This window comes from Microchirus variegatus (assembly GCF_963457635.1).
Source record: "Microchirus variegatus genome assembly, chromosome: 5".
Taxonomy (NCBI): domain Eukaryota; kingdom Metazoa; phylum Chordata; class Actinopteri; order Pleuronectiformes; family Soleidae; genus Microchirus; species Microchirus variegatus.
This window is the reverse complement of record NC_139806.1, coordinates 37,290,111-37,434,289: the sequence shown is the minus strand read 5'-3', so window position 1 is coordinate 37,434,289 and position 144,179 is coordinate 37,290,111. Positions and strand designations below refer to the sequence as shown.

The 144,179-nt window shown below is 40.5% G+C and overlaps 7 protein-coding genes across 11 annotated transcripts; 3 read left to right on the top strand and 4 right to left on the bottom strand.

The window, feature by feature from the left end:
- The first annotated feature begins 2,923 nt into the window (after positions 1-2,923).
- On the top strand, positions 2,924-9,181 carry dhrs12 (dehydrogenase/reductase (SDR family) member 12). Of its 2 annotated transcripts, XM_083889161.1 has the most exons (11): positions 2,924-2,949; positions 3,528-3,569; positions 4,208-4,341; positions 4,957-5,039; positions 5,969-6,061; positions 6,157-6,238; positions 7,059-7,120; positions 7,236-7,340; positions 7,457-7,547; positions 8,395-8,532; positions 8,622-9,181. In XM_083889161.1, exons 3-11 carry the CDS (start codon positions 4,263-4,265, stop codon positions 8,732-8,734), a joined length of 846 nt encoding a protein of 281 aa, XP_083745287.1. In that variant the 5' UTR covers positions 2,924-2,949; positions 3,528-3,569; positions 4,208-4,262; the 3' UTR covers positions 8,735-9,181. The 2 variants fall into 2 exon arrangements, with proteins under 2 accessions (XP_083745287.1, XP_083745286.1); XM_083889160.1 differs by lacking the exon at positions 2,924-2,949 and having other exon boundaries at positions 3,386-3,569.
- Positions 9,182-9,304: 123 nt separating this feature from the next.
- Positions 9,305-24,754, bottom strand: wdfy2 (WD repeat and FYVE domain containing 2). 2 transcript variants are annotated; one of them, XM_083889159.1, is made up of 12 exons: positions 24,484-24,754; positions 23,270-23,337; positions 21,455-21,528; positions 19,817-19,871; positions 18,940-19,090; positions 17,209-17,321; positions 16,423-16,549; positions 15,968-16,073; positions 14,052-14,153; positions 13,606-13,736; positions 13,388-13,496; positions 9,305-11,182 (listed from the first exon to the last, which is right to left on the bottom strand). In XM_083889159.1, exons 1-12 carry the CDS (start codon positions 24,618-24,620, stop codon positions 11,153-11,155), a joined length of 1,203 nt encoding a protein of 400 aa, XP_083745285.1. In that variant the 5' UTR covers positions 24,621-24,754; the 3' UTR covers positions 9,305-11,152. The 2 variants fall into 2 exon arrangements, with proteins under 2 accessions (XP_083745285.1, XP_083745284.1); XM_083889158.1 differs by lacking the exon at positions 9,305-11,182 and having other exon boundaries at positions 11,836-13,496.
- Positions 24,755-27,501: 2,747 nt separating this feature from the next.
- Positions 27,502-42,456, top strand: ints6 (integrator complex subunit 6; the record flags this gene model as incomplete). 2 transcript variants are annotated; one of them, XM_083890087.1, is made up of 18 exons in its annotated part: positions 27,502-27,612; positions 27,735-27,812; positions 28,401-28,550; positions 31,739-31,828; positions 33,252-33,435; positions 36,071-36,196; positions 36,444-36,595; positions 37,100-37,252; positions 38,378-38,510; positions 38,625-38,719; positions 38,799-38,909; positions 39,326-39,541; positions 39,971-40,097; positions 40,208-40,350; positions 40,454-40,640; positions 41,636-42,016; positions 42,157-42,250; positions 42,363-42,456. In XM_083890087.1, the coding sequence occupies 18 exons, from the start codon at positions 27,502-27,504 to the stop codon at positions 42,454-42,456; spliced, it is 2,625 nt and encodes an 874-aa protein (XP_083746213.1). The 2 variants fall into 2 exon arrangements, with proteins under 2 accessions (XP_083746213.1, XP_083746212.1); XM_083890086.1 differs by having other exon boundaries at positions 42,100-42,250.
- Positions 42,457-44,244: 1,788 nt separating this feature from the next.
- Positions 44,245-48,927, bottom strand: serpine3 (serpin peptidase inhibitor, clade E (nexin, plasminogen activator inhibitor type 1), member 3; the record flags this gene model as incomplete). Its single annotated transcript, XM_083889895.1, has 8 exons — positions 44,245-44,297; positions 45,366-45,449; positions 45,530-45,616; positions 45,778-45,878; positions 45,949-46,147; positions 46,945-47,181; positions 48,116-48,337; positions 48,663-48,927. 8 exons carry the CDS (start codon positions 48,925-48,927, stop codon positions 44,245-44,247), a joined length of 1,248 nt encoding a protein of 415 aa, XP_083746021.1.
- A 9,726-nt stretch (positions 48,928-58,653) lies between these two features.
- Positions 58,654-98,928, bottom strand: fam124a (family with sequence similarity 124 member A; the record flags this gene model as incomplete). 2 transcript variants are annotated; one of them, XM_083889772.1, is made up of 4 exons in its annotated part: positions 58,654-59,413; positions 69,340-70,153; positions 91,859-91,890; positions 98,873-98,928. In XM_083889772.1, the coding sequence occupies 4 exons, from the start codon at positions 98,926-98,928 to the stop codon at positions 58,654-58,656; spliced, it is 1,662 nt and encodes a 553-aa protein (XP_083745898.1). The 2 variants fall into 2 exon arrangements, with proteins under 2 accessions (XP_083745898.1, XP_083745897.1); XM_083889771.1 differs by having other exon boundaries at positions 58,654-59,445; positions 69,387-70,153.
- A 1,776-nt stretch (positions 98,929-100,704) lies between these two features.
- Positions 100,705-104,281, top strand: tsn (translin). The gene is made up of 6 exons (XM_083889291.1): positions 100,705-100,845; positions 101,631-101,724; positions 101,817-101,913; positions 102,380-102,495; positions 102,581-102,660; positions 103,049-104,281. The coding sequence occupies exons 1-6, from the start codon at positions 100,780-100,782 to the stop codon at positions 103,277-103,279; spliced, it is 684 nt and encodes a 227-aa protein (XP_083745417.1). The 5' UTR covers positions 100,705-100,779; the 3' UTR covers positions 103,280-104,281.
- Positions 104,282-107,042: 2,761 nt separating this feature from the next.
- Positions 107,043-126,746, bottom strand: arhgef49 (Rho guanine nucleotide exchange factor 49; the record flags this gene model as incomplete). The annotated part of the gene is made up of 8 exons (XM_083889763.1): positions 107,043-107,877; positions 108,657-108,802; positions 110,113-110,702; positions 112,205-112,412; positions 114,345-114,543; positions 122,062-123,607; positions 123,701-123,726; positions 126,661-126,746. The coding sequence occupies 8 exons, from the start codon at positions 126,744-126,746 to the stop codon at positions 107,043-107,045; spliced, it is 3,636 nt and encodes a 1,211-aa protein (XP_083745889.1).
- Positions 126,747-144,179: the final 17,433 nt, after the last annotated feature.

Sequence of the window (144,179 nt, the reverse complement as noted above, 5' to 3'; positions counted from 1 at the left end):
CCCTGCTGGAACAAAGGTCTTTCTGCATGGAGTTTGCATGTTCTTCCCGTGTGTGCGTGGGTTTTCTCCAGGTTCTCCGGCTTCCTCCCACAGTCCAAAAACATGCAGATTTGGGGATTAGGTGATTTGGCCGTAGGTGTGTGAGTGTGAGTGAACGGTTGTTTGTCTCTATTTGTGTCCCTGTGATGGACTGGTGAACTGTTCAGGGTGTGACCTCGCCTATCACCCTATGTCAGCTGAGATAGGCACAGCACCCCCCGTGACCCTTCAGTGGAGGACAAAGTGGTAGGTAATGGACAGATGGATGGAAAACAGTTTGACTCGAATCACAGTCGCTGAAGAAAGTCCTCACTCTCTAAAGCGCTCTGGAATCTGGCCAAGAGGCTTTGGAGTTTGAGCCTTGCTTCATCCGACAGGCTCTGGCTCTGAAGCTGTTCGCTGAGCAGCGTTATCTCACTGATAAGACAAAATGATACAACAAAATGATGAAGTCATTAATGACACTCACATACATTTGGGAATATACACTGCTGTGAAAGTTGGTTTAACAGTTTTATAAACTATCTGACTTACCTCGAGTCAAACTGAGTTCCACATTGGTACATCTCAGTGGCTTTGTCCAGGGAAATGGAGCGTACAACTGCCAGGGCGAAGATTAAGATTGTGTTGGACAGTGACCATGTGTTAAAAGGAGACATATGCAGTTATAGAAAATATGTATTTTTTGAATCAGTGTCTGATATCTCACCTCTGGCAAAAGTACATCCATGACGAAAGCCACTGGATCAGCGTACTTCTTGTCTGTCTTTGTACTTTCAAGTACTCCAGACAAGAAGCTCATCACCTTGTCCACTTGGTCGTCGTCTTCAAAAAGAATGACGACCCTGTCCTCCTTCTTGGCCCAGGGAGACACTGTGCTGATTTTCTATAAATATATTATAGGTTTTTAGTTTGGGTATTCATATATAAATACAATAAATAAATCCCACACAAAATGCTTTTTGACAAACTCACTTGAAGGTGTTGCAGCATGCCTTGATCCTCAGTAATTGCTTTAATTAACAGGCAACTGGACTCATGCCGTTTCTTTCTTGCCTGTTGGGCCCTTTCCTAAAATGAAATTATACAATGCATAAATATGCAACACTGTATATATTCAAGTACTTTGAATAAGACAATTTCTTTCCCTGATTATTTGCACTTCCTTATGTACCACAAGACTCTTTGTGGATGCATCAACGGAGCTGACCATAGTAACATCACTGCCCTAAATGGATACACAGATAAGTTTGAATGAGACAGAACACATCTGTGTGTTTACTGATGTATGAAAGAAATGCTTAGACTAACCAAGTCTTTTGCAGGAAAGATGTACGGCATATTGCTGTATATATGGTCATCTGCATCCGATGGCACCTGTAGACGATCATCATCACAATCAGAATTGTGCCAGCATGTGTCATATGCAAATGTTGCAAATCTTCAAATGGCAAATCGGACACTGAAAAGTGTCTGAGTCACATTGCCTCAGCTCAGGGCCTGCTCCAACAGGAAAGGTCATGTTGCTCTGTAAGAGAATTTTAATATTTAATATTTAATTACATTTCTTTTGTATTTTTAATAGGGAACATGTTTCATCGACAATCCAGTAGAAATTAACTGGATTACATTTGCCTATAAGACTTTACCTGTCCTAAAATATATGTAGGCTAACTGAAATTAAATAAATGTAACTGTTGACTGTGATTCAACAGAACTTTTTATCTCTAAACGTGAAATATATTATTCATTATCAAATGTTTCATCTTTACAATTGTAGAACTGAGGTCACGTTTTCAAATTAGCAAAGCTGTGTGCAACTTCAGTCATTAAAAGATTTAAAAAAATGACTAGATAAAACTAAAGAGCATGTAGTTTATCGTAAACGTTTCTTAGTGGAAAATGTGACTCACTTTGTCAATGTTATAACCTGTATGAGTAAAGACATTTAAGAAATCATTAAAACAAACTAGAAAAAAAATCGCTTCTCTTGCTTACTGATACAGTCGCTACGGTTACAACATGTAGACACGAGTCACGACTGGTTAGCAAACTAAACTTTATTGACTTAATCTATAATGTATAAATAACGACAATAAATACAGTGTTCAATATCAAACTGTGTATTAAACCATTCTTACCTTTCCTTCCGTCATTTTTAGAACTTGCGTAGTTCTGCAGCTTTCCTCTCTTTCAAACTTCTCGCTTCTCGTCCTTCTTCAAATACGACAACGTCATCACGTCAGACGTGATCTCCACCCAATCAGTGTTGAGGAGGCGTGCCCGCGTGTAAGGGGAGTGCCCGTAATGGTAAGGGGAGGGATGGCGTGGTTACTCCGGCCCGGAGTTAGACCCTTCTCATATGCGCTGGGTGAGCAGCTTCATAGGAATGAACGGAAGGGGCGGTGCTCTATCCAGTTCATATTATACATCCATGGGTTAGGCCCATAGAGCATGTGCAGTAGTGTCACTACATATACACATCTATAAAAGGCACATTTATCTGCGCGAAAAGACGTCAACAATGGCGTTCGCCGACAGCAGCAACCGGTGTCGAGATTGTGAATATATGAATATATTAGATGACGTCACCACTCCCCGCTCGATGATTGGTCTGTTGAGCGCTCAGCTCTGCTCAGCTCTGCTCAGCTCTGCTCAACCATTGGTCAGCTGAGGGTCGCATAGGTACTTAATACCAGGTGCTGTAAGCTTTCTTTTGTTTCTGTCTTAAATCTCGATACTCGTTTTCTGGATCAGAATCAGCTTTATTGGCCAAGTATGAGAACATTACACGCTGTACCAAAATACATATACGTTTTTCTGTTTCGGTGTTAAACCAGCAGAGGGTGCTGTTATAGTATCAGTATGAGTTGAATCTGCAGTCGTCATGTCTGCTCTTTAGAGGATTCAGTAAGTAACTCGTTTTCAGATTCTATTTTCTTATTTTAAAAAAAAAGTGCTGCCCAGGGACGACAAAAAGAAATTTAAATTTATGACAAAACGATCTTGTCAGAAGTGGGATTCGAACCCACGCCTCCATTCGGAGACCAGAAGTCCCGTTTGTTCAGGAAGGAAGAACCTTGAGTCTGGCGCCTTAGACCACTCGGCCATCCTGACAAGTAGTGCTCGTTGTTGGAGCCGCAAGGTTTAAATACCTCTATAATGATAATAATATCTAATAACTGTATGTTATGTTTAATTACATGAAGGCGTCGTCTGTTGTCCACTCGTGAGCTTTTATATACAGTCTGTGGTTAACAATGACAAAAGTATCCAACAGGGAGCGCTGTACTACGTTTATCATTTACTTCCGGTGGCCACGCGCGTGACGCCCCGCCCAGGCTACTACTACATAACCAGCTCATTCTTATGAAACAACAAACACAAGACTTTCAGATTAATTCTGGCGTTTCTTTAAACAACAAGTCACAGAACCAGGAGCAACGACTGCAGCTGAACTGACAAGTGTTGAACATGTCGATTTACAGGAATGCCGTGTGGTTTGTGAAAGGACTCCAGGAGTACACGAAGTGAGTGTCGTTTCTGCATATAGCTACCAATGTGAAGCAGTCTTCTTCTTGTGTTTGTGTTTGCGTAACATTCACCTAATTATTTTTTGTCCGAGTAAAACTGTGAAATGACCATCAAAGTATCAAGATACGATTAAATATGTTCTATGTGCTAGTTACTGGTTACTGGTTAGCTCGTAGTGGTTACACAGTACTCCAATTTCGTCAGTGAAACACATTATCTAATTTATGAAGTTTATCTGCACCCATGTGCATTAATTTAAGTAATTTTATGCTGTTATTACATTCATATATCCTACACTTCTGGATAGCACTGTCTAAAGCAGCAATATCCATTATAATTCAATACAACGAGCAGTAAATGGTTATTTAAAGGGTAATAAAAAGCAAAAGCAGCAATGTTGTCACTTTTTTATAGTAAAGTAAAATAGACAGTGTATGATTATTTGATGAGAACCATTTCCTCCTGGAATATGACCCAAACATCTTAAACATGACAACAAAGGGAGCAATGGAATTGCACTTGTTGGTAGGTGTTCTTCAATGATCACATATAGGTTTCATGGGTGATAAAGATGGTTATATAGACATGTGTGTGAACATGTGGTCGTCACTCTTGTGCTCTTTGCTCCTGACAGGAGTGGCTATGAGGCTGCAGCAAAGCATTTTGCTCCAGCAGACCTGGATGTGAACATGAGTGGGAGGTCCTTCATGATCACCGGTGCCAACAGTGGGATAGGAAAAGCCACAGCACTGGAAATCGCCAACAGAGGTGTGTGAGTTTACTGCAGAAGACACATTCCTGAAGCACTACAGGTCATGTCATTGTTATCTGACATTTTGTACAACGTACGAAAGAGATTTTGGACATCGAGCTAGATCTATTCATGGCCCCATACAACAAAACAAAACTGAATAAATGTAGAGATTATTCTCTCTTTTTTGGTATTTTCTTATAGGGAATATATTAAAGGATCCACTTTTTGAAAACATTCTCAGTTCACTTGGCTCCATACATGTGATTAACTGACAAACATTTTAGTGAGTGTGTATCAGTCACAGGTATTCACAAATACATGCAGATACATTTGTGTTGACACGTATTAAACACACATTCTATTCAATTAAATAGCAGCATTCTGCACATAAAGAAATAGACTGAAAAGGTGTAGGCTGAAGCTCAAGCTTATTTAGCCTAACTCTTAGTACTTTTGTTGTACCCTTATAATCAAAACAAGAAAACACTAATTCATAAAAGTTTAATGTCTGTAGGTTATGAAATAATGCATTAATTTGTGCATTATAAGTAGAAATGAAATCTTGATGGTGATTGAAGTTCCGTTTTGTTTGTCCACTCATCTGATTTGCTTTGGATTTTTTTATACAGGGGGAATTGTTCACTTGGTTTGTCGAAACAAGGGCCGTGCAGAAGCAGCCAAAGAGCAAATTGTAGAACAGAGTAAAAATCAGGTGAGAAATGTGTGTCGTGTGTTTCCATCTTTAAGTTGTTGTTGTTGTGCGTTAACTTTTACATAATGTAAACAAATGTTTGTTGCATTCAAATTATTGTCAATGAGTTCACACAATGAGTGTGTTTCTCAGTATAATATATAGTGTTGTGTGTTTTACATCAAAGCCATGCTAGTAAAGTAAGACAGTGGCAGACTTTAGGTTAATGAATTATCTCCAGTTTTTTTTACGAGTGAGATACTGAAACAAATGTTTAAAGAGAACAGTTGGAATATGGACCTGGAGTTGTTCTTTCAGAAAGCTCTACAGGCTCAACTGTGCTGTGGGATATGTCTGGAGGGGAAGTGACACGAGCAGTGTTTTGGCAACAGAAGTTACACACTGGAGCTTTAACCCTAACCCTAACTAGAGATAATTATTATATGTATATCTTAAAAAAAAAAAACTTGAAAAGGTAAATATCGCTGATAAATGAGGATTTTTCATGTCATAATGAAATCATCTGATAGTATAGAAAATTGGTGAGGAAGATGCCATGACATGGTTAGTCCAGTAGAGGGCACTCTGTGTTCATGCACTTGAGGGATTTTTCTCAGCTTACTACTACTTACTACTTAAATCACTTATTTGAACGGTGTTTATTATGTTATTTCACTGATATAATTAACTGCAAAATAGTTCATGTAATGTATTTTATTATTATTCAGCCAAAATGAAGTCACATGTATTTCTAAATGTCATTTTCTTACAATATTATTAGCTATCTGAATGATATAACATGTGACAGTGTGTAATGTAAATGTGGAAATTGTCAAGCAGTTAATAGATTGGCCATTTAATTGCTAAAGCTTGAAGAACTCACAATATTTATTATTTTAGGAAGTCATGATGAATGATTAGAAGATGAAGATTTTTTTTTTAATTCCCAGAATGTTCACGTCCACATCGTCGACATGTCCAGTGCGAGGCAAGTGTGGGAGTTTGCACAGAGCTTCTCGCAAAACAACGCGGTTCATGTGCTGGTGCGTATCTGCAGAACTGCACCACAACACACACACACACACACACACACTCAACAGCTTATATCATCATTTAAATCTCCTGTCGTGTTCATCAGATCAACAATGCCGGCTGCATGGTCAACGAGAGAGAGTTAACTGAGGATGGTTTGGAGAAGAACTTTGCCACCAATACACTTGGTAATGAAGGATACATTTTTCTAGCACTAGTTTTTAGATATCTTTAAGAACTTTTATCACTGTCAATGTATAACAAGAACTTTGTTAAAAATGTAGCGTAATGCAGTTTAACCATTTTAGCAATGCAATAATGACCATATGGTGTAATTATTTCTCTATCACTTTATTGGTCCACATCCAGAAAATACAGGAAACATGCTTCTACAAGTGTCGAGTATTCAGCGTGATCTACACTGTTGCTGTATTTCACCAAAACATACATTCACCTTTTAAAATATATTATATTAATATGATATAATGCCATATAAGACTTAATTAAGACCTTGTAATTTCCTCTGATGCTGTCACTCAGACACATCTTCAGGGTTGGGGTCTTACAACAAACACCGTCTTCCAGGCGATCAGACCTCGGTCTGCGTCCAAGTGGCGACGACTAGTCCCACTTCTCAGAGCCATCTGGCTGAGATACTGAAGTGTCCCGAGCAAACCACCATGGGGGTTTTTTGCAAATCAAAAATATATATAAATACTTAAGTAGTAGAGCATTTAGTTTATTTTGCAAATTCAATAAACTGTACTTTACTAAACCTACGAGGAACAATTTGTATTGACTTATTGAGATCATTTGCTTATTTCACCACTTTGCTTATGAGAAAAAGAGATTACTGAGAAGCAGTTTATTTTGCTGAACTGCATATATAACAAATGTAATACTTAAATTCAAACTGGCAACTAAGATGAAAGCTTCTGATGTTATGTAATCGCCTAGATAATGCAAATGAGTTTTCCTCCACTGACCGCTTTGATGCTGTATTTCCAGGTACATACATCCTCACCACAGCACTGATGCCTGCACTCAAGAAGGTCGAAGATCCAAGAGTGGTTGGTTGAATTTTGAATTTCAACTGAATTACATTGAATAAAGAAGAAGAATAAAATACTACACCTGAATCCTTATTATAAGTGAAAGTAAACATCTGCTTGTGTCTCCACACAGGTCACCGTGTCGTCAGGCGGAATGCTCACACAGAAACTGAACATGGACGACCTCCAGTTTGAGAAGGGGACGTTTGACGGCACCATGGCCTACGCTCAGAACAAAGTAAAGGATTTACAGCAACTGTGCGACAGGAGCACCGTGCAGAAACTAATGTGACGTGTTTATATATGTGTTAATGTTTGATGGAGTGTTTTACTTTCATGTTTTCACTGTAACAGAGACAGCAGGTGATCCTGACAGAGAGATGGGCTTCTCAACACAAAGAGATCCACTTCTCCTCCATGCACCCGGGCTGGGCAGACACACCTGGTAAATAACTGTCCTTTGAGAAACCGTTATATGTTATATGTATTAACATTTTACAAAATTAACTATAATTTGGTTTAAAGGTCCCATATTATTCCCTCTTTCTACAAGTTAACCTAGTTCCCTGGTGTCCTAATGAACATGTCTGTGACATGCTTTGGTCAAAATATCATAACAGATGCTACTAAACTCTGTTTAGTAGCATCTGTTTAAGTCCACCTTAAAACATTTCTTTTTTTAAAGTAAAACAACACTTAAGGGACAGGAAATTACATCAGCCACAGAGGCTACTGGGAGCTAACAGCAGTTAGCATTTGAAAAAGTGATCATTTGCAGGCTCTTGCAGGCACATTGCCTTCATATATAACATGTATCCACTGGACAGATAAATCCTCTGAGGCTGGAAGTTTGTGTAGGACTCTGTGCTGCACTGTGGAGCCAAGAATAGAACTTTTTGCAGACTTCTGGTTTTCGGATGCATTTGCCCTCGCCAGCACTCTCAAAGTGACAAAGCAGAGCTCCGCGAGACAACAGGAAGAGGACCTCCAGAGTCCCAAATATAAGGATTTAAATTATTAAAACCTTAATTTTGCATAATGTGGGACCTTTAAAAGCTTCAACTAAACACTGCTGAATTAGCAAGTATACTGTATTAAAAAAAAAAAAACAGATCTAAGGTATCAGAGATTTTAAGACCAAGCAGAGTCTCTTTGTGTTTACTTGACACAATACTTTCTTCATTTTGTTTTTGCTTGACAGAATTGATTGATCTGGTTTATCTTTGTGTTTTTTGACACAATAACATCTGAATGACGAGCACATGTGACTTAAATGATTTTTCTCCTTGTAGCTGTCCAGACGTCAATGCCATCCTTCCACGCTAAGATGCAGTCCAAACTGAGGACCGAGGCCATGGGAGCAGACACGGTGGTGTGGCTCGCTGTGTCTCCAGCTGCTGTGAAGCAGCCAAGTGGACTTTTCTTCCAGGGTCAGAAACTCATGCTTCTATAACTCACATTGAACCGGATTTTCGCAGATTTGTGTGTGGTCACAGGTTTGCATTAAAATGTCTTCTAGATCGTAAAGCAGTGGCGACGAACCTTCCTCTGGCCTGCACCAGGTCCTCGCCCCAAGAGGAGGAGAAGCTTCAGGCTGTGCTGGAGGAGCTCGCCCTCAAATTCAAGCCCTAATATCTGTGCAGACGCACCAGGCCACTCCTCACTCATCTAATGTTTACATGATATGTTTACGTCTGTGTCATTACACAAGAGACAGTTCTTGCAGTTGTTTGACAAACACCTTAAAAAACTACATTGAACCATGTGTAGTTGAGGCTGTTGTTTAACTAACAAGAATATTGTTGGTGTATGTTTATCACAAAATGTCTAATTATATTTTAATGTATTACAATATATATTTCAATAAACTCTTGTAATAAGTGTCTGTAACATTTCACAGGGTTGACAGACAAAAATTTAACACAATAAAATAACATAATAATTAACATCTGTGAATTCTTAAGTAAAACAAATCTAATCACAGTGAATGCTGATACTTAATTCTTCACAGTGCCAACTGTGAAAAGTCCATCTTTGATTGACGAGAGGCTGAAGGAATAGTCCAACATAACAAAAAAAACAACAAAAAAGAGGAAACTGAGCACAAGAAAGCAAGAAAGAAACTGTGATTCCAACACAAAAGTGTATTCATTTCTCTCTCTCTTTTTTAATATGTTATTTATACACACACAAGGTTACAGAAATGGTCACCACTGGCCTCAGTTGAATTTATTCAGACTGCAACAACATGGTTTTGTGGGGATTTTTTTTGTGGAAATAAAAGAAAGAAAGAAAGACACCTGTACATCTTTACACACAATACATGGTCTCTGGTGTTGATTTTGGGGAATAGAAAGACTTTTATGTCTTCCGATTTTGGGAGACTATTCCAGGCAGCTATAATTTAAACCAGCAGCTTATTTGAAACCCAACCCAAAACCAGCACACAGTACATAATAATCCAGCAGAGAAAGAAAAATACAAACACTGAAGTATAGTCCTTGGACAGATTGGTAACTGTAGGGTCGCCATCACAGACCCACTGTTGCCAAACAACTTAAGTCTCTATCTGATCAGTTAAGTACAGAAGTGATAACTTATATCATATTTCCTCTTCACAGTTTGTAACGTGCAATTTCACTCCTCGATTCCAGTGCATTGACATATAAATCATTAGTTCTGTGACTATTTGTTCATGATAAGTATGGAAGTGCTGCCTCTGAGCCACTCAAAGCATTATTTTCAAAGATGGAAAAACAGATGTGAATTCAGGCACATGCTGTGTTCACTTAGATCGTGACTTGTTTACTTGGCTGCTCATTAGCACCACCTACAGGTAAGGAATGCACCAGCTACAATTATGACACACATGCCACCTGCAGGCAATGAGATACAACTGCGGATTGTGCTCCCTCTATTGTTAACATCTATTTACAGGCTTTAAATGTCAATATAATTCACTTTTTTTTTTACTTTGAGTGTTCATATACAGATTGATTTTTAGCAAATAGGCCATATTTTCTGCAAGTCTTAGCTGCTGCTGCCTTCCAAGATGTAGGTGGTGCATGTCAGAAAAGTGCAACAACGTCCCGTTCAGACCTGTGTGAACATTCATCCTGAAAGATCTGATCACATGTGGTCAGCGTAAAGTACTTACAGTAATTGCATTCTGATTAGCAAATATATACAGACGCCTGTGTCTGATTGTGCAGCTGGGTGAATCAAAGCACTACTCACACTGCTGTAACGTGACATGAGATTTTAACCAGTAGAAGAAAGAATTCACGGGTCGATTAGTGTTTAAATTGTGGCAAAGGTTACAAATAAATCAACATGAGCGCTGATAGGTGTAAAAATACTGCAACGGGGCAGTGGATGTCAGGGTTATAATGTGTCAGATTGCAGATTGCTTACGTGCAAGCTCAGAAATGTGATCTTTGATGTGTGTGATATGTGATTTTTGTAATCAGATCTGAGGAGCGTTCAGGCCTGAATTTGGAGCTGTACACTTGTGGGTGAATGTTAATACAGAGCCTGAATGGAGCCTCAATGTGAATAAACTTTGTAGAAATGTTCAAATATTTCAGTGAGTCTTGGGTCCAGTTCCATCAAGTGCTTCACATCACAAAAAAAGTCAAGTTCGGTTTGAGAGTAGACTCAACACAGTCGATGAGTTTCCACAGTGAAATGTGAAAAAGGAATGCAGGGAAATTAAGTCCATAGTGTGTGTGTGTGTCCGTTGCTTAGAACGTTAAATGCCTCATTGCTTCGCATCAGTACAGACAGACAGACACACAGACACACAGACACATAGCACTCTTTACACAAAACAAACACCCACAACTCTCCATAACCTTGTGTCAACCAGGGCCTGTCCCTTTCCCAGGCTCCACTGGCCTGCAGTGTCCTCACATGCAACAGCTTCTGCTTGTTGTTGAGTTGCTCTTAAATATCATCGTCCACATCCCAAGTGTGGGTGACGCCGTTAAACATTCACAGTTTGTCATACAGATCAAGGTTCCAGCTGAACTGTAAGCTTGTCCACAGACCTCAGGACACCACAGGAGTCATGTCCCATAGCTGCAAAGAAACACAAACAAATATTACCTTTTCATACAGAGGTAATCGTGATCTATGGGTGGAACTTTTAAATAGTAGCTCACATAGAGTGGTCCTGTTGCACATATATGTTAGTTATGGAGGTCTACTTACATACATTAACTTGTTTTTATGGTCAAAAGCCTCCTAGTTGCTGTAAACGAGCCGATAGAAATCTCTCTTTTCTGACGCTGTTCCCCAGCCGCGATATTTCAGACTCAACTCTCTCACCCAGAAGATAGACTGTGTTGTGATTGGCCAGCCAGCGTAGAGGCTTCCCAACTGTCTTGTGATTGGCCAATACCCGGAAGTGACATATTCAGCACACCCGCTCTCAGAAGCACAGCTCCCCCCTCTGGAAAGGTGGATGCACTGCTACTCATTATCAAAACATTGTTTTAACAGTGTTTAAAAATAGCTTCTTCACGACTCCCCGCCTCAGTCCCTTTGACGACCTTTGACCCAGAGTCAGACCCAGAGTCAGAAGACACTGTCGCTCGTGAAACACCTCCACAACGGACGTTATTCTTCTTCTGCGGTTCAATGTACGCAACCGGATGTGCCCGGACTAGTGCCCGGAGCAGGACGATCTGCTGTTCAGGAGAACCGCTGTTTACGTAACCGGACCAGGTTTTTTCAGAGATCTCACTGAGCCTGAGATTACAATAAAACACAGTGTTCTCAGCAGTGACTGAACTGTTTGTTTAGAACCTTCAGGGCTTCTTACACAAGGTAATGACACAGATACACACTAAAAAACAGCGTTAATTGGAAACTCTGGTTTAGGTCCACTTTAAACAGCATTAAATTACTTTATATTTTTTACTTTATTGCCTGAAAAAATCCTTTGTGTCACACATTTAATTTTAACAAGCTGTCACAGCTGGTATGTTAGTCGAGAACAACCAAACAGCGCTGTCCCACTGGCATTGGGTTTTTTGTTCACCTCATCATTGTAAGTCCAGCATTCACTCTCTTTTTTTTCTCCGCTAATACCTGAGAGAAATTTCTGCCTCATTAGCTGCTAAATGTGGTCTGTAGAGTACGATGTGTTTTGTCTACGTGTGGGCGAAACACAAAACAACAGTGCAAGTCGATTTAGCTCTGACAGCAGAGTGGAGTGTGAAATTTCAGTGGGTTCAACACTATGGGTAATTTTTTCTTTCATATGTAAATCGACACACACACACACAAAAAAAACCTTAATTGTGCCTGGGGATGAAGATGGACAGTGTTGATGCAGTGACAGAGAAGAGAATGAGAGCAAAGCTGAAAGTCATCATGACAAATCCCTCTCATCCCTCTGTGCTGAACTGAGGCAGCTCAGTCACAGACTCATGCTACAGACCTCAAAGCCTCAAAGGTGGAAAGTAATGAATTAAATTTACTCACGTTACTATAATTGAGGTTTTTTTTGTGTACTTTATTTTTATTTATTTTTTAAACAATTTTTTGACATTGTTGGCCTGAATTTAAATTTTAATTCACACATTGGAAACTTTGACAGTGAATGATGAGGATAGGTGAATTGTTAAAGCATTCGTGACCTTTGACCCATTTTGACAGATACATTACGTTTACATATTTTATTTTGTCAGCACTTTAATTTAAAACAATAATTCATATGAGAGTTGTATCCCCTCGTACTTTCAGAAAGAACCCCAAACTTTTACTCTGAGTACATTTTTAGACCAGTACTTTTACTTGTACTTGAGTACCATTTGATCAAAATAGTGGCAAATACTACCAAAATCCATCAGTACTAAAATAAGTACCGATTCACATTCAAAATCTCAGTGAAGAGAAAGGGAGTCTGTTCATTCCACACCTGTTTGTTGAAATTGAGATGTTCTGGACTCAGATTTTATTGGAATGAAGCCTATTCTAACTAACTCACCGTAACCCTAACCCTTCAGTGACTCATGTAGAATTTCTTTAAAACATAATCAGAGCTGGATTACCTGCCAGAAAAAGGGAACAACTTCCCCCAGGCCCCAAGTCCTCAAGTACCACACAGGTCACCACAGGGCTGGTGGCCCCATTCCTACCCACATAGTGGGTGCGGCTTCTAGCCGTTTAATCCAGCCTTATTCATCACTTGATGAAGACTGAAACCACTAAATGGTTTGTGTGCACTTGCTTGTCTTATCTGAGAATGGGAAGAAATAAAAGAGTTTGTTCCCAGACCTTGATAACCTTGTCAGTCCCAGAGGTGAGCAGGTTTCCTGTGGTGGGCTCATAGTGCATATAAATGATGTTGTGCTTGCTGTCGTGGAAGGTGGCTGTGGGCGCTCGACTGGAACACACGAGGGAAAATGGCCGTTACTTCACTGAGTGAGCACCGAAGGAAAGTGGGAGCACAAAGGTTCAGTATGTGACAACAACAGAGGCCGATTGTTACTCACTCATCGTCAGTGATGGACTCATAGCAGCTGTCACACACGCGCACCTCGAACTCGAAGCCCATGAGGGGGATGGTGGAGCGTTTGGACGAACATTTGCCGCACACTGCTTGGCCACACTTCCTACAGTGGTGCTAAGAAACACAGCGGGGTTATGTGAAACTTCATTGTCCAAAAAGTGGAAAACTGCTCCATAATGATAATAATAAAAAATAATAATAATAATAATAATAATAATAATATGAACCAAGATGTGAATTACAAATACAGTGATGGATGTAATAAAACAGCCGCAGGACGTCTGCTTGCCATTAGTGCTTGCAGGAAAGTTGAAGCTCGTATCTCAACTATACCGGTATTATTTTGTGTGCCAGTTTTCACAATTAGGCATTTTGTTTGACATACAAATAAATACATTTCTGTAGACTAGGACTACACGTGTGTTCTACCTGCCGTAGGCCGATCTTCTTACTGTCCCACATCTGTTTGAAGTTCCAGAAGAAAGGCTGCTCACACTTTTGACAAGAGTCGCTGTCCAGCCACTCTGGAGTCTGTGCAAAGACAAATTCATAATTCTTCTTATCCAGGTTTGAGATTTTACTAGTTCGAATTATAGAACAGCAAATATTCGATTAAAACACACTTTTCCACCAAATGTTTTAGACCTGGATAAGTACAAAGCTAGAAATGATATCAAAATATAGTAGAACACAGAAGTGATTAAGTAAAATCCAAATAAATTAGATGCATTGTTTTCAGAGAGACAATTTAGACAAGATTATACAAAATACACATTTTAAATAAATATAAGGATGACGAACAGCAGTTTAATCCAGGATGGTAATGGAAACGGTGGTGTTTAGAGTAAGAAATATTCTTGTGTACTACTGAGAACATTAAAATGTATATGTAATGTGAATATGTGAATATGTGGTGGTGGGATAAAGTGTGTAATAAGAATGGGGTTGGTGCATGTAAGTTTATACATCTGCCTACTCCTTTTTAAACATGTCACAAGATGTAAATGTTGCACGTGTTTGAAATAAAAAAATCTAAAAAAGGTCAAGTACAGTTTTTTTTTACTGTCCTCCTGATAGGCAGGTACGAATGTCATGAATGTTTGCAAAATACAAGCCATGGAGTTACTAAGAAATAAAAAAGGAAACAGAAACAAAAAACATAAAATAAAACTTTTGTATTCACACTATGGATATTATTTTCCCCTTGCATTACTATGAGTGTTTTTGTGTGAATCAAACACAAACAAAAAATGGGTTAGGGTAACAGATTCTAGTGCTGGAGTTAGCTGCTGATAAAAAACAGGACATTTGTGTCCACACGGCCTCACATCAACAGTCAGACTCTCCATGCTGCTGTCACTGTCAGCAGGCAGTGAGTCACTGTGACCTGCAACACCACACAAACGGCAGCTCTGCTAAATTGTGGAACACACAAACTGGTCGGCGAGTCTGGCGACAACATGGGTTTAACCTCCATATTTGCCACAAAAAACGCGATTCCTGTATATCAGGATGAAATTATTATTTTCTTAAACCTCTTTGCATTTGATGCCACCACAGCACATGCTGAGAACACCACATAGAAGATAGGAATCAAGGTCAAGTAGCTGTGACATGCCGAGGCTTTCTGGATGCTGATGAAATAGGATATGGGCTATCCTGACACGTCTGTGTTGGCTCTGTATTTAGTGACTTTATGGATTTTTGTTCATGATACTACAGACAATAAAAGTAACAAACAAACACAGGAAACGGGAAATTAGGAATTAAATGACTTTGCTATCATTTCTTTCACTAAATCCCAAAGGTTTGATGATTTTTCTAGTGAACATTATCTCTGCATAACCATCAGCACAGAATGAGGTTACATTTGAAAGCTGTTTGGGGAACAACAGCGATGGTTTTACTGTAACACGACTTCAGTAAATACGATCTCAGCTTTCAACAAAACCAATGAGTCAGAAAATAAAATTGTAATGAGAATTTGGGCCAAACAACAGAGACTGAGGCGTGGCAGACACCGAGGTAGAAAGAAAGTCAGTCTGGGTAAATAAAGATGCAATCAAGTCCTAACCATCTGTGGCAGAGCACTGAGGGAGAGGAGACAATGCAAGGGTGGAATTAAACAGAGTGAGTGTGTTTGTAGGAGAGAAAGTAACCTTCTGCTAATGTGTTTATTATCTGTGGAATTTGGGAAGATTTATACCAGGGCAGGAGGGAAAACAAAGATCTACATCACAGCAATGTAGTGTGTATTGTGCACTTTTCGTTTCCGTCTCGATGTGTCAGAGTTCATAAATGGACAAAATGGACGTAGCCTTCTGAACTGAAAAGTGAAGCCTCACCTCTTGTCTTGTGACGTCCATGTTCCAGATGACGATGCCTCCATCTGAGCTGCAGGAGATGAGCTGACGAGTGTGTGAGGCGTAGCACAAGCCCTGCACCTTGTCACTGTGGGAGCAATGCAAGCACATTTTATAAGCAAGTGCTGAAATAAAAAGTACATCACAGCGATCAGGTCCCAGACCATCCACCTTTAAAACATTATAATAATTCAGCAATTATTTTATCATAAAATTACATTAAAGAATAAAAAATCAAAAGTAAGAAATCTACAAATTTCTAAAGGTGAAACGGTGAGGGCAATTTTCCAGAATTCCATTGATCAAGTCAATGGACTTATAATATAAGCTTTAAAATGAATGCTTTGTTATTAATATAAACCTTAAATATACCAAGGAATAATACAAACAATAAAAATCAATAAAGAGAGAAACATTTAACAGTTTGTGATTCTTACTTGTGTCCTTGCATTTCAATGGCAGTGCCTTTGCGCCCCCCGATGTCCCACATGATGATGGAGTGGTCTGAGCTGCCAGAGAACAGCACCCTCTGGACCGGGTCCCAACAGAGTGCAGTCACATTACCTGGGTCATTCGCGCAGACACACACACACACATATGAATCAAACATATGGGTCAAAGTTACATGCTGAACACAAAGGTCAAACAAGAGGGGAAACAGACCAATAGATCAATCAGACCAAGGTAAGACTTATTTCATGTAGATTAAAATCCTATTTCTTATGTCTGTAATGTCAGCAAATGAATTCCAGTCCTTCCTTAAATTGTCACATGATTTTCAGTGGTCACAAACTCAACTCAGTCTTTTTATTCTTCAACAACAACCACCAGAACTCAATCTACTCCCTTTAGGCACTTCCTGATTGTTTAAAGTAGATTTAAAGGGACAAATTATTGTCTTGAACATTAAAACCATTAAGGATTTAATCCTTCTTAAGTGGCTTAATAACTGTGCAACCCGCCAGACGAAATAGTGCCATTTATTGAATACCGTCACTTTCAACTTCAAAAGTAATAATTACAGAATTAAAATTGAATTAATTAACTGCATCAAAGTGTGTCCTGTTTTTATTATGGATTAATGTGCTGATTTGTAATTGGATTGTTTAGTGTATAAAATGCCAGAGAATATTAATTGACATTTAGTTTATTCTTTTGCTAGAAAGTTAATTACTATTAGATGTTCAGTGGTTGACAATTGGTGCATATGTGTGTATATATACCAGTGTGTCCTTTGAAGGTGGTGACGAGACTACAGTTGTCCTGCTCCAGCTTCAGGATGGTCACCTGACCCGACTGGTCCCCTACAAAGGCATGTCTGGTCTCCACGTCGAATCTGGTTTAACATAGTGTTCAAAGAAATAGAGGTGGTCCAGTTGCAGACAGCAAAGAGTCATTCATTCTTGTATTTTAAACAAAATACTGATTTATCACACCATGTCACACAAAAAACTACACTGCTGAGTCATACTCACAACTAGCTATGACATGGAATGTATCAAAGTTTGCACTGGTAGTGGAATGTCAGTCAGTGCATTATAAGTCACTACAGACCATAGGCAAAGTCATTACAACACCACTGTGTCACTATTGAGAAAAACAATAACTACAAAATAACAACATTATTATTCTTACCAGTCAAAAAAACAATACTGAAATTTAATTTTCAGTTTCGATTCCACTCTCTCTGGAAACACAAACTGGTATTTGCCTCAATTAAACATTCTTTTTTGGGGAAATATGAACAGTGTGTTTTCCTTCACCACTCTTGTTGTGCAAATATGACATTTTAAAGCTAACCTTTGCCCAAGCACGCAGCATTTATTGATACAAAAAAAACACACACACAAGGCTACAGCCACTGCACTGCAGTTAACCTGAAAGCAAAGCTGTCAGTTTCTATAGGCTTTGTAAGACATCACATGTCATAATCTGTCTATCTTGTACTTAACGGGTCATTGTGCTGTCTGAACAGATTTAGAGGATCCATTATGTGTTAAATATCTTGACAACCGTTTAACTATTCACACACAGCATATATATGCAGCCATTTTTTACGCATACATGTTTCCAGGATTTCTTGCATATGTTCCAATAACATGTTTGAAAAAAAGAATTATACTGTATGGTGTTTATAGAATTGATGTTGTGTTGTTCAAATTCAAAATACCAAGGTCTTTTAAGTTTCGTTTTTTGACGTAACTGGCAACCCGTGGTTGCTTTGCAGCTGAGACTCTACTGACTGCAATGGTTGGTAGACGGCGGTAGGTGGCGCCACATGCCAAAACACGATTTTAAAACATAAACATGATTTGCAGTCTGCAAAATATTTTTTTTAATGCAAATATTTTGTCTGTACTGTTGTTGTTGGTGAGTTCAGTTTGTTATATGAACATTATTCCTGAGTCTCTGTGACATATTAGGAGGATTTTATGATTTATTACATAATGCACCTTTAAACAACAAATCTAATGGTGGCCTAAGACACACATGTGCACACTATCTCCTGCTGCACTCCTGGACAAACCACAGACAGGTGAGCATGGCGAGCCTAGCAGGATTTTACCAGCAGTCCTAATGGCAGCCTCATTGGTATGGATCAGTGACGCTGCTGAGCCCTCACAGCCTTTCATCTGGCCATTACAGAAACCAACTCGGCCCGTTTCCTTGACAACAGCATGACTGATACCTATTGTTAACCCAGCAGTAAGACACTAACTGGAATCTAATCTCAATTGTCCTGTTTTACGTTTGCTATGACCTTAAAATAGGATTGTGTTGTGCCGTCAAAATAACAGGCTGAGATTTTCCCAAGCATAACACCAAAGATGGCTCATCACATGCCACTTGGTTAGGTCCACTCCATTCAGAAGGAAGTCATCTTTCAGCACCAAACATGTCTGCAAACAGACAAACAAGGGAGAATAGCCAGTAGCAAGCACATTAAAGGATACTGTAGTCCAGAGACCCAGGCGGAGGTGCGATATGTCCCCTGCTGCTGGCCGCTCTCCGAGCAGTGCCAGGTGAAGTTTTTGTCCTGGCCGGTGCTCAGGAGCCACTCCATCTCCAACACAAACAGCACCACTGTCACTCTGCCCTGATGGGCTTCACAAACACAAAACAAAATCATCAGGTTCAGGCCAGATAACGGGCAAGATGATACCATCAATTTCAAAACAGAGGAATGGTAAGAATCGAGGTTAAGGATTTAGAGAAAGATCTGACCAACAGATGAAGAGATTTTACAATAATGCTGCAATATTTTCAGATCTTATACTTTCACTCTGTATTTTACAACCACATACTCAACTATGAATATCACTCTACACTCAACAATGAATTCCTCTGTGCATTCATATCATAAAAACACCATCTCCTGTAGCCGAGGCAGTAAATGCGATGTGGAGCGATCGATCGTAGATGCTCTGGTCAAGTTATTTCTGAGTGAGTTACACCACAAGGAAAGAAATGAATTATGAACACTGCCCGAGAGAAAACACTTCTTAGGCTGCAGTTTTTAAACCATAAAACCACGCAGCAGAAAAAGGCTTCATAAGGAAGCAACCATCCTGAAACTGCCTCGGTTATATTGCATTGCATAATAACGTAAAAATAACACAGTCCAGAGATTTCAGAGGATTGCTAATATTAAAGAAAATGAAGTCTAAACATCATTGAAATAAGGTTTTAAAGTGTGTGAGGTGAAAGTCAAAGATCAGGTCAGGTTAACGTTAAACTACAGTGTACATGATACAAACTGGAGCAATTCTGCTTGTAAGTGATACTAAACCGTACGTACACACACCCACACACACACACTTCCTCTCTCACCCTGGTAGGTGCGTGCTGGGGTGATTTTGTTGTAGTCTTCAGACAGGATAAACTCCTGAAAGACACAATGGAGAAATAAATGACTGAGGTCAGGAGGACAACAGTTCCAAATTAATCTATCAAACCAAACATAAAACTTCAAAGATGTTTTGCTGTGCTCACTTTGTCAAAAAGTATAAGCTATAACGTGTGCAAGCCCAAAAAGTTAAAATGTAATTATATTTACAGAGTGCACTTTTTTAAAGAGCTCATAAGCAAATGGCAGAGGTGAGGTAAAAATAAACTACAGGCCTGAGCAAAGGCCAACAAAAAAAGGGGAAAACAAACAGAACAGCTCATTTCTAACTGTGATTTTCTCTAAGGCCACCACCCATAATAAAATACGTTATTTCCTTCAAGAACAATCCTTCAAAAATAGAGTTTGTCCTGGGAAAAAACTTTTTATCTGAACCACTACTTTTCTGACTCTTGCAACTTGATCCAATCCAAACAATAACCAGTAAATCTTTCAGCAAAACCAAAAGGAGGACTGTGGAAAGAGTCGTCTCTTTGAATTGACTGGGCTCCCGGGTAGCAACCTTTTTGTGGCCCGTATCCAACTCAACACCTGACACTTTCATCTGGCCCACAAAGCACGTGGGATGACGGTACTTGAGCAGTCCACTCCTGTTTGCCAGATCTGGGCCACAAGCTAACAACTGCATCACCACATGTCACATGGCAATTGTTCTACATCTTTGAAAGAGGTGGCCCACATTTGTCTGAAAATATTCAGGCCATATTTATCATTTATGACATGGCCCACTTTAGGATAACATCCAGATTACATATTGCTGTATATTTGCCAAAAAAAGGGCCCAATTTATTGAAGGATATTTGGACCACATTCACAATTTTGCATGTTTTAGCTCACACCCATTTTGTCATGGCCAGATGAGAAGCCGGCTGAGCCATATAATTTCCAGAAGGGGCCAACATGTGGAAGGTATCACTGTGTCACCACCTTTTTAAAGTCTTGCTATCTTGTTGTTGGTCTTTTAATCAAAAACTAGCGCAGTATCTCGAGCCACAAATGACTCAGCATCATGTGCATGACACCTTAGTTTGCATATCCATTGCCTTGGAAATGTTATTAGCAACACCAGCAGTGAGTCTCTAGCAATATTCTAAGGTCTGTTAGTTGGTTCATTGTTTTTTTCACAATGTCTTTATTCAGATGTTTTTATTATATCAATGCTTTCATAATGTACATCCCCTTGTGATTGAGATTACAATAATTTCTGGGCTAAAACAGTCAAAACAATTTGTGTTTGTGTGCAACATTAGAAACAACCTCCACTACAAATGATAAAAGATGACATTTCAGAGATTTCCTTTCTTGCAAAGTTCAAGCTCACAATGACCTGACAAAAATCTCATTCCAACTGAACAAACACACTCACCAGAAACATTTCACTGAAGAGCTGCTGACATTTTACCCAAAATACACAGAATATAAACAGCTTTCCGTTACAACAGTCAAAAGCTAGATGACAATAATAAACCATTTCCCAAAACACCAAGAACGGTGAACACTCCTCAGCTGAGTGAGACGGAGAGGAAAAGCCAGAGGTGAAGCAGGTTGTTGGTTAAACTTACACAAATACTTCCAGTGTCCATTCCCACTGACAGCCTTCTGGTTTCTGGGTTAAAGGACATGCAGGAGCATGAGGCTGCAGACACAGAAACACACACAAGAATAATAGTGAACAGTGGATGTGGATGTGCATTCTAAAGTGCTATGTTTTACAATTAATAGTTGGATTTATATGTGTGAACCTTACAGGGTTTTGAAAGCCAAATCATCATGTCAATAGAAAAAATATTACTCATAATAAACAATAAACACCAATCAGCCACAACATTGGAAACGGCTCAATAATGATACATGGGAATCATATAAAGGGTAACAAACCAGCTAATATCAGCCAGCATTATCAGTCTTATCATCTCATCATATCATATTATATAATAGTGCATGTGAATAATTTGAGATTAAAGTCCCTGTTCCTGTCTGATGGAATCTGCTCTTCATAAAAAACATTAAATTAAATTAAATGAAACCATGTCTAACAGCAATGCTGTGGGATAAGGCCTAATTTTAACTTCAAAACAACCAGAGTGCATCATCATCGTCATTTCTCTGAAAACTGTCTCAGCAACACTTAAATATCCACAGCTTCCAAAGGTCATGCAAAGGTCAAAGACATTATTATAATGTCCACTTCCCTCTGGACTAATTGCTATAGGCACACAAAACAACTACAGTCTACTGTCAACACCGTTTAAATAACTACGTGTATTTTGCCTTTTTGTTTGCCCTTGGAGCGTCATTTTGTATCCATTTCCTCTATTTTCTTTTCTCATCTGGTTCATTTAAACAATATCTAATTTAATAGAAAATTAACTCTGCTAATTGTATTTTTGTAGAGCTGTTTTCACACTGAGATAAACATAAATGGCAATAAAAAGAAACAGCTTCTCAACAAAAATAGTAGAATAGTAGAAAATAGTATCATCATCGTGCTTGAACAGTTAATATACAGTAGATTATAGGCTCTTTATTTCTCTTACACATAGAGCAAGAATATATTTTCTTTTTGAAAGGTTCAGTGCGTGACTTAAGAACTCTAACTGTCTCACTTTGTACTGGCTGATGTAAAATAGTGCAAAAGAATGCATTGTAGATCATTTAAGTGGACCAATAAATCATTTTGAATGCTAGCTTGTTGGACATTGGGAGCACCGAAAAATGTGGGAACAATGTCTCTGTAATGTGCTTTCATCTCAGTGTTCTCACATAGTCCAACTAGAACTTCTGTATTTTAAAAAAACAAAAAAACATTCTTGATGAGGCACCAGCTCAAAATCATTCCATGTATATCTGTCACGTCATTCAGATAAAGGGAACAACTACAAATAAATGTCAAAGAAAAATCTCAAATGTTTCACAACATTTTTATGGGACTGTATCCAACCTCTGCTGCTATGACTGTAAGCTACAGATCTTGCTGATGTTAGCAAAGGATTTCCTTCAGTTGCACAACTGGAGAGAAACAAGGACGGACAGTGTCACAGACATGCAGCACTGCAGTTCTTTACAGAATACTGCGGATGATCGTGCACATTAAACACTAAGTCTAATATGCAAACTACAAACGCTTTTGTATCATGCTGAAAAGTTGATTTATTATTATGTTACTTATGAGGGAAAATTTAAAGCAAATGGAGGAAGAGTAAATCAAAACAGGTATTAGCAAAAGGCTTGTTTGTTCCAGGAAGTACAGTAACTGTCAAAACATTTACATATGTATACATATTCATGACTTTTAAGTTTACTGTATTGAGTGAGTGTCTGAACTGGGAGCAAAGGCTTGTATTAATCAAAAACAAATAGTAAGCAAGAACACTTACATTGCATTGTGTAGTAGACGCTGGGCCAGTACTGACCACTGTCTCTCTTCAGCCATACTCGAATCGCCCTGTGGGGTAAGAGCAGTTTTAGCTGTGTGCTACATGTGTGTCCAGAAAGTCCATTAAATGTTTGGTCACCACTCCATAATAATCCCAGTTTGTAGAACACAGTTCATCTGGTTATCCACAACAAATCATAGATTTACACCTGAAATGTTCTCAGAGATGGTCCTGGGTGTGGTTCAAAGTAACAAAGTATAAGTTATTACATACGAGTTCATGTAAAGTTACCCATCACAGGACACATTTGCATGTGTACTACCCAGCCATCTAGTATACAGCTTAATCTAATCAGCCAATCACATGAAACCAACTCTTAGAATGGGGAACATAATCCAGTTTTATGTCTTTTTCGACAGAAAACTGTCCTAAACAGCAGAAAACATCCAGTGGGCTTCAGTGGTTAGTTCTATAGCTCTAAAATATCCCATCCAGCACACACAGGTTTGTAAAGCTATTATCATTAATTAAGACACTGTACTGACTTCCATTGATTTGAGTAACCTAAGTAAAACCTCTCCCTTAACCATAACCAGTTAAAGACCAACACAAGCCACATCTTACCTCTATTATTTTAAGGAGACCCTCATTTCTGAGGTCCTGTCTCATTGTGACCGAGAATAATGAGGATAAATGGTCCCTTTGAAAGTGTCTGTTTCTAACAGTAAAGGTTCACAGGATGCAACAAAACAACACATACGCAGGTTAGTGGAAAACACTGGAATACCTCTATTATTTAAACGAGAGCCTCATTTCTGAGGTCCTGCCTCACTGTGACAGAATAATGAGGACACACACACACACACACACACACACACACACACACACACACACACACACACACACACACACAGGTAGGTGGAAAAACCGGAATACTCTGACGAAACGATATGTGACCCCAAGGTTTAAAATCTACAAAACACGCCAAACATCAATAAAGATGGCACTCTTTTTGAATTGGTTGATTTTGTGGGTACATATCATGCTAGTAACTATGAAATATACATATATACAGAGGCAAACCCATGATGAACGATGTGTCACTTGACACTTTTACAAGCAACGGCTTTGTAACTGCACATCCAGCTCTATCTATCAGTGACTGATCCGAGAACGGTTGTAAATACGGGATTTAATCGGCATTTGTAAATTACCTGTCCTCGGACACGCTGATAACGCCGTCTTCCTTCGGGATGATAACCGCCGCGCTCACAACGTCTTGGAAAGCCTCGATTTTGCTCAGCAGACATGGCTTCCGAGCCTGCGGTTGGGGCTGAATTTCTGCCGCCATGGCTTGGTGGTGCACGAACCTCCGAGTACGAGCCTGGCTCCGGGAAACATAACCCACCTCGGCTCCGTCCGACGGTTGAGCTTCGGCCGGAGCTTCGGTGTTGTTGCTAAGCTAAGCTAAGCTAAACTGTCAGACGGCCAGCGCTCCCTCTCTCTCTCTCTCTCTCTCTCTCTCTCTCTCTCTCTCTCTCTCTCTCTCACACACACACACACACATACACCGTGTTGTTGTGACGGCTGCTGCCCACTGCTGTCAGTTAACACACACACACATAACACAAATGTTTCGCTATTCTTGTTATGACTCTGCATTGACAGCCGAACCAGAACCTTTTTAAATTGTAGCCTAACCCCAACCGAACCACTATCAGAAATGAGGTCATTGGGCTTTCGTCCTGATGGACATAAAAATGTGTGCCACAGCTCCCTCTACAGGTCAGCCTCATTACCTGCAGGCTGTGGTCCCTGAGGCCTGAGTGCTAGCTTGAACCTAATAATAATAATAATAATAATAATAATGATAATAATGGTGTTAACTAAACCGTTGGTCTAGTTTGGTTAATGTTGTGTACATAAATGAAACAGTATGTGTTGCCAGTCATCTCCGTTTGTGCAAAAAATGTCAAGATTATCTTTCTTGTTTTTATTGTAAGGCATGCAAAGGCAAATCAGTTAGTCACTATCACATGGTAGAAGTTTACTAGTTAACACCCTAAACATCAGAAATGTATTTATCAGTAATGTGGGGATGTTTTTATTACATGATAATTAGACTTCATTTTAATTCATTAAAAAAAGTAATATGGAGAATATTAAAGTAGGACCAAAAGTCTTCTTTGTTCCTTAAAAACACAATTCACAGGGCAAAGATAATCAGTTTACTGCCACAGAGAACTGACAAAACCAGGTAACCATTAAATCTGGTACTTATTGTATTTAGTGTAATCAATACACAACTTTAGTTTCCAGTGCTTTTATGTTGAAGGTAAATAACCTGAAGAGTATTCATGGTTATTTTTGCTAACTTTACTAATAGTCACATAGTAAAAGTAGATGGGCTTTCATAGTAGTAAAGTCCCTTTAGACAACACAAAGCCACTGTTTCCAAACAATACTTTCATAATAAAACCACTTTGAGAGCCCTTGTGCTATTTTTGGCAAATGTTTGATCAAAGTAATGTGTTATTGTGAAATGATGAATGAATACTATTGCAGTCATATTACAGTATTATTTATGAAGGTGTTGTGAGCCAACATCAACAAACACAACAATATGACACTTCCACTACTTCATGTTTACAATAAGTAATTAGTTAAAAGTATTAGCAGTATATTGCTCTTGTACCACAAATAGAAATGCTGATACTAGCCCTAACCTAACTGAACAGATATTTGTGCACAAACCAAATAATTGATAACTCAAGAAAATAAATGACTTTGAATGTATGGTCAAAACACTGCTGCACCCATCAGACGGTTTATACTGTGAATGTAAACAAGTCTACAACTGCTGCACATTCATTTTATTCTGAAAAACGTGTCAGTTTTAGACCGGAAAATGAACTGTTGTGTGTGCCTTGCCAGAGAACTCTTGTCAAACAAGACGCAGTCGAGTCGACCTTCCCCCCTCTTTCCTATCACCAGCAGCCGGATGGTTCCTTTTTATTTTGCGGAAGTGATGATATAAAGGAGCAACATTTTGTAAATTGCATTACACAGATGTGCACGTCTGGTTGAGCGTCTTGTTGCAGGCATTTAATATCCAAATCTGTCAGGATGTGGTGTCGTTGGAGATGAACTGATAGTGTGTCGGTTGAATTATATTTATTTCACATTAGTGCACTTTATTTAAAGAAATTAGAAGAAACGCTGAGTCCCTGCTCAATATTTTTTAAATACATTTTAAATATTAAATATCTTGTTACAATAATAGGTTTATATTCTTTATATTTAAGTACGTAGCTCGGTTCAACAATGGGAAATAACAAAACATCGAGATGCAGGGTGTGTATGTGCGGGTGCGCGCATGTCAATCCCTAGTAGGGACTGTACAGTGGAACCTGTTCTCCTTCACATCATTATGCAGAAAGACAGGCTTTATTTGGTCATTAAAAAAGTGCCAGTGCCTGTTTATAGTTTTGTTTCGATGTCTTTGTTTTTGCCTTTGATCCATAGTCTTCAAGTGTTGTCTATCACAGTAGCCCACGCCCGTGCATATGATGAAGTAAGAGTTGATTATGTAATCAGCTCACCGGTAGACAGTATGCACTCGAATATCCGGAGTAATGCTTTGAAAAGGAGTGCGTTATCGCATATGTTGTATTCTTCAACACAGAATGCATCTAGGAATATTTCTTTGCATTCCTGCCTCTCGGACAAGCGCGCATGCGCATTAGACGCTCGGCTTTAGCCTTATTTGGATATGGTAATGAGCGCCTCCTAAGAGCCAATTAGAAGCGAGCATCCGTCCACGTGAGAGTAAAAGACCGCTTGGGGGGCGGTGTCAAGCGCCGAGCTTAGGTTAAAACCAGTGGACAAGCCACAGCGCATTCAGTGTAGGGAGAAGCAGGGACTCACTGTGAGAGGGAACTTTGTTACTATGAAACTTAGAAATATTTGCAAAATATTGTAAAAATTATCAAAATCCCTCGTGAACCAATAACCTGCCCATAGGGTTTGAGGTTTTTAGCTTAGTTTGCCCGGAAAGGGCTTTTACACTCACTATTCTTACACTTTTTTTGAAAGAATGTGTGAGAGACAGTTAGCCAGCTAGCTAGCTAGCTGAGAGGTGATAGAGGCGGCAGGAGAACAAAAGATTTTTTTTGCGTTTTGGCCGGTTTTACTGACACTAAGTCCATGCAGAACGTGTCATTACCATCACAATGCCCGTTTTACTTTTTCTGATAGACACGTCCGCTTCAATGAACCAGCGCACCCATCTGGGCACTACCTATCTGGACATAGCAAAAGGCGCTGTTGAGACTTTTATGAAGGTACTGTAACCACGGGACACACTTGTACTGGGAGATCCCAGATCATCATTGTGCTGTTGCAAAGCTCGCCTGTCAAACCTGATCTCTCGATAACCGTAAATAATTCTCTACTATTTCCACAGCTCAGAGGGAGAGATCCGGCGAGCCGAGGGGACCGGTATATGTTGGTAAATTTTGACGACGTCCCCTTCGGGATAAAGGTAGAGTTTGTTTTCGGGTCATGTCCAGCTTTATAATGCGCAGATAGACTGTCCTTCCATCGCTCCAACACGTTGTGATCACTACATCAATTGTGTTGAGAAAAATCTTCAGCAGGAGCTTTCATACCCCTTTTTAAACATGGCCGACATTTTGTTTCAATGTGAGCAGCAAGGAACTCTGGGTGTTATTTATACAGCGAGGTGATATCTTTTTGGGAGGGGTGAGGAGGAGGAGGAGGAGGTGGAGGAGGGAGAGAGTGGGTGACACACTATCATACTTTAATCGTTTGGACCAATTTGCCACTTTAGACACCGGACGACATGACTTTGTGCGTCTTTTTTAGCATATGAGCCTAGCTTTGTTCCATTAGCCTGTAGAAACAGATCAGGACTTGGCTGTTGTGCTGTCACATTACTGGCTTGAGAGAGAGAGAGAAGTCGACCTATACAAATGTTTATCACTTCAGTATTTCAATAAACTCAGTCAAGTTAACCATTGAAGTTGCTCAGTGTTCACAGCTGGGCAGTGGTGTGTAGTTTAATAACATGGTGTTATGTTTATGTTTTGTGTGTGTTTTTTTTTTAAAGGCTGGATGGAAAGAGAGCCATGCCACGTTCATGACAGAGCTACGGAACCTCCAAGCAACCGGACTCACAACTATTGGCCATTCCTTGAGGACTGCTTTTGATTTACTCAATCTCAATAGATTAGTGACTGGGATAGACAACTATGGACAGGTATGTAGCTCCTGAAGAGGACCAGACAGGAAATCAGATGTAGAAAGTGCTATGACATGGTGCTGTATACCCCCACAGAGCCCAACTCGCTCCCTTACCCCGATCCACAGTCTTACAAGCATCAATCCCCTGCATACTGTGACCCCACACACTTTCAGTCATGTGCTCAAGACACAAACATAACAGCAACAAGTTTAAAAAAAAAAGAAGGAAAAACTTATTGTCAGTAACTGTGATCCATTTTGTCACTGAGTTGACTCCTTTTGTTTATGCTTTTGAATCCTGGATGTTTTAAAAGCTGTACATTAGTGTTCATTTGCAAAAGCAAAAAGAAACGCACCGTGCGTTTAGAATCTGATGAGATAATCTGTTCATCAGATTGTGTGCACATTTAAGTTGATATTTTATTGGTACTCTCAGCATAATCTAATGCAACATATTTGTCTTAAGTTCTACTTTATTGTTGGAGTTGTAATGTTCACTATTCAAATTGTACAGGGGAAATTAATCAACGTAATAGTTTGGCTATTTTATTGCGTTATTTTGCATTATTCTACGTTCATGAACATGAATTTGGATGATGTGAAATTGAATTGGCACATCTTCCTAAGAGGTTAAATGGTAACTAAACATTCTAACTTTATTGGACATAGGACGTATTATTATAATAAAAAATAATAATAACATTAACACCACTTAGTGTAGTTTCTGGACTGTCAGCGGATAGTTGTACGTTTTACTGGACAATTTTACAATGCGAAGTGCTGTGACTGGGAAAACATGGATTGTTGAATACAATTGGCATGTATTCAAGGAAAAGCTTCACAGTTTAGGACTGATAACACAACTTTAAGTTAAGAACCAGCCTTAATTGTTGTTATTATCCTTATATTGCACACCTCCTTTTTGGTTTGTGAATTTCAAGCAGCAGTCTCAACTCCAGCTGAACAGCGGCAACTTGAGCTGTATTTAGTTTTGAAAGCTAGTTGTTGAACATTAAGCTGTGTGAAAGGGGTGTAATAAAAAGCTATTTTGTGCTGACAGTTTTTAGACTCCCATGGAGCCTCTCATGACATATCTGCAACACAAGATGGCCTATCACTCTTCATAGTGACGCATAATAACCAGAGAGGCTCGACCTTGATTTCGTAGGCATTGACATTGAAAATGTGTTGCAAAATTCTGTGAGGGAGACGGAATAGTCATTATTAATGTCGGCACACTTGTACTTGATATACTGTGGATATCTGGATGTCTTGTTTACCATTGTGGACTAAGGATGGGAGCAATCATGAATGTTTAGCTAAGCTTTCCTGAGTAAAAAAAATGGAAGATCCCTACCATCCAGGGTAATGCATACAGTACATACAACATGCATAATAATGCGTGTATCGTGTGTGATTAAAATGGGCCATTGTGTGCAGATAGTGTTAGTGATGAACCTACTTTCCCCTGACCTTGGACAAAATTATCAGAAGGAGTGCCTCTTCAAGTTATGTGGAGGAAGAGCAGTCAGGCTACACATTTTTGAAGTGCACTTCTTTTCTCCGAGCATGTTTCACCAATGCTCTGATATCTACACGCACTTGCATATATTTTTCAATCCCATTAGCTTCAGCAGCTGTAAATCAAAGCCACACAGAAGCTTATGTTTCACTGGCACTGCATTTGCAATCCCTGTATAACATCTTAACATTGTCCACTTGTATTTCCAATTTAATTTACATTTACAAGTCGACTTTGATTTTTCATCCTCCTATTTAAGTGCTGAAAGTGTTAAATGATGTGCGTGGCAGGGAACCGGGGAGGAACGAGACAAAGGGGAAGAACCATTTTTGTCTTGTGCTCGTTCCCTGCGGGTGGGTTAATATCGCCCAGGAGTGATTCTCTCGACGGTAACAAAGAGTCCTCCAGGTTGCCAGGCATCTGAGACGGCTCTCCCGCGGGAGATGAAGAGGGCTATAGAGGACGTACGGGAGGAGACCCCGGCACGTTATCCTGACACTGATCACAGTTTCATTAAGAGAGCAGGAATAGAGAGGACAGAAAAGGATGAGAGCGAGGAAATGATATGACAGGTGATGTTTGGCCCTTAGTTAACATGTCAGCAGGGGGTGATAAACAAGGCTCTAATGGATGTTCATCACACTATTGGCAGAACGGAGATCCTGCAGTGCTGCTTCAGAAGGACATGACTGTAGTGAAGCACTGTGACACCCTGTCACCCTGCAGTTAATAAGTATTTCCATGTGTAATCGGTGTACTGATGATTTTTAATGGCTCTTGTAAATTCATCATCTTTAGCTTTTTAAAGTCTGTCATCAAATGGTCAATTCACACTTAAATCTAAAGTTTTTTTTCTGTGCCACCTGATAAGATTTCAGTTCAAAGATGAATCAATTCTTAAAATAGATTTAGAAAATTTTCAGAATGAGCAAATGCTCAGTTCATTATTCCGACTCTTTACATGATGGTTCTGCTGTGTACATCATTGCAATAGCAGAGATGGCTCATGCTGTCAGTGTAGGGTGATATCATGTCCCCTACTCAAATGGAAATGGCTCTTATGACCAGCACTAATTGCACAGCAACAGTAAAAGCTGATGTGACATGGATGAAAACATCGCCCATCATCTGCCAAGGTGGCCACATTTCCTACTTATCAGCATGCTATGCAAGTGCCTGTTATCATAAAGGGGTTTTGGGGAATTGAGAAAAGAGAGGGTTCGGGTTGTCATGGATACCTTCAGCCCTATGGATGTTGGTAGTATCCTGCTTTTTACTTTGTTGTTTCTGAAACTGGACAAATTCTTCGTTCAGCAGAAACCGCAGCCTACAGGTACAGTTGAAACTGAGTTGGTCTGCATCCTTAAATAACTGCACTGCTGTCGGAACAGGACGGCCTTTATGAAGTCTGCAGGACCCTGCAGTGAGGGCCAGCGTGCTGACTGTTTCCTGACAGGACACGTCAGGCCGTGTTTAAGGTGAACTTTTTCTGTGGTCGCTATGGAAGATCCCACAGCACTGGTGTATAAAGATGAATGTGTCGCTGCTCCACTTTCATTTTAACAGTGAGAAATGCTGAGTTTTCATACAGATACTTTGGGTGACACGCTCTGGGTGATGCAGTGAATGTATAGTTCAGATGTGTATACTGTACTTAACGCTGTACTCTTCTTTCTTTGCAGGGAAGGAATCCCTTTTTTCTTGAACCTGCCATTATTATCGCTATCACCGACGGCAACAAATTGACGGGCAGCAGCGGAGTCCAAGACGAGGTCAGCCAACATGTCCACTGAGCTGAGAGGTCCCAGCCAATCGGGAGTGGCGACTCCTGTGTGGTTGGATGACAACTCATGAGCCCGTGTGATAACACAATGTTCAATTTAACACAAGCATCAAACACTTATCTGCTAATATGAAGTTACATTATTATTAGAACAATCCCGTGACTATGTGAAGCAGTCCCACAGCAGCATATCTCACCTCTCTATAATATACTATAAGCTGCCACTTAGTCAAACATCTCTTCTCGTCTACTATAATGCTGGTCACGTCACACCAGGATTTGACCTGCAAACAAACCAATGTGTTGTTATTTTCTTGATTAACTGATAAATCAATATAGTCATCAATAACATTTTAGAAAGGTTGTTTGAGCGTGTCTTTACACTTATTCTATTACTGTTGCAGTTCAGTGTAAAACTCGTCACAGACTAAAAGTCTTTTCTTCGCTCAAAGTTGTTATACAAATCCTTTACTCCCTCAATTTTTAGTTAGTCCACAAATAGCTTTTCAAAAAGCCTATCTGTAATTTTCCCTTTCCCTTGAACACTAAAACCATGAGACATCACTCATCCCGATCAGTGATATTTGACCATCCAAAATTTTCTGTTGCGTTTCTGGATCGTTTTATCAACTTTTTACAGATACATTGATTATCCGCGGTGCCTCCTTTTTTGTCAATGGCTGATTCGTTATAGCTTCTACTGTGGTCGATGGTGTTGTGCGCCTTCGAAGGGCTGCAGCTACAATGATTTGTATCAGTCATTGTATCAGTCGGATTAAAAGCGTCCCCTTGACGACTCAGTAACTCACTCTCCGGTAAATTATTAATTTCTGCTCTTAAAGTTGTCGTCTCCTCTGCGTCTACCGTCCACACTAAATATTCCCGAAGCTCTTGCAAGTGAAATGGAGAGAACCCCGTTTAGCCACGTAGCCAGTAGACCTCAATCTTCCGCTACAGTCTAATTTATGGCTCCTGTGATGATTTCTAGGTGTGTATTTGTTACCGAGCAAGTGACGTGGACTTGGGAAAGTTGACTTGACTTGTGGCTCATCTGGTTGTATTTAGACATCTGGCCTGAAACATGTGGAAGATGGAGAAAATCCTGAAATGTTAATTTTGCAGTGGGTGTCCACATAAATGTCTTAAAGCAGTTTTGGTAGTTTCTTAATTACAGACCTTTTGAGAGTACTTTGTGTTTACACGGCAAACTAGTGTCTAATGTTTGTGCTTTATGTCACAATTTTGCAATTTGCAATCACCTACAGCAACCAGAAATGTTGAGGCAAAATCTACCTTGGGAATAATGTTGTCTTTCAGTGTATATGTATATTGACATACTTTGCAATCACCACTATTATCTATGCTTCCTTTCCTCTGTTACTGACTCTGTCATCGTCTCCTCCACTGTCCAGCTCCACCTGCCTCTGACCACCCCTCTACCGGGTAGTGAGCTGACCAAGGAGCCCTTCCGCTGGGACCAGCGTCTGTTTGCTCTGGTGCTTCGGATTCCTGGCAACTCCTCAGTGGAGCCCGAACCTCTTGGAGGCGTCCCATCCGACGATTCTCCAATCACTCCCATGTGTGAGGTCACTGGAGGTAGGCGAACAGCTGGCGATTTGGATTATGTCTGATGTGTTTTCTTTTGTGTGTACCATGTAAAACAACACCTCAAAAAGGGTTGGTCTACTGGTCATTTGTAGCCGGGAACATTAGTGCGACGTCGTCTGTGAGAATGGAGTCTGCATGCAGAAGACGGTTTATTGGTAGAAGCCGTTCTTCTTTTGGGAATCACAGTCCGTTGTTTATTGATGCCAGACTTGTCAGTTAACTCAGCCTCTTCTGGGGCTGCATCTGTCAGCATATTGTCTCTGTTTAAGTGCAATTTAAAGTCACCAAATGATGGTGATAACATTTGGAGTTAAGGCATAAAAAATATATCAAGGCTTACTCGACTCAATGAATTGGCTGTAGACTAGATCCGTCTTGTAGCCTGTATGTTTTCAAATAGTGTTTGTCAAATTATTAAGAATATCCAATCATTTCGTCTGTGTACTGTATTAAGATTTAAAAGCCTGTTTGTGTAGCCTTTATTAATTAATAATAAAGTAATAAATACATTTGCAATGTTTTACCTTACACAAACCATGTTTCCATTTTACATCAATGGTGGTATGGGTAATTAATGCAAAATATAATATAGTACAACACATTTCTGAAGGAGTATTTGAATACTACTGCTAGTAGTGTTGCAGTTTACTGCTTTAGAATCAGCTAGGTGTACCGAATATTAATATGCCAACTGAGCGTTAATGCTATTATTATCTTATTTTGACTAAACGCTCTATACCTCTTCCTCTTGGGAGTAACACAGGCTGTAACAGAGGCCAGTGGAACAGGCTGAGACAGGCTCCAAGTTTTTAAAACACCAGATCAAAACAACTATTTGTTAAACGCATGAATCATCTGATATGTCAATACATAGACGGAAGAGAATTATGAGCCTCCTTTTAAGGAAAAAAATGACAATGGAGATGAAAATTGCCTTGGCAGCTGTTCTTTGTTCATTTCATTGAGAGTCAGCCCGGAGCTTTGTCTCGGGCTCTGTCTTGTTGCTCAACATTCAGAGTAACTTGTGTTTTCAAGTTTGCTAGAATGAGCTGAACAACCCCGGTACAAACACACCATGCTGTTGTCTTAACCACAGAAGGGCTCTACTGGGACTGTGCTGCAAAGGTTAAAAGTGCTGCCTTCAAGTGCTCTTCAGCAGCAAATGACTGAGCCAAGACTTTTCTACCTAGTCCATGATTGGATCTGTCTTTGTCCCACTGACATGTCGGTGTCTCTGTATCTGTAGTGTTCTCCAGGTGAATGTCAAGAGCCAACCCTGGCTGTCTTAACTATCAGTTTTAAAGAACATCGACTTAAAAATAAGCAGACCTTTATCTCTCTCCTGTCTCCAGTCCTCATGCTGCCTGTTATGGAAGCAGCTGTCTAGAGGAAGAGACTAGAATGATTTGAACGGCAGGTTAAGATTAACACACACACACAGAGAACAGCATACTGCATCAGCGCTGTATAGCAGTCTGTGGTGCTGAATGCAGAACATGACACAGTTCCATTGTCATTGTCGGTGTCAGTCTGCAGTACATGCTAACTGTCCATTACTGCTGATGGCAGACCTGACACAAAGCCACGGCTTTTTGAAATGAGTGAGTCAATGGGTGCACGACAAGGTCACTAGAGGTGAAGTAGGCGGCAGCAAATGTTCAAAAAGCTAAATTAGACCAATCAGTTGTATTTTTGTCTCGTGTGAACTTGACCTATTAGATTTGACTTTATTTTTCCCGCACTGCACTACGCTAGGATATAAAATAAACCATATAAGAAATATACATGCAAAATATAGTACAATAAGACTACTATAGACGATGGAACAGGGATGAACAGCTGTGCAAAAAAGTGTTTATACATTTTAAATAGTACCAAAAAATATTTAATACATTTTTTGCCCATGTTTACATGTATGACGTTGTGGACATTATCAAAGTGAGAAAAGTGCAGTGATGCATTATTACTGTTTGGTCTGAACTGTAAAGCTGCATTTTATGCACCTTTTGTATGAACATTTGTACAAACCTTTAAAGATTAGCACATTACATTATGTTGTTTTACTTGAACCTAAGGGCACAAGTATCATGTGTATTCATCCTGCAACATGACACTGTTTTGATATCTACTGGCTGCCAGTGCCACCATTTTGAATCTGGTTAGAAGTTATGGTAAAATATCCAATTTGAGATTAGATTTACAGTCGTCAGTTCTTCAGCTCTTCTCGAGAAGAACGTGCAACAACAGAAGGCATTGATTTATGTAAATAATAATGCTAGAAATTAAATTCAGACACATCAGATAATGACCAAGATAAATATCCAAATGCTTGAATTTTCCAAACACTTTTTTAAAGCAATTTGTATCTAGATTTTGCAGTTAATGAGTCAGATATTCCTCTTAGAGATACTAAAATAAATACAATGAATGTCAGATTAACACTCATCAGCAAAGGTGCCTCAGTTTGGTTCACCTTAAAAAAAACTTTGTGAACCTTTAAAGGGTTATGATGACACAGATTCAGTGAGAATGTACCGGGAAAACTGCATCTAGTCTATTCATATATTCATATATTCATATTTTCAGGGTTTTTACTTAAAACGTGCATATCCTTGTGTTGCAGGACGTTCCTACAGTGTTTTCTCTCAGCGCATGCTGAATCAGTGTCTGGAGTCGCTGGTGCAGAAAATTCAAAGCGGAGTAGTGATAAACTTTGAGAAGACGGGGCCTGACCCTCCTCCACTGGAAGGTAAGAGTCACCTCTGCTTGTCTACCTTAAATTATAACACACTCTTTTTCTTGACTGATAAGCATAATAACAAACTGATAAACCTCTTTGTTCTCGCCTTACTGTTATTCATAAACAGCTGGTGGATGTCATTTTAGACGCAGTTTCTGTCGATCACAACTACTGACGTGCTGTCTCTTGTTTCACATGAGTTCCTGTTAGTGGTTTAACCTGTAAAATAATCCACCCCTTGAATGTTTGTGTACAGACGCTCAACCTGAAGCACTGAAGTCCGGTCCACAGCTGTGGCACAGCTGTCACAAACTCATCTACGTACGGCCCAACCCTAAAACTGGTGTGCCCATCGGTCACTGGCCCGTCCCCGAGGCTTTCTGGCCTGACCAGAACTCCCCCACGCTGGTAAGAAACGGGAATCATCAGAAAAGTTTCTCTTCACCCAGAGCCACAGTGAAATTTCACTGACGATCTTTATTGCTGCAAAGAATGGAGGCACGCAAATGTCTCAAATATCTAATTAGCATAAAGCAATGGAAAAAAAACAGGTTAAAATTATATTTGCTTTTTCACATGGACAAACAATATAAAAAGTCAGTTCCTCGAATAATAATGAAGTCAAACGTGAAGCAAAAGAGTCATAAAATAAAATTATAGGCACCAGTTGAAGCTGGAACATGTAGATAAATATGTGGCAGCACTAAACTCGGTCCCAGCCTTTTTATGAAGTCTTAATAAAATGCCTGAAGGGAATTTCTTGCATTAAAATAAATGTGTGAACGACAGAAACTTGTGTGTTAAGTTTTATGCTTACACGTTTTAGCTTTTTCAGAGTGTAATAACATATACTGTATTACAATATTATGTGTAATGTGTACAATAATATTACCTGCTCCCCCCCTCACCCAGCCCCCCCGCTCAGCTCACCCCCATGTACGTTTCTCCTGTCTGGACGCTGAGCCCATGGTGATAGACAAGGTGCCCTTTGACAAATATGAGCTGGAGCCTTCGCCTCTAACGCAGTACATTCTGGAGCGAAAGTCCCCACTCACCTGCTGGCAGGTAAGGCTCTGTGTGAGCGCACACACACACACACACACACACACACACACACACACAATAATATATTCACTATTCAAGGTTTAGTCACGTTTTCTGTGGATTGACAAAAGGAATACAGGGTCATTTAATTCGGTAGCCACTTTAACGGTGCTTTTATCAACAACCCAGACATTGTTCCATTGTTCCATTCTGTCAGTGCTGCTGTCAGTGATCATGTGCGTGAGACTTCTTTGACATAGTCCTTTCAAAGCTTTTTGATTGACACACCTGTAACCTGGACATATTCATTTAAAAAGAACTCTATATTCCTGCCAACATGTGCCACTTTTGTCATCTCAGCTAATTCACATTACATGTTTTGGATGCCAGTCTCTTTTTGTGGAGACATTCAAAAGTTCTCAGATAAACGCTTCTGTGATCAATAACAGGTCGTCATAATCAAACTGCACAAATCCACATTAAATGATCAAATGTCCTTATGCCGTCTTACAATGAGGTGAATACTAACAGTCAGTCTGCTTAATTATCTAACATTGTTTAAGAGCAGGTGAGGTTGTAAAGAGTCGAACCAGATCTCAAAGTGCAGACCTGACATTTATAAATTGTCTGACGCTCAGTGTATAAAGAATAAGCCCATTTTTATTAGGCATCAGATTCTTTCCTCTGCTGCCACCTCCAGACCTTTCAGCAGGTTTGCTCATGATTAAGATAAAAGCTTGGAAGCATGAAGCCGTTCAACAATGTTGTTTTCTTGTCTCTGTTGGTCATTGAAAGTGTTTTGTGTGCCCTCCATACCTGCAGTTTAAAAACAAGGATGTCCACACATCCCCCATATTATTATTATTATTATTATTATTATTATTATTATTATTAATAATGTTTTTATTGTTATAGCATGTAAATATGTTTAATCGGCACAGGCTTTGTTCTACTTAAAAATATCAAGATCAAAACATTTGCTTTTTTCTTTGAAGACTTCTTGTAGTTTGAAGTGTCACCCACTGTTGACTTAACTGTGTAACGTGCAGTCAGAGTCGTATTGTCAAAGGACCAGCTAACAAAAGCATTGTTGATCGTTTTTTTCTTTGCATGCATTTACTCTGCTTTCTTTCTTTTTTTGTTTAGGTGTTTGTATGCAACAGTGCCAAGTACAGTGACCTGGGCCAACCTTTTGGCTACTTGAAGGCCAGCACAGCTCTCAACTGTGTTAACTTGTTTGTGATGCCCTACAACTACCCTGTGCTGCTGCCACTTTTAGGTAAGACTGAGGGATTTATTCTGTCTCCATTTTCAGTATGTGTCCCTGTGCCATTTCAACTAATGTTATTTGTCGATTTTTTATTTATTTTTTTCCCCCTTCCACCTTTTACAGACGACTTGATCAAAGTGCACAAGTTCAAGCCGACCCTGAAATGGCGGCAGTCCTTTGAGAACTACCTGAAGACCATGCCTCCATATTATATCGGGGTCAGTGGGTTTCGCAATACTCTTCAGTTCATAAAAATAAAAATACCACACTGGCTTTAATGCTGTTTTCTTTCCACAGTCTTTAAGAAAAGCCCTGAGAATAATGGGAGCGCCGAACCTGCTGGCCGACAACATGGAATACGGCCTGAGCTACAGCGTAGTCTCCTATTTGAAGAAGCTCAGTCAGCAGGTTTGTTGTTAACCTTTTTGTTCAGACACACAAAGATACGCACACACTAAAAAAAATTATAACACTGTTCACATTTGCACAATTGAGAAACACAACATTCTGATCATCAGTTGCAGTAATTATTATTTGGGAATGGTTGTCATACTTTTCTGAATTTATCAACCAAGCCATGAGTAGTATATTTTTTAGCTATTTCAAATGACCTTTTTATCACAGCAGCCATGCACAGGGGGGTGCGCTTGATTTCCAGTTATGGAATAAACACCAATAACTGAACACTGCTGTCATCTCCCTATTGAGAGTTCATTATTCAAAGTGTTTATGGGTTTCATCATAAGTGAAGAAGTTAGACTCTTCTGATGTATTCTGCTGCATACCCAGACACATCTATTTTCCATTATTATATTATGTTTCAGACCAAAATCGAGTATGACCGCTTGATCGGCTCGATTGGTAAAAAGCCAGCGCCGGAGGCAGGCATCAAGGTGCGTTGGCGGGGTGGAGGTTTATCTCTGGCCCAGCGTCGGAACTTCATCCAGCAGCTGCAGAGTCTCACAGGAGAAGGGCTGACTCTGCCCCTGGAGCTCAACACCAAAGAGTTTCAAGGCTTTCATCTGGCACTACTCAACAAGGTGACCTAACCTCTTCATTAAGAAAGTGCTGTTCAGTCATGATTACAAACATTTCATCTGCCTTTTACTTTTACTTAGCTGCTCTTTCTTTGATAGTTGTGTTTTTTTGTTTTCAACTTAAGGACAATCCTTTCTCCGAGTCTAACTGTTTCTCATTAAATTCTGCTCAGACCTTCACTTCTTCCCTGGCTTTACCTCTAACAATCCTCCTGAGCTTTCTATTGAAATGTTTTATGTTGGTCTGTTAAAGTGCTTGAGAGCTGTGACATATTTAAGATTGTTGTCACTTAAGGGCTGCATCCACTGTGTATCCACTTTATTTGACAATATTTCACCAGAAACGGCCATCTTTCTCCACTGGATGGGATGTTAAATTAAAATTCACATCCCTCCCTTTACAATGCCCCTCTGTCTTGTGTCGTGAATCAGGGCTTCAAACCTCAGAGCTTTAGGAATCCCTACGACATCCCTCGCAGCCACTTACTGGACCAGCTGAGCCGAATGAGGAGAAATCTGCTCAACACTGGCGTCTGTAATCTCAGAGGACAAGACTCGGGTAATTCACAAACTTGAACCACTGACTTTCAGGATTTTCAGATGAAGTGCTCCTCAAAAAGTGTAGATTTCCCCCTCCATATTTCATCAATTTCCCTGTCTCCTCTCCAGACCAGCTCCACAGCGTGCCAATCGCCCAAATGGGTAACTACCAGGACTTCCTCAAAGCTGCTCCTCAGCCTCTTCGAGACGCAGACCCCGAACAGCCCAAACGCCTGCACACGTTCGGCAATCCCTTCAAACTGGACAAGAAGGTTAATTCCACTGATGAACATCAACTGAACCTCGAGAGCCACATGAAAATTACTGAAGAATTCTAGCCATTAACCCGTCTTACCCCTTTTTTTTTTCTTTCAGGGCATGATGATCGACGAGGCGGATGAGTTTGTCACCGGTCCTCAGAACAAGGGCAAAAGACCGGGAGACAATAACAACATGCAGGGTGGAGGTCCCAAGAGACGCCGCTGCATGTCGCCTCTGCTACGTCTGGGCAGGGCTTACACGCCTCCAGTGACGCCACCGGCCAGCCCTCGATCCACAGGGGGTGAGATTTGTATTCTTTGATTGTATTTTAGACTTTTTTAGAATAACATTTTAGACTTTTCTGAACTAAGCTGCATCTCCACTAAGCAGTGCAGTACATTTCCACACACCATGGTATGGTTTGTCTTGTGTTTCCACCGCAGGGTTTGCAGGTTGGGGTTTTAATAGCTTTGCAGCCATGGAAATAACATGACATCATGCCAGAGCAACGCACTGTAGCCCGCCAATAAATTTGACAAAGAAGACAAACGAGTCACAGTGAATTAAACCGTGTGTGTGTTGACATCGTTTGTTAAAAAAAGAAACACACACTTCCCTGACTTTCTCTCTTCCTTGTTTGAGTTTTTCCCCATTCCGTTGCCCCGGAAGTCACAGATCCTTGTCAACCAATCAACAGACTGCAATGTGTCGACCTCCACCCTTGAGGTGCCAGACCACTGTGCTACCTCAAAGATGCAGTGACCAACATAGCTCCCATACGTGTGTTTGTTTAAGTGTAAATTGTTCTTGGTAGCTTTAGACTAAGCCATTAATATGTACTTTACTTCGGGGCCTTTGTTTATGGACGCTGCCATCTTGAGCCGACATGTTTCTGCAGCAGCCCGAGTAGATCTCGCATTTTAAAATGGAGGCTTACTACACAAATGGATGGTGAATGGCTCCGCCCACATAAACCTGATGCATCAACTAATAAAGAAGAAAGAGTGGAGAGGCTTGTGAAAGAGTCTAACCATTAGATGGCACCAATTCTCCCTCATTTTGGTCTTATCAAATTTTGACAACCAACGTGCAAATAATTGTATAACATACTGAACTGGGCTGTACTGCTTGGTGGAAATGTGGCTTTAATGAACTGTAATGATGCACTTTGGTGTTTTCATTTAAGCAAATGTCCACTTTTAATATTTTTGGAAACCTGGATTAGAGTATCATCAAACAAACAAACAAACAAACAGAAGAAACTAATTTGACTGTCTTTTAAATCCGACCACATAGATACGGACATGAATGAAGGAGCACCTGAACCAGATATGATCATCAACCACCTGAACCAGAACCACTATAGCTCAGACAGTGGCTCGGACTCGGAGACGGAGAGTCCCTCGGGGCCGGCCAACCATGAAGAGAACCACACAGACGCGGATCCTCAGGATCTCGAGCACGGGGACGATGAAGACGATGAGGACGATGAACGACCACATGTGGACGAGCTGCCGCTGGGCAGTGAGGACGGACTGGACGTGGTGCTGCTGGAAGACCAGCCCCCTCGATACATGTCACCTTCAGCTCTGAAGAAGCACATTCACAGTGAGACGACGAAGGTCAACAATGAGCTGAGGGTACTCATCACCAAGGAGATCAGGAAACCTGGCAGGCGTGAGTAGAATAAACCTGACCTGGCTTTTTCACTCGGGTTATCAATTGTTATCTGAGGAGTAAAGGTGTAGAGTTTGATCAAGGTCGTCCAGTGTCAAGTGTTAGTCCTCATTCACTCTCTCTCTCTCTTTGTGCTCCAGACTATGAGAAGATCTTCCACCTCCTGAAGCAGATACAGGGAACACTAGACACTCGGCTCATCTTCCTCCAAAACATCATCAAAGAGGCAGCCAGGTGACGAGTTCAACCCTGCTCTCACGCATACAGATAAAATACAGTTATTACCTGAAATGTTGAGTTTCTAATTGAGAAAATTCATTATTCCCTTTTTTTCTCCTGTGCAAAGGTTCAAGAAGCGTGTTCTCATTGAGCAGCTGGAAAACTTCCTCGAAGAGATCCACAACAGATCCAATAACATGAATCACATGGATCCACTTTGAGGCGGTCTCGGTCGACCACTGAACTTACTGATAACAAACCCCACAAACCCTCCACACTCTTCAACCCGACGCCCTCCATGGTTTTCGGGGCCCATGCAGAGACGAGAGGAGACGGCATCCAGCTACTCAATGTTTACATCTCAGTCGCAGTCCTGTTATATTGGAAAGCAGTGATGACTAAATGATGTAAGGGCATTGTCAGAAATCACTTTGTTGCTAAAGGTGAATCCTTTGCCAAAGCAATAAGATTATTGCTGGCCTGTAGAACATTTGGGCTTGGTTGCTTTCCGTGTGGAGAACCTGTCATCTGGTGTCTCCACATCTAATTTAACGGTCTTGATTTTTTTTTTTGTTTTTAAACAAATGACATTAAATAATTCTCCAAATGGGGAGGTGGAGTAGGACCAACAGATGGCAGCCTGCATCTGGATGTGATGTCCAGTCACATTTTCTCTGGGATGATGTTACAGGCTGACAATGTGAGAAAGGGTTGGCGCTGTGTGCGTGTGGTCGTGTGAGCGTTGGTCGAAGGGGATCCCGTGGAGACGCTCGTCTCCTCGTCTCTTTTCGTAATGTTTGTTTCTGGTTTCACGTAGGTTCATTTTTGGTGTTTTGTTTTTTTTGTGGAAGGATGAGCGTTTATTATTCTGTGTTTAAAAGAAATTGAACTTTCTGCACTCCATCGAATGAAGCACTCCACTACTGCACTCTTAAAATTCACCCAACGATCCGATCTTAATTTTGTCAACTTGTGGTTTACCGACCAGAAAAATGGTTTTATATTGCATAGTAGTGATTTGAGAATGACTAATTTGAAAAATGTAACCACTCCTTTCATTTATGCGCAGTGAACTTAAAAAAAAAAAAAGAAAGGATACCAAAAAATAAAATAATTGTGAATAATGCATCGTTGACAAAAACCTCAGAACCTGATACTAATGCATCTCACACACCAATAACATTGGAGCTGAAGTTATTGCTCACCGTTTCTGTCTTGTTTTAACATGAATCATCTTATGTGCAACACCAACTGTTGTCCCCTGGAGTGCTGATGAACAGAGGTCTCAGATGCCAGCTTGTCCCAATGTGCTGGTCGCTGCCAAATAACACCCCACCCCCATGAATCTCAAACCAACTCCTTGTCACTTAAACATGAATGCACTTGTGTCCATCTGAGAATGCTTATTTAATGTCATTTTAAAAAGGAAAAAAAACGATCTTTTTGTTTCAGATTTGTTTTCCTCGTATTTCGTGGTCAGCCTTTTTCAATGTTCTCAAATATACACAAATAATCTGGATTGAGGTCTGGGAGTGGAGAGTTGATTTCTGATTCAGGGGGCGACCCTCTTCCGTTCCCTCCCTCCTTGGACAGGGACCAAAATCTGCCATACTTGTCTTTGTTTGTGAAGAGGCCGCTACCAAAAGAGTATTTTGAATACACTGTAAAGATGTAAATAACCTTAGAGTACTATTTAAAGAGAATGTTCAACGTAAAATGGCCTTTTTGTAAGTATTTCCATGAATAAAGTTTCTATTTTACACTGTGAAGGGCCATGTAAATAAAGTGTTCTGTATACATGTGAGTCTGTGTGTTCTTCTTCACTGGAAAGATTTCTTCTTTTTCCTTAATGGAAGAAAGGATCTGAACAATCAAAATGTAAAAACATGTATTAAAATTTTATTTACAGGTGCATGTACAAAAATAGTGTCCCTCTTCCTGTCTGTGGACTGTCCTGTTGGTCCAGAAAATAAATACCAGTGGTGAAATAGGGTGCAATGTGTCGGCAGTTAGGGTGCTTGGTCAGCAGGGTTCATCACTCGGCCCATGAATAAGACGGATCCTGGAATAAAGAACGTAGCAATGTTCTTCAAAACCACTTGATGTGAAAAGATGACACTGTTGCATTTAGACTGGTGTATGTGGTTTTTAATACCACCACTAGAGGTCATTAAAGTACACAAAACTAAATTATGCTTTAGCTTAACATCTGAATATTTGCTCTTTTTCCAGGCATATAGACAACACTGACTACATTTATTTAAAAAAAATCACTTAGAGATTTGTAGACGGATGTCTACCTATCACATTAACCGGTAAACAATAAAGCTGAGAGTATTGGGAATTATTTTAACTGTAACCAAATATGTTTCTATGTGTTTTCTATGTTTACAATTGCTTTTTACAGGAGGAAAAGCTGTGTTTGTTGTGGACTATTTTCTGCTGTGGATTAAAACAGACTTGGTGTCTGCATTTTCATCATAGCAGGAAAGTATCAGATAATTGTAATCAAGGAATACATTAAATAACACCCAGTGCTTCTGTGCACTTACTGATGTATACTTAAAGGTGCATTATGTAATAAATCTAAATCAACTGGCCATAAAATCCTCCTAATATGTCACAGAGACTCAGGAATAATGTTCATATAACAAACTGAACTCACCAACAACAACAGTACAGACAAAATATTTGCATTAAAAAAAATATTTTGCAGACTGCAAATCATGTTTATGTTTTGAAATCATGTTTTGGCTTGTGGCGCCACCTACCGCCGTCTACCAATCATTGCAGTCAGTAGAGTCTCAGCTGCCGGGCAACCACGGGTTGCCAGTTACGTCAGAAAATGAAACCTAAAAGACCTCGGTATTTTAAATTTGAATGTAGTAACTGTTTTTGGCCACATTCTTACATACGACACCTTTAAGTATTTCTTGATTACAATAAAGCACTGTGTCAGAGGGGTGAGATACAAATAAACTAATGCTAAAGTATCTGCAGATTTGATTGTACATTTCTTTAAAAAAACACACACTATAGTCTGATTTGTAGAATGATGTGAACTACAGTATGAGCTAAAACATGGAGAACAGGACTATGTGCCACCTTAACTGTGCACAGTTATAAATACCTGTGGTGATCTGTCGTAGCAGGAATAAGAACGGCCGATCTGCCTTGAAAACTGGAGCGCGGGATCGTTTGAGTAGCACCATAGCTGCAAACAATAACCACATGTAATTAACTTTGAATGACCTTGATTTTCTGTCATCGCGCATAACTTCCTCTGTGTTTTACCTGTGGCAGCAGCTGCTTTTGTGCCGTCTTCTGTGACTTCTATTCTCACTTCATGGAAAGCGTCAGACAGGTAAAGACCCTCCTCCACTGCAAGAGGTAACAAGGCAATCAGAGATGGCAGGCTTCACCCCATTCACACAACAAACCTCTGGCGGCCTCTGGTGGTCATATTGGCAAGTGCATGTGTGGAAGCACAATTAACCAGACAAACAGCAGAGCTACAGTAACCACAGTGTGAGTCGATGTACCTGATATTCCACTGAAGTCAGCAGCTGTGGGATTAAAGGCATCACTGATGCCCATGGCAGGAAGCACTGACCTCAGGTTAAACTTGTTCTGCATTCTGAACCTGGGAAAACACCAAGTGTGTGAGTCCTTGTTTAACAGCATTTTTAATAAACCCCATGACTGATCTTCACCTGGGCAGGAACACGTCCATCTTGGTTCGGCGCAGGCCGGTGTCCCAGGACGCCAGCTGGCGGGCGTTGAGCTGGGAGTCAATGGAGGACAGCGGGGTCTTCCTCTCACTGGGGAGGACCACCTGCAGGCTCAGAGAGTGGCCCAGGTAAGAGAGCTCCAACACGGTGTAACGCTGGTCTGATAATGTCCTGAACTGACCTGCCAACAAAAACATTTGAACGTTTTAATTATGCTTTTAAAATTTCATTTGGATGAATTTCATTCATCTAAATGCACCTTAGATATGGAGGCTTTCTTGTTCTTTGACATGAACACACACGTGTCACAAGTTCTCCTAGTAATTATATTGCAGCATGATGACTTTGTTATTAATTCTCCTGTCATTTCAGACCCTGTCTTGACTCTTTGTATGCAAATCACCTCACCTGGCTTCACTGATGTCCTCCTCACCTGCAGCTCATTCTCTCTCATTAGGCAGCAGCATATATACATGCTCTCTTCCCTCACAGAATCTAGTGTGCAGTGTGCCCAGCCTTCATAGTTCCTTAGTTTCCTGCTCGAACTGTTATGTGTTATATGAAATTTTTTTAATTGACTGTTGTCACACGATAGATTTTCTCAGTGTCGCCTGGCAACATTCCCAAGTGCTTTGTTTTAAAAAGGTTGCAAACAGGTTGGGCGAATGAGCGTCAACACTAAGAAGCACCCTTGAGAACTGCTCATAAAAACCCAGTCGACCTGCAGTGTGACATGATAAATGCTTTTTGCTTCTTGGCAGAGCCAAGTTTCAGATGGACACAGCATACAAAGACCAAACACGGGCAGAATAATAACATAAATAACATCAAAAGTTACATACTGCAGATTTTATTTACACTTTTAACTTTGTTTTAAGGGGGAACAAATGTTCATTTGCATATGTATGGAAGAGCTTTGGACTTTATTCTGATGCACAGACATATGGATGAATTTGATAGATGGATGCCGTCTCTTACCAAATCTGACCTCTGTAGCTTGATACATCATTGGCACTTTGATGGCGCTGCCATCAGAGAGAGTGAAGGGCAGGTTCTGGGTGTTGGTGAAGAGGAAGTGTTTCTGCCAGATGCCCCTGAAGGTCACTGTGTTGACCAGGGCCATCTGCAGCCAGTGGCCCCACCATAGTGCCTCGGCCTGGGCCTCACCTGAGCCCGACAGCTCCCCGCTGCTGCTTCCTGACTGCAGGGGCTCATCTGGGAAGAAACAAGTTTTAAAAGTCATCATTTAAAAGAAAATGTTAAGAGGTTAGATGTAGATGTGTGAGTTTATTTGAGGTTTGGTTGTAATTAATGCCATGACATTGTAGGTGGAAAAGAAAGAGGAGAACACAAGGCTTAGGAGAGTGAAGAAGGCAGTAACGCATCACTTGCCAAGTGCCATAAAACACCAAGAATAATAATAACAACGCAGTGAACAATCACTCAATTGTATGATTTGTTGTTTTTCTTTATCCTTGGATGAGCCTTTTACATTTATATCATGAACCATGTTAGCTCTATGGAGATTGCCATTCTGGGCCACCATGTTTTTACAATAGCCCACAAATCATTTGTTTTGATGCTAATTTAACAGTGCCATATGTAAACAATGTGGCCAAAAACGGTTACTACATTCAAAATCAAAATACAGAGGTCTTTTAGGTTTCGTTTTCTGACCTAACTGGCAACCCGTGGTTGCTCTGCAGCTGAGACTCTACTGACTGCAATGATTGGTAGACGGCGGTAGGTGGCGCCACATGCCAAAACAAGATTTCAAAACATAAACATGATTTGCAGTCTGCAAAATATTTTTTATTTTGTCTGTACTGTTGTTGTTGGTGAGTTCAGTTTGTTATATGAACATTATTCCTGAGTCTCTGTGACATATTAGGAGGATTTTATGGCCAGTTGCTGTAGATTTATTACATAATGCACCTTTAAGACTACATAGGTTCTCCAACACACTTGGAAGGGTTAGGTATAGGAATAGGAATATTCAGCTGCAACATGCAACTTTACCAATAAATGTGCTGTGAAAACAAGATAAAACAGACTGATGTGGCTGATTGTGTGGGTTCCTGACAAGCAAATAACTGCATTACACAAAAAGTAATATCATTCTTTTTGATTCTAAAGCTGCTTCAGTTACCGTGGTTTTGCCCCGAACGTTGGCTGCCAGCGTGGCCGGGCTGAGTGAAGTTGGCTCGGACCACGCTGGTGTTGGCCCAAGCAGCAGCGCGGTGAGTGAACTCATGGAGGAGATGAACGCCACTCTGGACGAACAGTGTGCAGGTCTGCTGCAGCCACATCCTCTGGCTGCTGTTGCTCATGTCACCGTGTGAACGCAACAGGAAGTCTTGTACCTGAGCGTCTGAAAGATCAGGGAACACAAGAGGACACAGAGAGGTCAGATGAGTGGGAGATTTTCCAAAGATTTGTCTCACTTTTACTTCAATGTAAACCATCCCATTCAAAGTATTCCATTATGTGTGTGAACCAGCAGCTACAACTTAGATTTTGTGAAACACACTGACCACTTGACCCCAGAGCCAAGCTGCAGGAGTGGTTAATGAGATTAGAGTGTGGTGTGGAGGCATTATATGTATTATGTGTCTGAACAGCAGCACTGAGGGCCATGACCTTCATAACCACACTCTCATATTACTGCTAAATTAATGAAAACTTACCAACCTTACCATTAACATTGTATCCCAGTGTTTGCTCCAGCTGTGTGAGCGTGTTTCCTCTGGCACCGAACTGTAGCAGACCCAGAGACAAGGAGACGCTCACGGGAGACACCATCAGGTTGGAGTTGTTCTCCGTTTCGGTGAGAGTCTGGTAGAGGCTGACGGCAAACCTGGTGTGCAGCGCCTCCATGTTCTCCTGAAGGCTGCTGCTGCACTGGCTTCTCTTGACCAAACAGAAGCCAATGAAGAGTGAAGCTAAAGGCAGGCGACACATTTCCTCACAGTTGCAGGTGGAGAAATGTTCTCAGATGCAACAGGTGATCTGGGAGACAGAATCCTGTAAGATATATATATATATATACAAACTGTATGTCAGTGTTTTTTTTTATGTACAAGTAGTTTTTTTTGCTTGTTTTTTTTAACAATCATTTGCCATAATGTGATAATTAGTATTGGGGAATTTTAATATGTGTGATATTTTGCAGGAGGAATCATTTTAACAACTGTAATCATTAAATCATGAGAGTAATTTAATGATTTAATTCGCTATAAATCGTGTTTGGGTTTTTAATTAATATATGCGTTTACATTAGGGATGTGAATCTTTGGGTGGCTCACGATTCGATTAGATTCCGATTCTTAGAGTCACGATTCGATTCAAAAATCTATTCTCGATTCAACCAATTCGATTTATACGATTTTCGATTCAAAAATTTATACAATGCATAGTGTGTTAATGCAAATGATGGCATCAAAACAAGAGAGTTTGTATAAGATAATGTGATAATGTGATCACATAAAGGCAAACTTAAGACAAAAAGTTAACATTTATTCATTCAAAACAAATAAAACTTACTTACTGTACAAAAAATAACTTGCATAAATAAAAGCTTAGGCTAGCTGTTACAAAAATAAACTGCACACAAATAACACAAACTAGTGTTTTGTATGGTTTTTCAAAATAGAAACTTAATTTTATTTAAAAAAAAAAAAATGTTATATTATTTTTGAAGTTTATGAATCAATTCAGAATGGTGGATGATTGGAATCGTGATTCCTATGTGAATCGAATGAGTAAATTTCATATTTAGGTGGAGGTTTCAAATAGGTCCACTGATTTAATTTTTTTAAATGATCTTTGTCATATTCGTGTATTTGTTTATAATGCAAAATAAATTCTAGTATTTGTCAAAACTGTATTTAATAAACTAAAGGATCATTACGGTTTTTTTCAGTTAAAATACACACTATTATGATGAATATGGTTGACTTACCTGCAGACAGGTGAGATGGTAGTGTCCGGTAAACTCCACAAGTTCTGTCAGACTGGCACCAACCATTCAGCCTCTGCGGGGGGAGACGTGTCCTCTGCTGTCTTCACTGGGGCAGCCTGGAGTCATAAGACCGTGTTTAAAGGGTAACTCTCCGCCGGTCTCTGTCGGCGATGTCCGTACCATTCGTCCGGGATTCCTGCCTCCTCGGGGCTATAAGGAGCCAGGCGGAGGGAGGCATGTCACCGAGCAGCAAATCCCAAACCAGGCAAAGGAAGGGGGGAAAAAAGGAAAACACACACACACATGCGCGCACGTGCACGCATTTTCTTCGAAACTTGAATTTTGCTATTGAACTATAATTAAGCCCAAGAATCTCAATCCTTACAGAAAAAAAATAAAATATATAATAAAAAAAGAATAAAAATGGAATGATGTATTTTTATTCAAAATAAACCAGTGATACATGCAACACCCCTATTTTAAACCAAATGTTAATTTAAAGGGTCCAGTGCATCATATGCATTATTTAATTTCTACCCTTAGAATAAGTCCTTTACATGTACTTGAGGCAAAATACTCGTTTTGCTTTATGGAGGCTGCGATCTTAGCCACCGTGTTTCTATAGCAACCCAAACCATCAGCATTTTGAAACAGAAGCTTACTATAATACAAACAAAGAAGAATGGCATTCTTTCTGCTGCATGAGAGCCAGCGTAGTTCCTCTGGTGAGCAGAGGAGTCTTGTCTCACTATTAAGTGTCTCACTAGTGCAGCACCTTATCTTAATCACGTCAAAGCTGGTTCACACTAGTGACCTCAGTAAGTCACCTGTCAAGTTTAAAGCCTGGATATTTATTGACATATAGATGCAACGTCTGTTCAATAAGTGCCTGTATTTTCAGTGTTTTTGTGTTTGAATGGTCACTATTACTATTACACAACAACAATTCAGTTTCTTTTATTTTACATCAAACAAATACAGATATTGAAATAATGACAAAATAGTAATAACAATGACAATGATGATGTGGCTCTTTTAGTGATATATCGTCACATTTGTCCTGATATTTCTTCCATTTCTTATCCAAATAATGTCAAAGACAGACACATAAAGACATACAGACATAGTTAGATTTGATTCATAGACATGTTGATTGAAAGGGTCCTTTTAAAGGCATCATTCAGGTATTTTTGAAGCGTGGTTGTGTGACCTAATGACACATAGTTCATGCTAAAACATGCACCTGCTGTACGTCTATATCATATGAGTATATTTGCAACATTAATTTGTCATTATACTGTCTTTTATAATGGTAAATTTGTGTCACCAAAAAAATCAATGGTTTTACATCACAGGAGCTGTTGAGCCACTGGTGCCTCCATTAATACTTTAATGGTGTTTTTTAAATATGTACAATTTTCACATGGCAAAGTTAAGTGTATTTCCCAAATAACAAAATCATCATATTCAAGTCACTGACCTGGATATGACTGTTTTTCTTAGTTTTATTACATGTATACTGTATGTCTTGCAGCTCCAAAAACAATAGAAATGAATGGATGGATGGAGATGTTCTGTCTCATTAGGTCCAGGTTTTGGTCCCCATGAGGACTACTGGTCCTGACAAGTTTGGTGTTTATGCCAGAGAAAATGTTCAAAGAGGTAACAATACAAACACAACAAATATTTATACACACAGAGAGACACATTTGCAGTGTTATACATGTCATTTGGTCTTTTGTTGTTTTGATCAAAAGGCATTTCTGCTCTGAGCGTCGCTCGCTGTGTCAGGGTTTATAATTGGTTTCACTGTGTGGAATGTGGACTCACTCATCTTGGACACGTCGCTGCTCCAGTATGTGACAAACAACAGCGTCTCCAGTCATCAGGAGCCTGGTTAAATGAAGGTTTAATGGTAGACATTGATGAACAGCATGTAGGTTAATTGCAGAATTACATTTACTTGCGTTACTGTAATTACTTCACCCTACAGAGTGGTCGTGAAGTGTTGTTTTTGGTGGCTCTGTGAGTCAATCTGTTTGTTTGTACTTCCACACCTGCACTTGCCAATATGACCAACAGAGGCCGCCAGAGGCTTGTTGGGGTGAAACAAAGTCATTACAAGCCATCTCCAGAAGTTTATTCATCACCATGAATGTCACCTTCATGGTGCCACCAATAGAAAAGTCATTGAGATCATGAATTTCACACCAAGGTAAGAAAATGTAAAGTATGAAAACTTAACCCTAACCCTTATAAAGTCATCATAATTCATCCTCAGGCAACACTCAATATCTGTTCTAAATGTCATGGTCAAGAATCCAGTTCACATATTTCAGTCACGGCCTTCATCTAAAAAAATCTACAAAAATCTAGAAAACATGGGCAAAAACAAACAAACAAACAAACAAACAAAGCACTCCTCAGAAGCACAACCAGAATAATCAATACTGCAAAGTACATCTGTCAGCACCATTCCCTGTCTATTTATATGAGATTCTTGTCATGACACAAGTGGCAAATATCCTTGGAGTGAAAGCAGCAGCACCAAAATAAATCGTATGCGTTCAAACTGAAACTGCAGACGTCTTTTAATCATTAGACAAGCGATAAATCATTGAATGTCATCGCATTTTCAACCATTTACACAAATAAAGCTCTTGTTTACAGCACAACACACTATTACATAAAGATTTGCACCTAGTGAATGATAGTGTGCATTGTATTCCACTTAAAATCGAGTGCTGTGGAGCGACTTCCGTCCACCGTCCCTTTTAATTGGGGAACACAGCAGTCAGCAAAATAAATTGTGGACATCTTTTCCCACGAAGGAGAAACTGTGATTGGTAGCTGCTTCAGGCTGCTTTGTCTCACGGGGATTCCGGCCATGACCGGACTTGACTAATTAGTGGAGCCGTGCCTCGGCTTCATTAAATGTCATCGACGCATTCTTTTAAAACCCAGTGGAATTTGGAATTCGAAGGACTTTGATGGAGGAGTTGAGATGTCATGGTAGCTGAGCAGAGACAATGATTCTGAAGATACGCCACCATGAAACACAGCTTTTAATGTGTGTGTGTGTGTGTGTGTGTGGGGGGGGGTTATATTTGTGAAGTGGAAAAATGCGTTCTCTCTTTCCTGATCTGACTGTGAAGTGAACCTCTGCTGCTCTGGAGGCCTCGTCAGGAGCAGCAGCCTCATCACATATCTGTCAGGTGGTCATGTGTGCTTGGCAATATTTCATGACAGCGTACTAATAATAACAGCACTGTCACCCTCTCTGCTCTTTGAGCTGCAACTATCCCCACACACACACACACACACACACACACTTTGGTCCACTGCCAATTGGTCACACTTTAGGCCAAGCTGGAGAAGAGACCTGGCACTGAGCTAAAGCTAATAAGTGCTTACAGCAGGACAGCAGATGTCCAAGACCTTTGGATGTTCACGTCAAGTCTACATCCAGGTCTAGAGGAAAAACCTCACATCTCACACTCCAAGCTAAACATTTTAAAAGTGAATTTAGAGGCAAGAAAAAGAGATTTATGATGGGTGTGTGTGTGGTTTAAGAGAAGTCTGTTGAATCTGGACAGTCTGGAAGCTGCTGTGAAGGACAGATCAGCACACACTCAAACAGAAGCAAAGACAGTCCAGCAAAAAGCAAAGCAAATGTGTAAATGGATGAGAATATTTTAGTACACAATTAATAATTTAAGTAGTTGCTGCCGGAGGTGCATTTGAAATATCAAGGCATAAATAAAAAATCCCAAATGCATAGAGTCAAGGCATAAAAGAACAAGAAGAAACAATATCATTTACATTTAGTAAATAAAGTAAATAAGAGATAATATGTGTCTCCACGCTGACAAGTTGAGTGTAGCCATCTTCCCAAACAGCAGATTATTATTGCACATTGTTTAGCTGCATCTAGATTATAGCACAAATGTAAAGTTTGTTGCACAGCATGAGGTAATCCAGACTGAGATTTCTGAGTTCAACAGGTTTATAGCTGTGATAAAAGTCTGTTTGTGTGTGTGTGGATTGATCTGAGGCGTCGCCGCCAGGTGAATGATGTCTTTTCTGTTTTTGGCACTTTTTCTGTGAAGGTTTTCAAGTGATGGCAGCTCAGTTACAAAGTGTAGTAACATGTACTTATTTCAGGATTTGGTTCAGTTTAGCTGTTTAGCAGATTTCTGTTACTACTCCATGTGAATTCCTCCTTCCTCCTTCACCAAATATGTGCATTGATGATCATCTGTGTGACTGTGTGCCGCCTCCGCCCGTCTCCACACAGCAGCAACTTAATCCCTGACTGGTGGAGACAGTCCCCAGGTTCTCCATTCAGACCTTTTACCACAGTCCCCTCTCCAACTCCGTGACTTTTGACCTTGCAAGGAACATTTGACCATAAATGACAGATGAAAAAGAGGATGAGTGAGTAAAAATATTCACAAATTGCACCACGGTTCCTCTTTCTGTATTTGCTTCTCGTGTTTTACAGTTAATCCGGAACAGAGGAATTATCAAAAGAAGTCCAACACACAAGAGAAGAAGCAGATGTCAGAAACAACATTACAAAGAGAAGCAGACTTCTTGACACTGACTGACCCGTTCAGCTTCACCTCCACTGCTCCGTTTCCCTTCAGGCTCCTGGGCCTTCAGGCTTGTTCAGGCGGGGAGGGATTAGAGGGGACGCTGGTGTGTGGGGCCAAGCCAGGCTGCAAACACCGCCGGTGTCGCCAGTGCGATCTGCCAGGTACGCCACGGCGGATTAGAGCCACTTGGCACTGGGAGAGAGGTGACGTGTGGGACGGGTCGGCCTCACCTCACAGGAGCATGAGTGTGGCTTTGGAGAAGCATGGGAAAATGTTGATGGCATTAAAGAACATGGACGTGATGATGGAATACTGGAGAAACATTTTACATCTTCTCTACTAAAGCAAGGAGAAACTTTGGAGATAAAACTTTGTGAGGCTTTTAATGCTCAGGTTAATGACTTGTTTTATAGCTGTAGACTGTAGAGTAACGGTCAACCTATTTCTATTCCACTCTAGCGCCATCTGCTGCCATTTAGTAGGTGTTTTGTTTTGTTTTTTTAAGTCAGTGAGGATATTCAGATTCCAGGCATCTGGACCAGATACACAATTCACAGTTGTCTTCAATAAAATCTTTCAACTTAACTCATCACTGACTCCAGAGGTTCCATCATTGGTCATCTCACCTGATAATCAAAAATCTCCAGCTATTACCATGTAATTTTGTTTAATTACCAAATGTATCACAATCAAATTGGGCCCACGGTTGGTGTAGTGGTTAGCACTCTCGCCTTTGCAGCAAGACGACCCGGGTTTGAGCCCCAGTTGGAACAACTTTCGGAACAAGTGCCTTTCTGCAAGGAGTTTGCGTGGGTTTTCACCGGGTTCTCCGGCTTCCAGCCGTCTGTGGGAGACTGTGGGAGGAAGTTCTCTGGCTTCCTCCCACAGTCCAAAAATATGCGATATGGGGATTAGGTGAATTGGTCGCTCTAAATTGACCGTAGGTGTGAGTGTGTGAGTGAATGGTTGTTTGTCTCTATATGTGACCCTGTGATGGACTGGTGAACTGTCCAGGGTGTGACCCCGCCTATCGCCCAATGTCAGCTGAGATAGACACAGCACCCCCCGCGACCCTCTGGTGGAGGATAAAGTGGTAGATGATGGATGGATGGATCGCAATCAAATCAAATCTATGTCATCCAACCCCTTTCTAATATGCAAGTGCAAATTCATGTGAGAGATACTGGAATTTTAAGCATATACGTAACTGTTGTACTATTATAGTAAAACTAAAAGTGCATTTTACCAATAGTAGCTGGTAATTTATTATCTCAGCCAAAGAAGTGATGCTATTTGACTGAACGTAAGCCGAGGAATAATGCTCAGATTGTGGCGATCGTCTGGATTCAGAAAATGAGCGGCCTTGGTAGAGATTTGTGCTCTCTGAGTGCTTTCTCTATTTTTCTCCTGAACAAGTGTAATGTAGCTCAGGTGCTGTAGGTAAACATGTGTTCCAGCTGCTGTAAGTGCTGTCTTTACATTTCTTTACTTTTATCCATTTTCCTTTACCGACATCAAATGGGGGGATTAATAAAGTAAGTGTCAACATGACATGACAGTGAGGCCAATGTGGTCCCATAATGTGGCTGAAAAACACTTTAAATGACGCTTTGGAGCTTTGTATGAAACAGTTTTTTGTTGAATGTGTCTTGTCGAGATCTGGGTCAGAAAATGAAAAAAAAAAAAAAGATCATAAAAAAGTATGTAAAACCTTGTCAGGGATCCAGGATCTCAGTCTGCACACTGATGTGTTTTCCAGGCCTCTACATGTGTAACCTGTGACCTGTGGAAACAACACATTATACCACATCTCCATGTCAACTGGCCGACGATGACATCGTCTCTTCGCTGCAACGAGACTTCGTCATGTGCGCCGTTTTTGGATTTCCCTCTTGAGTCTGTGCAGAGACCACACAGACAGACCCACACCTGTTAAAGTGCTCTCACAGTGGACAGAGGGCAGTTAAAGATTTCCCCAGACACACAGCACACAGACACACATACACACAGCACACAGACACACAGCACACAGACACACATACACACAGCACACAGACACACAGACACACAGCACACAGACACAAAGCACACAGACACACAGCACACAGACACAAAGCACACATACACACAGCACACAGACACACAGCACACAGCACACAGCACACAGACACACAGCACACAGACACACAGTACACAGACACAGCACACAGACACACAGTACACAGACACATAACACACAGACTGATAAACTGCACCAACAAGTCCTGAAACAGGACAGGATGATGGGTGGTAACAACATGAGCTGGTCAGTGAAGGCCCTCACTGTTCCCACCTGCAGACACTTAACCACTGCATATAAGGCACGACATGGTCTTTATATACGGATTTAATGTACACGTCTTAAAGTCATGTGCTTCACGTTTGTCTTTGTCGATCATCTGTTTAAACCTTTTACATAAGAGTCTGTTTCCAGATAGGTGCCACACTGATGCATCAGCTGACTGTGACAGGGACCTAAATAGTCTTTCAGCCAGTTTGTAATTGTATGGAAACGGTCTGAAAGACTCTATGAATAATATCCTGCATTTAATTTACATACATAACAATGTAAATTATTATTTTGTAATATGTTTTAACCCTTATGACACAGAGCATTTTGCCTGCTTTTTTCCATTACTATTTTAAAACTTACAGCAGTCTTATCCTTTATTTCAGCACAACATTGGCAATCCTTACATATAGTATATAACTAACCAACTATATATACATATAGTTTAGGTTTATAGACTATTCTATACATACTAAACTATATAAAAATGGGCAAAAAATACTATAAATCTCTAAAATCGGGTTGAATTTGTGAACTTTGGAAATACCTCACAGTTCTAAGTTCACTTGGCTCGTTTTTATGAAGAAAAAGAAAATAAAAACAGTCTATTTTGTGACTTCTGCAGAATTATTGCTCCTTTATATCCAGAAACACATTTTCTAAAGCCTGACCGCCCATATTTTACCATGGGTGCAGCTGAGGCACAGATCTGTGCCGCGTGAGCACTAAAGGTTAATATGTGTAAGGGATCCAGCCACATGTTTCCCTACTGTTCATCTAAGTGTCCGTATGTATAAGTGTCTGTCCATCACATGCCACGGAAGAGGTGTTTTGTGCTGTAGTTTCCTTATTTAAATAGTTTATTATTGTTTTCTTGTCATATGCAAACACATCTTTATTATTTCATTTTGTATTAGAGCAGGGGTGTTAAATAAACAGCACCCAGGCCAAGGGTCCAATCCGGCCTGTAGGATGAATTTGTTAAAATTTCACATTATGATTACAATCTGCTCTTAATGTGAAAAACTAAGTTTGTCAGTTTCCGACACCTGTGACTAAATGTTTAGTGCCTTTGTAGATTCACTGTGATCCGTAAGTTGTTATGCACACGTGTAAATGGTCAACTTTTGCATAATATTGTTGAAATTGCAAAACCAATTTTTCCTCAAGAAATTTCAGGTTCGTAATACGTTTTGTAAAAAGATACTTCACAAAATGCAAAACAAAGGGAAAAATGTTGAGATCTTATTGTTCATAGGTTATTATGCTATTATTTTACTGGTCAGGCCCACTTGAGATCAAATTACATTGTATGTGAACACTAAACTAAAATGAGTTTGACCCTCTGGTTTAGTTGCTGTTTTGTTCGTTTTAAAACACTTTCTGTCAGAAATGAAGACTGATGAAGCCCTGGCTTCTTTTACTCAACACAACACTGACACAGATCTAAAAGTAAATATAATGGAGAATCCAGGGTTTGTTCCTTTAAAGTAGCAGTAAAAGTACAGACTTGAAAGTGAAATTATTTTATTGAAAAGTGTATCTGTACACACAGTTAATGATTGGTCCTTTATATGAGTAACTTCTTCTTAACCTAATATTTACACACATTAAATCTAAAAGTGAAAAAAACCAACACCAGTCATGAATACATCAGGACATTATATACAGTTTTTTTTTACTGGTATTTACGTTCACTATCACTGTAGTTCTACTCTCAAACAGCAGTGGGCAGAGTTGAGCTGTTCTAACTGTCTCAGCCCTGACTCCTGTCATTCATCTCAGATTATAGCTGTAGCTCAAATGTAGAATTCCTGGTCTTCTTCCTCTGCCTTGTCATCTGCCTCTTCGATTGGTGCACTAATAACGCTGCAGCTGTCAAACTGGTTTATGGACACGTCGCTCAAGGACGGAGCAGCACTTATGGACACACTGGTGCTTTGGAGATACGGGGTGTAGTTGAAGCTTTGTGGAGTCCGCCCCAGTGTGGCTGCCTTGTAGGAGTTCTCTGGGATTCCAGAGCAAAGGGACGGTGCGATGTCTTCAGGCGGTGCCGACGACGGCCTGCTCGTCTGTGGAGTGTTCGATTTGACGTACGCAGACACCACAGTTAAGTCCACGCTGTTGCCTGGGGCTACTTTGTTCCCAGTGTCCACATCTGTCTCCTCTGCTCCAATCAGAGACTCCACATTGAGTCTGAAGGGCGGAATGAGGGAGGAGTTTCTGTGGTGGAAGTGGCTCCTGTGGTGCGGGCTGGAAGAAGGGCCCGGAGAGGAGCAGGTGGATTGGGAGCTGGCTGAACCGAGGTTGGGCAGAGAGAAGAGGGAGCCGGACTGCTGGCCCCTCCACTGAGTCCCCCAGCTGTCTGGATGCTGTCGGTCAGGCCACGGCTCCTGCTCCTCTAGCTCCTCACAGGCCAGTGGGAGGGAGCCGTGGGAGGTTTGGTGGTGGACCTGAGGATGAGGCGTCACTCGGTGATGATGCCTGCGGTTCCGGTAAGAGGAACCAACGCGGGTGATGGTGGACGGAGCTGAAGCTGTTTCGTTGCCAGGATCGTGTCTGCGTTTGAAGTGGGGACCTGAGCTTTGCACCTGAGCAGGAGACAAAAATAAATCAATCAAGATTTGTACTGATTGTGCATCTAACCAGTGGTTTGAGTCAGTCTAATTGCAGGGTTTCTCACTCCTGGTCCTGGGGAGCCACCGTCCTGCATGTTTTAGGTGTTTCCCTGCTCCAACACACCTGGTTCAAATAAATGGGCCGTTATCAGGCTTCAGCAGAGCTTACTGATGACCTGACTATTTGAATCAGGTGTGTTTGAGCAGGGAAACATCTAAAACATGCAGGACAGTGGCTCCCCAGGACCAGGAGTGAGAAACCCTGGTCTAACGAGTCATTTTTATGTGGGTGGTTTATATGAGTGATAATAAATGCACAATTTGAAATACATCAAAATGCTTTGGGTAGGACACCTTCCTAGACTCAATAAAGGTCAGGTGTGTAAGAATTACTGATATCTAATGGTGAGAATGCAGTATGCAACAAGCAGAGCACTCCTCTGCTTACAGGGAACTACAGTGACTTTTGAATGCCAGAGAGGATGTTGTTCTCCTTTGTTTGCATATAAATCCTCCACTTCAAAATGCTGTGCTAGTTTGTCTTTTAAGGCTGCTTTAACCCTATAACGCCAAACGTATCATATGTGATACATTTGTTTTTGAGCCCCCCCACATGAGCAGTGTGACAATTCTTTCCTTGACAAACAAGACAGAGATGCAGGCAGTGCTTAGGCCACTTTGCCCATGTGAACTGTGAGAAAGGCAGAGGTCATGTTTGTCTGAACAACTGTTTTCAAGCCTAACATCAGTCAAAATAAAAAGGTTGTGAACCGCAAAATGAGTAAATATAACTGAAATGTTACGTCTTCTAGACTTCCACGCTGCCAGTTCCATTTCTGCATTGTTTTTGTTTGATTTGTTGGATTGGTGTATTTTTTGTTCAAGAAAAAAATGAATCTTTGATCATTGGGACCTGCTGTATCAGATTTGAAACCCCTATATGGAAATTGATATTTGAAAAAAAATAAATAAATAAATGTGTTTCAAAGAATTGGAATTTTCTGTCAATTATTTAATGGTTTGGGCTTTAAAGGGTTAAGGAACATAGTGCCACAAACGGCAGCCTCCATATAGCGAGGTCCTTACATAAAAGTACATATAAAGTTCATGAAAACCAAACGATTTTTATTTTAAATCCAAGAAGCTCTTTTTAAAACAATTCAAATTTAATACAATGGCATGGCCGTGTTCAACCCTAAAAAACAACAAAACAAACAAACACAGACACTTAAAGCCATGGAGTCAAAATAAAACTGATTTAAATGTTTTAAAAGAAAGTGCTCTTTAACTAGACCTCACACTCTGATAATCACACTGAACAGCCAAAGTGTTTTTTCACTTTGTGGGAGGTGAACCGGGGTTAGCTGCGCCAAGAATAAGTCTCATATTGAATTATTACACTCATATTCCTCACACATGTGAAGGGAAAAGTCTTCGCTTACGTCTGGGATCGGATTATTCTTCCATGTATGCAGCTGCGTGTGCGAAAAAACAATAACACACAACAAGGTGATACTTTTTTAAACACACTATACATACTGTACATAATCTGCCAAGACAGTGTCAATGTGAAACTTCAAAATGACTTCACATTGGTTATTTCCAGAGAAATGAGGTGCATCTCAGTTTCTCTTAACTGCACCAATGTTTCCTGTGGATACAAGCGATGTTCGCTCTAAATCATTTCCTGCTTCAGAGGCATATTTTAATGTCATGGGCTTCAGATGAAGGCCTTTCTTCAAATACAGTCTTGTATATTCTCGCTATTTTTCACTGCAAAGAGTAGAAATAAGAGCTGAAACCCACGTTTTGAAACTGTGAGCTACTGATACTTTACAAGCTGTCAATCACATACACTCATATATGTTGTGCTTTATTTTCCCTGCTCATCAGTAAGCTCTGCTGAAGCCTGATAACAACCCTTTTGTTTGAATCAGGTGTGTTGGAGCAGGGAAACGCCTAAAACATGCAGGACAGTGGCTCCTCAGGACCAGGAGTGAGAAACCCTGTCTTAATGGGAACATCATTTATACAAAATGACACCATGTTCTGTTGAAGAAGACCTGAAACTAGCAACTGAGACTCTTACTCCTGAGGAAAATGTTTACTGATATTTTAAAATCAAATAAGCTCTTTTTCCCAGTGACTTCCAGATAGAAATGGAGGTCTGTTTGCATCACCATCAGCTGGTGATTCCATAAACCTCCATTCTAAAGTCGATAGGAACTCCCCATGGATGTATTATATGAACTGGATAGAGCTCCGCCCCTTCGCTTTCGTTCATTCCTATGAAGCTGCTCACCCAGCACATATGCCAAAAAAGTTTTTGACTTCCGCATTAGTTTCCGGGTTATGGGCCCATAGAGCATGTGCAGTAGTGTCACTACCATATAAAGATCTATAAAAACCTGTGTCCATGTCTCCAGGTGTCCTGTGGACACTTTTGCATGCGTCTCTTTTACTATTGCGGTCAATGGGACAATTGTTTTTGTGATCCATGGGGTTTTCTGTTGCAGTACCCACAGTGGCCACCATGTAAAAAGGCAGATGGGGTGGAGCTCTATCCAGTTCATATAATACATCCATGGAACTCCCTGACCAAGTTTTCTACGTAGAATTCACCTCTGAACCCTTTTGTGGGCGTCGTCTCATTTTACCACATTTTACTGTCGTTGCCTCCATGTGTCTCGACGTGAAATAAATCACTTCCTGTGTGCAGGGAGGGAATGTCTCCGGGCGACACGAGTTCTAAACAACCCCACACTGAGAAACGCAGAGATAGAGAGTCATGTGAACCTGAAAGCTTTATTAACGCTGTGTGAACTCATCTGAAAACACTTTGAATCTAACAGACATGTGTTTATATTTTAAAGTTACACACACTTCAGTTTTAAGCTTTATAAAACGCTTGCCCCCCCCCGTGCTGTCTTAATGAATGCTCTATGAGGTCACAGGAGATAGAAAAGGAAAGAGGTGCACATTCGAGACCATTAACATCCCTCTGTGGACTTATGTAACCAAGCAGTGTTGGAAGGACGAGTATAAGGGAACCCTGGGGTTTAAAAAGCCCCCTCATGCCCCCTGTTTTTAGCGCAGCCACTTTATGAATCACAGCAGCAGCTGGAGAAGTCATTAGTGTCCAAAGAGCCCCATTTATGTCACACCTTCATTTATGGAGCTGAGTTATCTCCAAACACAGACACTGTGGATCAGAATCACGTTAGATCCGCGAGGGCCAAAGTCGTCTGGAAAACAGAGTAAATATCTCCTGTTCTGTTGTTCTTAACATGTGACGCAGCTGCAACAGTGTTCGTCGGTTCAGTTCCTCGTCTTTGTTTTCTTTCTCCTTAAGTAGTGATAACAGCTCCCTCCCACTCTGCACACTGATAGTTTATCCATGTTTCTGTTTCCCGCTCCATCATCCAGCTTTCCATAGGAACAGTACGAGCAAGGGCAATGACTTTTCACATGGAAGCCTCGAGACAATCATTTCTAAGAATTTGGGGACAAAGGGGATTTTTTAATTTTTTATTTTTTATTTCCGTATGTTCAGATTCAACAATAATTATTATGGAAAGATTTGAGTGTCCTGAGAACAAGAGTGGAGCTGTGATTTAAGGTTTTTCTTTTCATTGTTAAAGCTCACATAGAGTGGTCCTGTTGCACATATATGTTAGTTATGGAGGTTTATTTTTACATACATTAACTTGTTTTTATGCTCAAAAACCTCCTAGTTGCTGTAAATGAGCCGATAGAAATCCTCTTTTCTGACGCTGTTCCCCAGCCGCGATATTTCAGACTGAACTTTCACCCCCAGAAGACAGAGTCTTGTGATTGGCCAGAACTATTCAGTACACCAGCTCTCAGAAGCACAGCTCCCCCCTCTGGAATGATGGATGCACTGCTACTCATTATCAAAACATTGTTTTAACAGTGTTTAAAAATAGCTTCTTCACGACTCTCCGCCTCAGTCCCTTTGACGACCTTTGACCCAGAGTCAGACCCAGAGTCAGAAGACACTGTCGCTCGTGAAACACCTCCACAACGGACGTTATTCTTCTTCTGTGGTTCTATGTACGCAACCGGATGTGCCCGGACTAGTGCCCGGAGCAGGACGATCTGCTGTTCAGGAGAACCGCTGTTTATGTAACCGGACCGGGTTTTTTCAGAGATCTCACTGAGCCTGAGATTACAATAAAACACAGTGTTCTCAGCAGTGACTGAACTGTTTGTTTAGAACATTCAGGGCTTCATAAACAAGGTAATGATGCAGATACACACTAAAAAACAGCGTTAATTGGAACTTCCGGTCTAGGTCCACTTTAATAAGGTTTCACCTTGGGTGCTGGACATTTCTGGCCTTTTAACATAATTTCAATGATTAATTGATTATATAAGTTATGTATAATTATCATACTTCCAATTGTGGCTGATATTTACAAGGGGGTGAAGTTTTTTTTTTTCTTTCTTTTTTTTAAAGGACTAACATGAGAGACTATTGAGCAGAGACTCTCTCTTCACAGGTGCAGCTGCTTCAGCTAACGGCTTGTTAGGGAGAAACAGGGAGAAACCTGCAGACAGTTTTCAGATGCCGTTGCCCTCTTGTGTGTTTTAAGGACAAAGCCACTGCTCTGCGAGACAACAATTCAAGAATTTTCTAGGAAATTAGCGCAATGTGACGTCCCAATGAGCGATGAAGTCAACATCGCGTGTCTCATCTGAGGACCACAAAAACATGAGTGAGTCATCTTTTTTCACACTTTGCCGACTGATAGGACCTCCAGAGTCCCAAATATAAGGATTTAAATGATTAAACTAAGTTGATTTAACATGTCCCCTTTCAAGACAATAAGAAAGTCAAACTAAATCACACAAAGGCTCTTTAAACAAAATAAAGTAGAAAGGTTCATTTTCAGTAAGAGTAGTGATTGACAGGAGCTACCACAGCATTACATCCTATCATCAAAATCTTCCATATGTGGTTTCTGCTTCTGAACTGCTTCAAAATCCAAATCCTGATGACCACTGTGTGTGTGCATGCACTGAAAGACAAATGTGAATTGTGTGAAATCTTGAAATTTTAAAGCTGTAGTGCTTAACATTAAAATATAAACAGATGTTTGTTACACTTAAACCTTTGTCAAATGACTTCAAACTAAAAAAACTAATGCTCTTTCACAACAGAAAGCACAACAAAGGAGAGGAAGCACAACAATTTGCTTCCCCTCATAATGTGTTTGTCTGAAATGTTGTGTTGTTGTTCCTGAGGTGATGCTGGAGCAGGAGAAGTATGTCGAGAGGAAAATGTGAGCACTTTGAATGAGGGATCAATTTGTGTGGGAATGTTTTGCCAAAACATTTTTTTTTCTGTACCTTTTAATTCCTTCGGCCTGTAATTCTTTGTAATGGAGTCTTTCAGTCTATTCATTATAATATTTACAATTTTAAATGTACTGACGCATGGAGTATGAAGAGCAGAAAATACTCTATGGAACTGCCAAAATACTTTGTGTCTGGACTTTGGACACAAATTTGACAAAATACCAATAAATAATAAAAAAAAAAACTGTGCATATATATGTACATATGTATATATATATATATATATATATATATATATATATATATATATACATATGTATATAACTATTGAGTGTTTGAGTAGGAGTAGGATTAAATTAATAAACAATATTTTGAATAATAAATAATCTAATAATAATAATATTCGGTTATATAATAACGTTTTTATTATTTTATTCCACCACTGGTGGAAGCCAGTCTCTAAAACATGAAGTGAAATTATTGTCATTTGACAGAATTTGAAGCTAAAATACAATTATACGTTCATTCTTATACGTGTACAAGCACCTGATTATAGGATGTTTAGTTTTTCATTACCTCACATATGCATGTAGTTAGGATGGTGAGTGCTCAAGGGTTTGAGGAGACAAACAGCAATATTGTGTGTCTGCTCAAAGTTATTTTCTGCAGTGAACTTGGTGCCGTTTATCTTTCTCTCACTCTCTACTTCTTTATTTCGTCTTCTTTATTTGTCTCATCTTGTCTCTCTCCTTCAGGGAAGAGGGAGGTTTATTCTGGTCTGATGCTGAGGCTGTGATTTAAAGTGTAATGACATTTGTGGGAGACTAGAGAAGAAGCAGTGTGTGTGTGTGTGTGTGTGTGTGTGTGTTCTTGTACTTGTGGCATACTGAGGACCAGTGAGGGTTTTTAACCAACAAAGTGAGGTCAATTTGATGAAGTGTGGACATTTTTGCCGGGCCTCACTTTGTTTTCATTGAAATCACTTCCTACGGTTGTAAACATGCTATAAAAAAGATCCTCAATTTGGTACAAAAACCTGTTTTCCAGCCCTGGTGGATTCACACACTTTTGCACACACACTGCTCTGGGGCACCACCTGCAGACATTTTATGGTACTGCACCCAGTAGTTCTTTGTAGCTGTCATTCATGAGGTAGATATTTGTTATTGCATTGATTTATAAAGTGGAAATGCTGGTCCTCAGTATGCAGCAAGTACAAGAATGTGTGTGTGTGTGTGTGTGTGTGTGTTATCTCAAACATCATGCAGGCCCACTGCACTCGTGTTCTGTACTTCAACTTTTCCAGTGAACATTGGGGCAAAGCGTGCATCCCTCTTTCTGCTAATATGACGTGACAGGATCTGTCCAGTTTTCTGTGAGGACAATATGCTACAGTGGTAGTGAGGAGCAGCAGCAGCAGGGGGTGCTGGGTAATGAGGTTGTTGACATGAGGATGATCAAACACTTTAAAAAAAACGGAAAAAAAAAACTTGGGATAAGCTAGGTCAACCAGAGAGCTGACCTTTAGAAAGACAAAAAGAGCACAAGAGAACATTAATCTTCTGTTACACACAGTTATGCAGATCCAGGGAAATGTGTGATTTGGTGTGATCTGCTTGACAGTGTTGTGTTTGTGGCTGTTTTTAAAGTCCCAATACCACATTCAACTGGAAGCCATTGATAAATAGGCCAGGAGAATATCAATCTGCAGTTATGCTGTACTCAGTTTTTGTTGTTGTTATTAAAATATAAAGAAATACCGGTCACGATTACCATAAATCAAATGTCTAACAGCCCAGAACCCAAATGTATTACCATTGAAATAAGATATAATAAATAAAAGCATAACATCATGATATTTGAAAGGCTCTAAGGATCGACCGATTATCAAAATAGATGTTGTTTAGGGTATAATATTGTTCATCTTATATTTTTCAGTCGACTGTTGGTCAAACAATCATTTCAGGATGTCACATTGAGGTCAAGGTAGTTTGAATGTCACTGCATTCCATTCTTCTATTTCTAATCCTAGATTCTATATATGGTACAGAACAAAAAAAAGATGTATCATAAAGTTTTATTCCCCCCCCCCCCCCCCCCCCTATTCCATGGACCCTAAAGGAAACAGGATGGAGTTGCAGCTGTTTCAGGCATGCACTATACTTCTGGAAAGTTGAATAGAAGTCCCATTGATTTTCTGTGTAGACAATGTTATGTGACAGCTGGAACACTATAGACTTGGGTGCACGTAAAGCTCCTTAAATCATCTGTACAGCAAAAACACAACTGCTTTGAGGGGAAACTCAGGTACGACTCCCAAATGCATGTCACCAAAGAAACATCCAAACATAGAGCTTAAATATCTGCATTATGCTCTGCTAATGGCAAACTGAAGTCTAGACTGTCTCCTTCCTTATAAAATGTTAAAGCAGAAAATGGATGATATATTGTTATTAGGTTTTTAGAGACTGGTTTTATTATCTAAAATGGAGCAGGAGTACATGACTTCAGTCCAGGTGGCAGTTAAGCATCATACATATGGTCCATTGTCATGATAGATCAGCTTATTGCTTCCCTCAGTGCTGTTTCAATCCCAGTAATGGACTGCAGCTTAAATGGATTGAACTTTCAAAATGACTTATCTAACACACCCTGGACAATTATCCTCTTGGAAACTGATACCCTCCAAACAAGGACCACAGTGTGTGTGTGTGTGTGTGTGTGTGTGTGTGTGTGTGTGTGTGTGTGTGTGTGTGTGTACGTGTGCGTATGTGTGTACGTGTGCGTATGTGTGTGTGTGTACATTCACACACTTCTGGCAGCCCTCGTTGTTATGTGATTGTCATAAAGCAGTCGCAGTAAATAAAATCTGTTCATTCAAACTTCACTTAGACTGTATGTTGGTTGGAGACTTGCGCTATGAGCTTGTTATATTTAGACCTTTGTAGAATCAGATTATTTTAATGATAGAATGTAAAACACATGCATTTAGAAAATGGAAACGGTTTTTCTATCTTTTTTAAATGTTACTTTTACAATTTATGTTGTATGTTATGTAAAGATTATTAAAGGCTACACGGCACCAAAATAAATCCCTCGCTCTTTGGTCCGCGGGATAAGTTTTGGGGAAATCCTCAGAACTAACTGCAAAAGCACAAGGCTCAACCTCATCAGTGAAAACTGGGCTGGATTTGAGAAAATCATAAAAACACCAGGCTGCATCTAAACCAATTCAAACCTAATCTACTGCCACGGTCAAACTACACATTATAAGCATGATTACAGCAGATGAACAGATGGTTTTGGGAACAGTTGGACCTGCAAATCGATTTTGATTCACATTTTATTCACAGTGAGCGATAATCAAAGCCGTGTCTGGGACTCCTCGCAACCTCCCGACAGAAAGTCTGCCATGTTTGATCTTTTTTATGCCGTCTCTGATGTGTTCTCTCACATCAGCAACACTGAATAATCAGAGCACAGAGAGCTGCTCTGCACACAGAAACTATCAGGCACAAGGCTTTTGTTTTTTTATTTCATCTAGCGAGGCCCTTTCATCAAGTCAGACGTGATGATTGGTGAGATTGGGTACAATGGCGTAATCTGTCATCTCTCAGTCAAGTATTGGTAGAAATATGTGTTTGCATCATTTGACGAGTAAATACTGACCATTAATGACCATTAATGACCATTAATCATTGATTAAATTATTTGACTTTTTTTTTGCCAGCCAAATTCACGTGACAACGGCCAAAAGCGGCTAACGTTAAGCCTGGCTTGGAGGAGTGTGATTTCCATTGTTTTTATGCCGCTGTCAGTACTGTTCTCCTCAGCGTTTTAAAACGGTTACGTCTGGGATTACGTCGTCTGCAGCGGAGCCGATTTTCCTGGTTAACTCCTGGTCAATAATGCTCGCCTGCTAGCTGGCTGTAAACTGTGGAATGGAATTCCTGAACTGAACTGTGCATCTTTACTCCGCGTCTCATTGAGACACGCCTCCACTCCACAGGAAATCCATACCACTTTTTGCAGCCAGCTAGCAGAGCAGTCAGGGAATCACCTGTGGAGACATTTCAGTGGACAACATTAATGCACTGACGTATCGGATTGGAATCCCGATCCGTGAATTACTTCTGTATAGGAACCCGATACCGACACTGGATTGGATCGGCCCCATCACTACTGACCATGAGGGATAGGAACTATACCAGTTTTTGGTCTGATACTATATCGATATCACAACCTGATATCGCTTTAAACAAGATATTTGTGCTTGTCTTATGATAACTAGCCATTTAAAAACATAATACTTCAGACAATCACTAATCTCATCATGTTGCCAGTGATTAGTGAATCATCGACATCATATTGAGAGTAAATTTTTACTTTTACACTTTTCTGATATCTGATCCTGTTGTTTTAGCCAGAAATGGACCAATGCTGATACCGAGCATCGTATCGGCTCATCTCTAGTGACCACTGTACCACTGTGACAATAAGATAGTGTAGTCTGACGTAAGGCATCGGGCATCATTTACTGTCCACTGCTTTATCTGATTTGACCTCAAATCAAGAACTGAACGCTCTCTCACCTGCAGGAGGATCTTATTTCCTTCATAGTCCTCCGTCTGCCAGCGGGCCTCACTGATTGGGCTGCAGGTATGTGGCAGCAGAGGCACCAGCACTCCAACGTCCCGCACCCTCACCTCCATCACTGCCGAATCCAGCACCAGCGGAGTCTGACCTCGCGGGAGCCTCTTAAAGGACAACTGAATCTCCATATCTGGGTTGGAGTACACCACAAAGAAACAGAAGTCCTCCTTCTTCTGCGAGACCCTGCGGTGAAGCAGCAGCTTGTACAGCCGCACCATGTCCACGTAGTTTTCATGTCGGCAATAAACAGTAAATCGCACTATTTCTTTCCCGTAATGCACCTGTCGCACGGCCCACAGTGGCGTTCCAGACGACAGAGTGAAAAAGTCCTGACTGCACGGTGACAGTGGAAGCATCCGCCGACCGTTGCTGACTTTCTCAGTGTGGTGGTATCTCCACGGCGGCCTCTGCAGGGCACGGTGCAACATCAGTATCTGCTCCTCACCACCGTATGCCTCCTGGAGGAAGACGATGACAGCCATTGCTGGCTGGCAGCTCGTTCCCAGGCTGCCGTTCTGGTGGTTCTTGGGCCACGGCCGGTGGGAAACTGACGCTCGCTCCGAGACTCTGAAGAGCTGCAGCTCTGGGTGAACCCATGCAAGCACGGCGTCGGCGGCTCGCTGCAGGAACTTGCCCTGGCCAGGGTCGGCGATGAGATGGACACTGACGAGGAAGGGATCCTGGAGCTCGCCCATGGATAATTCACCTCCACATACAACACCATCAAGAAAGAGAAGAGAAACAAGTTATTATCAGTTTTTTTTCTTTTTGAACCAGAAATCAGTAAGTAACGAACACACTGTCTGGACTCATTGGCTCTACCATTCCACTATCTCCTTCTCTTTGCATACTCAGTGACCTGGACAAACTCACCACACACTCAACACAAACGATAACACAAATGAGAACCTGTGGCCCGAGCCATCACCAAGCCAATAATAATAATAATACACTGGAAAGGCAAAGAAAAAATAAATGGATCTTCTCACTCAACACATTTCACTAGAACAACAATCTGCTGCACAAAATAACCAACTGGAACAATTCTACAAGACATATTCTACAATTTTAAGCATCCTTTGAGTGTCTTAAATAACTGTGGAAGGGGGAAGAGAAAAAACATTTTTGTTTCCTCGCCCCACCACCACCATTAGTCATTAGTTCCATTAGGAGGTCATTACTGAAGCCAGAGGAATGTTCCAGACCACAGCAGGAGCAACGCACTCAGGTGTGGCCTCCTCCTGAACCCCTGACCTCGAAATACTCAGCATCCTGGCACAGGTAGTTGCAAACACTATGAATGACACGCTCCCACATACTGCAGTCCTTCTTTATGTTTTCATTCTTAATATATGCACACATTCAAACATTATGTTCTCTGATGTTCGCTCATTCTTTTCTCCTCCGAGTCTCTCTCCCGACTCCTCGTCGTGGGATTTGTCCCATTTTTTGTTTTGTGCTTCGAGGCAGTTTGAGGAAAGACACACAGTCTTCTTGTCTCTGGAACAGCGGAGTGTTTGACCGCTGTTCCAGAACCTCTCAGTGAAACAGAGAGGCCAACAAGGGACAGGTTGTCTCTCACGAGGCCACGCTGGCCTTTGTAACTTTCTACTTGACCAAAGAGGTGACATTTTCAAAATGCTAAGATTAGGTTACAGTGGAACACTGCTAAAAGGTCATCATTAGAGGTGTAATAATACACTCAGCACAGGACCTTGAAAAGAAACCACAGTTATCACTTGGAGATAAGTAATAAATGTGATGGCAAGTAAACTAAACACCTATAATGAAAATGGACAGTTTTAAAAATGCTTTTTGAACATTAAATGATATAAAGTTATATGTATTAATTCATCGTCTACCACTTTATCCTCCACATGAGGGTCACAGGGTTGCTGGAGCAATCCCAGCTGACAGGGGTGAAAGGCAGAGTACACCCTGGACAGGTCACTAAGGGTCAACGATATCAGTACAGGTGATGAGGGATTTCTGTTCTGTTCAGATCTGCATTTGTGTGTAAAAAATAAATCAAAACAGCAAAAAATGACAACATGGAAAACCAGGATGACTGGATCAGGACACACTTGAGGAGGATGAGAAGTGGAAGAGGAAGAGTCTCTGCAAAAACTTTGAAGTGTCTCGAATGTCATTCATTTACTTTAAAGTTGTTAGAAACTAAATAAACACTGAAGAGACTTTCATTCTGGTTTCGAGTTCCAAGCGTCCTCATGACACTCGAGTCTAATGTCTAATGAGATAAAGACAGTAGCATCGAGACAGATCCGCTGCAGAATTAAGTCAAGTGCCAGGACACAGATGTCCTGTAACACTCACACACACACACACACACACACACACACACACACACACACACACACACACACACACACACACACACACACACACACACACACACACACACACACACACACACACACACAGTTCATTCATGTCCTCCTGATCCAATTAGAATCAGTGACAGGTCACTGGCATTTACACACCCATTAACACAGGGATGATGATGGAGTTCTTTGGGGTTATTTACTGTCCAGTTCAGTCTGATTTTGTTCCATCTGCACTGACTTTAATCATACACAGGTTTCTCTCACAGTCTCCAAAGAGTCAGAAATACAAATCCAGTCCAACATCTGCTTTGTTCAAACTGATGACAGACAATAAAGCAAACAGAGCAGCAAAAGTGAAATAATCAAATACAAAGACTAAGACAGTGGTTCCTTTTCCCCATGTGTGTTAACCTGTGTCTTCTCTCTGTCACGTCTTTCCCCAAATCTCTCCACCAATACTTCTTCCTTTTTTACATTTATTTTCACCACAATTCATGGGAAGTGGTAACTTAAAAGACACAGGAAATAAATAAGACTCTAACTTTGGGTCTGACGGAGGCCACAGAGGAGAACACACATACTGACGACCACACATACGGATCATTATCTCTCCCTTTGGTATCTGATATTTGAATCATAACCACTAACCCGTGGATGACTGGAAATCACATTAAACATTTAAAATCCTGAATAGACTCTCATGCCTTAAACTAGTATATGCACTTGTTTCTGCCTTGAAGAACCTACTAGAAAGAATAAAAGTCAAAAAGCCACGTTGGGTCTGAGCCCAGTCGTGGTCTGACAACTGTTCTGTGTCACTACGACAACAACAGGATACTCATTTTGAACCTCAGAAGCTCGCTGGTATGCAAGGTTATCAGTCCATCATCGCTCACTTAGAAACGTGATCGGAATATCCTGTGATCCTGTTACTGTTGCAACTATAGCTATACTATACTATAACTATAACTATAGCTAACACGTGAGAAACAAACGCTAACACGGTGGGAGCATGTTTTTACCACTCAAAGGAGATAAAAGGACAAATAGTTCATAGTTGTTATGCATTGTTTATGAATGCATTTGACCCACCTGCCTCCATTTATTTAAATTTGATTCCAAAATATTTTGCAGTTTGTAATTTCACTGTCTTTTTTTTTATTTGTTTTTATTAAGGCTTTCACCGTTTCCTCGTGTTGTGTCTTAATTCTATTAAATCTAATTGGACTCCTCTTAAAGGGGACATATTATACCCTATTTCTCCAAGTTAACCTAGTTCCCTGGTGTCCTAATGAACATGTCTGTGACATGCTTTGGTCAAAATACCATATGGATGAAGCACCACAGCAGTTCAATCACCTGCTAAAACAGCCCTGTTCAGAACACTCTGTTTAATAGAATGTCTCTATGTCCACCTTTAAATAAAACGAAACTTAAGAGACAGGAAATGACATCAGCCACAGAGGCTACTGGGAGCTAACAGCAGTTAGCATTTGGTAAAGTGATCATTTGCAGGCTCTAGCAGGAACATTGCCGTCATATATAACATGTATCCACTGGACAGATAAATCCTCTGAGGCTGGAAGTTTGTGTAGAACTCTGTGCTGCACTGTGGAGCCCAGTTTTACGGACAAAGCGGAGCTCAGCGTGGAAGTCGATATCGTGTGTGTCATGAGTGAGTCACCTTTTTTCACACTTTGGTGACTGGGAGGACCTACAGAGTCCCAAATATAAGGATTTAAATGATTAAAAAGATGATTTTGCATAATATGTCCCCTTTAAGATATAAAGCTCTCAGTTGTCAGTTGATTAGGTACAACTACTTTACAATGCTTCACAATACTGTCTATTGCAATAGTAGCAAACTTCTTGGTTTGAGTCTGCGGTTTGAGGAGCAGTTACACGACCAACTGTTGAACTGATGGTAGACAATAATATAACCATGTGTTGCTTTACATAATCCTGTTCAAGTGCTTGTTGATGAAAATATCTAATGTCAGCAACTCACCAAAGTTCACAAAAGGTGCGAAAACTTATGTCACAACCAAGGTTAACTATAACTAACGAAAACTAAAATTGAACATTTTCAACTGAACTGAAATGAAACTGAACTAGAGTTTATAAAAAAAACAAAAAACGACAACTTACTGAAACTGAATTGTGTGTTTATAAAACAAACTACAACTGTAGTAAAAAATGTGCTTAGGTTTCGTATTCAAACATCTTTTGGGTTCATATGAAGTATATTTATTTTTTCTCTGCCAGCAATTTTGAAAGATTGAATTTGAGACAGCATTTTCATTCATTCATAATAAAATGTTTTTAATTTGTTTTTGTTTACAATGTAAAGTCTATGCAAGTTAAACATAACATTTGTTATGTAGTTAATTGAGTTGAATTGGTTCATAAGTGAATCAAAACTTTAGTCTTTGATTGGGTTTATTGTTTTTCCTCAGACTTCTGGCTCACAAGCAATGTGATGTGTCTTGTGAGGGTTATGTATTATTATTATTTATGTTGTTACGTTTGTGTGTGTCGTTCTTCTCTTAGCTATATTTCTTATCTGGCACGATGACACGCATTTTGCCCTTTTGATTTAATTCAGGGATGGTTGTTCATTTGTCCTAATAAACTTTCAAAATTGCATCTTTTGCTGGGTTTTTATGACAAAATACTTATTATGACCTTTTGAATCTTACAGCTGGCAAATTATCTAATCCTTCAAATAAACTCCATATTGCAAACCCGCCATGAAAACAAATGAAAACTAACTCATTTTAAAAACAAAACAAAAAACTAAAGCTTTATAATCTTGGTCACAAGAACTAAAAGCCAACTTAATTCAGGAGCCAAATAAAAAAGGTATTTACCAGTATCTTTGTAACCAACTCAATACTTAGTACATTTAGTCTGATCATTTGCCTTAGTAATAAAGGTTAATGGAGAGCTGGTACCAAGAAAAAATGAGAGATTAAGTCACTTCAATCCTGTGAAGAGGTTTGTGTGTAAAGCTCTGTAGGAGTGTGTCTCTAATCTCTTAATCCACTCCAGTCGTCAGGCAGAAGCTGATGCTCTGACTTGACCGACTGCATACACACTCGTGCATGTGCACAACCGTCCACAACACACACACACACACACACACACAATCAATTTGCTCTGTTATAGATCGGCCTGTCTTTTGTGATTCTCGCGGACTTTCACCTTGGTTCTGTGTTTTCAAGTGTTAACCGGCAACACATGCTCGCAGCCATAGGCACGAACGATGACGTGAGGTAAAACAACACACTTTCCAGTTGCCCTGCACATATGAAAGTGATTAGCAGTGAAAACTTAACCAAGGCCTCAGTGTGTGTGTGTGTTGTGTGTGTGTGTGTGTGTGTGTGTGTGTGTGTGTGTGTGTGTGTGTGTGTGTGTGTGTGTGTGTGCACTGCAGTCGCAGCTTGGCCCTCAGTGAAAAGTCAAAACAACTGAGGGAGGAAATTCAAGCTGGGGGCCCCTTTTTGTCGTCTGGTAAAAAAAAAAAAAAAATGGGGAAAAAAAAGATGGAAGGTCCAACAGTCATACATCAGCTTTTAGAGATGCCAAGTAAATTAAAAATGTTAAGTGCTGCCTGTATAATAAAGTTCTAAAGCTCAGGAAAAACCATAAGAAGTGATTTGTTTTGAAGTGCCAAACACATTTAAGTTTTACTCTGATTGAGACTCTGCCAAGTCTCCTGTGGAAATGAACTGCACTGTAAATGGGACACTTAAAGAATAAGACTGGCAATATTTGACATTTTAAAAACAACAATGATCTGATCCTAATAACAAGCAGTTAAGAGCCAGAGCTCGTTGGTCGTCTGGGCCATGAAAAAAACAATAGCTGTTGCAGTCTGTGCTGTGTATTTCATTGTCACAACACAATAGTGATCTTTAATTCATGTGGGTCATCACTAATGTGAGGTGGTGACCTTCATCAGTGCTGCAGAGGAGTTCAACTCTATTTTCCGGGCAGTAAATAATAACAATAAAACACACAAGCCTAATAAGGGAAGTTTCCCCTCCTGATTCCATTCTCTCACTATCTGTATCTCATCTTCTAACTCTGTGTTTCAAGGCTTATAAAATGTTTGGTAAGGACTCACTTAAGACTGGGATATAATAAACAAAATGTTTAAAACATTTCAAATGCCTTTATTATAATTGCATGTTCATGTAAAAGCCAAACAGCGATGTGCCTCTGTCATATAGACAGATGTTCCATGTTTTTCAGATTACATCCGGACCACGTGTGTTAGTCCATGGTTGAAAATAATCCTTTAACAGAAGCACTATATGCCACTGGCTTAAAATACTAATCACCTTTTTTTTAACAATTTTTTTTGTTTTGTTTTTTAAATAAAACAGAAGTGCAGAGCATTATGGCTGGGTGACACATGTCCACGGTTATGTCCAAAATTTAACAAGGGTCCACAACAGTCTAACATTCCACGCACATGTAACCGATCTCACATTAATTAGCAGCAATTTCTCACCACTCAATTGTTTTTCCTTGTATTCTTCGAGTGCTGAGTTGTACCTGAGTGGATACTGATGGACTTTGGGCCAATTCCAATTCCTATTCCTATCTTAACCCTCAAGCTCAACACTTAATCTTAACTGGCCTCAAAACTGGCCTCGTAAAATAAAAATAAATGTTACGCAACAATGACGTCAGTAATCCATAATATGGGCCTAAACTAAGATCATTTTTATATCTCTATTAACAAAGAAAATACTTAATTTGTATCGTACTTGCACTAGAGGGAGAGCACTTTTGAGATTGAAGGTTAAGCAAGGAATTGGAATTCACCCTTTCTCAAAAAACTTCTTCTTCTTTGACTCTTTCAACCCCAAAAAAAGATAGGGTTTGTGTGAACCAAAGCAGAAATGTATGACACAAACGCAGACCTGAACATGTAGAAACAGAAAGTATGACCTGGGCCTTTAAGTCTGAAAGTACTACAATACTTTGTGCTTTAATTGTATTTAGTGACTATGTTCAACAACTCCAGTCTGATCCTTAAATAATTTCTCATGACAGAGACATTTAAGTGATGGATGATATATCACTGTCTTGTGAGATAGAATTGAAAACTGCTGCTGAGGTCTCTGTGTTTCAGCTGCGTCTCCACTCATTCGTCCAATATGCACACAGGAAACCGCAACTCTGCATTTCTGCACATAATCAAACGTGTGTAAATGACGCCTGCATGTGTTGACACAATGCAAGTGAAGGACTTTGTTTACTCTGTCGTCCCGAAGACACAAAGGAACACAGCTCGGAGTTTCGCTGCTGCATTAGCAAAACCTGAAAATAAGGAGAATTGCCAACTTCCTTTTCCCAGAGCAAGATATACAAAGGGAGTCTGTATGTGTATGCCGCCAACCCTCAAGTTTCTCAGGAGATAAAAGCAAAAAGCCACTATTCACTGCCTGCTGCTGTTGGTTCTGAACTTGAGGATTAGATAGATTAGATGAGTTACGACAGACTGTTGTTGGGAGAAGATTAAAAGTGGAGGTTTAGTCCGGAGACAGTCAACAGAGCTGGTTCATGCCTGACCCTCATCATACACACTGACCTGGGAGAAGGCAGTTTGGTTTATAAGAGCTATGAAAGAGAAGTGATGTGAAGTGATGAGGCCATGACCTGGTTTGAGTGGACTTCCTTCAAACATCAACAATAATATGCTCTCTAGGTATTTGGAAAGTGGTCTATCTTTATCCCAATAGATAACAAATGTTATCAAAGTTGTCTTTTAGGTTTAAGTGTGTTTGGGGACTTTCACATTCACATTGCACAGTTATCATAAAGTAAATCATTTTGTTTACCACACAGATCCAAAATGGGTAGAAAGCAAAAAACCCAACAGGACAATAACATCTGTTTTGAAATGTAGAGGAAAAACAAACTACACTTAGATGTTCTTGGGTATTAGACATAATGCAGGTTTCCAGGGTTAATTAATTTGCCATAAAATTTGGTAACAGAAAATGCAACTTTGAGAGTAATTCTATAAACTGCTGTCAAGATTTAATAGTGGGTGGCACAACAGTGCAGGTCCTCACATATGGATAAGAAGCATAACTTGATGACATATAAATAAAGAACACTGAGTGAAATCAAAAAGTGTTGAATGAAGAAGCTTTTTGTTGCTGCTTTGCTTCTTGCACTACTTTGAGGAATGCTGTGGTTTCTTCAGTCACGTGATTTCTAAACACGATCCTTTATGCGCTGGATTGTTTCCATTGCACATCTTTGCATTTATCCCTTATATCCCTGATTCACCAACTTTTCCACCTCCTGTGATATTTCAATATTGTTTTTGGATTTGTTTTTGTGCTTCCATTCAACTTTTTTCTCATGTGCAAATCAAAAATCCACATGCTGATGGAAAACAACCTATCATGATACTTAGTTTAGACAGACAATACTTGGACTACACATTGTAAATCCCAAGTTGTATCCCATTATACTTGAATATAAATTGAACCTGTCCCAGACAATGGTGCTGGTGAGTCCCAGGTTGGATTTTCATTACACGGACGTGTGAAAAACTCTTAACTTCTGCCTCTCAGTCAATTCTTCATGTCAAATCTAATGCGCTGTGGTACAGATCCAAAACAACACATGTTTCACAGTGCTGAACTGAATGTACACACACACACACACACACACACACTATGTGAGCACACACTCGCTCACGACCATGAAAGGTTCACAACAAGGCTTTACAGACTGAACTGACTGTTTCAAATTAAACAATTAACAAACAGCCAACTGCAGCATATTTAGCTGCGATCATGGTCCAAACCTCATTTAGGATGACGCACATTTGGTAACACTTAATCCAAGCTGCCGTAACATCTATAAGTCACAGTTAAGTAGGCAGAAAGAAATGTATGAGTGTTGTTTGTGTGTGTTTGTATGAGCGAGACTTGTGAAGGGTGGTCCTTGGTCCTTTAGGTGCTGTTTAAATTGTGCTAAAAGCACCTTTGGTGGTTTGTGGTTTGACGCGACACTCAACTCTGTCGTTGTTAGAGACACGTGTGTCCTCTTCCCTAGTGTGTGAATAAGTCTAACAAAGAGAAAAGAGGCACTGAATGGTCAGGTTTGTTACACACTGAAGACATGCAGAAACAAATTGTGAGTTTGTTTAGAATAAATACTACAATTTGAGTGTAAAAACATGAATCTAGAACATACTTCCCTCCAACACTAATATCTGGATCATTCCACACCTTCTCCTTTGAGATGTCATCACACAAATATAATGCTGACTTGTTTTGTTATCAGACACACACAAAAATAATCAGTGTAGTGGTCTTGCCTACAGTCAGTCAAATACATGGCAGATTTGTATCTCTCTTTCATGTCTCCTAGGCGGAGAAAATAGAATAGAATAGAATAGAAATACTTTATTCATCCCCAAGGGGAAATTGTTGTGGCACAGCAGCAAAATACAATACAAGAAAAGAATTCAACATAAATAAATGAGTGTACAAAAGTATGTAAAGAAAATAGTGCAAAAAGTGAAGAATGAATGACCCATAGGATCAGGTGCAATGACATAAAGGAGAGACTAATGTAGTCTGTCCAATATATTAATATAAATTATACACTGTGCTGTTGTGCAATGGAGCAGAGTCAGTTTTACAGGGATGAGTTGTAAATCCTGATGGCAGGAATGACTTCCTGAATCTGTCCTTGTGACAGCAGAGCTGTCTGAATCTCCTGGAGAATGTGTTCTCCTGAGCCTGGAGGATGTGGTGGAGAGGATGATCAGAGTTATCCATGATGGAAAGCAGTTTGTTCAGCATCCTCCTCTCCACCACCGTCTCCACGGTGTCCTGCTTGCAGCCAATGATGGAGCCGGCCTTCTTAATCAGTTTGTTGATTTTGCTGGTTTCACCGGCTCCCATGCTGCTCCCCCAGCACACCACAGCAAAGAACAGTGCACTGGCCACAACAGACTGGTAAAATAACTCCAGCATCTTGCTGCATACATCAAAGGATCGCAGCCTCCTCAGAAAGAAGAGCCTGCTCATCCCCTTCCTGTACACAGCACTGGTGTTAGCCTTCCAGTCCAATCTGTTGTTCAACCTCACACCGAGGAATTTGCAATCCTCCACCATCTCTATGTGCTCCTTCAGCACCGTCAGCGGTTGTGGAGCTGTCTTCTTCCTCCTGAAGTCCACCACCATCTCCTTGGTCTTGGTCACATTCAGAAGCAGGTGGTTCTCACTGGCCCACTTCACAAAGTCAGCTACCACTGTCCTGTACTCCCCCTCATGTCCATCCTTTATACACCCTACCACCGCAGAGTCATCTGAGAACTTCTGCAGGTGGCATGACACGGAGTCATACTGAAGGTCTGAGGTGTATATGGTGAACAGGAAGGGGGACAGCACAGTTCCTTGTGGGGCTCCCACATCACTAACCACCACATCAGACAAACCACGACCCAGTCGGACAAACTGTGGTCTGCCTGTCAGGTAATCAGTGATCCAGGAGATGGTGGGCATGTCCAGCCCCACCTTCCGCAACTTCTCCCCCAGTAACAGTGGCTGAATGGTGTTGAAAGCACTGGAGAAATCAAAGAAAGTGATTCTCACAGTGCCTCCAGCACCATCCAGGTGAGACTGAGCTCGATGCAGCAGATAGGTGATGGCGTCATCCACCCCCAGATTGGGCTGATAAGCAAACTGAAGCGGGTCCAGTGAGGACTTAACCTGCGGTCTGAGGTGAGACAAGACCAGCCTCTCCAGCACTTTCATCACATGCGACGTCAAGGCCACTGGACGGTAATCCTTGGGTTCACATGATGATGACTTTGTCTTGGGGACAGGAACCAGGCACGATGTCTTCCACAGTGCTGGGACCATCCCCTGTTGGAGGCTCAGGTTGAAGAGGTGCTGCAGGATCGCAGCCAGCTGGGTGGCACAAGCCCTCAGTAGCCTGGGGCTGAGACCGTCCGGGCCCGCAGCCTTGTTCTGCTGCAGTCTCTCAAGCTGTCTTCTGACCTGGTTGGTTGTCACTGAGAGGGGTGGGGGGGAAGGGGGGGGGGGGGGGAGGTGAGACTGTGTCCAAGCAGCTCTCCAGGGGGGGCAGAGGGTGGAGGAGCAGAGGCAGGAGGGGAGGGAGGGAGGTGTGAAATGTGGAGGAGGCAGCAGGGGGCTGTGTTGAAGTCTGTGCGCTGAACCTGTTAAAGAAGAGGTTCAGCTGGTTAGCCCTCTCGACGGTGCCCTCTGTCGGTTTCTCCTTCATGTTGAATCCGGTGATGGTCTTCATTCCGGACCACACCTCCCTCATGTCGTTCTGCTGGAGTTTGGACTCCAGCTTCCTCCTGTAGGTGTCTTTGCTCTGCCTCAGCATCTCCTTCAGGTCACGTTGTACCTTCTTCATTTCCTCCCGGTCCCCATTTCTGAAGGCCTCTTTCTTTTTGTTGAGGAGGGTCTTCAGATCCCTGGTGATCCAAGGTTTGTTGTTGGGGTAGCAGTGGACAGTCCGGGCAGGGAGAACTGTGAGTTCACAGAACCTGATATATTCTGTGATGCAGTCTGTCATGGAGTTGATGTCCTCCCCATGTGGCATGCAGGGCGCATCCCAATCTGTAGACTCAAAGCAGTCCTGCAGAGCCATGTCAGCCTCCTGTGTACTCCTTCTCACTGAGCGGGTGGCAACAGGAAGCCTCTTCACTACAGGAACATACCTGGGAGTCAGCTGGACCAGGTTGTGATCAGACATGCCAAGAGGGGGAAGGGCAGTAGCTGTGTATGCATCCCTAGCATTAGCATACAAAAGGTCTATTGTTTTATTGTCTCTGGTGGGGCAGTCAACATATTGGTGGAAGGTTGGTAAAACAGAGTCCAGGTTGGTGTGGTTAAAATCCCCAGTAATTGTAATAAATGCAGTGGGATGCTGTGTCTGTAATCTGGACACAGTAGAGTGGACACTGTCTACTGCTGCCATTGCATCAGCTGAGGGAGGGATGTAAACAGCCACAACAATCACGGAGGTATATTCCCTGGGGAGGTAGTATGGGCGCATTCCCACAGCCAAAAGTTCTATGTCCGGGCTACACAGACGCTCCTTCTCACAAACATGTCCGGGGTGACACCACTTCTCATTCACGTACACAGCAACGCCGCCCCCTTTCTTCTTACCGCTCAGCGCAGCGTCTCTGTCCGCCCGCACAGTCTTAAAGCCCGGTACTGCCACGCTGTGATCGGTGAAGTGTGAGTGCAGCCATGTCTCGGTGAAACACATGAGGCTGCTCTCCCTGAACACCCAGCTGTTCCTCACAAGCGCGCAGAGCTCGTCCGTTTTATTTCCCAGGGATCTCACATTCCCCGTGATTATTGCAGGTACTGCTGGTTTGTACCTCCTCGCTTTGGCTCTCCCTTTGGCTCCGGCTCTGCAGCCCCGCCGCTTCCGCTGCAGTTCCTTCGGAATTTCAGGCCGTGCTGTGATCAGGAGAGCCGGCTCCCTCAGCGCGATCAGCTGGTCGCGCGTGTAAACAATGCCCTCGCTCCGCTGTGCGTCTGCCACGCCACCAAAAAGCAGGAAAAAGTAACAGACGAGCCACATAAACCGCGCAAAATTAGCGGAGTACATGGCGTAACTGTTAGAGAAGTGTCACTCCTAATGCGAAAAATAATAAATTAAGAAAAAGGTGCTTAAATTGAAGAAGAACTAACACAAACAGAGAGCTGCTGTATCAAGCTGCCGCTAGCATGGCGCCATCTTGGAAACAGGATATATTTTTATCAAACAAACACGACAGTAAAACACTGCTCGTGTTCCCGTGTTTTGGCAGGAAAACGCTTGACAAGTGAAGCCAACGACAATAAAGCAAAAGAAAATACTCTCGCGAAGCCGTTTCCATTGAAAACCTGCACACATTGCAAACCCTTGTGTGAGAGGAGTTTCTGAGGCAGTAATGACACAAGGAGACACAAAGGTGACTTGTATGCAAATACAATGAACCAAATGTATCGCTGTTGATGCTAGGATATTATGAACAAGTGAAATCTGAACTGAACCTATAAATCCAAAGTAACAATGTGTTTTCTTCAGTTGAATACCCTCTCCCCACTGTGCACTGCACAATCTGATGGGAGTCATTTTGTGACCATTTGAAGCTATGAATCTGATCGAGTGGCTATGACATGTGGAGTCCCTCAGGGGTGCATTCTTGGACCGCTTATGTTTAGCATATATATGCTGCCTTTGGGTCAAATTCTGCTGACTCTCAGTTTTGCAGATGACATTCATGTGCCATATATCTAACACTGTCCCCAGATGACTACAGTCCTAATTTGTCTTCACTTAAATCACGGAGGTTATTGCTTTTGGAAATAAAGAGAAGAGGTCTTCTATCAGTAAATACCTCGAGCCACTGTCTCTAAAAACCAAAGACCAAGTCCATAACCTTGGTTTGCTGGTAGACTGTCCTTCAGCAGTCATATCAAATAAATCACAAAAACAGCTTTCTATCAGCTAAAAAACACATCCAGGGACAAATGTTGTATGTTCCAGACAGACCAGGAGAAGTTAATCCAGACTCAGCTTGACTATTGTAAAGCTCCTCTGACAGGACTCCCCAAAAAGAACATTAACCAGCTGTAGCTCATTCAGAACCCTGCAGGGTTACTCCAATTTAAAGTCTTTACATTGGCTCTCTGTCGGGTATATAATAGACTTAAAATTCTGCTGCTAGTCTACAAATCACTAAAGAGTTTAGGTCCAGAATACATTAATGACATATTAAAATCATATAAACCGAGTAGAAATCCTCTAAGATCTACTGACTCATGTCCAATAATCGAGCCCAGAGTTCAAAAGAAATATGTTGAAGCACTCAGTTGTTAAGCTGCACATGAGAAGTTACCAAAACAGCTGAAATCAGCACCAAACGTGAATATTTTTTTAATCTATTCTCAAATGCCAACATTTTAATCTTTCACATTCTTTTAATAATCTAAATGATTGTTTTGTGCTGCACTATCATACTTTGTTTTGTCTTTCTTTCTATGTTTCTGCTTTATTTTTGTTATTATAATGTATTTTTTGTTCAAATTGTGTGGTTTAATGTCTCCAACATTTAACTGTTATCTAGTTTCTATGTGAAGTGCACTGAGTTGCCCTTGTTTATGAAATGTACTATACAAATAAAGATGCCTTGCCTTGTGTGTGTCTCTTTCTGCATGTGAGTGTGTGATGGGTTGCAGGTGTGCATCCTTGATTGAACGTGTGTGTGCATGTGTGTGAGCGAGTGAGTGAGTGTGTGTTTAGGTGGATCCTGAGAGCTGATTGGTCCTTCACAGGAGGTTCCAGTATAAAAGGCCTGATCATCTCCACCTGCAGTGGACATACCATTCACAGTCAGGCTGTCAGCACATGTCTCATACTTGTTTTTAACTAAACCTTTGCAATGTTTAATGTCTTTCTGGTGGTTTCTTGAAAGTTTGGGGAAAAGGAATCTCTAATGTTTAATGCTGTGATCAGGACAAGGACATGAAATTCAACTTCCAGCAAAAAGACCTACACTATTTTCCTCTTCTTGGTTAACTTTAAAACCCACCACAAAGGTCTGCACATTGCCTTGTTGGCCCATATCATTGCTACTGAAATTGAAAGTGGTCATGTAAATAATCAATAAAGTAAACACCTTATATCTTATGTCTACGAGATGTTCAGCAGTTCAAAATTACCACAGAAAACCACCGTTTATTTTCACGAGGGAACAAAGGAAAACATTCGCAGTCTCGTACACTTTCACCAGTAATTATTTAATCCAGCGGCTGAAACACGACAGTGTAGGTTCTATACAAATATTAAAGGATGGAGGAGGAGTAACTTTCATACACATGTGTTTCTGCTTCTGCTAATACTCTGCCTGTCTGAGATGAAATAACAAGAGCATGGCCTCAGGCAGCACTGGACTGCACAGGCCCAGTGTTTGCGGTGAAGACTCATCTTTTCTATTTTTTTTTCTTTCCTTTCACACTGACGTGAACACACGATTCGACAAAAATGATTACCATGATGACCTGAAGTGCAGACATGGATAATGTGTGCTATATATCATATTTCAACTGCAGTCAAACGTAACCCAAAAACACTAAGAGCAAAGGACTGTACTGAACACCAGTGATGATACTTACAATATCAAAAAAACAGCCTTTACATGTACTTTCTGTGAAATACAACAGTACATGTTGTTATCCTACTCACACACTGATGTGTCTTTGTCTCAGTGAGAAAACATCTGCTGATGACAGCAGGATAATCTCTGAAAATAAACCCCTCAATGTCAACCTGTGACTCTCAGGCTTTTGTCAGACAACAATCATTCCTTATCTTGAACTAAAAGAAAAGTTGGACCTGAATCTATCGATTGTTTTCTTATGTGTTCATATAAAGTATTTGAATATATCTTACCAGAAAACTTTGAAATGGTTTTCACCACAAAATGGGAAAACATAACAACATTCCAGGAGCAGAATGAATGTGTGTGTGGTTGTTTGACTGTTTCCTGTCTGTGTACACGGGTGTGTTTTGCTCATTCGTGTGTATCTTTTCTGTTTTTGTCTTTAAGTTTATATGTAACGTTCCAGGAGCGACCTTGAGAAAGAGCTTGCTATTATTGGCCCTTCCCTGATTTTAAAGGTGCATTATGTAATAAATGATAAAATCCTCCTAATATGTCACAGAGACTCAGGAATAATGTTCATATAACAAACTGAACTCACCAACAACAACAGTACAGACAAAATATTAGCATTAAAAAAAATATTTTGCAGACTGCAAATCATGTTTATGTTTTGAAATCATTGCAGTCAGTAGAGTCTCAGCTGCCGAGCAACCACGGGTTGCCAGTTATGTCAGAAAATGAAACCTAAAAGACCTCGGTATTTTGAATTTGAATGGAGTAACTGTTTTTGGCCACATTCTTACATATGGCACCTTTAAATAAAGAATGATGACATAATATGCTAACTGCTAACATCTCTGTTAGCATATATGACAGGCAGTCTGACCTGTGCTGTTTAAAACACCATCTTTTGTCCCAAAACACCATTAATTACTCAGGCGGTTGACCCCTCGGTTTATTCTTACACACACGTGCAGAAAACCATTGGGGGGAAAAAGACATTTTGTCACTGGCTGACTGTGGCTGAATGAACTCTCCTCTGCTGTGACCTTTAGAAAGTGAGGTTGTGTGATTGTTGCTTGTGTGATTAAGTGTTTGGTGCAGGGCTCAGTTGAAGCCTCTTGAATCAAAAACTATTAACCTTCCATTGAGAGTGTAAAGGTGGTGGTGGGCACAACAGCTGCAGACCGAGTGAAGGACAGATTATAATTAGCATTTTCTTGCAGCTGCATGAAATTCTTGCAATGATAAAGACATTGCACAAGCCTTTGTATTTATATATTTATATATTTATATATTTATTTATATATATATATATATATATATATATATATATATATATATATATATATATATATATATATATATATATATATATATATATATATATACATACATACATACATACATACATACATACATACATACATACATACATACATACATACATATATATATATATCAAAACTGTAGAGAGGTTTAAGTATGTTTTGTGTTTCTTTATATTTGCTGTTGTTAGAAACAGAGTCACTTGTTTTTCCAAGACTGGCTTCAAATGATCAAATTTTCTTTCATAGTTAGTTTAGGATCAGATTAGTGTTTTGTTTTGGCAGTTTTCTTTTAAAATATTATAGGATGTAATTATTTGCTTAACAAGGAAACAAACAAATATATTGTCCTCCAGTGGTTTCAGGTGTATTCATTAATTCATGTTTGGTCACTGTTGACCAAAAGATGCAGCATAGTCAGACACAGTAAAGACACAGGTACTTTTCATCAGAGCCAGCTTTTGTGCCATAATAAGAATTTCTGGAAAACATCTTCATCACACGTGTGATACAAATGTGTATTCCAGTGATTATACTGTATGTTCTTCACAGCAGGAGCGCTTATGTAATAGCATATCTAGACTCAACTTGCACCTCACTACAACATCCTGCAGGATACCTCTGTGGGGGGTCGGTCCAGATACCTGCAGTAGGCAAAGGCGTGTGAAAGCACGGCCTGGAGGGGCAGACCCCCTTATAGAATATTTTGGATAAACATCTGATATTGTATCACCTGATCCTCTCCAATACACAGTCCATGAAAACTGTGTCTTATAATATAGTGAAAAAAAGCCCCTAATATTAGTGCAGATGGTATCCATTACATGGTGCAATCAGTTTTAACAACTTGATGACAAGTTTAACCCAAAAGTTTCAGCTTTAACCAAATTGCTTTTGCATTAACATGTTTTTAATTGCTTTAGAATTCCTTTAATTTGTTTAAACAAAAACAAAGATCAAAGGCTTAGCCTGAATCGTAGCTTTTGTTCAATTTAAGCACATTTTATTGCTTCCTTTTCAAAACATACTGTAAGTAATTTGATCTGTTAGATTGGACCTACACTACAGTATAACATCAATCAGTCTGATGTTGGTGGTTTAGCATATCACTGTGTCTCCGGGGGGCTTATGACTGGTCTAAACTAAGGTCAAAGTTCAAGGGTTAAGACCACCTGTACAAACATGAGTACGCTCCATACCATAAGCTAAATATACTTGTGTGGAGGCAGCAGACATGGGAGACTAATGCTGCACACACCTTTGCAATGTGCACTCAGACACATACTGAGGACAAACACAGACAGCCACACACAGATGCACAGATAAACAGATTAACTGTGAAATCTGTCAACACAGCCGTTTGCATCCATCTTCTCCGTCTCTTAAACAAATAAACCGAGGCTGCTCCTTTCACTTTATCTGTCTGTATGTAGACTGTGTATATTTTCACAGACTTTGTGTTGGTTTGACCAAACCGAGTGTGTCCGTCCCACACTAGAGGATAATTAGTGAGGACAACAGTGTCCTGGGGTATTACTGTTTTGTTGTTGATGCATCCCTTTTTGTTGTTTGTCTGACCTGTTTTCTATGCTGCCGCTTGGCCAGGTCGTCGTTTTAAATGAGAGTTGGTTCTCAATTGACTTACCTGCTCAAATAAAATAATAAATAAATGCCTTCGCATTTGAGGCCGGTTTGAACAGACAATCTGGACAAATGATCCTGTAGTGTAAGGGGTTAACAGATGCAACTTTAATGTTATCGGACACATGACAGTCTTCGTAAGTATTAAACGTTTGATATTTACAACTAAGACCCGGGTTTGAGCCCCGGTTGGAACAAGGGCCTTTCTGCGTGGAGTTTGCATGTTCTCCCCGTGTGTGCATGGGTTTTCTCCAGGTTCTCCAGGTTCTCCAGCTTCCTCCCACAGTCCAAAACATGCAGATTTGGGGATTAGATGAACTGGTGACTCTAAATTGACCGTAGGTGTGAGAGTGTGAGTGAATGGTTGTTTGTCTCTATATGTGACCCTGTGATGGACTGGTGAACTGTCCAGGGTGAACCCCGCCTATCGCCCTATGTCAGCTGAGATAGACACAGCACCCCTCGCGACCCATAACTACAAACTAAGCTGATTTTAGTATCTCAGCCATGACTTCACCCACATTTTTCTGTGTTTCTCAGCACTAAACATCACGCACACACAGCAGCAGCTATTAACTGACAATGCTGACAGTCCACCTCCATGTCTGTTTATATTCTGAAATCTTGTTTAATCACACAGAGTTCTGTGAAATCCCTGGAATCTCCTGCCCAAAATAGTTTCTTTATGCCAAGTTTGTGGTCCTGCGTCTTGACTGGATCGTCTAATCTGACTTTCTCAAAATTGAAAATGGAGAAAATCCATTGAGTCCATTGTGTCTGTGGTCTCCCTCGTTTTTTAAAATAAAGTTAGATTTGAAAATGCTCTATAGTGTAGGGCAGGCATAAAGGCATAACACACACAGATTATGAGATTGGGAGTCAACCTACTACTGCATGTATACACACATGCTCCACAGTTACCAGCCCCCAGCTGTAATGTAGAAACAATAGAAGAAGCCAGCACACAGATGAAGACAAACAGCAAAATCCAGGCCGGTACATTTTCTGGACTGACCAGATCTAATTTATGTCCAGCCAGCTCAAAGAATTAGAATAGAATAATTTAAGTCACCACTAATACTAACAAGCTAAAAGGTGGCACGTCACCATCTATCTTAGTGGAGGAAATCACTCTTCATTCAACAAATGGATTCCCTGTAAGTGCTTGTATACTGGGAGAGTAGGATAGTACTTACTCATTACTCAAGTCGAGCAACAACTGTAGCACAGTTTAGTCAAGGTAGCATGAATTAACTGTGCATGGAAATGTTCTGACTGTTATTACACAAGGATTCCTGCCATGTCTTTAAAGGTCAGTCGCTTTCGTGAGACGAGTTCCCTGAGGAGCAATAAAGGCTTGACATACAGTAAGTCACTCAGCGTCTCAGTCAGCTGGAGTCCATCGTTTTTCCTTTCGGAGAAAAAAACTGCAGATGCTGCAGCAGGAAATGATTAATGGAATCTCTTTAGGCATTTTTTTAGGGGCAGATTCAGGAGATACTCAACCAGGTACTGAGAAAAACATCTGCAGAAGGAGCTAAATTCTTCTAGAAGTGAATATGTGATAATGAGATGGAGTGGCACAAACATGAGCACTTTGATAAGCAGTGATGAATCGGTCAACAGATACAGGAACAAGTTAGTGTTAGCTACAGGAAAAGGCCTTTTTAGACACAAAAGGTTCAAACTAAAACGGTTTTGATTTAATTGTTATTTATAATGTTAACAGTGTAATCAGAGGTTTAAGTACAATTGAAAAAAAATCAGGATTTTGTATTTTACTTGAGTACGTATTGCTCAAGTATTGTTCTTAGTTACTTTATAAATCCTATCCGTTACTGAGTAAAAATAAAAATTCAGCACAATGAAGACCTACAGGGTGAAAATATACACCAGAACCAGACGAATGATGATGTGATTATCACCAGCACTGGCTCGTGAACATAGAGGGCGTTCGCCAAAAGTGACGTAATATCCTGTGTCGAGCTCCACAATAGTTTTGGGTTTCTGACCTTGTCATATTTCTACCCTCACACCCCACGCAAAGTAACTAAGTAACTTTTACTAAAAGTACATTTCAAATGAACTACTTTTTACTTCTACTTGAGTAATATTTCATCAAAGTATTGGTACTTTTACTTGAGTACAATATTGTATTGGGTGTAATGGAAATAGAACAAAGACATCATCTCCTGTATGTTTCTAATGATCTTCTGTCTTTTGCTGTTTCCTTTTTCTGTCAAATCACATCATTCCATTCCCAAAACAACGATGAACAAAGCTTTCATCAGTGTTGTTTTTCACATCAGTTTACTGCCTTTCTGTGACTCATCAGTGCCACTGCATCCTTACAACAGTGACCAAGGTTGTGTTGTCTTTCTAAGTTATGCTCAAATTTACATCATTTTGGTAAATTCATCTCACCTGCAGAGGGTCATTAGTAAATTTTATGAAGGATATAAATGTCACTATAATCTAAAAATTGCCCGGAATTTGTAAAAACAAGCACCAGCAGGATGGGTTATGTCCTAAACCACTTAAAAACCCATCCTACAGTAGTCCAATGTCTTCCTGATTGTGGTCACACTTTGCTTTTGTGGATCTGATGCCAGGACACGTTTTGTTCCCGTCCTGACCTCCAATACTCAGAGACAATAGTGGGCAGAAAAGTTCATATCATACAGCAATGACACTATGACACATCGGGGGGAGAAGACCAAAGCAGACACTGCTGAATCTGTGTGTGTGTGTGTGTGTGTGTGTGAGTATGTGGGTGGGGTGCAAAGTCAGGATAATGCAGTTTCCTGTAGACTAGATTAATAAAGCTAATAATGGTATAATCCTCCCATTGTGAACTGACTGGAGACCGAGCAACCCAGTCAGGGCAGAGGTCACACGCACACACTTTAAACACAAATTAAAGATGTGTCAGTGGAATCTTGAGCTAAATGTGTGTAGTGATTTTTTTTTTGTTGCCTTTGTCCTTTTTTTTTTCTCTCTTTCAAATAAATGTAACTGACCAGGAGGTTTGTTTTCAACATCTGTTCTTCTTGCTGCTGGGAAATCCAAACTTAATTATTACTAAAAAACAACGAAAAGAGGATTTTCTCCTGAGTAGCTCTATTCAATGACGTCGTTACTAGAGAAATGCTCTTTGTCATCAGTAAAAAATTAGACCATTATCACACTGAACGCTCACAGATTTCATGGTTGGTTGGTTGTGGCAGACACATTTATTTCATCATACTCTCCGTGAAAATCCGTATAATACTAGGAGAGGATTAATGTGTAATGCTGATCTGAAAACCCTTAGAGGGAAAAGTGTTTTTTATATTGAAATTTTTCAAGGAAAAATTAGATTATTTTTTTTTAGAAGAAATTGTTCCCAGTTTGTCATTTAAAAACAAATGTGAATTATTCCAACCAGCCAAAGTTTAAATGGTAATTCACCTTAATTGCTTCTATTCACTGACACATTATTGCACACCATTGACTCCTGTCACTTGCATTGAAAACTATAAGTCGGTATATATGCTTGGACGTACTGTGACTCCACTACAGTGCACCTGTTCTTACTGAATAAACATACATTTAAATAAATAAAGGTAGAGTCTACAACTCAAACATAATCTGAAAATCTCCATCAGTTTTGTCTGACAAAGCTCGGACACAATGCAAAAAATGTTCAATGTTTAACATCACGCTGAATAATAATGGAATAATAAATCCAGCAGCTTGTTGTTGTACAGTGACTCCTGCCTTTAATCTGGTGTAGACTTTGAGCATCACTCCACATACACACAAACACAATCCTCCTCTGTTAGTGGATTTATTTTGTCAGTGTGAATGAAGGAGATAAATTCCCAGTATTTGTGTGTTTGAGTCAAGATTCAAGTCACCATTGGTTTACTTACTGCTCGTCGAGGACAGTGGGCTGTAATCAGACCTGTAGAAGAAAAGAGAGACGGGCCATGAGGACACAGACGGGAGTTAGGACAGAGACAAGAGGACAGGAAACAGGGAGAGGACACAGAGGTTTGTGTTACATTACCATCAACACCATTTACAGGACGACACGCTCCTATTTCAAATAAAGTGCTGACATCTGGCTAAACAGTAGGAGACGTCCAACTAGAGAGAGGTCACGAAAATGCACACAGACATTTCACATATATACTCTGTAATAATACGTCTGCATTGTTCCCATAATACAGATGGACAATTGTCAATGTGTATAACTCGAAAAATGTGCTTGAAAAAACAAATGCATGAATAAATAATTAAATTAGAAATTGATTATTATGTCTTTCTCTCTGAGAGTTACATGAAAAGACAACTGTTACCACGTAATACAAGTTAGATTGTAATCATAAATAGATAGTCAGGGTAAATACAGATAAATGAATGAACAAATGAAGGCGCTCTAATGTCAACAGTCTCTGTCAGTTTCACTACTTCTCCTCGTGGCAGCGCTGCTTAAATGATGCAATGATGGATGATTGGAAGTTACCTGGCAGAAGAAGAGGGAGTTTACAGAGGGAGAAAACTACGTTAAGTGATGCTCTATCAACGTTCAATACATAGACTTTATGCACTATATATGTTGTGAATAAATAGAGAAATCCTGACATTATGTTTTATTCAGTTAGACAAATATCTTGATGTAATCGCTATATGATTGTATTGCAATATATTGATTATCACAGAATCCTTGTATTGGTGCTGGGGCCATGTAACTCTTTATGAGGTACCCTGTGATTCCTACCCCTTATTGGAAATATTGGGAATTTTGGAAAGCAATAACATCTCCCATGTGGTTAAAATAACTACATAAAATTAAAAGTTCACAATTTAAGGACACTCTTGTTTTATTTAATTCCTACACAAACAGAAATGTAACAGTTTATGATGAATTATGTGCTCTTTTTTGACACGTCGTCAACAAACTCAAAGCTCTATCACACAACCTTTATATTTACATTTACATACTTTATTGGTTGGTTCAACAACAGAGACTATATATATATATATATATGTATAGGTAGAGTATTTTCCCTTCCTTTCATGTTTATGTTACAGCTCCACACTTAATTTACAGAAACATGAGTCCTGTTTGCTTTAATCAAAATCTCAAAGATTTGTCTTGAAGTAAAGGATCTTATTTCTTCCACTGCTGAGAACAGACATATGCTCACATAAAATCTCACTCAAATGGCTCTAATCTCAAATTCCCATCTTTGAACTGGGACAGGAGCAGAATTAGATTGCCACTAATCTGATCTCTGAGCGTTGAAGTCTGACAATTTTTATGCAATTACACGGATATCTGTACACGCAGGCATGTCTGTAAGAGGCATGTGTGCCCATATACAACAAGACTGATTGATTCATCCATGTCTCAACCATCTGTGGAAACTCAGCTCACATGTTTAACTACACATCCTGACAATATTAGTCTCACAAGAGTCAGCTGACAACCAGAGGAGGCTGTTCCTACACATGCACACACAGTGGCTCAGTTTCTGAATGAATCAGGCCTCGACTGGAGCTGCAGGACGGCGGGAAACAGAGGATCGAGCCTGTGTTTCCTGTGTTTCCTGCCACGGGCGGTTATCAATCTAACTAACGAGCATTGGCAATGCAGAGAAAAGAGTGGAGAGGAACGTGAAGAGAGGCAGATGAGAACAGAGAGAGTACTGCAGAGGGGAAAGAAGTGCAGAGAAAGAATAGAGAAAGAGCGGATTGTAAAGTTTCAGGGGTTTTCCAGACTGAGACGCACACACTTACTCCTTAATATGGAAGAAAAATGACAGAATGTGAACAAAAAAACAAAAAAAAACATGGTACAATCTGCCTTTTTAAAGTCATGAATAGACTTTGAGGTTGTCGTGTAATATGCGCAGTCTGTTCTGATGGCTCTCGTGTGTGTGTGTGTGTGTGTGTGCGTGTTTGGCAGAACTACCCCAGCAGTGCTGGTTAGCATCTCACTTATAGTGTTCCCAGTCTGGCCACACTGTCTCGTTTCATCTCCGCCCAAAGACAATAAACCCAAAGAGAAGCGTAGACAGGCGTCTGCCCTGGTCACGCACAAGACCTTTGACTGCAGAGACCATGGAATTAGTCCGAGCGGCTTTTTACTCTTCCACATGGAAAAGGGGGAACTCATTCACGTGGCGCATACTTGATTGGGGCAGAGATGCAGGAAGTGAGCGTAGGGATGGAGAGCGAATATGACGACAGAAAGAAACTTCACATTATTATTAAGTAGATCTTAAAACATGCAACTGTTCCAAACTATGACTCATGAAAGCTCTTTAAGGACTGCATTATACGCTCTGGTTAGAGTCAGGAAACGTTTAAAGGAACTGATGGGATTTGAGAGTTGAAATCACTAATTCCATGAATGCATAATTAATCAACCAATCTATTCTCTTGAATCTGAATCTGAATCCACTATATTTCAGACTGAATGAGCATTCATGTTCCCTGAGCATGTGCATGCAGGTAAAAACAGGAAGTAGACTCTTTCCTGAAAAGTAAGAATGATGATTTGTTATGAGAGTTAAGGTGAAAAGTGAAACTGAAAGTTACTGTCAAAGAGGTGTAAATGTTGCCATGTCACTTCCACAGGGCGGTCGCCCATAAAACGTTTATTCATGTAAACTACATGTTCTGTAGGGCCACAGTCATACGGAGCCCCCGAAGTGACATGAGAAAAAAAAGAAAAAGAAGAAAAAATTTTTTTTTGAAATCTTGAGTTTCAAAGTTGAGATCTCAAGTTTCCCCAAAAAATATGAAAAAAAAAAATACATTTTAAATTTGTGGCAAGCAGTTTCCAAAAAAAATAAAAATATATTTTTTTTTCCATAATTTTTTTTGGAAACTTGAGATCTCGACTTTCTAAAAATTTCCAAAATTTCATAATTTTTTTGGACATTTTTTTTTTTCTTTCATATTTTTAGGGAAACTCCTGATTTCAATTTATTTTATTTTTTTTCTCATGTCACTTCGGGGGCTCCGTCATGCATATGAGAAGGTGAATAAGAAATTTCTGCACAAGGCAAATGACACATTAATATTGTTATTATTATTACTATTATTATTATTATTATTATTATTCATTAAATTTCTAGATGATGCAGGATGTGATGCACATGTAAAAAAATGTATCAGCTCTAGAATCGACTATTATAACGATGAGAATGTCGTCTCTGTCACTCCTCCAGCTCGTTCTTCACGCTCTTCACTGCTTGCCACTTCATTTATGAATAGATTTTAAGATTTTACTGTTTGTTTTTAAAGCAATTAATGCTCTTTTTCCACCTTAAACAACAGGGTGTTGCTCTCCTTAATTCACTTTTTAAAACCAAACTTAAAATGTATCCAGACTGGCTTACCTCGCAGCACAGTGACACTTTCCTTCTACTCTTAATGTATATTTTCAGATTCCTTTGTTTCTTTTATTGATTCTTATTTGATCAATAAACACATTGGGTACATTATTGGTGTTATAAAGGGCTAAACCATTCAACACTGATTGAATAAAGTAGCAGCTGGTTTGACACAGCTCCTACAGGTCTCCTCCATCTTGGCTCACTTTGGTCACTTTAAGCCAATGACAGCTGCACAAACATAGCTAACATTGGCTGAAGCTGTGAAGTCACTGGTCAAATATGATCAAAGTTGAACTCCACATGAAGCAAAGCTGTGGATTTGCTTCACCACACGACGCTAATGTTTTATTTTGCTGCCTGCTTGAAAAGAATGGAAGGGAACAGCAGGCAAAGGCTCACCACCGCTACCTTACTTTGGCCACCAGGGGGCATAGATATATACACACAGTAGTGCGGGTGAATTCAATTGTGTTTTTTAACTACGCTATTGAAAATAGCGTAAACATTTAATAAACAGGTGTACTGTATAAAGTGCTGGATATAACTCATAGGATGATTTAATGACATAACATACATGATATAATGATCCATTTTTGTCTTTATCTACAACCTTTAAATGTGCCATATGTAAGAATGTGGCCAAAAACAGTTACTACATTCAAATTCAAAATACCGAGGTCTTTTAGGTTTCGTTTTCTGACGTAACTGGCAACCCGTGGTTTCTCAGCAGCTGAGACTCTACTGACTGCAATTATTGGTAGATGGCGGTAGGTGGCGCCACATGACGCCAAAACATGATTTCAAAACATAAACATGATTTGCAGTCTGCAAAATATTTTTTTAATGTAAATATTTTGTCTGTACTGTTGTTGTTGGTGAGTTCAGATTGTTACATTATTACTCTGTGACATTTTGTGATTTTATGGCCAGTTGCTTTAGATTTATTACATAATGCACCTTTAAATATAATGCTAACAAGCACCAACACGCAGTACGCTGCAGGTTACTCTAACTGTGTTGGTTTCAGGTCAGGCTTGAATCAGGTTTGCTCAGCATTCTCTCAGGCTCGGTCAGGTTTGGACAGAAAACAAAAGAAGCATCTTGAGCCGCATATAATAAACACAATACTTCAGTGAACGATTGTCAAGTAAAGATAGTGAAGATACAGAGCACAGCAATTAGTACACTGTAAATGTGAGTTTGAGTCTTCTGTGCTCTAGGAAAAGTATCTGGTTCATTAGCTGTCAATGTTCCATGATGTTTGGCAGCATTTCAGTGCTGGGACAAAGTCGTACATATCAGTGAGTGAGAGGTGAGTGTGTGAGCCGAGCTTTCCAAACATTAGATTGATGATTTCAGAGGATGAAAAACCCTATGATTTATATTCTCTTGCAATACTACAACAGGCTGTAATATATGCTAATTATGTTACCAGAACAACTCTTTGACGATTCACATACGAATGTCTGAGGCCTACACTCGTAGAAATAAAAGTGCTAAGTAGAACCATATAAGGTTCTTCAGCTTGTCCTCATAGGAGAACCCTTTTGGAGGGGTTAGGGGATATTGGCTTTCAAATGTATTATCAGATATCGGCAAAGATCTGCCAATATAACCAATGACTAAAATAGTAGGCTGAAAATCTGCTACCTTCATTTCCATATGTATGAAAGGTATTATGTTAATTTCACTACAGAGACTAAATTACATCTGCAGTTGAGCAATAGGAAAGACATATATATCAGTATCAGTCATCAACCCAAACACTCCTGATATATCGGCTTATTGGATATAAGCCAACTACTCAATAAAAGGTAACTAAAGTCAAAGACAGCAGATAGTACGAGAGAACGTCCTGTTCTCAGTGACTTCAGACACAGAAGTTAAGAAAGAAAAGAAAACAAGTGTTGAAGATTAACAGTGAAACTGAATGGTGAAATAAAGAGAGGTGATAACAAACCTATTATCACAGACACTATTTTTACTTGAAAGAACAGACGAGTGATTGTTCTGCAGCTGGTTCTTACTCTGTGTTCTCCGTGTGGTCACAGTGTTTCTCTCACTCTGTGTTTACAGTCAGTAAATACAGTCAGATGAAACTCACTCATGAGGCACAACTGGCCATTTCCTTCTCGGAAAGTAGTTTGGTTCATGCCAGAAAGTCGCGACTCGCTAGATTTGCCACTAGTCGCTTTTTTTGAAGAAGAAAAAAGTTGCTAAATATGGCAACAAAGCATCTAAGTCACCACTGTTGTTTGGTCTGTTTGCTTTATGAGAACTTTTTCTTTCTTTATTTCCCTTTGTATCACATCTTCTTCACTGTTTTTGGTGTATCCTTACAGCATCATTTACACACCTGACATAAGGTAAATGATCTGTATTGATATAACACTTTTTCTAGTCTTGAGGATCAGTCAAAGCTGTTTTACACTATAGTTTTGCACATGGAGTGTCTTTCCCAAGGACACATCACATCATCATGTTACATTTACTTCTCTGTGTAGATGTGACCGAAGACTTTTCTTCACGACTCTTTGATGCAATTCATGAGCATTTAGAAAACAACAAGAAACACAAACTGGTGTAAACAACCATCTCTGAAGTCTACATGTTTTGATTATAGTGTCTTACATGGTGTTGTGAGTCATCAAGGGTCTCTCACTAAAGTTTACACAGCTATTCTTCTGAGGACACTGCATTGACTTCCATTCATTAGGACAGATGTAACAAAGTGTTCTCCCTTCACACTTCAAATCTTAGCCCTAAAACTATCCACAGAAATTAGGTTTTGCCTCATTAGGACAACTGGTCCTGACAAGGTCAGTGTTTATGCCAGAAAAGGTCCTAAAGAGGTAACAGATACGAGTGTGCACACACACATACACACACAAAGACACACACCCTTCAAAACAACAACAAAGCCACATCAAGCAGTTGTGTGTCTACCACAGGAGAGACTGAGGCAAAACCTTTTGTTTACTGGCTGAAAACAAAGTGAAAACCACAATAATTCATTTAACTCTCTAACATCAAACAGCTCTGAGTGAAGATTCACCTTCAGTGACAACATTTACATTTTAAACTTTCCACATGCAGGAATATAACATTTGCTTATTGTGTTTATTCTACACACAGTATATTTGTATTTGGACTGATCCTGCACACTGTTTAACAACACACCCGTGATTCAATAACTAGATTAATAATGATATATATAATGATATATATAATGTCATATATAATCCCAGCAGAATCCCCTCTGTTCTGTTCCATAATACCAAACATCATTCAAAAAGTTGTCATTTTAATTTTGTATTCTTCACCTGACACGTTACACAGCTCGTTTGGCTACATTTAAAAAGCAGTTTAAGTTTTTTCTCACACTCGCTTTGATTCAGCATATTTCATTTGAACGGAGCTATAACGGTTTTGCTTATTCAGTTCAATTACAGTGTTAAAAAGTCCTAAAACTACATCAAGCCCAGAACATGTGAATATGAACAATATGATCAGTCACTTTTCTGTTTCACTCACCCTCCAGTTTCAGCTCCTGAATCCACGCAGTCATCTTCTCCTGAGGTTTTCTCCATCTCAGAGTCTCGACTCAACATAAATCAGCTGCATGTCTTCAAACTAAAGTCCTGGTGCAACGAATAAAACCAGGTTTATAAATAAGAGAGTTAACATGAAAGGACAAACAGTCTGGTCTCTATGATTCGTGTGAAAAGATCTAGTTAAAGCAACAGGAGACTGAGTCTGACTGAGAATCTGCTGATCTGCTGAGGTGATGCATTCGAGAGCCGTGGGAAATATGACAACTACCAGGAACAGCTTGCTTTCTATTTATTTATATGTGTATATAGTCTCTGGAATGAGAAGTCACTGCTATCACAAGTTTATTCGTTAATACGTGTAGCAACAAACTTGTTGAGAGTACAATGAACACGCAGTGTGAGCTCTGTGTTGATCTACATGTTATTAAACTGTGACACTGTAATTATGCAGATGGCTGCACATCTTTGAGTCTGTTCTGTAGGATAAAAGTGATTATGCAAAATAAATTCCCACTTTCATAAAAGCTAATGATTTATTTATGTATATTAGGTTTACTTTTTAGTGATTGTTGTATTCTCTCCAACTGCATAAGAAAGATATCGTAAAATCATGGATTATCCATATTGTGTTGCTAGTTGTCTGTTTTCCAGGAGCACTTGAAGGCAACATGCTCAATGTGTCTACTTTGGCTCCATCAACAGGCTGAATGAGGTAATGCAGCGTGTCTTTCCCAGAATAAATAAAAGCTCAGGAGAGGGTTTTTACATTTCTGCCCCGGAAACAAAGCTGTTTCTGTTCATTAATTAAACCACTTACACACTGAGATTGTGGGACTTGTGAAGGAACCATGTTATTTCCATGTTATTTCTTGGCCTGTGTTAAATTATATCATATTATGATTTGTATTAAAGAGAAATTAGTTCATGTCAGCATTTGTAGGTTGATTAATAAAGACTCAGAAAAGATACAGGCCTAGTAAAGTCAAAATATTTCATTATAGAGTTATTATAAGCATTATAATTACAATGTATGCCAGGTAAAGTATCAAAAGTGAAAGATCTATTGTTTGTTTTTAAACTCTCAACATGGGTCCATACTAAGAATAATAAGAAAAATACCAACAACTAACTCCTCTGCTTACATGCAGTCATTTAAATGTGGAAGGACAGTTTATCTTTGGAACAGCTAATAACTTGTGGACGTCTGTATTCAGAATCTATGGAAAGTGCTTCACAACTGAATGTCTTCCACATCTATAAATGTAGATTTCCTCTTGTCAAAACATTCAGATGGGAGTATTTCTAAGAAATAAGAATTTAGGTAAATAATCTTATTATTGCAACTAAATATTACATAAGCATACACATTCACCTAGGGTAACATATCAGATGTAATAACTCTTTACTTTACTTACTTCATTGTTGTTGTTTATCACTTGAATAACTCTTCTTCAAATATGCTTATTAGTATGTGTGTGTTTTTATTGACTGTTCCCTTTGCTTTTGTTTGTGTAGTAGTTCCCCCTGTGGTTTGTAAGGCCACAGTATACTTCTGTATAATAACTGAAATCATTTAAATAGTTTCATTAATATTTGAGGCACTTGTAGGAGATGTCATTTTCTATTTTAGCAGACTTATAAAATGTACATCTGGAAAAGAGTGTCAGAAAAATAAAGGTATGAATAGTTACACTCGTATATTCTGATGTCTGGGCATTCAAACTTCTTTGTTTCCGACAACAACGTGACGTTGCGTCGACGTGGTGACGTCATCACCAAGCGCCAGATTGAGCGGCAGCGACGGGTCTCGTGCACGCTTTTGTTCGTGTGAACTAGCCGCAGACTCCTCTTCATCTTCATCCTCTTCCTCTTCAGTTTGACCCAGAAATGTCCGTCACCGAGATGTTCGGTTACATTCAGGGTTTTCTGGACGCGGACCAGGAAACCAGAGAGGTAAATACCGAAGAGCCCGTTAGCGTTAGCCCTCAGAGACGTTTAGCTAGCGGCTAACCAGAGCCGAATCCTGACAACACATTTTCTTTATCAAAATTATTTTTAAAAAAACTGACAGGGGTTTTATTTATAAGTAAACAAGGCCTTCAGTAATAGAAATGTCATTTTAACAATAGATTAAACACAGATAGACTGTGGTTTTCATACTTTACAAACGGCCAGTACAGTCCAGCAGGTAAAGACAAAACCTCAATTAAAAAAGGTACTTTTATTGATATTATGCTTATCTTCTGTGCATAATAAGTATTAACTTAATTTCTCATCATTATTTTGTACCTGCATTAATTCGGCGTATACAGCATAGTTTATTTACACCTGCTGTTAGTTAATTTCAGTTCACAATCATTACATTGCATTTAATCAAGGGTTGCAACAGCTATTCGATGAATGATTGTACAATAACCAAGTAACTGATTATCAATGACGTAATGAATAGCCAGCAGCTTATATTGACAATCAGTTTAAGGGATTTTTCATGAAATGACAAAGAAGTTGTCAGATTTCAGCTTCTTTTATTGTGGTTATCTTCTAAAACACCAAAACAATCAAATATTCAACATAGTAATAGAACAACTGAATGATTTTATAGTGACTTTCAGCCCTGATTTACTGAACCTAGACTTTATGTCAAAGTCCCTGTCATTGCTTAAGATTTGTCTTTCTGTCTGTAAAACAATTGTATAAACATAACCCTTGCTGAATAATGCACACTCATTGTTTTATAGGATATTCGTAAGGTGGTTCAGATACTGGAGCAGACTGCTAGAGAAATACTCACCGTCCTCCAAAGTGTCCACCAACCAAGTGGATTCAAAGAAAGTAAGTGTTTGACAAAGAGTGAATAGATTAATGTGAATTAATGGTGTATTTTCCCCTCAGATTTGACAAATTTGACCTGTGTCTCTCATCAGTTCCCAGTAAATGTGCAAAGGCGCGTGAGTTGTTCTGCGCAGTCAGGACACACATCGCAGACCTCAAAACAAAATTTCCCATGGAGCAGTATTACAGGTATGAGTCACTTTTTGTGTGCTCAGTTTACAAACTCTGTTTTATTATATCTTAGCCCTGTTAATCTTTCCAGCTTCTCAGTAATAACCGAGGCTCATCTTCTCACATATTGACTTATATCTGCTGCCTAACTCATTATATTCATGCTGAACATGGTTTGATGATAAATGTACTATTGTTTAATCAGAGCTTAACTTTTATCCAGTGACTGATATTGTGGTATTAACAGAATCATCATCAGCATGTAACTAAAAGCCTAACACTAATCTCCCTTAATGGTGCACTCACAAGTCATTTCAATGTTGGTTAGTGAAGTACAAATATTTGAAAACCTCCGACTGCACCTGTTGTTTAATTTGATTTTGAATCTCTTTCTGTTCTGAATTGCGTTCTGTTAAATGCATGTAACCAGGACTCAAGCAGAATAAACACGGGTCTTAATCTGATCTCTTTGATCCCACTTAAGGTTCCATGAACACTGGAGGTTTGTCCTGCAGCGCTCGGTTTTCTTAGCAGCCTTTGTCGGTTACCTGGAGAGTGAAGCTCTTGTGACTCGGGAGGAAGTGGCTAAGATCCTTGGCAGTAAGTAGCAGTGTGTGTGTTGGTGTGTACTTGTCGCTGGGAAATGTGGCTCTTACTCTCCTCCTTTTTGTTCTGCCCTCTTCAGTCGAGGTGGTGAGAGAGAAAGGCTTCCACCTGGATGTTGAGGATTACCTGGCAGGTGTGCTGATCATGGCTAGTGAACTGGTGAGTGTTTTTTGTGATTACTGTATAGTTAGATCAGCAGAGTGCCAGGCCTAAAACAATCATCTTTTCTGTCTCCTTATCTTTATGATTGGACTCAGGCCATTAAAAATACAGTAATAAATAATAAGCTACATTTAATACTCAGACCAGCCAGTCTGCCATTAAAAACCACGCTATTTTCAAAGTAAATTAAATCACATTTCTCCATTCTGACGCACAGTTTGAACTTGTTTTGACCACATCTACATACCAAACTGCACTGACTTGCTATTGTGTGATTGGCTGATTAGATATTTGCATTGATAAACAGTTAAACCTAATAAATTATCCAGGAAATATGTTTCTTAAAAAGCCAAAATGTGTTTAATACATAATGATGTGCCTACAGTCACGACTGGCAGTGAACAGCGTCACAGCAGGAGACTACAACCGGCCACTCCGCATCTCCAACTTCATCAACGAGCTAGACTCCGGCTTCCGTCTGCTCAATCTGAAGAACGACCCGCTGAGGAAGCGCTACGACGGTCTCAAGTATGACGTTAAGAAAATTGAGGAGGTGGTGTACGACCTGTCCATCCGTGGCCTTGCCAAGGAGTCAGAGTCTGGAGGGGGAAAGTAGAGGTCAGAAGTCGTGATTGGCTGTGGGAGATGGTGGAGGGCGCAGTTGCTACCCAGTGCTGGAACCTCTCCACGGCTGCTGCAGATCGGAGACCTTAACTCACCTTGGAGGCTGGAGCCCAGGATCTGCCTGATGCCCCAGCAGCCAACGACAGACTTTGTATAGGAAAGTTAGTGCGTGAGTGTATGCATGGTTCACGTGGATGTCAGTCTGTCAGAGGGGTGGCAGCAGTTTGAGATCCTCATTCAGAGGCTCAACGACTGAAGTTTGGTTGGTTGTGCATTTTTTTTTTGGAAATCTGTGTCCTTGGCATCATCTGATGCAAATGGTATTTTTCCCTGAGTTGGTTTTTGCAACTGTTTCTTATTTGCAACAATCTCTTTTTATTGAATTCTAGTCGTTTGGTGTTCAGTTCATACAAGAGGACGAGCCCAGTTTGCTCCTGCTGCGCAGAGCTTACCTTTGTTTTGTGTTTATTTGCAAAAAGAAAACGTGAAATGTGTTTCTGTTTTTCACCAAATTCATTGATGCCTATTATTTCTTTGGACTCTGACTTCGTGTTAAAGGCTCTTGCCTGATTTTTGACGGAACGTTTTGCGCAAGATTTAGATCATTGAATTTAAAAGCATAAAATCTCAAAGACAGATGCAGTTTTACAGCATATTCTTCTTTCCTGATTTCTGTCTTTTCAAGTAATTTAATACACAGGATTTTTTGTAAATGAAGCTCTAAGAGAGGTCGAGCCAAAGAAATGACAAAGATGCACTTCGTATGTTATAAATCTACTCTGATTTAGAAACCAATTGTTAAAAGGTATTCAGAATATAATGTACTGCTTGGTCATCTTTTTTGTGTTAAACATTTGTTTCTCCTCGGCATCACTGCATTTTTTCACTTTGACCATCTTGCGTTCCTGTTTCTGGAGTAATACCAACCTGTATTCCACCTGTAATGTGTTTATTCCTGTCTTTGAATCTTTTGTCTTAAAGATGTTTAAACCTACTGTAAACATTCTGTGTTTCTTCTTACTACATCTCAAGCTTCATCAGATTTTACTAGACACGGAGGAAAATGGGCAACGTTGTGTTTAAAATCCTTTAATGGAATTAATCGAGGGAACTAATACATCAGGTCATTCAAATGCAAAAGAGGAAAAGGAAAGTAGTGGTATGCAATTCAGTAGTTGTTTTTAATACATTTTAAAAAGAGTTCATCTGAAACATTTTCCCCAACAGCACACGAGTGTTGGTGTTGAGCAGCTTTGCCCTCAAGAAAAACAGGGATCTGCTACTTTTTTCCAAGTGCTACTTCATTGCAAACGTAAAACAGCGTTGGTCTTAAATAGCAGTTTTGGTTTGACGATGTCAACTGAGATCAGCTTCGGTCGACTGGGTTCCTTCTAATATGAAGAATTGTTTTATTAACGTATTTTTTCCAGCAGTTACCTCTGGAAAGTATTGTGTTACTGAATTATAATAAAGTGCATTAAACAAAATAAAGCTGTCACAGACACAAATAAACACACAACCACTCAAATAAGAGAGAGGATCAAAGTGGTCACATATCATCAGCAGCTAAAGACTGACAGAGGAATCTTCACGTTACCTTTTACTATTGACCTCAACCATGTGCCAGCAGAGGGCAGTCTAGTCCACACCTCAGGGATAAAAGCTACTGTGGCTGGTTTCACACATTTCAGTCAACTTAACAGTAATTGAGTACCAAGGCACAACAGCTCATTGCTAAGTCACACAATTAAAACCGTGTCACGACAAAATGGTTTGGGGTTTTTGTGAAATTTCATAAACCAATATATTAGCTGACTGAAGTCACCAATGTTGATAATCAACTGATTGTTTAAGCCACTTATTCACCGGTTTCTCTTATGTTGATGATAGAGTTGTAAAATAACTTAAGGTAGCAGACTAGAACTATTTGTTGGATATTGTGTGTAGACCAAACAAATACCAGTTTATCTGTCCCAGAAATCCAAGGTTGAGAAACGTGGCACGTAAAGGTCCAGCGTGCCATAAATACTGTGCAAAAGGGAGAACAATCTCCTTTCTGGTATGCAGAGTCCATCGTAGTTCCCTGATAACAGAACAGTAACAGAAACCCAATTTGTTCTACACATTTTGTAAAAGTGTGTCACCGTTATACGACAGGTGAGGTTGCCTCCTTCATAAAACGAAAGAAGAAACCCTAACGTGTATTTACTTTATAAGAATGACGACTAAAACTAAATATTTTAAAATCCATCAAACTGCCAAATTATTTAAAGTGGACCTAGACCAGAAGTTTAAATGAACGCTGTTTTTTAGTGTGTATCTGCATCATTACCTTGTTTAAGAACCCCTGAAGGCTCAAAACAAACAGTTCAGCCACTGCTGAGAACACTGTGTTTTATTGTAATCTCAGGCGAAGAAGAATAACGTCCGTTGTGGAGGTGTTTCACGAGCGACAGTGTCTTCTGACTCTGGGTCTGACTCTGGGTCAAAGGTCGTCAAAGGGACTGAGGCGGGGAGTCGTGAAGAAGATATTTTAAACAATGTTTTGATAATGAGGAGCAGTGCATCCTCCGTTCCAGAGGGGGGAGCTGTGCTTCTGAGAGCGGGTGTGCTGAATATGTCACTTCTGGGTATTGGCCAATCACAAGACAGTTGGGAAGCCTCTACAGTGGCTGGCCAATCACAACACAGTCTGTCTTCTGGGTGTGAGAATGACAGCGTCAGAAAAGAGGATTTCTATCGGCTCGTTTACAGCAACTAGGATGTTTTTGACCATAAAAACACGTTAATGTATGTAAGTAGACCTCTATAACTAACATATATGTGCAACAGGACCACTCTATGTGACCTTTAAACAGGAAGTAGTCTGTTTGGACAGGAAGCAGCTGTGCGGAACAAATTGGGTCTGCACAGTCACCATTAGATGTCACAAATTCTTGCACACTGGACCTGTGTGTGATAATCTATTCCATGAGATGTTAACACAGAAGGTTGACGAGACTTCTCTCCAGCTGCGTTCATGGCACTAAGATGAAGATAAGGATAAGATTCAATGTTGGAAATAAAAACATATGATGCCAAAGGAAATGGAAAAACAGATAAAGTAGCTACTAGTTTTGAAACTGGCAGATATTATTGCTGTAATGTGAGTTCTCATTTAAAACACAGTGATACAGGAGGTCTGCTCAACTGCATCTCTGGCAGTGAAAGTTGCTCTACCGCCGGCGCACAGTAGAGGGCGGCACACAGAGAGGACAGGGCTGTAGGACAAAAAAGAAACCACTGAACTGAACAATGCTGTTTTGACCACATCCTCATCACTACATACCAAAACAAATGTCCCTCCCCCAGAACTGTCTTGTATAAAAAGTGACATTACAGTTTTTCTTCTTGCAGTCAGTCACGTTCAGTCATGCCATTCAACAGACTCACCTCAGCTCTTGTTTTTTCTCCAAGAGCAAACACTCTTTACAATCAAGGCTGACGAGAACAGCCCAAGTTTTTTGGTTGTCCAAGACTGACATTTTTTCTTTTTCCATAACAGCTTTAAATTAAATCCTCACGACAGTAGCTCATAGCACTTGTAGCTTTGTAAGAAAAAAAGTGCTGTAATCTTCCTCTTAGACGTTTGAGAAAGAACACGTTTTGTTTTTCTTTACAACAGTGGTGTCACTCAAACTTTTCTTGTCTGATTTTGCAGGAGGAAGAAGGAGTTAAGTATGTACAGTGTGACAAAGGCGACGGATGGTTGGGTCTCAGGAGCGCGTCTGACTCGTGTTAATCATAATGTTGGGCAAAGCGTTGCGTCTTTTTCTCCACGTGCCCAGATCTCGCGTGTATCTCTTTAACTGATGAAACCACTGCTGAGTGCGTGATTTGTCTGAGGCGCGGAAAACAAACGACTCCCGTCGAATATCGAGCACCTCGAACGTGTCCTCGCAGTCGGGATCCGTTGACACCACGCAGTTTCCCAGACGTATGGGCTCTCTGAGCACCGTGAACTTCCCGCTGCTTTTGTCCTTGATTAGAATCAGCACTCCGTCTCGGATGCTTTCGCCACCACCCTCCCCCTGATCTCCACGTGCACCTACATCAGTGCCCTGTCCTGGAGCTTCACCTGCCCGCTGAGTGCTCACCATCAGCAGACTCTGGACATTCTGGAACTTGAGGGCCTTGCTTCCCTTCCTCACCCACTGACCATCTGCTGGCTGTGACAGTTGGAGTGGTCCCTCCATGACGAAACGCGTGTACTCTCTGGCCCAACCCACCGTCTTCATCGACAACTCTCGCATCTCGATGTTGATCACCTCGCGGTTCTTGCGGCTGTCGCGGCGGAACGAACGGAGGGACCAGCTGACGCCGTTGCCCTCCTGCTTAGTCTTCATGTTGATGTGCTCTAAGTGAGACTCCACCCGACTCTTGGCCTCACGCAGGCGAGAATAGTCGGGGTGACTTTCGGGGGTGACCTTACTGATGCGGCTCAATAAAAGCGGGTATTTGGTCACGCGCTGGAGGGGTGCCATGAGGAAGGAGCGCAAGTTCATACGACGCAAGGCTGTGTTGTCATTCTGGGAAACATCAAGGAAGATTCTGAGAAGAAAAACAGAAAAATACAGTTTCATTTGGGAATGCTTCAATCATAAGAATTCTGTCTTTGTTCTTTTGGTAAAGGTACCATATGTAAGAATGTGGACAAAAACAGTTACTACATTCAAATTCAAAATACCAAGGTCTTTTTGGTTTCGTTTTCTGACGTAACTGGCAACCCGTGGTTGCTCGGCAGCTGAGACTCTACTGACTGCAATGATTGGTAGATGGCGGTAGGTGGCGCCACATGCCAAAACATGATTTCAAAACATAAACACGATTTGCAGTCTGCAAAATATATATTTTTTTAACGTGAATATTTTGTCTGTACTGTTGTTGTTAGTGAGTTCAGTTTATATGAACATTATTCCTCTTTAAGAAATTTCAGTCTTAACGGTCAATGATTGTGACAAATAGAAATGCAGTTAGTTTTAGCGCTGATGGCTTTGCTCTTTATGACCTGCATTAACTTGCACAAAGCTTCATGAAAATTAAGCTTTTATTAAAGTCTGTGCACGTCCTGGGAGATCTCTATATATGTTGATTAATGGAACTCCCAGGACAGCCTGACTCATCAATGAGCTGTGGTTCTGTCTAAAAATATGAACCATTGCAGCTCTACGCTCAAAATAGAATCTTCTTCTGAATTAGTGATAACCCCTTGTCTTTTCAATGAAGAATTACACAGAACAGTCACAGCAGTAGCTCGAGGAAGCTCCCAAAGAAAACTTTCCCAACCTCATGAACCAACAGAGAGCTGAGTCTTTGTCCTGTGTTTGTACCTGAGCAGTTCTTTCTCCTTCTCCAGTGTGTTGAGCATGTTAACTGAGGTGGACTGCTGCAGGCAGTATGTTTGGAAGGCTGGGAGCATGTTGACAAACTCCAGAAAGATCTCTCCTATGTAAACCGTCAGCAGATCCTCATCGCCCTGAGGTCAACACCAAGAGAGAAAGTGGTCAAGTTAGTTTTAAACACACTCACTTCCTGCTCTGGAAAAACTTGTCATTTCAAGCTTCTTCCAGAAATAGTATATATACATCCTCTAAAAGGTTGGCTGATATGTTCAGTCACCAAAAATATATAATCGGAATATGTACATTTACATTAATAATGTGACTGCAGCAGTTGTAGCATACGGTGACTAACACGTCCATGTGAGTGGATGATATCCTGCTAGTTGTTGTGAATGGAGTCTAATCAGAGCTCGACAGATTTTTATCTACAAATTATCGCAGCAGTTTGAGCTAAGATGGTAATAGTCTCTTCATGGTAAAATCAACTGGTTGTATATCGTGTTGTTTCTTAGGGAGGTATGCATTCTATCAGCCACATAGAAAAACATGGTCCTTTTTCATCTACTGGCGCTTTTCCACTAGTGTGACTCGCCTTGGCACGGCACAGTTATTTTGCTATTCCATTAGCGTATTCAGCCACAGCATTGCTGAAAGCCTGCAATCGCAAGAAGTGTCAGATGGAGTCTGTTTTGCGGTCATGGAGGAAGTACTGAACAATTCTGTTTAACTAACGGGTCTCCAATGACTCACTTTGGTGAAAAAAATCTGAAGTGCGCTCGGTGAATGGATTATCTTCCATTTTCAGGTTTCTACCTTGTGTTAAAGATACTGTTTTGGTGACGGACAGGGTTAGGGGATATAGTGCATCAGCACGTGATCATGGCTCCGTGGTAGCTTTTCACTATCTTTCATGAGAACAGGATGATTCAGTACACCTAAAATAACTGCTTTACAAGTCACGAGTCACTAGTTTGTGCATGTCGCGTGTAAAAATTAAGTCACAGCAGTTTCATGCAGTAATAATGATGTTTTGCCTCCTAACTTAATCAGTCAGACTGTATCAATGCGACTGCCATCACTTCACTCTTTATACACTGATGTTAAATCTTAGCTTCACTGATAGCAATGGTACAGCCAGTGTATTGCCTCTATCTGTCTTTTGGAAAATATCTGGCAACCCAGGAGAGCTTGAGTGTGGGGCGGATGCTAATGTCTGCAGTTTAACATCATTTTACATACTGGTCAGCCCATTTAATTGTTTAACTGCTGAGTTTTAAAGTCAAGTCTTAATGAGATATTGAAATATAAGCTTGAAACCCATCATTATGTCCTTCTAGAATCAGTAACACACAAAAAAGGTTTACATTTACATTACATTTTATGGATGTGAAAGTAACACAAAGGCAGAGAACATTAGAAATCTGTGAGACAGTGAGTGGGTCACCTGGTCAAAGGCCTGGTCGATCGTGTCCTGCAGATGTTCAGTGAAGCGGTCGTTGACGTCTATGAGCTCCTGAACGTTACCAAACACCACAGTGAGCTGCTCAGCGGTCAGCAGTCCAGCGCTCTGCATGGGACAGTAAAATTCCTCTCTGATGATCCGCAGGTCTTCGCCATAGCTTGACTCTGTGTTGAGGAACTCCAGGATGGCTTCTTTGCGCTCTGTGCGTAGTTTGGAGCAACGTTCACACATACGCTCTCCTCGCTCTTTAGAGGAGGCCTCCCTCAGTCCACAGTCTGGACAAGGTCTCTGAGCCTCCCAGGCTCTGAGGGACGCAGACGGCCTCTTCCAGGTTCGGGACAAACCCGGCCCGATGCCACTGTCCACCCGTTCAACCTCAGCTCCTCTGTTTCTGCGGTAACGCCGAGGCTCGCTGTCCTCCTCCTCACGCTCATCGCTGAGACCGACCACGCCGCTGTCGGCACTCAGACTGCTGATGGTGCTCCAGCGATGCTGCCTGGACCGAGTCACACCCAGACCCACTTGACGCTCCTCACCAGGAGGTTCTGAGCGACCGCGCAGTGCTGCAGGAGCTGGTGAAGTGAAGATTCATTAGTGTTTACGGATTGATTCAGTCTGCACAGTCAATTCAAACAACACACACTCACAATTAATAACATCCTCTCCACGCCTATATAATGTGGGCTCGTCATTACAGCTGTGTCAAAATGAAGACTATAGATATTATCTTTCTGCAATTATTAGATTCCAGATTCCTCCAGTTGAGGTTTGAACCTTTGTTGTCAACACAGATCGTGTGTGTGAGTCTGGTAATACTCACGTTTTGAGGCCATAAATGTGTTTACACAGTCATATTATGGAGATGTTGTTCCTTTGCAGAGACGTTAAGCAAAGCAAATAATTCCTCATCTTTGGGAACTTGTGAAGTAGTGATGGGAACGGCAGTTCATTTGACTGTACTGAATCACTAGAATCAGTTCATTAAGATAAAATGTTCAAAAGATTCGTTCACTGATTCGTTCAGTGCTTCATGCTTTAGATTCACGTCCTCAGTCTCACAGTTGAGTGTGTCAGTACGTTCGCAGGTGAGTGACTGCACAAACTCTCGTGCCCTGACAGACTCCACCTCCCTCCCACTATATTCCCAAATAAGTGAGGGATGGGAACACATTTTATTAACATTGCCTTTACCACATACCAAAAAAACACCTATCTACAGATTTCCTTGTCATCTTTTGGACAGATTCAGTGATGGTGTAAGTTACAGATGCCTTAATAGCTTTGGGGAAAAGCAGTGACACTGGAAGGGTGAATTCATGAATGCACACAACAGAAAACTGAACAATACAACATAATTTAATTTGCCAGCTCCCTGAAACTAAACGTTGTCATGCCCAAAGTGCAAATTCATAAAGGGTTGAAACCAAATGAAAGCATAATGTGATGGTGGAACAAACTAGGTTAACCAAACAATAAACAGTCAATATTCCTCTAATGTGCAGGAAAGAGAAACAAGGTCACCATTTGACATCATGACTGACTCCTAAGGCTGCTGTCAAAGAGTTGCTGTTGACAGGAAAAAGCATTAGTGTGTGTGTGTGTGGTGGGGGAGATGTTCTGAAGGGTCTAACAAAAAGACAATAACGATTTGCATGAAGGAAATGTGGGATGGAAGGGGTTCATTTCAAGAACCAGTGCATGATTGATGGCCTCATCGATTATGGAGTGAGTTACAGGCATGGTTCAGTTCATAAAACATGTATGTTGTGCCGTTTGTGCCTTGAGGTGTAGAAATAAATTGTTTTGTCCAGGAAGTTATACGTCAAGCTAGATATTTTACTCTTACTGGAAAAAACAAACAATTTTCATCAGAGCTGATGCATAAAATATGGATAAATGAAGTGTTAGAAATGGTTTCCACGAGTGTCTACTTCATATTAACCTGTGAGCACAAACCAACCACCAGAGCTACAGTTACAATGATTCTGACTCACTCAAAATATAATATTCTTCTATTCAGGATTTAACTGTTAACAAACACAAAACATGTCAAACTCGTGTGTCATGTACTCACCACTGTCTCGGTCGCGGTCTCGCCGATGGCCTTGGTGTCGAGCGGCAGCAGCGATCTTCATCTCCAGCTGTTTGCGCTTGGAGGCGTCGGCTGGCATGGGGTCGCTGTAATGTGGCCGCAGGCGACACTCGCGGTGCGCCCTCACCGTCTCCACCGGCTCATAGGCCGCGTCCGAGCTGGAGCGCCTGCAGCCCAGACTGCTGAGCTGCTGGGTGAAAGGACACATGTTTCATGTTTCTATAGCAACACAAGAAAACATCTGCAGAGAAAATGATGACGAGAGAAAAATGTCCAGCCGGTCCAGTCACCTTCATCATCATCATCATCATCATCACCAAAACGTGGAGCAACCGTCTGCTCTCACATTCTATCCATGCACTGACAATTGCTCAGTAAAATTTTCGAGTCACTTCAGATCTTCTTGACATACATTCATTCTTTAAACAAGCACCAGCCTCTCAATACACAACACACACACTCACACACTTGCTAAGCCCTCGGGGTATGAGCTCCATCTCTGGTCGTAACCGTCTGCACGCTTCAGGAAAGCTAATCATGAGCAGATGCTGAATGCTTATCGGCTCCATTTGGTGAAACACAGCAAGGTCGTTCTATAACACAAAAGTATTAAAGTTCTATAACCAGCTCTATGTGAGAGATATTTTCATGTACAACGTCAGCATGCTCTGTGTCACAACAATATCTCTGTAAATATCTCTGCAAAATACACATTTCATAGTGAGCTGCAGCACTAAACGTTAGTCAGCAACACAACCAAGCATCTGCTCTTATCAAAACCATTCAGCCTTAGAGATGAGGTCTGTCCCTGAGTCACAGTTTAAAGAATCTCCAGTATTTTCTTCAATGGCAAACAGTGATGACATCACCCTTAAGAATCTGAATCTCATTTTGAAGCTTTGAGATTCTCGCTTAGATCAGCACCTTGTATAGGTTTCAGAGCTGAAAATGACTGTATGATGCTAGCTGTCACTCACATTTGTGTCCAATCACGTGTGCCATGATTTAGCCTCAGTTTTCCTCAGAATAGGATCATGTTCTGTTGAACCTGAACCTAACGTTGAGAACATTAACTCTTCAGGATCTAGAGAGAAGTATATTCTATTTTCACAGACTTCCATTCAAATTGTGTTCTTTTTGCAACCAGGGAGTTGCCCCTAGTGGCAATTCAGTGTATTCTTACTTCCTGTTTGGCCTTAACAATCAGACCAGAAGACTATGCACATTTTTGAAAATAAAATCGATGGGTTTTCATATATTTATGAGGTGAAACAAGGTATTTCTTGACACTGACATAGACAAACACTCCTCACGTGGCTTTCAAAATCTGTTTAGGGTCTATCAAGCCCCTGAGAGTTGGCTGATATTGAAAGTTCAAAGGTCATGCCTCTTACATGGACCTCCTCACCTGAGGGTCATCATCCACATCCACTGGATTTGATGGTTTGATCGTCTCTCTCGTGATTACATGTTGACAATTCTCCTGCAACTACACCCCACTGAAAGGCGTCGCATTGTTTTAATCGCCTGCCGGCAGACAGTGATAAACAGCTTGCAGCAATCAAAGGAGAACAATTCACGCTCGAATGAATTAACAAAGAGCAGCTCTTACTTAAAGAACGCAGAGTCAGGGTCCACTGCGGATTCAAAGCCAAAAATCAAACGCACATCCACATCATACAACCTGCAAGCAAGATATGCGACTCCATGTCAGTCCGACTCTTCTGTTCTGCAGATGCACAGAGAGGCTGCACGATATTAGCTGCAGCTGAGGCTTGTGTCAGGCTTCATCCAGCAGAGAGGAGCATGAATGTAGCTCGTTTAATCCTCTCTTCGCTGCAGCTTCACACGTCGAGCTGATGCTGGAAAACAGTTCTGCCTCATTCTCAAATACCTCTGCATCAGTGTGTCTGAGCGATGTGTGCATGTGTGTGTTTGTGTCGCAGTCCCCTTGCTTGTCCCTGTCATCCTTGCATACCAATAGATCTGTGTTTCTGCACATTGTGAGGCAAGCGGTGAAAAGCGGGCGAACAAAGACACACACACACACACACACACACACGCACAGAGAGAGAGAGAGACGACATAAAATGGAATATCAAAAATGAAAAGGAATCCTTACGCATTCTCCTGCTTCCTCTCCTCTTTCCGCTCCTCCTGCAGGCGTCTCTTCGCCAGCCTCAGCTCCGCAGGTCGTTGCCGACGTTGCCATGGCAACGACGGAGGGCTGACAGTCGGTAGAGGGGGCGGTGATGTCACAGCCTCCATGACGGTCACATGACAGCCTGACAGGGGTCTCGGCGGAAATCTCTGCACTGCAGCTGGTAGTCAGAGGAAGAGAGTGAGGTAAGGATGGATGGAAGGAAGGAAGGAGAGAGTGAAAGGGAAGGACAAGGGGGAGAGGGAAAGGTAAGGAGAGGGAGGATACAGGAAAAAGAAAGTAAATGAAGAAGCAAAGTCAAAGGAGGAAGAATGGGGGGGGGGGGGAATAATCATGCTAGCAGAGCTCTCTTCTCTTTACAGCTCCCCTGTCATTCATTCCACCTAATTCCTTCCTTCTCTGCTTCCTGCCATGTTTTCTTCTGTCCTCATCACCCGCCCCTTCACTTCCATCATCATCATTCTACAACCTCCTCAAACACAAAAATCAATAGTGCTTGTCTTGCACCCTCACCCTTAACCGTGCAACAGGGGGACAGTAATTGGACACATTGGTGGACATCGACACCTGAACTCAGACACAGGGACACTGCCTGCACACAACCACACACAACCACACACAACCACACACAAAAATATGTCACATTTTTTCTTCTTTCACTCTTTTGTCTGATAGCAGAGAATCAATTATTGAGAAAAAGAGATTTATGCATGCATTTGTAAAAAGGAAAGACAATTCAGAGAAAAAGCAAGTGAAGTGTCGCCTAAATCTGCCTCATTCAAATGTTAGATAATACACTTCTGACTTGGGAATCATCATAAGGGAAAAATTAATGATTTATCTTTGAAAGTGTTTTGTTCACTCATTTTTATGTACTGAGTTTGTCAAATACTGAAATTTAATAAATGACTAAAAACTGATGCAATGAAGTCACTTTTAAAAACCAAAATCTTGCTTTCTCTCCCTTTCTGTGATATATGTTCAATAAAGGCACATAAATAACAACAATAATAAAAGTCTAAATGTGGAGCAGACCATTCTCAGTGCTTTAATCTGACCAAAATGTTTTGACCACTTGAGGGCACATGAACACCATGAGTAACTAAACCAACACTGATAATCCCCTAAAAAGTAAATGTCCCACTCCCTCTACTCTCTGATGTTTGTGCAAAAGAGAACATGTGGGTTTATCAGAGTTTGTTTTTTTGTTGTTGTTGTTTTTTGATAAGAAAGCCAATAACCCATCTTTCTGTCATTTCTGAAAACACAGAGCGATCAAAACAATCACATCTGCAGTGAAACCAAAACTATGAGCTAAAAGAGGCTAAGAAAGAAATACAATTCCCTTGTGGGGTCACACTGCAGCTCAGAAATAATGCACACACCATTAAAAACAGGAAGTACAGACTACATACACTATTGATTTTGTTTTTCAAACACTGGTGAGCTTCACAGTCCAACAAGCACAGGCTCAAACCTATAATAAACCGCTATCGCCACCAAAAAAAGAAAAATCCTTGAAGCAGCAGTTTTTACAGGTCATTATTATTTTATGTAAATGAACGTTATACTGTAGTCGCCATATTATAGAGACTCAGCAGAGTCTGGCACCGAAGGAATGAAAAACCATGACCTTTTTCTCTATGTAACAACAGAACAGCAGCTATACATTTACAAACTGTAAGAAAATTAACTGTATTCAGTCATAATGGGGTGTGAGATTACTGACGTGTTAAATTTAAATATTTAATTCACTGATAACAATGATACACACACTAATTCACAATTTAAAATGTTATTTACAGTCTGTTTGCATGCAGAAATGCTGTATAAGTGTATTTCCTCGTGGATCCATCTTTCAGTTTCTGTCACCAATACATGACAATCATTTGGACTGTAGTACCTGGTTTAACCTCTAGTTGCATATCTTAAATACAACCAATTTAAAGGTGCATTATGTGATAAATCTAAATCAACTGGCCATAAAATCCTCCTAATATGTCACAGAGACTCAGGAATAATGTTCATATAACAAACTGAACTCACCAACATCAACAGTACAGACAAAATATTTGCATTAAAAAAAATATTTTGCAGACTGCAAATCGTTTATTTTTTGAAATCATGTTTTGGCATATGGCGCCACCTACCGCCGTCTACCAATCATTGCAGTCAGTAAAGTCTCAGCCGCCGAGCAACCACGGGTTGCCAGTTACATCAGAAAACGAAACCTAAAAGACCTTGGTATTTTGAATTTGAATGTAGTAACCGTTTTTGGCCACATTCTTACATATGGCACCTTAATGATAATGTTGTCCACTATTTACTCATAGGCACATTTTTGACGTGTTAACGGAAAATTGACTTCTGATGTGTCTTTATAAGTTTATTACCTTGTTATAATTATCTTATCTCCACTCCTCACATCAATCCCTAAACCATTTGTTGTTTGCTTTGTTTACTATTTTTCATTAACTTTTTTTGGTCCACTCCAGAACTTGAGGAGATGTCTTCAGTTCATATTGGATGCTTTGACCAAAGAAAACCCCAGTATATCAAAATGTATTGACTGCTTGCATACATTATTAATTACATTACTTTAGGAGAGCATAAAGAAGCAATTTCTACCATCTTTGGTATCACTTTTTGGGCCAAACAGAAGTCTGTCTCCATTACCTCCCTGAATTCGCACACCTGCATTTTTCCTTCTGCAATTGCTGAAACTGCAGTTCATGTAATTTACTCCATTTACTTTCCCTTTAACTCTATTTTATTGACACCTTAAGATTATAACAATTAGCTAGTTTATGCCAGTCCACTGATGTCATTAATCAGTGCTTTTTTAACCTCTGCTGTGATATTTTATGCAATTCACTTTGTCCTCTATCGTCTTTCACATAAGGTCTCATTATTCTAATGTTAACTCAGTTAAAATGCTGTAATTTTTCAACCTTTCAATCAAGTCATAAAATGATATCTCATCATTTCCCTGGACCTCTTCAGCACACACACACACACACACACACACACACTACTCCAAGGTCAAAGGTGAACAATGGGCGAAAGATTAAACTGGTGCAGACGCAGAAAAGAGCGCTGACATAATTAATGTCGTTTTAAAGATTCAGCTCTAAAGCGTCTAATCAGTTTCCACTTGGACACTTGGTCATTAAATGCCTCTCCTTCACAGCGTTTGCTGTCACGTCTCATATGATGTATGAGAAGTAATAACCTGCATCTTAATATGTTGGGAAAACCACTGTATGTGATAGATCACCGCTTAAATCTGTGCAAAGTGAGACTTGAATTAGCCCATCTGTCATTTTCTCTGATGCATAATCGTATCAAGGAATTAAATGAGCATTTCTCCTGTAGTGATCACATCTAGAACAGAATAAATAAAATATATACTTAATAAAGTGGACTCCTAAAATGTTACACATAACTGATGCACCTTTATTGCATATACGGTTAATTCTGTGCTGCTGCTTTAATGTTTCCCTCTACGTAGATACTAAAAACCCTCAAAGGTGTAATAATATGAATATTACTCTAATAATGAATCCTGTGCCGTATCATGCTGTGTAAGCTCCGACTGGTTGAAGTTAAATACCTTGGGGTGTAGAGATCACACAGAATATCATAAAGGAGGTAAATGTGTACACATAATTTAAAAAAAATCACAGGAGATGTTTAAATGTAACTTTAGAATTCCCTTTGTATGAAGAATGCTGAATGTGAGATCATTTAGTCTGTAGCAGGTTCTGGAGGATGACAATTAACCAAGGATTTTTATAATAAAATGTTCTGTTCATTCAGAGAAAATGTTTGAAACCATGTCCAACAAACAAAATGTCTGACTTCTCTTCTAGCACTGCTGCTGGGTTCAAAAGTTGTTGTTTTTTGTATCATAATTAATCAAAGGATTAAACCATTACATTTAAAGCAACATATTCATGATGCCCTCAGGATAAATTAAAATAACTCTTCAGTTTGGTTGGAGTACTTGGCAAAGCTGAGGACTTTTCCATCAGCAACACCTGAACATTTTGTTTCTAAGTAGAACATTTCACCATTCAAACATGCTTTTTAATGAAGATACTCAGGGAAACATTATAACTGCTATTCTGTCATCGACCACACACTGCCAACAACCAAGATCTGGACACAGGTCGTCTTTATCTGGCTGAAAAAAAACATCCTTGAGTAAAGTAATCGAGTTACTGTAACAGTTACCTACTACTGCATCTTCACGTTGAAAGAATCTAACGAATGAAACAAAATGTGCGTTTTAGTGCATGGTACAACTACGTACCTGTCCATATGTATCCAAGCTTACCGAGGATCACAATGCATAGAAATATTCCCTTGATGTTCTAGGTTGTGAATGACATCAATAGGTTCAACCAGTAAAACAATATCACTGGTGACCCTGACGGTCAAAAAACCTTATTACGCCAAACTTAGTAGCTAAAACAGACACATATCTCCGATCTCTTTGTATCAATAACGTCAAAGGTATCAAAGTGTCCATCGTGCCTTTTATCTAAAGAAAACAACAAAGAGCAAGAAAACCAGACTATATTTAATCAAAGGCATAAAGCCAACGGTTGACATTAACTACATTAGACAAATCACACTGTAACAAGTAATCCTGCATTAACCATCTGAATCAACCCCAAACTAACCCTAACCCCACATTGGCTCCTACATTTTCCTAATTGGGAGACAGCGAGGCGACCAATTACTCAAAGTAATAGCAAAGAGGAGCCTACAACATAAATGCATCAACAGTAACCTCCCTCCCCCCGTATGCACTTCAGTTTTATGAGTCCATTTCACAGACGAGACAGAGCTTTTGGACAGGTCTCTCCAGGATGCTTGATTTTGTTTTAGCAGAGCTGGTTTTAGCTAAACTTAACCCCACAATGACTCCTACAACGACTGAGACCTTATACCATATACTACAGTATATAGAGCTCATATTTCTGTTCTGCTACAGTTTAACCTCATTCTATGAGGTTTTTTTTACATAAAAATATAAATGTTGCATATACGATTGTGTAAATTAGAAGTCAATTAGAATTTAGAAGATTAGAGATGAAAAATGATCTGTGTTTTTATAATGTCACTTATCAATGTGGCTCTGACTGTTGACCAGGAGGCAAAATATTTGAAGATATCACTTTAAGCCTTTTTCAGGATTTCATGAACTCCAACCAACCATTTTGCAGACTTGCGTTCAAACCTGGCAACCCACCAAGGGACATAACACCAGAGCTGGATGAGAGAGGCTAGAGTCATGGAAGGCACTGTTGCAGAAATAGTATGATTTAATAATAAGATCATAATAATAAGCCAGTGTACCAGGCTCATTCTGAGCACTGGTTATAAGAGCTACCATCAAGTTTGAGGTATGTTAGAAGTGACTTTGAATCAATTATGCATTTTAATTAAAGAAAAAAATGACTTCAATATGTGGAATGGCAAAAATTGTTAGGTCAAAGTTAAGTTTAATTTTGTCTGGTTTTATTCTCTCTGGTCTGACTTAGATCATAAGAAATGATATGAAAGATACAAATGTGTTTGGTAAATGTGGGATATTGGCTTTTTCCAAAGTTAGTTGAAACACAATGAACTACAGTTATTGACTTAAATATATGTGAGACGGCAGAGTTTGCATTCTCTTACAGAGAAGTCTGACTGTTCTCATGATGACTGATGTTAATAATAATGAATATAGGTTGTTTAGCTGCTTCTGAGTTTTAACTCGAGGTAATGATACATTACAATGAGATTGTGTTTCTCTTCTGTTTAATGTTTAGATATGAACAGTACATTAATGTTTAGATATGAACAGTACATTGATGTTTAGATATGAACAGTACATTAATGTTTAGATATGAACAGTACATTAATGTTTAGATATGAACAGTACATTAATGTTTAGATATGAACAGTACATCCATAGCAAAGTGACTTTTGACTCAAATCAGCCTTCGGTTTCCCAATTTATTCAGTCAAAATGTTCAAAAGTTCAAAATGACTGTCTTTTTTAGCATATTTAAAAGTTGAATATCTGGGAAATGATCTTCAACTTCTATATTCATATGACTTGACTTTTCGATTTTTGCAAGAACGACTTTGAACTTGCATTAGACTTACGAATTACAAATTGAGAGTTACTTGTGACTTACTCCCATCTCAAGAACATGTAAATCCCACATAGACGAGACCTATTGACACAAACTGGGATCCAAACCTGGGACCTATTTGGACCTATACAGTGCTGTGATGTAATAAATTCTGCAAACCACATTTAGTTATAAACCATGACTTTGGTGCTCCAGTCACACAGACTAACATGTACTAAAATCATAGCATAAAGTATATTTTCTGCTCCCCTCAGAGCAGCAGAGATTCAAACATCCATCACTCCTATTACCAGTGCAAACTCAGACGTGACAGGCAGGGAAAGATAAGCATATATCTCCCATTAGCTTGAAGGGGTTAGAGAGTTTACATACAAAAGGTCTAATCAAGTCTTCCTTTGTGTAATATTATTTACATAGAAGCGTACACAATCATCAGCAAACCTCCTTTGGTTTGTCCTCAGAATCTATTGTGCTGTTCTACTGTGATTTTTCTGCCACATTAGATTGAGATATAGTCTGTGACATAATTTGTTGTCAAGTCAACATTAATTACTCTTTATTTTAATAGAAGGATGTAAAAATGTAAGGATATGAAGTGTTTCCAACAAAGAACGTTTTGCTGTGAAAATGATTAATTATTCGGCCTTAGTCTGGATGAATTTAGCCAACAGCTGACAGCGAAGGAGAGGAGAGACTGAGGGAAATGATGGGTCTGTAGAGACGCTGTTAGACCTCAGTCTGTCTGTACCAGCCTCCTGCCCACAGTCTCTGCTGCAGAGCCAACTCTGTTAGCTGCAACAGCTGTTATCACAATAACGGAGATAAATCGATAACAGAGACGGGGCTTAAACAGATGGACTCATGCACACACACACACACACAGGTCTGCACAGCTATTCTTCTGAGGACACTGCCCTGAGTCCCAGCATAAACATAGAGTAATCCATAATCAGTTCATGTCCAATCTGAACTGAACCACAATTCAAAATGTATCTCCTTAGGAATGAGATCCTGCCTCATTAGGGCGAGGTTTTGGTCTCCATGAGGACTATACTGGACCTGACAAGGTCAGTGTTCATGCCAGGAAAGGTCCTAGCAAATACAAATATACATATATAAACACACACATATTCTTGTACAATGTCCTTAGTAAAGACACTCATATGCATAATTGCATGCTGTTCTTCCTGCAGCATCAATGACAGCATTCTTTACAGCAGTGTTTCCCAACACTGGTCCTGTGGGAACACTGTCCTAGATGTTTTAGGTCTTTCCCTGCTCCAGCACACCTGATTCAAATGAATAGTTTGTTATCAGGCTTTTGTAGAGCTCACTAATCAGCTGACCATTTGAATCAGGAGGAAAACATGTAGGACAGTGTTCCCCCAGGACCAGACTTGGGAAACACTGATTTACAGTATCTACCTGTGTGCAATATCACAGAGTAAAAAGACTTATTCTGCCAATAATAAACACATGAACCCTATACTCCACCCTCTCCTCCTCCCCCAGCACAGACTAACCTTTTCTTGATGAGGTCCAGTGCGGAGCCAATGAGTCCGTCCTTCATCTTATAAATCTTGGCTCCATAGCTGGACAGGTCTGTTCCCTCCAGAAGGAGCGCTGGGCAACAACTGGAGGGTCGCTCCCATTTCTCCCTGTTATGCGGGAAAGGAACCGACCCAGCTGTTTCCAGACTGCTCCTCCTTCGCCTGCTGCTCACTTCATCTCCCCCTGCAGTGAGCGCTTTCGCCGCCTGGGCTGAGCTGCACAGCGGCTGCAGGGGTGAACGTGGAGATGGGCCAGTGCGGATGGGAGAACACGTGCTGGTGACCGAGGTGGACGAGGAGTTGGGATCAGCGCTGCTACCGTTTACAGTGTTAAAAGTCTGCAGGAGTTCATCACTGTTGCCTGTCCTTTCACCTTTACTCTTGTCTCCCCCCAGCTCCTCAGACTCTCCTCTCAGATCTCTGTTTCCTGTCTGACGGACAGTGTGTTCAGAAGGAGGAGACACCTCCCCGTCTGATGCTTGTGCATCCAGCATATCAACCTCAAGGTTTCCAGGTACCACAGATCCCGCTGTGGACTCTTTCCTGTGCTCCTCCTCCTTCTGTCTCATCCTCTTAAACTCCTCAAATGTAGGGATGTGCAGCCGTCCCACTGGAGGTCTGCGGCACTTGGATGCAGAATCGAATCCATTCCTGTCCCCTGCGATGTTGTCCACTGTGCAGGACGTTCTTACCATCTTTGGTGTAGACGGGGAGTCGTGGAGAGTGAGGTTGGGGCTGCTGTTCTGCCTCCGGAGCTGTAGGCGTCTCAGCACCTCCTGCTTGATGTCCTCAGGGTTTGTGATGCGTGACACGGACGGCGGTCTGGGACCAGCCCCTGTCGAGCTGACGTGATGCATGCAATCCTTTTCGACAGGTGCAGCACTTGGGGTCACTTGGGGACGCATTGGGAGGGGTTTCAGAGACTCAACTGCTGACCTTGCACTCTGGAGGCGGAGTTTCTCCCTCAGGCCTTTCCTCGCATCCAATTCGTCAATGCCAACTGGAAACAGCAACTGAGGGAAAAGTGGTAGGTCCTTCCTGGGTAAACCATGTCGAGGGTAGAATGCCATGCCATCTGGGTTTGCTATTAGTCCATGATCCCCCACAACAGAACTATCGGGCGGTCCGTCATACCAGTGGCTAGTTGATGTATAGTGTAAAATAAACTCACTGTCTACGCTCCTGTAGGGGGCAGCACTGAATGCACACAGGCCAGAATCTGCCACAGTGTTCCAATTCAGGTTCTCCATACTCCTGTAAGGTCTGCTGCCGTTGCTTCCTGTGTGAACGCAGGAGCTCGGGGTCATGCCCTGACCCAAGCCAAACCCTAGAGGGCCCTGTCGGCTGGAGCAGTACCTCAGCCCCAGGTTAGTGAGCAGGGTGCTACTGTTACACCTGGACATGAGCGGGAAGGGAGTTCCTTGGATTCCCGGGTAGTGAGATGCATTTGGTCTGCAGCGGGGGTATGAGGACAGGGGGTCCGGGGACAGGGGGAGGTTGGCGATACAAGGCTCCATGGCTGCAGCAGAGGACGAGGAGGTGTAGTCACATAGTGGAGGAGGTTTTTACGTCTGGCATGACTGTGGGCTGAGTGAACAGCACTCAGACACACAGTCAGCAGCTCTGAAGATCTTCAGCCTGCAGGGACACAAACACACAAATGTTTGAGGATAAAATAAGACAGAAGCCTGTAAACACCTTTAATAATGTGATTGTGGCCCTGATTTATTTTTGATGGTTCATAAAGTTCAGATACATCTATATTATCCCAGTGAGCCAATGTTTAAAGTACTGTATTTCTGTATAGTGTGTGGAACCATTAAATCCATAATATCAAATAGCTGCCTGAACGTCATAGAATGCAATTTCTGATGATTTTGTGTTTACCTCTATGGATTGAACTAAACATTTTTTTTTTTTATGTTGAAATATATTAATGGCTGTACAATTTTCATAAACAGAAACTTTTTACATTCATTTGTGCATCGTTTTATGGACTGAAGAAAGATGTGACATCTTCCAGCTGTATATAAGATGATGTTTGTCAACTCCATTAATACATTTAAGCAAATCAACAGTCAAACTAACAAGAAGTCTTCTAAAATCACTCAATAGGCTATTTTAGGAGATTTTTGTTGTTCTGCCTCTGTTTGCTCTGTGTGAGAAGAATCTATGTCATATTATTTGTTTGTCTTTAATATTAAAATGGCTTCTACCAAAACTATCAGATATGACTAAAAGCATTAGAATTCACTTCTTAAACTTGTTGTGGGCTGTTCTTCGTATCTTCTATCATCTAACCTGTCTGCAGATGTCTCACTTTACTAGCGCAATATTGCAGTTGCTTCCTTCAGTCTTGTATCACGCTGTGAGATCTAAACACTACACTGTGAAACACAAAGAGTGTTGTGTGGAGCTGTCAGATATTGATTTGACAATTGTTTGTTGTAATATTTAAATTATGCATAATGGCTTTAATTTATAAGTATGTATGTTATTGTGTGTGTAGATTAGCATTATCAGCATACAGATTAACAGTGTTCAGCTATAAAACCTTGTCAGTTTTTAACTTTCTAATGGTCTTTGTTAAAAGTATTTATTTAAAAGTGAGAGTTCAGACATGAACATCTTGATATAATCGTTCCGTACCAGATTACAGCTTCAAAATTGAACTTGCAAACACAGCTAAGGTCTTACAGTATATCTCCAAATCCACAACTGATACTTTACACAGTGTGTTTTGTCAGACACACACACACACACACACACACACACACACACACACACACACACACACACACACACACACACACACACACACACACACACACACACTATGGAATATTGGATACAGAGTCTCTTTCACAAGAATAATCACATTCAGTCTCATATAAATGACTCTCTGTCTACCCCCTCTGGCTTTTTCCCTTTTTTTCTTTCTCTGCAGCAAGAATAATAATCGAGGGATTATTGCCCTGCTTGTCTAGCTATTAAAACACGAGATTGAGAGACAGATATAGAGACAGACGAGGTAGAAATGAGGGAGGGCTGGTAACAGAGAGGAAGAAGAGAGCGAAAGAGGAAATGAATGTGGAGCTAAGAAAAAGCAGTACATTTGGGGGTAAAGTAATGAAGATAACAGCTCGGCTGTCTGCTGGAAAAGCAACTCTGTGCTTTCACTCTGATTAATCAGACAGTTGCAAATTAGCAAGAAGCCTAAAAAGAGGAAGACAGTAGTAGGTGTAGTACATCGCTCTCTCTCCCTCTCACAGTAATGAGTACAAATACCATGTAGGCCTTTCAAACACAGACATTAATCAGCTATATCTTACGTTATGTCTGTGTCACACTCAGCATTACAGGATTACAGCTGTGATTATGACACACAGGGACTCAGAGGGCTCATCCCTGATGCATTAGGTGAATAATAAAACCCAAATTATCTTTAACGCTCCCCGATGCAAAAGCACGAACGGGCCGAGGCACTTCTCTGCAGCTTCACAGTGTAATGGATAAATCTTCATTCTGCACATGTGAGAGGTGAGCGAGGATGTGAGCACAGTCAATCAGTAACCTCCGTAACAAGCACAGGTGGTTTCCCTCAAATCTCATTTATTGGCTGTTTATTAAATGGAGAGTGCTCCAAAACAAACACACACACACACACACACACACACACACCCACACAAAACCAGAGGGCATGAATCTGGAATCTAAATGTAGTATAACTTTATATGAAGTCACACAGATGTAAACAGCACAGACTTAAGGCCACATTATACTTCTCCGACTGCGTAATGCGTTATCCGACTGCGTCACCACGGAGACGCCTCAAGACTTTATACTTCTCCGTCGTGGTGACGGACACGGGCTGGAATTTCCCGCCCGATCAGTAGGGGTCGCTACGCAAGGTTGTTGTGCTTTTGACTACAGTGAGCAATGGTGTCTGAGAGAGAAAGAGAGAGAAAGACTGTTGTTGTTGAAACAGTGGCCGTTTCTCACTTTTCTGTGTCACGGAACGCAGTTTTAAGATAATTTGAGGCGAGAAATTGTCCATTTAGAGTCTAAACATGTTTGTGTGTGTTAAGATATGACGTATTTATAGTTTGACAGCGATGTTGTCGGTGGTGATCAGCTCCGCCTCTGTGGACGCTCGGTGCTCACTGTGAGCCGGCACAGAGCAGCTTAGCTCGACCTGTCCTGAGGACCAATCACAGCTCTTGCCGTCTCCGTTGTCCCTTGACGGAGTGACGGACACTTTCGTGCAGTCGGAGACGACGCAGAGGACTCTGCGTAACCTACGTAGAGCACTTTACGCAGGAGTATAAATTGGGCTTTAAGGCCTGTACATACAAGAACAGAGAAATGTGTTCTCTCTCCCTGATGTGGGAGTTCTCACAGCTCGTTCTCAACACATCACCTTTTTTCTTGAGTGGTGACCGACTGTCACGGGGTCACCTGCTTAGGGACTGTTTTTTGTTTATTTCCTGTGTTCATCTGTTTCACTAACTCTCCTGTCATTACAGACCTTATAACCCTCTGTCTGCCCTACAATTACCTCATTCCTCTCACCTGAGCTTCCCCGCCCACTTCCACACCTGGTCCTCATGATCCTCATCAGCCTCCCATTCAGTCTCCCTTTCAAATACACAACCCATTCTCATTCACCCTCTGTCATCCTGATCGTCACATGACACATGCCCTGCTCTCGTCCTGCATGTTTTAATCTGCCCAGAGACTTTGCCTGTTTGTCTGCTAGAGGTTTTCAGGGCCTCTCTCCTTCAGTTTTGTTTGCTTCCTAAGTTATTTTGTTACTTTAAATAAACTTTGTATTTGGACACTCTGAATTCATGCTTTTGGGTTCAGTGCTTTATGAGGAATTATACCGACAACTATTGTGATTAGACAGAAATGTGGCCATGGTCCAATGGCACGGAAGGTTGTACAGTAATGGATAGTTTTGAGGATCTGCTGGCCAAGGTAGTAAGGATCTTCTTTATAAGGCATATAAAGACAAGCAAATTGCAAAACATTGTGCACAGATGGCGATACCTTCGAGATGGCGTGTACAGATAAAGAAGAGTACACTTGAGTTTCTCATGAAGTATGAAATGTCCTGGCTAAGAACTAACTTTGTTATAATTCTTGCCACCTTGTGAAAAAGAACACATTTTTTTAGTATTGAGAGTATTTGTGGAGTACGTACAGACCTTAAGTCAAATAGAAAGATACAGCAGTAATTGAAATATAACCATTTTAGAAAATATACCAATATTGTGAATGGTTTGTACTTGTATAGTACTCAAAGTTGCTTTACACTACAGTTTTTTTATTCACCTATTCCCTCACACTTTCATACAGCGCATCTATGTGCAGCACAATTTCTATCACATACATATAAACACATATAAGCCTCAAAAATGGCACCAATAATCAAAAGCAGGGTACACATTTGACTTTTCTATAATGAAAGTCTTGGTTTTATTCCCCCTTTTGGCTGTCTGTACTATACATATTATAAAAAACATTATATTTTCTCTGCAGTCTTGAGAACAACCTTCTAAACCTTATTTGCACTATATTGTGTTGAAACCCAAATCATCAGCAGATGAATGAACAGATGACAGTGATGATTAAATCAGAAATCCAAGTATTTCCTTTTCTATATAAAAAAGGACAAAGCTGGATAATTGGGAGGTTTTCACTGTCAACAAAAAGTCAAACATATTGTCTGTTTAATCAGAGATTGATTACTTATAATGCAGCAATGTCAAAGGAATCCAAATAGGATTTTCTAACTAAGTCTCACTGAGCTACAACACTGAATGACTGGATGACTGTTCCTTCATTTCCACCAACACACACACACACACACACACACAAACACACACACACGTTGTTGTTTACTTTGACTCGGTCCCCAAACACACAAACACACAGTCGTCGTGTCGGGTCACTGAAGCACTAAACTGTGTAATTACCCTGAACCATGAGAATAGTCCAGAAAATGCACATTCTCCCTCTATTTAAAGAAGTTATACTATAAAGTGCAGAGCCAAGCTGTTTTGGGAAATGGCAGTTTTTTGGGTTTTTTTTTCAACATGTACGTATTTGGCAGGAACAAATGAGTTTCATGGATAAAAAGTACAGTTTCTGTGTTTTCATGTGGAACAATTTAGCTTCGTTTTTTTCCCTCCCACTGATGGGTTTGTTTACACCATGTCATTATTTTTATATTTATGTACTAGTAGACATTTTTAAAAATAAAGAACACAAGCGTGTATTACAGTACAGGGAGGGAATGGGATCACCAAGGTCAGTGGTATTTATCCTCTGTGAATAAGCAAAACACAAATGTCATGGTCATACAGATATCGCTGTCGCAAGCACGACTACTCACAAACATCTCATGTGAGATATGAAAGCGACGACTGCCCTGATAGAAACAGTGAAGTAAAATATGTGGTTGACAGTTTTTTATCATCTCATGGTAAATATAATCTTATCACCCTTTCTTCCCTATGATGAGACCAGTGTATAACCTTTGTTACTGTTGATTTGCCTTCTTTTCATTTCTTCTTATTTCTCTAACTCCAGCTCATTTGTTCCCTGTGTTTGTGAACTGACTGTTTATTGGTTTTCCTGCTGATCTCATCCATGACATTAAACTCATCGACCACTTTATGACGTTTATGACACCTGATTAAGAGTCATTAGACCTGGTGTGGGTGCCTCTGTGTGCCTTGGTGTGAGTGGTTATTTGTATTCCTGTCTCCTTCCTATCATTTAAAGCAGTTTGGCTATTGTCCTGTGAGCATTAGGTGAACTGCAGCTCACTGGATATTTTATCTTTTGGGCCATTTTTAGTGAACTCTAGAGATGGTTGTGCTAGAAAAATCCCAGTAGCTCAGCAGTTTCTGAAATACTCAGACCAGCCCTTGTGAAACCAACAACAGTGCCTTATACCAAGTCACTTAAGTCAGATTTATTTACAATTCTGATGCTTTCTGAAGTTAATATTTGCCTTAACAAGCAATTGAGCAGGTGTAACTAATAAAGAGACTGGTGTGTGTGTATGTGCCTGTGTGTGTGTGTGTGTGTGCGTGTGTATGTGCCCATGTATTACTAATGTTGTGGGGACATAAAACTGCTTACACAGTCACATTGTGGGGACTGTTCTTCCTTGTGGGGACAAAAAGCAAGTCCCCATAATGTGAATTACTATATTTTAAGCTGAAGAAATGTTTTAAGGTTAGTTTGAGGGTAGGGTTAGGGTAAGGTTAGGGTCAGGGTTAGGGTTAGACCTGTAGTAATTATGGTTAAGTTTAGGGTGCTTTCACACCATTTGGTGCGCACCAACACACACACATGTGAGGTTTTCATGACTTGAGGGGACATTACATTGACTTAGGGTGCTTTCACACCTACAGCATGTGGTTATACCAAAATGCTCTGGTTCGGTTCGTTTGCGTAGGTGTGAATGTAATCTCGGTCCTTTGGTGCGCACCAAATCAACAGGTCTGAGACCTGCCTGAAGGGGTGCAACCAAAGCAACCAAACCAAATGACACAAAACGGTCTAGTTTAATGCATTATGGGTATGAGATATGGGATTTCCACCTCAGCGGCACGGTTTTGCTGCGCAGCACTGCCATCAGAGCAGAGCAGCCTTTGCGAACCAGCCATATTCACACAAGAAGCCGCGGCGTGCCCGGTGGAAATGCTCACATTGTTTAGAGTGGCAGCGATCAGCTCCGGTGACAGCGGCGCTTATGTTCCGCAGAAGCGACGTGCCCGGTGATAATGGGGGGAAATCAGTCTTCGTTGTCTTTTTTGGTTCGTTTAGAACTATGCATATGTGAAAGCAAACCGTACCCATGTCAGTTTGCTGGTGCGGACCAAAGCAATCTAATTATAGGTGTGAAAGCACCCTTAGAGTATGTCTCCAGGAAACGAATGTAAGGGCGATTTCACACCGCACCAGTAACGCACCCAGTAACGCGACAAAGAACGGCACCAAACTGTGCCACTGATGTTCGGAAATCCGGGGTTATCCCATATCTCATACCCATAATGCATTAAACGAGACCGTTTCATCCCATTTGGTTTGGTTGCTTTCACACCAGAGGAACCGTACCAAAGTAGGGTGGATAAAGTGGTCCGAGACCACGGTTGATTTGGTGCGCACCAGAGGACCGAGATTGCATTCACACCTACGCAAACGAACCAAAACCAAAACTGGTCCGCACCGGTCTTGCAATCTAATTATAGGTGTGAAAGCACCGTAAGTCAATGTAATGTCCCCTTAAGTCATGAAAACCTCACGTGTGTGTGTGTGCATTGTTAATGGAGAAGAAATAGCTGATATGTGGTGTTTGGGTTTAATAGTCATGAGTGTGTGCCCAGCATGTGCCTGTGCTCTCTCTCTCTCTCTCTCTCTCTCTCTCTCTCTCTCTGTGCTTTTCCCTGGGTGAATTATTAACTGTTTAAAGTCTCACTGGAGGTCTGCACTCTCTCTGCTCTCTCTGCACTCTCTCTGCTCTCTCTCTGCTCTCTCTGCTCTCTCTGTCATTGGAGTTGACTGAGGAATAACTCATCCCTATGAGTGGAGCAGTAAATCAGCCGCCCTTTTCCCAGCATGCACAGAAGCTGGTTCCTCTAAATATAATGGCAGAGTGAAAGAGCAGCATCAAATCGAGGAAATACATTTTTTATGTGACAGGATTCACTTTCAGAGCGTCTGCATTATTAAACGTCCTGGAAGAAAATCTTTAGTTTAACAAGTCATTGTTGCGTGGACACTTCTGTTTGCTGGACTTTTGATCTGGGTTTGATCTAAAACCTGTATTTCTGAAAATCTTAAATCTTAAATCTTAAATCTTAGTTAGATCCACAAATAGTTTTTTACATTTTGTGGTAGAAAAGTGGCAGAACATGGATGGATGGAGGGATTACTGACTAGGAGCCAGGTCTATTCAGCAGACATCAGAGCTGGATGTGATCAAGAGATATATTCTTACTGAATAAGAATATATCTCTGCAACCAGGAGGCAAAATCTGTTTGAAAGCCTTAAAAACAACTGAGTGGACGCTGTTACAACAGCAGATTATGTGAGAAGGAAACTGGAGAACCTGAAAAATCCCCACGCACAAACAGGAAGAACATGCAAATTCCACACAGAAAGGTCTGAATCAGCAACCTTCTTGCTGTGAGGCAACAGTGCTAGCCACCTGCTCCACCGTGTGACCTTATTCAGTGATGTTCAAAATCTGCTTACAGTAAGAGTTTGATGATTATGCATCAGTCACTTCAGAACACTCTCATTTCACCGTGGTCCCATTCAACAGCTCTTATTAAACTAGAAATGATTTCAATTTTATTTTTCTTATGTAAGAAATTCAAGTGTGCTTTAAAATAATTAAATCTTGATTTGGACCAACATTATGACATATTCTGGTAATCATCAGATAAGACTGCCAAAGCTTATGCACAACACACTATGTGAGCTGTGATAGTGATGGTTAAACAGTGTCAGAAACAGACTTCAAAAGCAAAACACTTGCCTGAATGTTGTATATTGTCTTGGGATGAAGTCTCACAAGAGCACTAGATAGTTTTCAATATAGGGTTGAACAGATTTATCGATGAATCAATCAATTATTAATCGAAAGCTAATCTTAAGACCCTACAGTCGTGTCAGTGTGTCACAGATAATTTCACCTGGTCAGTGTTTAAAGTTTCCTGGAGCTCAACAAGCCATTGAAGAGCAGCTCGGCTGCAGCTTTGGGTGTTTCCTTCATTTTTGCACTTTTCACATTTTGTGTGAGTTGCTGTTACTTTTTGTTTGGCCACTTTGTCGACCTGTGACAAATAACTGCAAACTGCAATATCTTGCACTCCATGTTAGGTAATGTTTGTCTGTCTGTCTGTTAGTTAGCAACATAACTCGAAAAGTCACAAACGGATTTGGATTACATTTCCGCAATGTGACCAGGAACAAGTGATTACATTTTGGGTGTAGACGCTATCACTGGTTACAACACTCGCTGTCTGACCCAGACACGCCGGCAGGGTGTATTTGTAGGCACTGTGCCTGCAACTTTTTCACAGCATTTTTTTAAATGTTGCCAACATGTCAATGCTAAGAGTATTTTCAAAGTCTGGGCTGCCTTGGCGTAGGTCTGTGCTCTCCGAGTGCTTTTCTAGTTTGTTTGTTTGGTCACTTTTCAGTTGCACCACAGGTGTAAAATTAGCGGGTGCTCATTTTGGTGCTATGGTTACAAGTCCACTCTGCTGTGACCTGTGTGAGATGAAGTCACTCCACAAATCAGTGGATCTTAACACGGTGGACGTGACCTTCCAGTTAATCAGTCACAATCAGTTTTTTTTTTTGCAATTCTGAAACATTTTGTTTCGTGGTAAATGGCAGTTCACTTGTGTTGGGTTTTGCCTGTTGCTATGGCAGCAACTTTGGAGATGGACTTCTACTTTGACCCTTTTAGTTTTAGGATGTTTCAGCCCACTTATGTTACTGTTGTATTTTTACACATATGTTGTTGTTATTGTCATGTTGTGGGAGCAGCAACCACTGATTTGGCTACAGTGAAAATTCTGTTAAACCCAGTTCAGATCTTAGATCCATCATTTGAAAAGACAGACTGTGACCTGTTTAGATGTAAAATGGGTTGTGTTACAACCTCATGGTCTTGCTTTCCCTTTCCTTGTGTGGTTCTCTCTCTCTGCATGTGTGTGAGTGTGTGATGGGTTGCAGGTGTGCATGCTTGATTGAATAACCTGTGTGTGTGTGTGTGACATGGTGGATCCTGGTGTCTCATTGGTCGCTGCACAGGAGGCTCCAGTATAAAAGGTCTGATCGTCCCAGCAGCACCATTTATAACCATAGTCCCATCAGGCGGCTCATGTTTGTTTTACTAATGATTTGTTGTCTCCACATTCACGTTGTGATCAGGTTTTTCCCCTCGGGCCTGGTTTCAGAAAGAGTTTTATTCCTATGTCACATCTATTATTGTAGAAATGTTTGCTTCTCGCACTAAGTCAAGGAATGTTGTGGTTTCCTCGTCCGTCCGCACATACGTTGTCTCGTCCACTGTTTCAGTTCATGTTCTGTTTCCAGTGCACTGAGATGTGGAAGCTGTAGGAACGTTTAACTGAATCTGTGTTCACTGCAGTCATTTGTATTTACTTTATATTGTATGTTGTTACGCCAACTTTTCCACCTCCCTCAAGTGTAAAAATATATATGTATATACATAGTTTTCAATACTTCAAATTCTGTTTTTGTTCAGGTTTTTTTATGCACAAATCAAACAATGCACAAGGTGAAACCCATTTATTGTAGAATAAAAAAACGATGATGACTGTGTGTGTGTCCTGTTACTGTGTGTTGCATGTGAGTCAGAATCTGTGTTTTGCCGTCAGCACAGCTTTCGTTTCTTCTGGATGCGCAGACGTTATCTAACAGAGAGCATCGCGTTGCAGGGATCAAGTTTTGAAACAAGTGATCCTGTTGCAGCCAGCAGTTCCTGCAGCAGCTCTAAACTTACCCCATTTTAATCAAGCCTTTACTCTGCTCTCTCCTCCCACTGGTCATTGGCTCAGCTCCCAAAGTGCTCGGCTTCCTCTGCTCTCGACTCCCCTCGAGCTTCCACTGAGCCAGACAGACGTGGCCTGAAGCTACAGGTACAGAGAGAGAGAGAGAAGGAAAAACTGCAATCAATAAGGTGCATTTTCTGAACAGGGAAACAAACAACAGCGATGGAGAACACCACTGTGACGAGTGCTGCTGCTTTTAACTCAAAGCAACAGAGACCAAGGCTTGAATAGCAGTGTATTCTGATACTGTTAAACAAACTGTGTCCTTTCACAGATTGAATTTGCTGCGGAGTCAATTACATAATTAGTGTTTCCTTGTCAGGAGAGAGGAGCAGATTACACGCAACGAGCCAAGGGTTTGTATAGAGTTTATGTTTGTGTCGAATCAGTCAAAGGTTTCTTCAGTTTCCCCGAAAAACTGCCTTTAGATAATTATTCTATATTGCATTACCAAGCAAATTTGCAATTACGTTTTTCACAGAGGGGGCGCAAGACACTCTGGTGGACCTTGTCCCTCAATATCAAACCTGTAAACTAAGTGTAATAACGAATTGACCATGTAGGTGGCAGCACTGCTCTTTTTGGATGAGTGATCAGTAGAAAGATGTGAGAGGGATCATGGCGATCATGAAAGGAGAAAGTTTACTGAGCCGTGCGGTGAGAGCAGCATTTTTAATTTTGTTGGTCTATTTTCTAATGCCAATTACTAAAGAACGGAAAAAGGTAGAAGCAAACTTTTTTTTCCAGCTGAAAGAATAAAGTATATTCTTTATTTAACGTCAGCAGTATGGGACTCTCAGCAAATGAGTTAACAACCCAGTCTTTACATTTCACTTCTGGGTAAGAGAGTCCCAATAGAAGAACATTAAAGTATGAATTATTTAAATTCTGGTCAAATAAACCTGCAAATAACAAGATTTATAAAACTACTATTAAAAGTACAAATGTAAATAATACACAATACAGTATTAATTAACACAACATTAAAGCAGTTCAAGTCACTATATGTACGTTTGAAGTTAAACTCAGCATCAAGCATCACTTCTCTTTACTGTTTTTCTGTCAAGTATAAGAATTAAAAAAAAAATACAATAAATAAAAAAAACTGCTCAAATTTGTTCAAATTAAACAAACACAGCAGCATCACAATGATGTTAAGTGTATTCTTCATTTGACCAAGTGGAAAAAAAAAAATTGGTGAATCTGCCCTTTAAAATCTTTCCAGGATATGAAGCAGGGAATAAATGACACACATTCCAGACATAACTCCACAGAGCAGACATGAACATATGTAGGCCAGTAGGGCAAAACCAAAACACACTCAACTCAGCAGCTGCTCAGGTCAAACACACAGAAACGCAACAAACGCACCTCGTCTGCAGTCACATCTGCAGCCACACGAGGAAAAGCACATGACCTTTTGACGTCAAAACAATCTCCGCTCCACCTCATGGATGTAGGAATGGTTATTGCTGAGGCTGCATTTTCCAAAGCTTTGACAAGTGGCTGTCACTATGAAATGAAGTCCTTCACCATCCCCCCCGTCTTTCTCCCACAAGAACTGCACGAGTGACAAAAATGTGGGGATCCTCCCTCGATGCTCTCAGCCTCCTGCACCTTCATTTATATTCACCTTTGTTTGTCCACAGCTCTGTGTTTGAGCTCAGTTCTGTGTCTCAGACTTGACGTTGCAGACTCCTGTGTTCGCTCAGTAACCTCACACACAATCCCACTGAAACTGATGGCTTTTCAGGGAGGGATTGAGAAATTGGCTTTGGGCACTGAGCGAAGTGAACCATTTATTCTATTTTATTTTATTCCCTTTTATCCAAGCGAGCATTTAAATCACTGAGCCAACTCCCTGCCGTTCTGTTTCATTTCATCCGTCCTCTCCTCTTGGGCGCTTTTGGAAGTTGAAGTGATTGTGTGTGTGTCTATTAGACCTTTTACAGTGGAGGAGAGTTTACTGTGTTCCATGGATTCTGAAAGCTACAGTGTCGTTTACAGGCGTTAAGGCTCGTGCCTCCATCTGGTCTCGCTGTGGACCTAAAAATGGAACATCCACCCTCTGTGTTTGGGAGGTCACAACTCTTCACCCATGGACAGGAGAGCACTAAAGGGCACATGGCCCAGGAGGGGGCGGTAACACCTTCCAGCTCCTCACTGGAGGGATGTGGATGAGAAAACTGAAGCTCCATTCCACCTGCCAACCATTGGGGTACAGATATGGTACATCCTGCACATCATCACCAGAAGATGATGAACATTATACTTTTGCTCATAATTTAATTCATAGACACCGTTGCCCCTTAACTTAACCATCACAACTAAATGTCTAACTCCAACCCTAACCCTAAAACCAAGTCTTATCTATTTATCTGTCCAGTCAAGATGAATCACCGTGTGGCAGATATGTTTCAAAGTTAAAGCGGCCATAGACCGGACGTTCCAATTAACGCCGGTTTTTGGAGTGTATCTGCGCCATTACCTCATTTATGAATCCCTAACGTTCAGTAACAATTCAGCCACTGCTGAGAACGCTGGGTTTTATTGTATTCTCAGGCTCCACAAGTGGTCTGAAGAAGAACGTCCGTTGTGGAGGTGAATCACGAGCGACAGTGTCTTCTGACTCTTGGTCCGACTCCGAGTCAAAGGCGTAAAATGGACTGCAGCGGTGACAAAGCCATTTTTTTATGAGTAGCAGTGCATCAACTGTTCCAGAGGGGGGAGCTGCACTTCTGAGAGCGGGTGTGCCAATTACTTAATTCCCAGGTATCTGGCCAATCACAAGACAGTTGAGAAAGCTCTCATTGGCTGGCCAATCACAACACAGTTCTGTCTTCTGGGGGTGAGATTTCAGTCTGATGGTGCCAATCTCAGTTAAAAGACATGGTCACCAGTCCATCACAGGGCCACATAGAGGCAAACAACCATAAACTCTCACACTCACACCTACTGTCAATTTACAGTTTCAAATTTGCCTAATCCACAAATCTGCATGTTTTTGAACTGTGAACCCGGAGAAAAACCAAAGTAAATAACCGCACAGCAGAAAAGCTTACACAGTAATTGACATGAAAGAGTGTCATGGTGCGACAAACGTGTGTGTGTGTGTGTGTGCATGAGCTTAAGTGCACACCATGCAGCCCGTCTCTGTTTGCCACTTAACGTGCTGCAGAATAACGACAGACTGCTTTTCCACACACTGTGCACTGACACGTGCGACACTGAGATATTTCACTTTACACAGCAGTGACTCTGAAGTCTCCGGTCACCAGTGAACATTAAACGACAGCCGAATGCTTTTTTTTTCTTTTATGAGCTTCTAAAACCACAGTAACAGCCTTCAACAACAGGGACTTACACTGTGGCCAAGAGAGCAGAGTGTGTTACTGTGAGAGATCAGAGGAAGTGATCCAAGCTTTATATTAGTCTCTCTCTCGTTACTCTTAGGCCATCAGGCGAAAAGGAGGCCATGCAATTACAGACGTCTCCCATCTTAGACCCAGAGGACCCTCCCACCTGTGATTGACTACATATTTAATATCGTGCAATCTTCGAAAGTCTATTGGATTAATTAATCAGGGGTTTCTTTCTGTTTGTCAGAGTCTTGTGCTGCCAAATTCTGACAGAAAACCTGCACCATCGTGTTTGCATTTCCCTGAAACTGTGAACCACCCATAGACTTATGTACACGCCCTCTTTATTAATATTGATATTAATATTAAAACCAGTTAATTTAACTGTTATTTTGACCACTTGCTTCTCTTCTATTAGCTTCTGTTACAAAATACACTATTTTGTTACACTAAACTTGTTTCTGTACATGTGACCTCTACTACACATCCCTCCTGAGGGTTTTTATGGAGTTTTTATGTGAGGGTCTAAGGATAGAGGGTTTGTGACGTTAATACCATAATACATTTTCTCTTTAGTTCTCACTGGTTTAAGGGACAGTTTGTCCAAATAATATAATATATGAACCAGCTGGACTAGTGGAATAGTCATGTTGCTCCTGCAGAGTCTGTCAGCAGTGATGGGAATAACAGCAGTGTTATTACTTTTCAGTAATGGGGTAATCAAACTTATTACTGTTTCAATCATTATAAAGGTGTTACTGTTACTGACAGTAAAACACAGATTAAGCTCATTTGGTGCTTATGTAATGATGATTGACTAATATAGAGTAAAATGTCCTGGTAAGTCAGTCAGAGGCAGAGTTAGGTGGACTTTCACTCACACACACACACACACACACACACACACACACACACACACACACACACACACACACACACACACACACACAGTGTAGTGGTGTAGTGTTTTCAAACTGGAAGCACAGACATTACAATTCCCTCATTGAGATAATGCATTATACACATTATATTACAAACATAATAATAATAATATAATATACAATAATGAATTACATTTGATAGGTGTCTTGTCTCACATTGTCCCACAGCAACATTTAAATGTCAAATAGTAAACAATGTTTTCTGTTAATAATTCATTCTATTCAGTGTCCATTTTATTCATTAAAGGTGCCATATGTAAGAATGTGGCCAAAAAACTACTACACTCAAATTCAAAATACTAAGGTCTTTTTTTCTCCGCTGTTGTAGCTCGGATGTAACCGGCAACCCATGAGACTCTACTACTACTCTCTACTGACTGCAATGATTGGTAGACAGCAGTAGGTGGCGCCACATGCCAAAACATGATTTCAAAACGTAAACATGATTTGCAGTCTGCAAAATATTTTTTTTAGCGCAAATATTTTGTCTGTACTGTTGTTGTTGGTGAGTTCAGTTTGTTATATGAACATTATTCCTGAGTCTCTGTGACATATTAGGAGGATTTTATGGCCAGTTGATTTAGATTTATTACATAATGCACCTTTAAACATATTATGCTACTTTTTGTTTTAAATGCAATGCAGTAACTCACTACTAACTAAAGAAGTAACTAGTAATTATAACTAATTACCTTGTTAGAGTAACGTGCGTTGTACCTACATAAATATAGTACTACATCATACAGTACAAATGCACTATAATGAAGTGAACATTAACATTTCACCAAACATGTTACTTTGGAGTCACCTGATCATAAACGATGGCTTCTGCTCATTTTAAGTACACACTAATATTTTCTGTGGAACTGGGGGACAAACGTGTAGAAATGGTTGTAAAATAAAATAACAAAGCTTCCACATTAAGCAGATGATTACCACAGCTTTTTTTTCTCCAATGTTTTTCCCAACACATTACCATACACACACACACACACACACACACGCACACACACAAACCCTCCCGTACTCTGCACAACACAACCCCTGAAATATGGGTTAATGAGACTCCACCAGAGGGGGCACCATCAACAACACCTTCTACCAGTCTCATCAGAGGGAGGGTAGGTGAGAGAGTGGGTATGTGAGCCTGTGAGACACAGAGCAGGGACAACATCAAAGGTGTGAGTGCACTTCATTAGTTTCGAGCGACTGTGGTTTGTGTATGAATTACAAGTCAGCAGGGAGATGAATGGAGTCGTACAGTAGACGCAGCTTACAGAGCTCCACTCTGCAGGGATCTGAAACTGAGTTAAAAATAAAACTCACTTTTTGTTGAAGCTGTCATTCAAAAAAAAAATCTTCCTAGATAATAATTAAGTTTGGGCATGTTCTCTTTCATTTATTTATTACTCAGAGAGACGGCCTGTCTGAACTATTCAAATATTAATCTGTTGCACTGGTATTTAAATTTTTAAATTGATCGAGTCATCTTGTCAGAACTCAGCTCGCATGGTGGTTCAGTGGTTAGCAGTGCAGCCTCACAGAAACCTGGTTTGAATTTAGGCAGATGTTTGGAAGTCTGCATTGATAGATCCAGTCATTCCTAGAGACTGGGTGAAGAGATTTCTTTGCAGGTTACTGAATATGTGATATACTATTTACTGGTTCTACAGAGTTTAACAGTTTACCATATAAAAACATGGAAAGACTAGTACAAATTGTCACGTCTTTAGCTCCTGTAATTTGCAAACTAGCTAAAGCCAAGTCTATATAATAGGTAGCAAATCGTTAACAGCAATTTTAAAAAGTTCCACCAAAACTGTGTCTTTTTGCCAAGAACATAACACAGTAATAAGGTAACAAACTGCACACTGTCAAGAGCAACGTGGGGGTGAAGTGTCTTGCCCAAGGACACATCAGCATGCAGACTAGCGGAGCAGGTAATCAAACCCACAACCTTCCACTTGAAAGACGACTCGCTCTAATACTGAGCCACTGTTGTCCATAAGAAGACTTATAAGTGACTAATATATAAGTGAAGTTGTTTTTTCTTTGGCATTGCAAGATGCAATCAGTCAGTACTTTTATGTGGCATTAGAAAAAAATGACTTACCGACTCAAAAGTGCATGGAAATGTAATGTGTTTTCAAGCCAATAGTCTACTACAGCTTAAATGTTAATGTTAAACTCAAAGACTCTTGACTGGTAACTGTGTCAAGGCTCCATTATCAAGTGAAAAGCTTCACAAAAGGTCAAAAACAACAGTCACCTTCGGTGTGGATATAAAGACCACCTACAACTCAGCCTCATTCCTATTTGGTGTGTTGGGAGTGAGAAATGTTGCAGATGAATTATAAGGCAGCAGATGACGTGGGAGCAAACACCTTTCTTCTTTTGCATGAAGTTTTCCATGAACAGATCTGCACGTATTCACAAGAGGACAAAAGAGAGACTCTTCATTCATGCAAATGGTGACCACAGCCTCATGTGATATGAGGCCTTGTTATAAAGATGAAGTGCTCTGGAAAGACTGACACTTTGAAATGACACAAGGACGGTCTGATTCTCCTCTGAGAGTTATTGTGTGTGTGCTTTTATTACTGCAGTGAAACACCTGTGTTGATCACCACCATCTAAAAGTCTGTTATTTATTCTTCGATCACGTGTTGTGTTTCTTTTTAGAGAAGACAACCACAGAAGAGACAGAATGAATTATGGGCATTAATTAAACTAACGCAACTACGTTATTTAATCATTTCTGTTTTATTTCTGCAAAAAATACTAGGCATTCACATGGTGGTGGGGTGGCTCGCATTGTTGCTTCACAACAAGAAGGTCACCAGTTCAGATCCTGGTTGGACGCCTGTGTGGAGTTTGCATGTTCTCCTTGTGTGTGTGTTCTGGCTTCCTACCACAGTGCAAAAACTTACAGATTTAGGATAAGTTGTAGGTGTGAGAGTGAATTGTTGTATCTGTCCCTACATCATGTGGAGGATAACGCAGTGGAACATGGATGGAACACTAGACGTCTCTTTGTGAGAACACCAGCATATACGTACTTATCCTACATACATTACACGACTCGTTGATTTTTGACTCCACTAATTTCCGAAGAAAACCTTATTAATCTATTTTAATGAAAATGTTAATTATCGTCATACTTTTGGAAACAAAAGCCCTCATCAATATTAGATGAAACTGACGTCTGCATAACTGTGGCTTATGTTTATTTGATGAAGCAACAAGGCGCATAATTACCTAGTGATCACAAAGGAAAACAAGCCTTGATATAAATAGAAATCATCTCAATAAATGTGTGTGCGTGTGTGTGTTTGTTACCTCGTTAGGACCCTTTTTGGCATAGAAACTGACCCGTCAGGACCAAAACCTGGTCCTAATGAGGCAAAACCTAAGTTTAAAGAATAGGTTGAGGGTATAGGGTTATGTGGGTTATCTGGTTATGATTAAGGTTAGGGACAGAGCATTGTTTCAGCTGCCAAATGAATGTAATTCAATGTGGTGTCCTAAGACAAATAGCCACACAAACCTGTGTCTGTGTGTGTGTGTGTCTGTGTGTCTGTGTGTGTGTGTGAGTGTGTGAGTGTGTGTGTGCATGTTTTTTCATCCAATCAGCAGAATGACTTTCTGTCACACCACAGCCAGCCTTTCCCATCGACTGATGGAAGGTTATGGATCTCACAGCCTGGTGGCAGCATCTAGAACAAGCTGCTACAACAGAGTTGGGTTTTTAGAGCAAATACATAAATGTTACAAAGACACAGAAGAACAATTTGAATTGCAGCAAAACCCTTGAGACAGTTTAAAGCTCTGATCTTCACACGAGGTGTTTGATGAACTGAAACAAGTTAACGAAGCTCTTTTCCTCCAAGGATTAGAGATGAAGAGATGAAACGATCTCCCATCATCACTGTTAATCTGGGACCGGAGATGAATGACCGATGATATAGACTCATTCCACAAATCAGAGAGAGAGAAGAGGAATACAAATACAAACAGACAGAATGTCTGACTGACTGACATAATGAATAATCAATACTGTACATATAGCTTTGCCAAAAGCATCATGGAGGAATGAGGGTGATCACTCTGATAGACACTGTTTCAAATCAAGAGCGTCTTGACTTTCAAATGAATCTCACATCAGGTTTCAGTGAAAGAGACAAAAACAAGACGACAAACTTGTTTTTAAATCGTTCTACTTTTACATAAAATTCAGCATTTTGCTTAATGTTGGCTATTTTTATTCATGCAGCTTGAAGTTTAAGTCTGAAGTCATGACGTCAGTCCTCAAAAACACTGAAACAACACTAAAGTTTTATAGTATGTCATAAATCTTAATTAACACTTATTTCTTTATTTATCTTGTCTTGGAGAAAGATGATGCAATCAGTAACACCTGCAGTCAACATGCAGCCATTACTGCAGAGTTTGTTAGTCGCAGCTGACATATGTATCTTCTTTTTTTATTTACACGCTTCAATGCAATAATAAGCAACAGAAAGATAATCTCAGATGTTATTTTACACTGATGTATGTCCATCCAGACCATTGAAGTGATCCAGCTATAAAAAGAACTGTCTAAATGTTAACTGAACGAGGCTGAATGTTTTCATATCCAAACAATTCATACTCTACGTCCATTTAGTGTCTTTTTAATGCAGATAACAGAATTTGTCATCAAACCCAGTTCATGTACAGTCGGGTAAAAACGCTTTGAAATGATACTGCAGTTACAGTATTGTGATGTGATGATGTGACAAATGTCTTCTTTTGGCTTTGTGTATAAACCCAGTGACATTTCCTGCCCTTCTGTTTCCTATGAATACAATACAAAAGCAGGAAAACACATCAGCTGAAACAGACCAAACTGTTTTCTGTTTTGGCTGCAACGTTTTAACTCTAATTAAGCTCAGTGTTCATGTTGAAGCCACAGTGTTAATCCACCAAGACCAACAACAACTGGGCCAATAGAGCTGTCATAAAGATGTAATATGACACAAGAAAGGTTCAGCATGTCTGACACACACATCCCCCCCCCCCCCCCCACACACACACACACACACACACTCCAGGTTATTTTCCTGTTTCTGTTGATAATTCCGCAGGGGATCATAATGACATCAGCAACATCTACATCAACAAAACATCAACAGTCTGCTGATATCCATATGCTCACACACACACACACGCACACACACACACACACACACACACACACACACACACACACACACACACATTCTTGTACTTGCTGCATACTGAGGACCAGGTGTAAGAGCTGACAAAGTGAGGACCAGCATTTCCACTTTATAAATCAACACGATTACAAATATCTACTTAATCTATAAAGATCTACTGGGTGCAGTACCATAACATGTCTGCAGGCGGAGCCCCAGAAAAACACAAAAAGTGTGTGAGAACAGGTTTTTGTACCAAATTGAAGACCAGAGTATAGCATGTTTACAACCTAAGGAAGTGATTTCAATGAAAACAAAGTGAGCACCGGCCAAAATGTCCTCACTTTGTTGGTTAAAAACCCTCACTGGTCCTCAGTATGTTGCAAGTACAAGAACACACACACACACACACAGGTTTTCTCCTTTTAAACAAAACCAAAGCATTATCCCTAACATTAACCAAAACTAATTAATGCCAAACCCTAACCTTACTCTAACCACATTCTGCCTCATTAGGACCAGGTTTTGGTCTCCATGAGGAATACTGGTCCTGACAAGGTCAGTGTTTATGCCAGAACAGGTCCCAAAACGGCAACAAATCCAAGAACACACACACACACACACACACACACACACACACACACACACACACTGATGTCTGACCTCATTCCTACATTCTGTCTCCTGGGAGAAAGAAGAAAAAAGGTGAAATGATGAAGAGAAGCAGCTTGAGATGAATTCAGCCGAGCAAAGGCAGAAAGGTAGAGCAAGAAGAAAAGATGATAAAGGCCTGAAAGAAGAGAAGAGGAGAGTTTTAGGGGATTGTGGATTCACAGAGAAAGAGATAGACAGGATAGATAGACGTATCAACGTCATCCCAGGAGTGGTGTTAATAAACAAAAGGAGGCTAATAAGGCAAGAGAGGGTTTTGCTGGGCAGCAGATGGTTTTGTGAGTCACTCTCATAACCAGGAATGAGGG

Bases quoted from the DNA above. Each gene is read 5' to 3' on its own strand.
- dhrs12 (XM_083889160.1), top strand. From the start codon at position 3,514: ATGTCGATTTACAGGAATGCCGTGTGGTTTGTGAAAGGACTCCAGGAG. The intron at 5,040-5,968 runs GTGAGAAATGTG...TTTAATTCCCAG, and splicing joins TAGAACAGAGTAAAAATCAG to AATGTTCACGTCCACATCGT. The intron at 7,341-7,456 runs GTAAAGGATTTA...TCACTGTAACAG, and splicing joins TGGCCTACGCTCAGAACAAA to AGACAGCAGGTGATCCTGAC.
- wdfy2 (XM_083889158.1), bottom strand. From the start codon at position 24,620: ATGGCGGCAGAAATTCAGCCCCAACCGCAGGCTCGGAAGCCATGTCTG. The intron at 23,338-24,483 runs GTAATTTACAAA...CTTACCCCACAG, and splicing joins ATCAGCGTGTCCGAGGACAG to GGCGATTCGAGTATGGCTGA. The intron at 17,322-18,939 runs GTATCCTTTAAT...ATGTTAAACCAG, and splicing joins GCCTGGGTCTCTGGACTACA to ATTCGACGTGGAGACCAGAC.
- tsn (XM_083889291.1), top strand. From the start codon at position 100,780: ATGTCCGTCACCGAGATGTTCGGTTACATTCAGGGTTTTCTGGACGCG. The intron at 100,846-101,630 runs GTAAATACCGAA...ATTGTTTTATAG, and splicing joins CGGACCAGGAAACCAGAGAG to GATATTCGTAAGGTGGTTCA. The intron at 101,914-102,379 runs GTATGAGTCACT...ATCCCACTTAAG, and splicing joins CCCATGGAGCAGTATTACAG to GTTCCATGAACACTGGAGGT.